The 144,179-nt window shown below is 40.2% G+C and overlaps 1 protein-coding gene across 4 annotated transcripts; it reads left to right on the top strand.

Moving 5' to 3' along the window:
* Window positions 1-24,568: 24,568 nt before the first annotated feature.
* pigg (phosphatidylinositol glycan anchor biosynthesis class G (EMM blood group)) lies at window positions 24,569-93,014 on the top strand. Of its 4 annotated transcripts, XM_008114574.3 has the most exons (13): window positions 24,573-24,794; window positions 32,572-32,777; window positions 41,625-41,834; window positions 45,156-45,344; window positions 46,762-46,906; window positions 48,278-48,490; window positions 50,638-50,855; window positions 53,898-54,176; window positions 59,447-59,898; window positions 63,483-63,674; window positions 71,121-71,430; window positions 75,426-75,589; window positions 86,920-93,014. In XM_008114574.3, exons 1-13 carry the CDS (start codon window positions 24,641-24,643, stop codon window positions 87,143-87,145), a joined length of 2,958 nt encoding a protein of 985 aa, XP_008112781.2. In that variant the 5' UTR covers window positions 24,573-24,640; the 3' UTR covers window positions 87,146-93,014. The 4 variants fall into 4 exon arrangements, with proteins under 4 accessions (XP_062827610.1, XP_008112783.2, XP_008112781.2 ...); XM_008114576.3 differs by lacking the exons at window positions 71,121-71,430; window positions 86,920-93,014 and having other exon boundaries at window positions 24,571-24,794; window positions 75,426-75,587; XM_062971539.1 differs by lacking the exons at window positions 24,573-24,794; window positions 32,572-32,777; window positions 41,625-41,834; window positions 45,156-45,344; window positions 46,762-46,906 and having other exon boundaries at window positions 48,297-48,494.
* Window positions 93,015-144,179: the final 51,165 nt, after the last annotated feature.

Genomic DNA, 144,179 nt, shown 5'->3' with positions numbered 1-144,179 from the left:
TTTATGAAGTTTGTCCAGTCTGTTTTATTTTTACCCTCTCTTATTTTTTGTGTTAGCTTATCCATTTGTATCATGTCCAAGATTCTGATTAACCATTCCTCGGGAGTAGGAAGTTTTTTCCCTTTCCAGACTTTCGCTATTGTTAGTCTGGCTTATGTAGAAAAATATTCTGTCCTCATTTTTTAAAAATTTTGAATTTGTAAAACTTAGTAAATACATTTCAGGTTCTAATTTAAATTTGATTCCTATGATTTCCTGTGTTATTTGATGTATTGTCTTCCAAAATTCTTTTAATTTCTCGCAGGTCCACCATTGATGATAAAATGTCCCAATTTTTTCCCCACATTTCCAACATATATTAGATTTATTAGATTTCTCTTCCCCTTCATGAGGCAACCATCTTGCCTTCATGGTAAACCCTTCCACCACCTCACTGTAGTTATGGCTGATTTTCTCCAAAGTCTCACCATCTTTACAGTCTTATTTGGAAAGGACATGGGAGAGAGTCTGGTCTTCTCTGTGGCTGCTCCCTGGCTGTAGAACACTCCCATGTAAAGTCAATGGTTCCCCCCTACCTCCTTCTATTGGCAGAGAAAGACCCTTTTATGCAAGTTAAGTGGTATACTATATTTCATTTTATTTTCCAGCTGTCAGTTGTAGCATTATTTTAAATGGGATCATGCTCTTATTGTGTTTTTATTTCATTATTTTTTAACTTTTGTGAAATGAGATTTTCATTTAGTCTTGTTTCAGTCTTGTTTCAAAGCCAGGACATAAATCAGACAGTCAGATAGGCAGACAAACAGACAGACAAAGATGGGGAGAAAGGGGTTCATTTTGTTTCTATTGTTACAAGCTATGCTCAATAGCTTTGATTTGCAAGCAGAGTGTTTGGTCAGAGAGATGCCTCCTACAGTAGTCTGAACAATAGGCAGGATAGGGAATGATCTATTAGTTCTCTGGCCATCTTGGGAGAAGACAGGCCTCATTTTGAAAGTACAAATTGGAATTTTCCTTTGAAACCCTCTCCCTCCTGCTGACAATGAAATGGTCTCATTGTTGCATTGAAGAGAGCAATCAGTGCTTAACTATTTTTTTCCCTTATAGTGAATGGAAACCTTGCCAAAGTAGCTCAAACTATCTAAGAGCCATAAAATGGTTACAATTTTCACCATAATTTGCTGTCTCTTCCATAGGAGATGCGTCCTATCAGCTCCCTTCACCCCAACACAGAAAGTGGTGAGGGGATCAAAGGGTTTTTGGTGTCAAGCCCCAAAACTGTAAATATCCTTCCCCATGAGCTCATACTGCCCTGTCCTTTCCATAAACAGCATTCATTCCTTGATGCCTGTAAGAATAATTTTGCTGACAGACTTGTCAAGATATGCAGACTGTTGCTTGAGAGAGCAGCTAGTTTCCATTGCTCAAAGGGCTTCCATTGTTTCAGAAATTGATAATTGCAGCATATCTCCGTGTTGCCATCTGTGAACAAACCAAAAAAACAGGGGAACAGCGGGGAGAGCTTGTTCTGCACCGCATCCCTAGATAATACTGTATTGAAATGTGTCAAATTGTTCTCAAAATAATTGATTCCAAATATGTCCAAATTTTCCATAGAAGTTAGAAATGACAAAATGATATAGAGAGTGCATGTGTCTGAAATATGAAACATCTTCACCGAGACAGCTGGGCCAATTTTTGTGTGTGTTCAAGAACTAAAATAACCACACATATTGGAAATGGAATACAATGTTTAAAGATGGAAAATCGCACAACAGAGAAATCCTATCTGCACCACAAGTCATCTGTAGTGCTTCCAAGGGTTACCTGGCAACTGTAGCTCTGTGAGGGTTGGTTAGGGTACTTCAACAGAGAACTCTAAGCAAAACAAAACTCCCTAGGCACCCTATTTGAAAAGTTTAAAAATATGTAGTTGAGTCAATATGCATAATATTGCTCTATTTTTCCCAGTATGATAAAATGATATCGCCTCAGTTTAGAGGTAGTTGGTTATTTTAAAATTCTCTGAAACTAATTTAAAAGCTGTAAATTCTGGTTGACTAGTTTATTATAATAGGGTCATCTGGCTGGATTCAGTTTAAACCAGTCACACATTAGTCATTATGATAAACCTGTCCTATTCATAGCAGCAGGATAAACTAATGATTATAATATTTTGTATTTAACCCATGATGTTCATGTCTTGATATGCTAGTTGGATTCGTTACCAAGTGAACCAAGCAGGGCTGGAAAACAGTGTTCGGACTGTTACTTCCATTACCCTTAAGTGTCATAGCCAAAAAATGATGGATAATAGAAGTTATAGTTCAGCATCTGGGCAACCATCCATACTCATCCCTTGTGATGAGGAATCCTAACTGTGCTAGCATTCATCAGTGAATAGCATTGTCAAGGTCCTCTGATCTTCAGGCAATTGTTGTGTCTCTATTCCAAGAAGTGAGTTATTGTTCTTCCACTGACTTCTCTAGGTGCATCACAAATGATGTGTATTTGAAATAGGTAAAGTAACAATATCCCGTGGCTTGAAATATTGTCTGGCTCAGCACTCTCATTTCCTCACTGCACTCAGACTGAAGAGCTCAGAACTACTCATAAACCCAGTATTTCAAATCAATGTTGAGGAAGTCAAATACTAAAGGTTCATTTTCCCATATGCAGTGGATTTGTAAGAAGGAGAAAAGTCATTGGTTTAGGATTCGCAAGTTAATCAAAAACAATTTAAAGGGATCAGAGAATCATAGAATAGTAGAGTTGAAAGAGACCTCATGGGCCTTCTAGTCCAACCCCCCACTAAGAAGCAGGAAATCTCATTCAAAGCACCCCTGACTGATGGCCATCCAGCTTCTGCTTAAAAGGCTTCTAAGAAGGAGCCTCCACCACACTCCGGGGCAGAGAGTTCCACTGCCATCCATCTGTTTAAAAAGCAGATTAAACTCTGTTTAAAAGCCTCCAAAGAAGGAGCTTCCACCACTGAGGCAGAAAGTTCCACTGCTGAACAGCTCTTATAGTCTGGAAGTTCTTCCTGATGTTCAGGTGGAATCTCCTTTCCTGTAGTTTGAAGCCATTGTTCCGTGTCCTAGTCTGCAGGGCAGCAGAAAACAAGCTTGCTCCCTCCTCCCTATGACTTCCCCTCACATATTTATACATGGCTATCATGTCTCCTCTCAGCCTTCTCTTCTGCAGGCTAAACATGCCCAGCTCTTTAAGCCGCTCCTCATAGGGCTTGTTCTCCAGACCATTAATCATTTTAGTTGCCCTCCTCTGGACACTTTCCAGCTTGTCAACATCTCCCTTCAGCTGCGGTGCCCAGAATTGGACACAATATTCCAGGTGTGAGATTTTCAGTGGCCTCTAGATATGTTTTTGCTGGCCATTATGGATAAAGAATTGGATATTAAATATGGAATACTACTTTGATATACAATAGCAACAGCAAGAATATTGGTTGCTCAAACCCGGAAGCAAACTAAAGTACTAGCATCAGAAGAATGGATTCTTAAAGTTGCTGAGTTAGCCCAAATTGCAAAACTAACGTGAACTTTAAAGGATACACTGGTTGATGATTTTTTTGAAAGTCTAGAAACCATTTATGGACATTTGAGCCAAAATAAATCTAACAATGTAATAATCTAGATCCATGGTTACGAGTAATTCTAGAAGAATGACTTCATTTGATCTGTAACAGTAGAATAACATATGTTTCTTTCTGTCCCCCCCTCCCTCCCATTACAGCTTGGATTGGGATGGGTTATAGCCCTTTTGTGTTTCAGTCAGTTTGTGTTTAGTGTTTTAGCACTGCATTTTAGTTCAAGTATATATCAATAACTACTAGGCTTTTACATTTCGGGAGAATTGCTATCTGTTTCTGCTTTTCCAGCACTTCCAAAAACAGGCGCGCTGCCAAATGGGCATTTTCATTCTGCATCCCTTCAGATCAGCTCCAAATTGTTGTTATTACATTTATTTATGTCACCATTTTCTTGATTTGGGACTCAAAGCAATAAAACAAATCAAGGAAAATATTCACCTCATATGAAAGGTATTCACTCCACACATGAGCCAGCATGGTGTAATGTTTGAATTGAGATTAAAACACAGGGAATTTGAATTCCTACTTTGCCATAGAAACTTACTGTGCAAGTCACACTCCCTCAGTATCATGGAAGAGAAAGCAATCCCTACTGAACAGATTCTGCCAAAAAAAAAAAACCATGATAGGTTTGCCTGGAACTCTCTGCCCCGGAATGTGGTGGAGGTTCCTTCTTTTGGAGGCTGGATTGCCATCTGTCAGGGGTGCTTTGAATGTCATTTTCCTGCTTCTTGGCAAGGGGTTGGACTGGATGGCCCGTGAGGTCTCTTTCAACTCTATGATTCTACGATTCTATGATCCAAAAAAACCCGGTTGTTTTTGGCCCATTGGCGGCAATGGGGAACTTTTGAGGCTTCCCTTTCCTCTGTGAGCCTTTCCTTTTTTTCCCTTCAAGGGAGTCTCAGCCTGGGTGTCAGTTAAAGAATTAAAAAGGCACCCTATCCAGCCCATTATTGTTTGGGGGGGGGGGGAGCATTTCCCATAGGCTCCCCTTACATATCCTTCATTAAGATCTGGATTTTAAAAAGCATCAGAGTTAAGATACCACTCTTTCTGGATCCTTTGCCTTTTGTTTGTAGAGAGGAGACAGAGTTTAATGCTTCTTATAATTATTTCTACTCTAGAGGAGAGGCAGACATGTGTGCTTTCTCTCAACAAAACCAGCAAGCCACACAGCTTTCCAAGAGGCACTTTAAAGAAGCCCAGGGAAGTAAGAGCAATGACCTGTAGCTCAGTAGAGCTATCCTCCCTAGACTACCTTAAAAATCCCGTTTTCAGTGCCTGCAATCTCCCTTCTGCTTGCCAGTTTTACCTTAAAACTGCTTCTATTTTCTACTCTAGAGAAGAGGTAGGCTTCTCTTTTTGTTTGCTGGGATTGCTATTATTAATAATAATATTTTAGAAGTATTTCCTGAAGGAGAGGAAGGGAAGGGGAAAAAGAAGCTAAAAGGGTGGAAGCCCCCCAATGCACACACATGCATCTCACCCACCTTCCCTCAGGACCCCAACTCCCAGTCAGTCCCATTAAAGAAAAAGAATCCAGAAAATAAAGGAAAATCAAAAAGAGAAATCTGTGATGCTGAATAGGGGAGGAGGAGTCGAGATTGGCTCCGCTTGCTTTTGTGTCAGGAGGGCTTTCGTACCGGGAGGTCCCTTACCGTTATGAGCTCCTGACGTACTAAAGGTACCAAAAGAAATGGAGGAAATGGAGGAAATAAAATCCGTGCGCAACCCTATAACTACCCTCTGTCTCTGTCTATCTGTCTCTCTGTTTGTTTCTTTTCTGCTTTCTTTTCTCCTGAGTGTTTATTACTTTGATTAGAAAATAGATTGCTTGCATGAAAATAAACATTTTAAAAAGAATTCATAAACCCAATGAATAATGAATAAGCAAATAAAGCCTCCCACATGAATCGCCAATTCATGCATGTTGTATACCTCCAGGCAACCAAAAGACCACCCTCGTCAGCAAAGGGAACTGGCATGAAAAAAAAATGAAATCCAACTCAACTGAGCAATGGCCAACGTATCATGCTTACCACAAGGTCTAGTTATTCTACTTTCCCATAGCCTCTTATGGATTCTGTTCAGTGTTGTTCAATTATGGGTCCTGTTCAGTTCTAACCACAGCTCTGTCAGCTAGCCCAGTATCATTATTTACATCCTGGAGGTGGCTAAATAAGTTGATTGTTGCTCCTAGGGCAGCCTCTCCCATGTCTTGCATGCCCGGTATGTTGGACTGATGCTCACTGCGGATGCTGGGACCTGTAGTCCAACAGAAAGCTTGACTATCTGTTTCAAGATCTGCATTGGATAATTTATGATTCACTGTCCAGCCTCTAAGTTTCCTTGTTTTATAGTATGTGTGCATGTGTGGCAACAGGACTTTTCCTGGAAATCTGAAAAAAATCAGTCATGGTAGGGGAGGGGGATAATAATATCTGCCAGCATCCCAAGAGAAATGCCATCAGAGAATGATGCGGCTGCTGTGTTTGCTGGAATATTATTCTCTCTTGAGAAGAGCAGTGGGATTTCATCTCTTAGCTTCTGCAGCTACTCTGACAGTTGAAGGTTGTGGACGGGTCATGGGCTAAGGAGTCGACAGAACTCTTTGGCAAGTGGAAGCAGGAAGGTTGCATTTTGGGTCAGAGCATTGCCAAACTAACCTCTTGTCAGTATCAGCAATGTAAGAATGACAGGAGACTCTTTCTGTGTTGTCTGTTAGCCTTGTAGTTACAAAGTAAGGGTTGACCAGCATGATCCCCTCTTGGCATAGCGAATCCCAAGTCATTCGGATCTTCGAAGTCACTTGTTAGGCCTAAAACAAGGCTTGGGTAGGATATGAATTTCTACATTGTGTTGTCAAAGATTTTCATGGCCGGAATCACTGGGTTGCTGTGAGTTTTCTGGGCTGTATGGCCTTGTTCAAGAAGCATTCTCTACTGATGTTTCACCCAAATCTATGGCAGGTATTATCAGAGGTTGTGAGGTATATTGGAAACTAGGCAAGGGAGGTTTATATACAGTAGAGTCTCACTTATCCAACACTTGCTTATCCAATGTTCTGGATTATCCAACGCATTTTTGTAGTCAATGTTTTCAATACATCGTGATATTTTGGTGCTAAATTCGTAAATACAGTAATTACTACATAGCATTACTGCGTATTGAACTACTTTTTCTATCAAATTTGTTGTATAACATGATGTTTTGGTGCTTGATTTGTAAAATCATAACCTAATTTGATGTTTAATAGGCTTTCCCTTAATCTCTCCTTATTATCCAACATATTCACTTATCCAACGTTCTGCCAGCCCGTTTACGTTGGATAAGTGAGACTCTACTGTATATATACACTCCACTTGCCTCACTGCCAATATAACCTCAGAGGATGCTTGCCACAGATACAGGTGAATCATCAGGAGATAATGCTACTGGAACATGGCTATATAGCCCGAAAAACTCACAGCAACTCATACTTTTAATGGGCTGTATGACCGTGTTCCAGAAATATTCTCTCCCGATGTTTTCTTCCACATCTATGGCAGGCATCCTCAGAGGTTGTGATTCTGGCCATGAATGCCTTCGACAACACATTCATACTTTTAATGTTTCACAGATGAAAATCAGGACACATGTGGCCAAGTTATGTCAGAATTGTGGTTAAAATGGGGGGAGGGGGGATTATTAGTAGAGTAGGGCCCAAATCCAGTTTCATCTGTTTCTTTCATGGTTTTGTACCATTCTGTCCATTTGGATTGCATGAAACGGCACAACCTCACTAGAACAAAAAAAAAAAACAGGATTTTTAAAAAAATAGTAGCTGTTTGGTCAGCTGATTTTTGGAGCTTGGCTGTAGGCCCTGGCTGGCAGGGACTACAGCCAAGTGCCGGGCACTCAATGGCTTGTAGGACTTACAGGAAGGGCCTACGAGCATCAAGTGCTCAATGGCTAATAGGCCTGGCTCGCAGGGATGCCGCTTTGTTGCCCAAGGCCCAATAAATCTTTGATTTGTTTGATTTTGGACCTTGGACAGAAAAGCTTACTTGTATAGGCGTCGGTTTCCATAAGCAGCAGACGGAAACAGGGCCATATGAACAGAACAAAGAGAAACTGCAAGTAATTTCATACAAATGCACAAGTCTAAAACAGACAAGCTAGGAGAGGTTGCAGAAATTTGTTTTTGCCTGAGCCTACTGGGAAGAGCAACTGAAGACAAAGAGGGGAAATGGGAAGAGTAGAAAAAAACTGGGGCATTTTAAAAGTGGTCCAAAATCGAGAGAACAGAGGTTTAATTATTTTAAACACTGTCAAATCAGAGCAATTGCAGGGCATGTGCTTAACCTATACTGCTGTGAACATTTGGACATTTAGTTATGGTGCTGAAGACAGTATTAAAAGCATGGGGCACTGACAGTCGCAACGCTTGGCATTTTCAAGGTTAAAGGAATTTGGAAACAGTTTCTTAACCAAGGACTGGTTTACTGAAAGAGATTACAAACACAATCAGATATGGTTTGTATTCAAGCGGAGCTGTAGCTTTATTTATAGTGTGTTATAATACCTAGCCACACAGCTTGGGAGAGATGAAAGAGGAAGCAATGGGAGGCCTCTTTAGCAACAGAAAAGGAGACAGAAGAAAAAAGCATAAGGATTCTGCAAGAATTTATGGGTCAGACAGACCCAGCCACTGGATTGACTGAATGCAATTTATTTTCTCCCCCACACATTTAATGTAATAAATGAGAATGATGGCAAAATCTCTGTCCCTGGTGGAATTACTAAAATGCTTCATGATCTTGTATCATTAATATAATGACTGATAATTTTTTATTTATTTATTTATTTTATTTACAGTATTTATATTCTGCCCTTCTCACCCCAAAGGGGACCCAGGGCGGATCACATATAGGGCAAACATTCAATGCCCATATACACATAGAACGGAGACAGAGACAGAGACAGAGGCAATTTAACCTTCTCCTGAGGGGATGTTCGATTCTGGCCACAGGGGGGAGCAGCTGCTTCATCATCCACTGTGACGGCACTTCTTCATTCCAACGTTGTAAATTAATTAAATTTGCCTCCCCACTTTATAAGTTGTACCTTATTTCCTACTTGATAGATGCAACTATCTTTCGGGTTGCTAGGTCAGCAATTTTTTATTGACGGGTGCTCACCCTGCCACAGGCTGGCCTCGAACTCATGACCTCATGGTCAGAGTGATTTATTGCAGCAGGCTGCTCACCAGCCTGCACCACAGCCTGGCCCGTGATAATTCTGTTCCCTTCACCCCCGCAAAAAAACAAACAAAACCTTAAACAGGGAGGTAAATGTCAAAGAGTGCTGGTTCCTCCACAAACTACAAACCTCAGGATTCCATAGCATTAAGCCATGCCAGTTAAAGTGGTGTCAAACTGAAATAATTCTATTGTGTAGAACTGCCCATGGCTACCTATGTCTTCTCTCCCCATCAAATCCTCTTAAGATGTAATTCTGCAAAACCTTCCAAGGAAAGGTTGTCTTTCATGGGATGAAACAGTATACTTGGCTGAACCTCTATGACAGGGGTCCCCAAACTAAGGCCCACGGCTGGATATGACCCTCCAAAGAAATTTACTTGGCCCTCATCCTCAACGTGAGACTTAGGGTCACCCTATGTCTGAAATGATTTGAAGGCGCACAACACAACAATCCTGCAGGAGCCTACCTTATATCATTCAGCTGTGGACAAGTCTACATAGGGACCACCAAACGCAGCATTGCCCAAACACAAACCAAGGAACATGAAACTCAAGGAACATGAAACTCAACCAGAGAAGTCAGCCATAGCAGAGCACTTGATGAACCAACCTGGACACAGCATATTATTTGGGAACACAGAAATGCTGGACCACTCTAACAACCACCATGTCAGACTACACAGAGAAGCCACTGAAATCCAGAAGCATGTGGACAATTTCAACAGAAAGGAGGAAACCATGACCATGAACAAAATCTGGCTACCAGTATTTAAAAAACTCTAAAATCAGGACAGTAAATAAAGAGCAACAGTAAAATAAACAGGGAAATTCCAGACAGGAAACAATCAGGTCAGCTAACATTGCAGCCAGGCTTTGATGCTGCAAGGCCATTCAATGCTAATCAAGATGGCCAATTGCAACATTCACATTTGCCTCAAACAGACAAGAGTTTTTTTTCCCCACCCTGGACATCATTCCATAGATATATACGGTAAACAAAGCTGTGCATTGGCATATCTTTGTCTTTAACAGTTCAAAGAGATATCTAGGTACTAGGCTTGAGCGATCCATGAAAAAATTGATTCTAAACTCGTTTCAAAAGCAGGGGGCGCCAGCGTTTCGTTTCTGATGTCATTTCCGAATTTTGCCCCCCAAAAAATTCGAAATTAATGAAAATTCGTTATTTTCTAAATTAATTCGTTAATGGCGGATGCGCATGCGCAATTCCCAAAAACAGCACAGAGGGAGAGGACTTTACAGGACTCTCCCACCCTCATTTTTTGAGTGATCTTCTTCAAACTTGGTACAGTGGTAGAACACATTTAACACTGATAGCTCACCAAAATTTGGAACGTTTCCCTTATCCTCTGATTTTTGGCGAATTTTCATAGCTTTTATAATAAACCATTTTTTAATAATTGCAGAAATCTGTTCCTGGTTTGAAAGTCTTATTTCCTGTTAAATTGGGTTGTCTTTACTGTGAAAGTCATTGTTCTACTTCAGAAACTTTGTTTTTGTGGCTGAAACTTTGTTAAATTGGTGTGTGTGTGATATATACTGTGTATATATATATAGTCCCTGCATATGTGTGTGTGTGTGTATAGGTAAAGGTAAAGGTATCCCTTGACGTTAAGTTCAGTCATGTCTGACTCTGGGGGTTGGTGCTCATCTCCATTTCTAAGCCCAAGAGCCAGTGTTGTCCATAGACACCTCCAAGGTCATGTGGCCGGCATGACTACATGGAGTGCAATTACCTTCCCGCCAGAGCGGTACCTATTGATCTACTCACATTGGCATGTTTTCAAGCTGCTAGGTTGGCAGAAGCTGGAGCTAACAGCGGGCACTCACTCTGCTCCCGGGATTTGAACCTGGGACCTTTCGGTCTGCAAGTTCAGCAGCTCAGTGCTTTAACACACTTCGCCATCGGGGCTCATGTATATATAATATACATACACATACACACAATGTGGAGAATATGTGGAAAGGTAGATAAGTTGGGAGCCACAGCGAAGGCACCTTCCTGGGAGCAAGGTCTAATAATAATAATAATAATAATAATAATAATAATAATAATAAAAAATCCCTTACAATATCCAAGATGGGTACCATTATTGGCAGAGAAAGCCAAGCTGTAGGAGTTGAAATCCAATCATTTATCCTCCCTATAGAATCAATTTTATATGCATTTTTAGCTACAGAAAAGCTAAAATCAGGACAGTAAAAGAACAACACCCAGAAAATGGGAATTCCAGACAGGAAACAATCAGGGCCAGCTAATACCTCCCAACAAAGGATTCCCCCAGGTAGGAAGCAGCCAGGCTTTGAAGCTGCAAGGCTATTCAATGCTAATCAAGGTGACCAATTGCAACATTCACACTTGCCTCCCACAGACAAGAGTTCTTTCTCCCACCCTGGACCTTCCACAGATATATAAACCCCACTTGCCTAGCTTCGCACAGACGTCAAAACCTCACCGCCGGGCCCCTCTCTGTCTCTCTCGGTCTCTCCATTCCCGGCTCCATCCGCCGCCTTCCCACCTCACAGAGAGACACCAGGCCTGAGCTGAGGCGAGGCGGCGGCGGCGGCCATTTCCCCCCTCCGTCTTCCTCCTCCTCCTCGGCCTCCTTCCCCCTCGCCCCCTCCCATTGGCTGAGCCCGTGACGCCCCTTTTGCTGAGGGGCAAAAGGAAAGGGCCTGAATGGTGGGAGTTTGGGTGATTTGCAAAAACTTTTTTTTCCTAACGAAAAAAACGACGACATAACAAAAAACGGCCTCTCGCGATTCGAAACCGCGATATCCAGACGTGTGGACAATCAAGGGCGTATATTGCTTCAAAACTAACGAAAGTAACGAATTAATAACGGGTAACGGGGAAATCGAATTATTTGAGCAAGCCTACTAGGTACATCAGTTTAACAGCTGAGAAACCTAATTGTCTTGCATGAATGCCATTTTCCCAAAAGGTTATGGCATTAATTTTCCAAACGGTTATGACTTCTAATAAGGTCATGCTTTTCCAAAGATCATAAAATCTGCAAAAGGTTATGGAAATTTCCATTTTCCAAAAATAGAAAAACTCATAACCATGTTTTTGCTGAGAGAAAAAAAAATAACCCACTCTCTAATTCTTGTGGAGACAGCAACAAAATCTGAAGAATGCTTGGAAACCTGAGGATGGGAACAGGAGATGCTATTGCCACTGCAAATAAAACAAAACATAAAACAAGACAGAAAAGGAGCAGCCCAAATTCTTGGACCTTGTTCTTCTTTCATCTAGTATGAGAGAAATTTTGTCACTCTGACCAACAGGTCATGAGTTCGAGGCCAGCCCGTGTTGGGGTGAGTACCCGACAATTAAAAATAAAATATAGCCCCTGCTCGTTGCTGACCTAAGCAACCCGAAAGATAGTTGCATCTATCAAGTAGGAAATTTAGGTGCCACTTATATGTGGGGAGGCTAATTTACAACACCATAAAAATCATCCAGCCGCTGTTGGAATGAGGAAGTGGCCGTCGTAGTGGATGATGAAGCAGCTGCTCCCCCTGTGGCCGGAATCAAGCAAACCCTCAGGAAGCTGGAAGCTGGAGAAGGTTTAAATTGCCTCTGCATCTGTCTCTGTTCTATGTTATATGGCATTGAATGTTTGCCTTATATGTGTACAATGTGATCCACCCTGAGTCCCCTTCGGGGTGAGAAGGGCGGAATATAAATAATGTAAATAAATAAATAAATGTCCTGTACAAAATGAAGACTTCATTATATTTCTACACCACCCTCAGCTCCTAACAAATATTGTAATACAATAAATAAATGAAAACAGCATCTCACTGGGGGTGGGAAGGGTTCTTTGTTGCATGAGGGTAATGCACATTCATGCCCTATGGATCTCGTACTCAGGTAACTGCAAGAGGACTTGTTACAATTTATGACATGTGGCTTGTGAGAAAATCTTTGGAGTGGAAGTTTAATTTCATTTTTGTGCTGAGAACGAGATTGTTTTGTCCCCAAGCTTTCCTCCTCACCTCTTGCAGCCGCCACCGACTCAACTCGCTTTTCAAAAGCTTCACAGTTTGGTGCATCTCCCAAGCTCCGACATCAAAGGGAACTGATTTCCCTCATATTCACCTCTCAAGCCAGCACCTGAATGCAAAAGAGAAGCTGTGCGAAAGCAAAGAGCTTTAAAGCACACAAGAGAGAGATTTCTTTTCCCCCACTGGGACATTTTTTTTATGTCAGAGGACTGAACCTTAATCTTAAGTAAGATTTTGCAAAAATTAAAACAAACTTTGAAGCTCCGAAGAAGTCAGAAAGGATTACCAGGCCTGTCACTTTGTAAATTGACTGCAGGAAAATGTTGTGTGGAGAATCAAAAAGCCTGATGAAACTTGGGTGGAGAAAAGGGAAAGGGACAGTTGTAATGATCCCTTTCAACTTGGGAACAGACGCAGAAGATCTTTGTTGGTCTAAAGCTGTAGTCAAAGTCATTGAAGGGGAAAGTCAGCCACTGATGTTTCTGTCTTTCCAGTAACATGTCACTGAAGGAAGTTGTATAAACCAAAGTGGTATATTATTGTATTATTACTACTATTAGTATTTGTATCCTGTGTTTTCTCTCTCAAATGAGACATATATATATATATATATATATATATATATATATATATATAATCCTGATGGCACAGCATGTTAAAGCATTGAGCTGCTGAACTTGCAGACCAAAAGGTCTCAGGTTCGAATCCGGGGAGTGGGGTGAGCTCCTACTGTTAGCCCCAACTTCTGCCAACCTAGCAATTTGAAAACACGCAAATGTGAATAGATCAATACTTGGAAGTTAACAGCTCTCCATGCAATCATGCCGGCCACATGACCTTGGAGATGTCTACGGACAACGCCAGCACTTTAGTTTAGAAATTGAGATAACCACCAACCCCCAGAGTCAGACACAACTAGACTTAATGTCGGGGAAAACCTTTACATATATATATATATATATATATATATATATATATATATATATATATGATTGACATATCATAGAAACTTAGAGATGGAAGGCAGCCCCAGGGGCCATCCAATCCAACCCCCTTTTGACATATATACATCTTCAAAACCTCCAGAGAAGGAGATTCACTCACACATCATCCAATGGGAGGATTGTGTGATGGCTATCTGTTGGGAGAGCTTTGACTATGTCTTCCTGCATAGTGGCCAAAGGGGGTAGGACTGGATGGCCTTTAGGGTCTTTAGTGTGCCCCGACACACAATTTGGAAAGCTTTTATATAATAATAATAATAATAATAATAATAAGCATGACCCGCCTCTCCCTGCAGCTCGAGGTGGGACACAACATCATTAAAATGAGAGATAAACACTATTGCTGGGCCTTGCATTTTGCCCGCTGCATTCTGGACTACAGCCCATTGGCCTCCAAGTTGCATTCCTACAAACTTCCTGCAGTTTTGTATATTTTGGGCTGCTTCCATAAGAAAGAACATTGCTTTCTCATTGGGAAAAGACACTTCATACTTGGAATAAATCCAATCTGGGCCATCCATAGCCACGGGTTCTGCATCTAAAAAGCCAACCATCCACAGCAGGAAAATATTTAGAAAAAAGCACATCCCAAAAGCAAGCCTTGAGTTTGCCAAATATTTGATTAAGCCATTGCATATAATGGGACCTGGGGTTTTGTGATCTATGTAACCAAACCCCAGCAGATGCCAAAGGTCCATGGTATAACCTGTGAATATTAACTTATTGTTTTGATTGTACTTTTCCTGCATGACAGGGGATTGGACTAGATGGCCCATGTGGTCTCTTCCAACTCTTATTATTCTATGATTCTATTATTTAAAGTGACTAACACTAAAAATCATACAATACAATGTGTAAATTAAAACCTACAGCATATAAAATAAAATAAGATATAGGACTTTTTAAAATACTTTGTTAAAACCAATAAAACCATTTTAAAAACCTGCAAAACTAATCCTATTTTTATCTTAACACCAGCCTTATGAAACAGCAGAAACAAGGTAACTCCAGGTCATCCTGGGTGCATTTCCACTGTAAATGTAATGCAGTTTGACACCTTTTAACTCTCATGGTTCAATGAAATGTAATCATAGGATTTGTAGTTTGAAATACAGGCACTGCTTATCCTTGACTTTGAGCAACTGAAATCTTGACTCCTGCTTTTGACTTCATCCATAAAAGTACTTGGTAACCAGAAGGCACTTCTGTGATTACTCAATTTCTCCCTGGTGCTTGGTACATCTCTTCAATCTGAAAAATAGTTGGCCGTTTTAAGAAATTTAGCACCCCGTATCAGATTTTTAGTTTTGGGTATCAATAACAATGAATATGTTTTGGAGGGAAAAAAAGAAGTGGAATAGAATTTACCACTGAAATTCATGGTGCCATCAAGTGTGAATGAAGATCTGGACTTGCAATCTTTAATATAAAAGTATGATAGAATATAATATGAAATCATTAACAACATGACTGCTCAGATTGCCTCTGATGTCTTTATTACTGATTTCAGTACATATTATTGGTTTTCCGTTTATAATGGGTATTTGAAATTCTAATAAATAAATAACACAAAGTGGACTATTTTAATACTTAGTGGTCCACCCGCTTGAGAAATGCTATCTACAATTCCAGTCATTTCTTTGGAATCGTTTGTAGCTTTTTGATCTAAACAATAATGTAATCTAGTGTGTTTTATATGATGGGGTAATTTAGTGCTGTCCTATTTTAATATTTTAATAGTTTTGCATTTGTGTTCTGTTTTTAAGCCTCTGAAAAAGGTCTTACCACTTATAGGCTGAAATGTTGGGGGTTTTAAAGGAATAAATAGTTGCATGTGGATCGTGTCCTCTTTTTGTTCCCTGATTATATTTGTGCTTTTCAGTACTCTCTCTGCATTAAAATGTTTAGCCACGTCCACACAGTATATACATACCAGTATTGACTTTTAACACAAACTATGCTACTCTAATTCAACATTAATGTAAGCATCTTATGCATGGGAGTGCATCAACACATGAAAACAAACATACAGGATGGTGAAGGGAAATCTCTCAGTAGAGATTATGCCTGATATGTATATGCAACTGTGTCAGACCCACTGAGCTCAATAGGATTTACTCTCTAGAAAATACAGAACTACTGGAAGTTAAAAGGACAATAATTGTCAGGGAGTGCTAGGATTTGACCTTTAAAATATTTTGTTGTAAACTAATGCTGTTGCTTCTCGCTTGCTTATGCTATGGGTATTGACACAATGGATGGATGTGTATGTTTATACAGCTCATGCCTGTCCAGAAAAGAACGCAGGAAGAAGATTGAGAGTTAGAGAGAGGTGAGACAATTTATTGACAAATAATGAGATGGATGGGAACCTTTTTGATTCTATCGAGTTGGCTCCATGGTCCCTATTCTTCACACTGGTGAGATAAAATTCAAAAGGATGGTGTACCTCTGCAGAACCATTGCATCATATTTTGTAAGGCTTTCATTTGAGGACGGATCACTGCCATGGTCAACTTCCACTTTTCCAAGAAGTCCTCATTACTTTTGTTCTTTTTTAGTTTTCAAGGAGGGAGTTGACATTTGTCACTGCAGCAAAACTATAGGCTGGTGAGGAGGCGTCATTATCACCTTTGTCGTCATCTTGTCTTTTCTGCATCTTCCTGGAGAATTCCACATATTTAAAACATTAAATATGGCTAGAAAATATGGAGCAGGAGAAGTAGATTTTACTTCCTTAGTCTCAGTAGTAAAATATAATTATTATTGTACTTTTCAACTTATGGAGACACCAAGGTGACACAGGATTTTCTGGGACTGAGGGTATATGACTCACACAGGGTCATTCAATGGATTGTTATGGCTGAATGGGAATTTGAACTGTGAGCTCCTAGAGTTACCTAGAGCTCCTAGGTAAAGGTTTTTCCCTGACATTAAGTCTACTCATGTCCGATTCAGGGGGTTCGTGCTCATCTCAATTTCTAAGCCAAAGAGTCGGCGTTGTCTGTAGACACCTCCAAGATCGTGACTGCATGGAGTGCCGTTACCTTCCTACTGGAGTGGTACCTATTGATCTACTCACATTTGCATGTTTTCAAACTGCTAAGTTGGCAGAAGCTGGGGCTAACAGTGGGTGCTCACTCCGCTCCCCGGATTCGAACCTGCGACCTTTTGGTCCACAAGTTCAGCAGCTCAGTGCTTTAACACGCTGCGCCATCGGGGGCTCAAGAGTCATAGAAACACATTTAAACCACAATGCCACAATTACATTACACTATATGTAACAGGTTCAGTCTTGCTGCTATGTATTAACATTGTCTCCACAGTCTGCCAGGAGTATCTGATGGTGCTTCAAGGCAAAGCAGCTCCAGATGTCAAATGCCAAAGAGAAAGACAAAAAAATGTGAAGGCCATAATATCAAGGTCTGCTTTCCTTCTCCAAAGATCTGCCCTGACAAAAGGAAGTACCTTGTGGGACTTTTGTTTAAATTATGCTAACTGGGAAAAAATAAGAAACCTTTTAAAGCAGGTGTTCCTTACTGAGATGGCAAGTTCTGGGATCCTTGAACAGATTGTAAGGGACAAAGGGACTGTCAGATTATAACACAACAGATTGCAAGGGACAAAGTGGTTGGCTCAGTTATTCTGCTCATTGTAGACAAAAAAGAAAGATCTTCATTCTTTTTGAATGCATGTCTCAAATCTTTTTTGTGGAGGGAGTGCTTAGCTTAGGAGCTTATTATGACAATCACCACAATGCCAACAGTGAGGAGGATCCAAAAAATAGAGGCAGCTGACAGTCAGCAATCAATACCATATTGATTTCTGGATTTAACTTTCCTACCTCTGCCAAATTCTCAAAGCAAGTTGCTCTCCCTCAGAGCTGCTACTAACCATGGATGGAAAGGAAAATGTAAGTTCCTATACGGGAACATATATTTCCACTTTTCATGGTTCATAGTGGCACACAGGATTTAAGAGAAAAGGTTGTTTAAAATTCTCCTGAATGTTGCAGTCCCGGTTGGAAACTTTTACTCAAAGGCAGCCAATTTTTCAATAACGACAATCCTTTGTTTTTTGTGTGATTATCAAAATTACAAAATAGCAATGCAAGATGGCTGAAATCCTGCACCAGAGGTTTACAATGACATAGCTACATCTCTGACACAAAATGCAACCCTTCGGTTGAATTGCAAATACAGTGGTGCATATAATGGTGTCTCGTGCAATGCTTTGTGCATAGCATTGTGATTTGTGCATTCCCTATTGCACAACATCCTGGTGTCTCGTGCAATGCATTGTGAATTGTGCATTCCCTATTTCACAACATCCTGGTGTCTCGTGCAATGCCTTGTGCATAGCATTGTGAATTGCTCATTTCCTATTGCACAACATCTTGGTGTCTCGTGCAATGCCTTGTGCATAGCATTGTGAATTGTGCATTCCCTATTGCACAACATCTTGGTGTCTCGTGCAATGCCTTGTGCATAGCATTGTGAATTGTGCATTCCCTATTGCACAATAGGGACCCCTGCTGCACAATCGACCCATGGTGCTAGAGTCACACTGTTGTCTCCAATTGCGCTACATCTCTGCTCCCTTCCTGAGAATGTGAATGTTAGTTCCACAATGGCACAATTCAACTTTATATAATTGTAAAACAGTTCACAATGACATACCCAACAAGATGTCAGATAACATTATTTTTGAGGTGAAATGTTTTGAAACCATAAGTCCCACAACAAACCAATGTTTGTGGTGCAGGTGAAAAAGTAGCACCAACATTTAAATTATTATGGATTACTTTTGAAATAAATAATGCTTAAAGTTTTGCTTAGGTTTCAATATTTCATTTAAGTCTGTTGTCCTTGTGTTCATCTGGACTAGAAAGAGAGGCCTAGTGACAGACAGTGGCAGACGGTAGCTTCGGGGTCAGTGGGAAGTGAATCTATTTTGGATTACAGGTTGAGTTTTAAAGGATCTTTACAAAAGGCTGATTTCTATCGCTCTAGATTCAGCACCCTGGAGAGTTCCTTCCTAATCTGGTTTGCTTTGAAATCAAAGCCACCAACTGCCATAAAACATATCTCAATAAATAATGCTGCATGATTCGTACAGAGCAATACGATTGTGATGGATGAAGGTGTTGTTTATGACACTACAATTGCCACTGACCAAATTTTGCTGCATTTTACTGACAAAGGCAAAAACCAGTGTGTGAGAAGGAACACTTCTTCCACCTTTCTGTTGGTTTCAGAGGAAGGAAATCACTGGACCAGCTGATTCAGCTCTGTTTGGAGGTTCACTGAAATAGGAGTTTGCCACCTCCAGTCTTTCTTGTTTCCTATGCCACTCTCCAGGAAGTTCTTCATCATCTTTTCAGTTGACTCTCTTTTCCTGCCATTTGAAATCATTGCTCCCTTGTGTCTTGGTCTCTAGAGCAGCAGAAAGTCAGTTTCCCTCCTCAATGGGGCAGCCTCTGAAATCTTGAAACATGGTTCTCGTGTTCCCTCTCTACCTTCTCTTCTCCCAGTTAAACATCTCTGAGGAGGAAAGGAAGGGAGGGAGGGAGGGAGGGAGGGAGGGAGGGAGGGAGGGAGGAAGGAAGGAAGGAAGGAAGGAAGGAAGGAAGGAAGGAAGGAAGGAAGGAAGGGAAAGATGGAACGAAGAAAGAGTGGAAGTGAATGGAGAAAGGGAGGGAGGGAAGAGAGAAGGAAGGACGGAAGGGTGGAATTGAAGGAGGAAGGGAGGGATGGAAGAAGGAGAGAAGGAAGGATAGGATTGCGAGAGAGAGGTGGACATGAGAAAAGAGCCCAAGGGGCTGCATCCAGCCTCCTGGCCTGGGTTTGCCCATACCTGATATAAAGTGTGGAAAATTTCCCTGGAGGGACACAAGAGAAGCCTTCCAGCAGCATGGTAACACATCTGGGTGTCCCCTGGGCAACATCTCTGTAGATGGACAATTCTCTCACACCTTGCAATTGATCACCTTGATTAGCGTTGGATAGCCTTGCAGCTTCAAAGCTTGGCTGCTTTAAAATGAGGACAATAACTAAAGAACAGCACTCAGAAGACAGGGGAATTCCAGACAAGAAACCATCAGGGCCAGCTAATCACTTCCCAACAAAGGATTCCTCAAGGTAGGAAACAGCCAAGCTTTGAAGCTGCAATGCAACACAATATAATTATAATTATTAATATTATACACTATTATAATTGTATATTATATATTACATATAATATTACTAATAATATTGCAGCATAGTGGTATAGTACAATATAGTAATATATAATGCTTATATTGTGCTATACTAACATTATAATATATTGTATGTATATAAAACTTGTAAACTGCCCTGAGTCCCCTTCAGGGTGAGAAGAGCAGGATAGAAATTTTACTAATAAATAAATAAGGCCGTTCAATGCTACTCAAGGAGGCCAATTGCAACATTCACACTTGCCTCAAGCAGACAAGAGTTCTTTCTCCCACCCTGCAGATATATAAACCCCACTTGCCTAGTTTCCAACAGACCTCACAACCTCTGAGGATGTCTGCCATAGATGTGGGTGAAACATCAGGAGAGAATGTTTCTGGAACATGGCCACATGCCCAGAAAACTCACAGCAATCCATGGGAAAAGTTTATCAAACTGCAAAAGCTTTGTTTGTGCGGGACATCCTGCAGCACACTTTGCTCTTAGTTTTTCAGTGAGTATTTTATTAGAGTTTCAACCAATTCAACTGCTGCACCTCCATATCAACATCAGCCAAAAGATGAACACCCAGGACTGGGTTAAAATAGACAACATCACCTACAGAAAAATGGAGAAAGACATGGTTCTCCACACCAAAAGACAAAAACAAAAATTCGACAAATGCCGTAAGCAACAGCCAAAACCAGAACTGGATAAGTCACGGACCATCATCAACCTGACTGACAGACAACTCACTGAAAACCAAGTATCCATTCTAGCAAAAGGAGGAAAGTTTGCGGTCACCACCACCAGGATCCCAGTAGAAAACATCATTGCCAATGTTGAATCAGCAATTTACTGGCTCCCTGAGGAAGAAGCGGAGGAGGTAAGAATGGAAGCAGCAGGGATCCTGAGAAAGGCAAAACTTCCCCCCAGCAACATAACGAGGAAGGAAAGACAGGCCATCAAAGATCTCAACTCAGATCCAGAAATCATCATTCTCCCAGCTGACAAGGGGAATGCCATGGTAATCATGGAAATAGAACAGTACAAAGAAAAAATAAGACAACTTCTGGATCCCACAATATACAAGAAACTAAAACAAGATCCAACTAACAAAATCACCAGAAAAACTAACACTCTGATCAAGAACTTCGACATACGCCAACAGTTAGCTTCGACATATGCCAACAGTTGTGCAAATCAGAAGTCCTCCCACCCAGGCTTTATGGACTCCCAAAAATCCACAAGGACTCCATCCCACTCAGACCCATTGTGAGTGCCATTGGATTGCCGACTTACAACCTGGCAAAATTTCTGGCTACACAGCTACAAACCCACATTGGGCTCACTGCGCACTATATCAAGGACTCAACACACTTCATAGAAAAGATCAGCAACCTCAAGCTAAGCACCAAGGACATCCTGATCAGCTTCGATGTGGTGTCCCTATTTACCAAGGTCCCGGTAGCTGACACCCTCACACTAATCAAATAAAACTTCCCAGAAGACATCACAGCCCTGTTTCACCATTGCCTCACCACTAGCTACTTTCAGTGGGACAATGGATTCTATGAACAGAAGGATGGAGTGGCCATGGGGAGCCCTCTCAGCCCAGTAGTAGCAAATTTCTATATGGAACACTTTGAAAAACAAGCCCTAGAAACAGCGCCAAAAAAGCCAACTGTATGGTTCAGATATGTTGATGACACTTTCACCATTTGGAGCCATGGAGAGGAAGAACTCAGCAAGTTCCTGGCCCACCTTAACAGCATCCACCCAAACATCCAATTCACTATGGAAAAAGAAAAGGAAGGAAAACTGCCATTTCTAGATGTTCTGGTCATCCGCAAACCCAATCAATAATTGGGCCACACAGTTTACAGAAAACCTACACACACGGATAGATACCTTCATAAAAACTCCAACCATCACCCAAGTCAAAAAAGAAGCACAATCAAAGCCCTGACAGACGGTGCACAAAGAATCTGCGAACCTCACCTCCTCCAAGGTGAACTCAACCACCTAAACTGGGCTCTACAGGCCAATGGATACTCCACCATGGACATCAGAAGAGCTGCAAGGCCAAGAACAAGCCATAAGAGTCAAGACAAAGATCCACCCAGAGGAAAGGTGTTCTTACCATATATCAAGGGAACCACTGACCGCATAGGCAAACTGATGAAGAAGCACAACCTACAAACCATCTACAGACTCACAAAGAAAATCCAACAAATGCTACAGTCAGCGAAAGACAAGAGGGATCCTCTCTCCTCTGCAGGAGTCTACCGGATACCATGCAGCTGTGGACAAGTCTACATAAAGGTAAAGGTAAAGGTTTCCCCTGACGTTAAGTCCAGTCGTGACCGACTCTGGGGGTTGGTGCTCATTTCCATTTCTAAGTCGAAGAGCCGGCATTGTCCATAGACACCTCCAAGGTCATGTGGCCGGCATGACTGCATGGAGCGCCGTTACCTTCCCGCCAGAGCAGTACCTATTGATCTACTCATATTTGCATGTTTTCGAACTGCTAGGTTGGCAGGAGCTGGGGCTAACAGCGGGCGCTCATTCCGCGCCCGGGATTTGAACCTGGGACCTTTTGGTCAGCAAGTTCAGCAGCTCAGCACTTTAACACACTGTGCCACCAGGGGTCCCGTCAAGTCTACATGGGGACCACCAAATGCAGCACTACCAAAACACGAATCAAAGAACATGAAAGGCACTGCAGACTAACTCAACCAGAGAAGTCAGCTATAGCAGAGCACCTGATGAACCAACCTGGACACAGTATATTATTTGAGAACACAGAAATGCTTGATCACTCCAACAACTATCATGTCAGACTACACAGAGAAGCCACTGAAATTCACAAGCATGTGGACAACTTCAACAGAAAGAAGGAAACCATGAAAATGAACAAAATCTGGCAACCAGTATTAAAAAACTCTAAAATCAGAACAGTAAATAAGAAGCAACACTCTGAAAACCAGACATAGGAATCAAGGGCAACTAACGACTCTGAACAAAGGATGCCCCCAGGCAGGAAGCCAGGAGATATTCAATGCTAATTGAGGTGATTAACTACAACATTCACACTGGCCTACAACTGACAAAGAGGTTTTTTTTCTCTCACCCTGAACTTTCCACAGATATATATATATAAACCCTCCTTGCTTAGTTTCTCCATACCTCTGAGGATGCCTGCAATAGATGTGGGTGAAACGTCAGGAGAGAATACTTCTGGAACATGGCCATACAGCCTGGAATACATACAACAACCCAATTCAACTTAGTTTGTGGCAGCCACAAAAACAAACGTTTCTGGAGTAGAACAACTACTTTCGAAGTAAGTACTGCACAATTATACAGGAAAGAACACTTTCAAACCAAGAACACAGAAATGCTTGACCACTCCAACAACTATCATGTCAGACTACACAGAGAAGCCATTGAAATCCACAAGCATGTGGACAACTTCAACAGAAAGGAGGAAACCATGAAAATGAACAAAATCTGGCTACCAGTATTAAAAAACTCAAAAATCAGAACAGTAAATAAGAAGCAACACTCTGAGACTTGGGAACTAGGGGCAGTTAACAAAGAATGCCCCCAGGCAGAAAGTAGCTAGTAGATGTAACCATTCAAAGCAAATTAGGGTGATTAACTGGAACATTTACGCTGGCCTCCAACTGACAAGAGTTCTTCCCTCACCCTGGACCTCCCACAGATACAGTAGAGTCTCACTTATCCAACACTCACTTATCCAACGTTCTGGATTATCCAACGCATTTTTGTAGTCAATGTTTTCAATACATCGTGATATTTTGGTGCTAAATTCGTAAATACAGTAATTACAACATAACATTACTGTGTATGGAACTACTTTTTCTGCCAAATTTGTTGCCTAACATGATGTTTTGGTGCTTAATTTGTAAAATCATAACCTAATTTGATGTTTAATAGGCTTTTCCTTAATCCCTCCTTATTATCCAACATATTCGCTTATCCAACATTTTGCCGGCCCGTTTATGTTGGATAAGTGAGACTCTACTGTATATATAAACCTTCCTTGCTTAGTTTCTCCATCCCTCTGAGGATGCCTGCCATAGATGTGGGCGAAACGTCAGGAGAGAATACTTATAGAACATGGCCATACAGCCCGGAAAACATACAACAACCCAAGAACAGGCAATTTTTCAAATGCTATTACATAGCGTGTTTGAACAGAGTGGCGCACAGCATGGAAGAGCTACGGCTAACCTGGTGCTTTAACAGTGAAAGCGCTGCGTGCGGGGCTTTCTGGGAAATGTAGTCTCCGCCTCGCCGTTCTCTCGCTCTGATTGGTTCTCGCCTTGGATAAGTTGCCTCTGGGAGTCTCGTAGAGGAAGTGGATTCTGGCTCGGGATAGGCAGCCGCTCATCCAATCCCTGCGCACGCTTGTGAAGCGGCGAGTCCGCTCATTGGCGGGCTCGGCGTCCTGCCCGCCCCCGTGGGCTGAGGAGGGAGCGGCGGGAGTGCAGGTGCCGGCGGTGTCGGGGCGAGAGAGAGAGAGGGAGGATGCGGCTGCGCTCGGCGGCTTTGGCGGCGTCGTGCCTCCTGGTGCAGGCGCTGGGGGCCGGCCTCTTCCTCAGAGGCTTCTTCCCGGCGCCGGTCAGGTTGCGCCCCCGCCGCGGGGCGGCTCCTATTCCTCCTCCGGAGCCGCCGGCCTCAGGTAAGACAGGCCGGGCCTGGCGGAAGAGGCCGCTCTCCTCCTTGGCCCCGGGCTCTTCCACACATTATCTGCTTTAATCCAGATAACCCAGTTCAAGGCAGATATTGTGGGATTTTCTGCCTTAATATTCTGGGATATAGAACTGTGTGGAAGGGCCCTGGGAAAAAAATTCTCTTTCCCCCCGCAATTTGAATCCATTGCTTACTGTGTAGAATTAATACAGTTTGACAACTGCCATCGCTCTGTAGTATAATAACAAATAATTCCAGGCAGGAAACAGCCAGGCTTTGAAGCTGCAGGGCTACTCAATGCTAATCAAGTCGGCCCATTGCAACATTCACACTTGCCTCCAACAGATAAGGGTTCTTTCTCCCACCCTGGACATGCCACAGACATATAAGCCCCACTTGCCTAGTTTCCCACAGATCTCACAATCTCTGAGAATGCCTCCCATAGATGTGGGTAAAACATCAGGAGAGAATGCTCCTGAGACATGGCCATACAACCTGGAAAACGCACAGCAACTCAGTAATAAAAGGTAAAGTTTTCCCATGACGTTAAGTCCAGTCATGTCTGACTCTGGGGGTTGGTGCTCATCTCCATTTCTAAGCCGAAGAGCCGGCGTTGTCCATAGACACCTCCAAGGTCATGTGGCCGGCATGACTGCATGGAGCGCCGTTACCTTCCCGCCGGAGCGGTACCTATTGATCTACTCACATTTGCATGTTTTCCAACTGCTAGGTTGGCTGGAGCTAACAGTGGGCGCTCACTCCGCTCCCGGGATTTGAACCTGGGACCTTTTGGTCTGCAAGTTCAGCAGCTCAGTGCTTTAATGCACTTCGCCACCGGGTTAACTTTATTTATATCCCGCCCTATCTCCCCAAGGAAAGTCAGGGCAGTTTACAACAGATATTGGCAAATATTAAATGCTGTGAGAAGCTGAACAAAGACAAAAATAACCAACCCTCCAAATCCCAAAAACAAATCCACATCTGTATCAAAAGTAATAACACATTATACTGCAATGTTACTAGTAATATTATATGTAATATATAATATACATTACAGTGTTCCCTCACTACTTCGTGGTTCACTTTTTGTGGATTCGCTGTTTTGTGGTTTTTCAATAAATTCTAAAAGACTCTTATAAATCATAAAAAATTACAATTTATAGCCTAAGGAAGGGAGGAAGTAGAAGCCAAAGGGAGAGAAAAGGAGCCCAAGTGGCAACGGGAGAAGGAGGAGGAGGAGATTTATCAACACACAATTGGTTGATAAAGACTTAAAATAGTGTATAACTACTAAAATAATGTATAAATATTAAAATACATATAGCCTCCCTACTTCGTGGATTTTCACTTATTGCGGGTGGTCCTGGAACCTAACCTCCGTGATAAGTGAGGGAACACTGTATATTATTATATATTATATTGTATTACATTATTATACCAATATATATATATATATATATATATATATATATATATATATATATCACACTACCAGTACATTATACTAATAATATTATATAATATATTGTTCATATCATAAGTTGTATTTATTTACAGTGCTCCATGCAGTCATGCCGGCCACATGACCTTGGAGGTGTCTACAGACAACACCAGCTTTTCAGCTTAGAAAGTGAGATGAGCACCAGCCCTCAGAGTCAGACACAACTAGACATAATGTCAGAGGAAAACCTTTACCTTACTATTTATTTGTTTATTTATTTATTGCACTTTTATACTATTTTTCTCACCCCTGGGGGGAATTAAAGCAGTGTACATCAAGTAAATAGCAAAATTTCAATGCCACACATATAATAAAACAGTACATCTCAAGTTTGAAACAATGGCATGTAACAAAATTAAACCATTAAAACTATTATACTAAAACCGTACATCTCAAGTTTAAAACAATGGCATGAAACAAAATTAAACCATTAAGACCTAAAACATATTAGACATTTAGACATTGCACTGATCCCAAGGTTGTCATTTATCTGTTTTGATGTTATTATTACTTGCAGAATACATGTTTACATAACTAAGTTTTAAGTTGTTTCCTAAATACCAGGAGGGAGGGGGCCGATCTAATCTCAATGGGGGGGAAGTTCCATAGCCAAGGGGCCATCACCAAGAAGGCCCTGTCTCTTATCCCCACCATTCGCATCTGCAATGGCAGTGAGACTGAGAGCAGGACCTCCCCAGATGATCTTAGTGCTCTTAACTGGCTCATAAAGGGAAATGCGTTTGGATAGGTAAGCTGGACCAGAACTGTTTAGGGATTTATAGGCTAAAGCCAGCACTATGAATTGTGCTTGGCAGCAGATTACTATATACAATATACAATATATTTTATTACAACATTATTGATATTACATAAAATATACTAGCACTATTACATTACAATATTATTATTCCTCTGTATTAGGTAAAGGTAAAAGTTTTCCCCTGACATTAAGTCTAGTTGTGTCTGACTTTGAGGGGTTGGTGCTCATCTCCATTTCTAAGCCTAAGACCAAGCATTGTCTGTTGACACCTCCAAGGTCATGTGGCTGGCATGACTGCATGGAGCATGCTCCTTCCCGCCAGTGAAGTACCTATTGATCTATTCACATTTGTATGTTTTTGAACTGCTGGGTTGACAGAAGCTGTGGCTAACAGCGGGAGGTCACCCCGCTCCCCGGATTTGAACCACTGCGCCACTGGGGGCTCCTCCTATATAACCCGCTGTGCCCCCGGGGGCTCCTCCTATATAACCCACTGTGCCCCTGGGGCCCCTCCTTTATAACCCGCTGTGCCACAGGGGGCTCCTCCTATATAACTCGCTGCGCCATTGGGGGCTCCTCCTATATAACTCACTGCGCCACTGGGGGCTCCTCTTATATATTATTATATTGTATATATTGAGGGCTGTAAGCCGCCTTGGTCCCTTGAATGGGGAAAGGCAGGGTATAAATTTCCTAAATAAATAAAACAAATAAAAAGTATGTGTAGCTTGCACAAGAGAAAGTTGAGAGGAGACATGATCGCCATGTATAAATATGTGAAAGGCTGTCATGAGGAGGAGGGAACAGGCTTGTTTTTTGCTGTTCTAGAGACTTGGTGCTTATCAAGTTTGCAGATGACACCAAATTTGGAGAGATAGCTAATACTCTGTAAAAAATGATCAAAATTCAATTTATCTAAACAGCTTAGAGAGCTGGGCCAAAACTAACAAAATTAATTTCAGCAAGGACAAGTGTAAGATACTACACTCAGGCAGAAAAAAATGAAATGCAATGATACAGGATGGGGGATGCCTGACTCAACAGCAGTCCATGTGAGAATGATCTTGGAGTATTTGTGGACAACACGTTGAACATTAGCCAACAGTATGATGCAGCAGCTAAAACAACCAATGGGACTTTGGGCTGTAGCAAAAGGAGTATAGTGTCTAGATGGAGGGAAGTCATTGTGACTTTGTATTCTGCTTTGGTTAGACTTCACCTGGAATACTGTGTCCAATTCTGGGCACCACAGTTCAAAAGAGATATTGACAAGCTGGAAGGTGTCCAGAGGAGGACAACTAAAATGATCAAAGGTCTTGAGACCATGAATTCCAATGAGGAGTACCTTAAAGAACTGAGCATGTTTAGTCTGCAGAAGAGAAGGTTGAGAGGAGACATTACAGCCATATATAAATATGTGAAAGGCTGTCATAAGGAAGAGGGAACAGGCTTGTTTTCTGCTGCCCTAGAAACTAGGATTCAGTGGAGCAAAGGGTTCAAATTGCAGGAAAGGAGATTCCACCTGAACATTAGGAAGAACTTCCAGACTATAAGAGCTGTTCAGCAGTGGAACTTTCTGCCTCAGTGGTGGAAGCTCCTTCTTTGGAGGCTTTTAAACAGAGTTTAATCTGCTTTTTAAACAGATGGATGGCCATCTGTTGGGGTTGCTTTGATTGTGATTTCCTGCATGGCAGTGAGTTGGACTGGATGGCTCCTGTGGTCTCTTCCAACTTCTATGCTTTTACAGCTCCCAGGTTTCCAAAGAATGGAGTCATGGCGGTTTAAGTGGCAATAAATGGCATTAATCCTAAAGTGTGTAGTAGAGGCACTCCTAGACGCATCTCTTCCATGATCCTTTAATTTAATCTTGCTTTGAACTCATAGCAAGAAAAATACAGTTCTTACCATTTATCCTGTCAAAAGCTAAGCTGTGGCCTTTATTAGTGTCAAATGGCATTAATTCAACAATGTAAGCATGACCCTTCCCTGGAAGAAGAGACCAGGAGCTTGCTCCATCTTCAGTGTGACATCCTTTCAGATATTTAAGCACGTATTTCATATCACCTCCTAGCCATCCCTTTTGCACGCATAACATAGGTAAAGGTAAAGATTTCCCCTGACGTTAAGTTCCGTCGTGTCTGACTCTGGGGGTTGGTGCTTATCTCAATTTCTAAGCCGAAGAGCCGCCGTTGTCTGTAGACACGTCCAAGGTCATGACTGCACAGAGCGCCATTACCTTCCTGCTGGAGCGGTACCTATTGATCTACTCACATTTGCATGTTTTTGAACTGCTAGGTTGGCAGAAGCTGGAGCTAACAGCAGGTGCTCACTCTGCTCCCCAGATTCGAACCTGCTGCATGCGGCCCCCGGGCCTTAGTTTGGGGACCCCTGCTCTATAAGATATTCATTGAAAAACTGTGCTGCAGGATATCCCGCAAAAACAAAGTTTTAATGATAGAACCAATTAGGAAATGGCATTTATAACCCAGAACAAAAATAGTGTTACGTAGCATAATTATATATGCCCCCCAAACTGGGCTCACATTAAAATTGTGTCTTTTATATAAAATAGCAAAACCAAGGTTTACATTTTAGAATGCTTTTTTTTGGTAATATTTTCAAGCCATGGATCTTTGAATCAGTGGATGCAGAATCTGTGGATATGGAAAACCAACTATATTCAGTAGCAAGGCAAAGAGGTTGACTTTTGTTAGGAATAGCTTCCTTTCCCCTTTCGCTTCTCTTCGTATCTCTTCCCTGGGTGCCACAGTAGTATCAAATGGGCCCGGTCATTCTTGCTGTGATATCTGAGAAGAGAGGATGCACTAGAGAAGGCTGCAGCATTCACTGTTCTCATAGCACCAGGATTATCTGGGGTTGGTCTTGATGCCAGAAGGACAGCAGGGAGGGGGGCATTCTGGCTTCTCTGGGAAGAAGGGAGCTCCAGAGGGACAGACACCAAGAGAAAAGGCCCACTCTCTTATATCTACCAACAGAGCTTGCAATGGAGATGGGACAGAGAGAAAGGCCTCTCCTGAGGATCTTGGGGCCTGGGCAGATTCGTGCAAGGTGTTGAGGTTAGCGAAATAGCCTGTACCTTATCCGTAAAAGGCTTTAAAAGTCATAACCAGCATTTTGAACAGAGCTGAATCTCAAAGAATCTAGTTGGATTGGCTGTTTAGCATTTTTCCCCATCCCCATTTGTATATCACCAACTAACAATTCTAACCCTTTGCCCTTTTTACTCATTAGTGATTCCTGCTGAAGTCTAGAAGATTTGCTTGTCATTACATTTGCCTAGGTTTCTTTTTCCCTCCCATGGGATCTGTAAATTGCTGTTGTGTTTGGTATCCAGTTTGCTTGTTGCATGTGGAAATCTCTTGCTTCTGTGTACGTTTCTTCTTTTTGCGCACACGTGGAGAAATAGTATTGCAAAACAAATTATATGGCTCTCAAAATAACTGCTGTCAGAAGTGAACTACCCCATGAGAGCACACTGAACGAAAAGATAGAATGCAAATTTCTCCCTGCTAACAACCCATTTTTTTCTAGGAGAAAGGTTTGAGATGTTCATGAAATCAAATAGAAACAGCAACAGCTTTGGTGGAGATTAACGAGTTTTTTCCTGAGTAGTGTAGAACCAATGAATCAGAGGGATTTTCTGATGTGTTGCCATTTAGTAATTGATGAAATAGGTCTACTCTAGTGGGGATTAATCAACAGGCACATTTCTCAACACCAGAGTTATGGTTTTTGATTATGGTTTTAATCATCCATATTACCATAGAGACTATTTCTTTATCCATATTATTAAAGGGGTTTGTAAGAAGTAAGAGCTGTTGTGACTCAGCCACAGTATAGCCAGAGTGAGGATGAAAAAGGGGATTCTGGGTTTCAGATACAAGAGCCAGTTGAGTCAGAAGATGGGCTGCAGGGAGATGGCATGGGAATACAGGCTGATTCAGAGGCTCGAGAATTGCAGTTTGAGCAGAATGAACTGTTGACCCCAGAAGTCATAGATGACATTCCCATGGGAATTAATGAGCAAGAAATGTCTCAAGTCCCGGTCCAGGTGCGAGATAACGGAGACCTTGAATTATCCAGGGCTGACCGGTTGTTATGGAAAGGATTTCAGCCCCGTAGGAGTGTGAGGCTGGTGGGGAAGAGAGAGACGAGAGAAGCCTCTTCTGGGAAAAGAAATGCCTTCCTGGGGTGCTTTTTAAAGTGTGTGTTTGCAGATAGCTCTTCATCAAAACAAAGCCTCGCTTCATCTGTGTGGATGTTCTTGCTTCGTGCCTAGGAGAAGTTTCCTGGATCTTTGTACCTTTGGGCCTTGTTCTTTTGGATCTACTATCTACTGCCTTGACTTATGGATTATTGGATTGCTATGTTTTATGGACTAATGGATTTCTATGGCTTATGAACTAATTGGATTCCTATTGATTCTTTTACTGCAACTTTGAAAAACCATTCAACTGCCTGCTTTGATTTATATATTTGCTTTTGCTCAATAAAACTACAAAAGACTTTTCCTGTGTCTGACTGAGTGTCTATAGCAAGATGAACTATTCTGAGGTGCGACAAGAGCATTGATACAATTTGAATATTTTTTTATCTGAAATGCTTGGGACCACAATTGTTTTAGATTTTATTTATTTATTTACAGTATTTATATTTTACAGTATTTATATTCTGCCCTTCTCACCCCAAAGGGGACTCAGGGCGGATTATAATATACACATAATTGGCAAACACTCAATGCCATATACACATAGAACAGAGACAGAGACAGACATAGAGGCAATTTAAACTTTTCCAGCTTCCTGAGGATATGCTTGATTCCGGCCACAGGGGGAGCAGCTGCTTCATCATCCACTGCGATGGCAACTTCCTCATTTCAAACGCTTGCTGGACAATTTTTTTAGGGTGTCGTAGATTAGTTAAATTAGCCTACCCACATATGATACCTAAATTTCCTACTTGATAGATGCAACTATCTTTCGGGTTGCGTAGGTCAGCAACGAGCAAGGGCTATTTATTTTATTTTAATGGTCAGGTGCTCATTCCGCCATGGGCTGGCCTCGAACTCATGACCTCTTGGTCACAGTAATTTATTGCAGCTGGCTACTAACCAGCCTGCGCCACAGCCCGGGTGAAATTTTCTGGATTTTCGGGTATCTGTACTTGCACATTTGTACACAATGAGACATTTTGGGGATAAGACCCAAGTCTAAACATGAAATTCATTTGTTTCATAAACACTTTACACACATAGCTTGAAGTTATCCTTATGCAGCATTTTGAATATTTTTGTGCATTACAGTTTGTGTACAGTAAACCATCAAAAAGCAAAGGTGTCACTATCTCAGCACACCATGTGGAGAGTTTCAGTTTTAGAACATATTGGAATTCCAAATAATGGATGCTTGATCTGTACTGGTATTTTGATTTGAATACTAACCAACTTGGATTGATGTATATTCCTTATGTGTATATATATTTTAGGATCATTTTCCAACTGGACCAAGCTTCCATCTCCTCTCTTCAAAAGGACAGTCATAGTGCTAATTGATGCCCTGCGGGATGACTTTGTTTTTGGTTCAAAAGGGGAACAATTCATGCCCTATACAACGCAGCTGATCGAAAAAGGAACATCTCATAGTTTTGTTGCAGAAGCTAAGCCACCTACAGTCACTATGCCTCGAATCAAAGTAGGTTCTGATATTCTGTATATTAAAATATACTCATTTGATTTTTTTACCTGCCTAAAGGTGTTTTAGAATGCATTTGCTTTCCTCTGCTCCATTTGGGAGGACTTTCTGGTTTCGAACAACTGTAATTTTAAAACAACAGTTTTCAAAGGAATAGTTGCTTTTGTCGCTTTCAGCGTAAATTGGAAGGGAGGGGACAGTGCAGGAATCCTGCAGCATCTTTGAGACCCAGCAGAAACATTGTGTATCAAAAGCGGTGATTGATGTCCATAAAATCTTATTCTGACACAGATCATTTAACCTCAAAGGAGCTGCTTGATTCCTTTATTTCCTACCCCGTTCTCATTTTAAGTCAGAAACTAGGGCATAGGTATGTATATGCTGAGATCATTTTGATAGCAGCCTCCTTCTAAACATTTTCCACTGCTGAAGAATTGAGCCTGCTTTTAAATAGAGTTGTCTGTTCATCAGCAGTATTATCTACTTAGTACAACATTCTGTACTTGGTTGTGTATTATACTTTGATTCTTTGGACCCTATCCTTAATCTAAATTGTTTGTACTTGTTTAGGAGTGAAAACTTCTTTTGTAGTTCGGTTGAAGTTGTAAGTTTAATGTTTTGCAACAGAAATGCACAATGGATTAGGACTACTGGTGACAAACTTCTATTAAGTATATATAGGTACTGAGTTCAGATGATGGTTATCGTCAGCAAGTGCTTTGTTTTCTGAGACCTATACTTTTCAGTAATCACACCAGAAGCGACTTGCAGTTTCTTAAGTCGCTTCTGACACAAATAAAAGTAATCCATATCCCCTCCCCAGCAGTTCATAGAGCATAAAAGTGGCCCATGGGCCTGCTGCAATTGCCATCCCTGGCCTAAAAATTAAGAAATATATTTTGTAGCCAGATGGCTGGAAATTTCCATTTAACATACAGAGAGAAAATGGGTATTTGCAGGGTACTGAATTTCAGACCCAGCGCAATATCCTGTGACTTCTCTGAGCTTTTTTAAATTTTTTAATTTTCTGGAAATATTAGGGAGTGTTTTGATCCAATTTGGGAAGTTTCAGGACAAAACTAATGCAAAAAATTGTTCTACTCTTGACCTATGTTGCAAGAAATGTAATGGTAAACTAACCTTCTTTTCTGTAATTAATTGCATTTAGAAAAAATAATGACTCCCTACGCTTGCCTAAGATAACAAATACCAACTGTTCTAAACATGAAAATATTATTTAGTACTTTTAATTACTGAACCATTACCATTAATTAAAGATGTAGTGATGAAGGATTAGTGGTGACCTTTTATTTAAAGCGATCAGTTTGCAGATCTCATTTGTGATGTTCTGGCTGTTGTAGGACAGCAGTGACTAAGATATTTATAAACATACTCTTCTAAGCTTAAATTAGTGTTATGAATTACAGGCAACGGATCCCAAAAGTTTAGAAAGTTGTGAAAGGATGGACTCCCACTTACTTTAAAGGTGTGAAGATTGGGCTATTCTAGCTGATTATAATGTGGCGCTAAATGCGACTGAGGCAGGCTGAATATATATTTAAACAAATAGCTCAAACAGTTTTAAAGTGTGGCTCCCATCTGGAGCACCTTTTGCACCATAGTTGTTGCTCTATGTGAGTGCGGAGAAGAATGATGGGCCAGCCAATTTCAGCACAGTAACTCAATTGTCACACACCATCTGTTCACAGATGGTGTGTTCGATACAGGGGCCATTGAGAAATCATCTGCATGTAAGCCTATGGTTTCATTCTATCTGCAAGTGCCTGCAGATATTCAGAGCCGTGAAGTTCTAGATGTAAGATCAGTACCTTCTTTCCATTATAAAAAAACCCCATTTTGGTTAAGTGTTATGCGGCTGCAGTGTTCCCCAGAGTAATGTCACCAAATATTTTAGAATTAGCTCAGTGCCTGTGAGTTATGGAAGAAATAGTCCAAAAGATGTGGAGGGCATCATCTTGGGGAAGACTGATGAGTGACAATATAAGATTGTGTTGAAGAAGAACTCTCATGTGGAAACTGTAATTCAAATGAAATTAAATCTTTTGTGTGTATGCTTTTGTAATTCAGGTTTTAATAACACTTTATTAAGATTGCTTGCTGTCTCCTTTTTTCTTGCTACTTTTTCTTTTCTACTTAGCCAGTAGCAAAACGTTTAAACCTTGTTATAAGCAGTAGGCCAATCTTTCCCCAGCTGTATGCTTTGCAGGTGTTTGGAACTGCTATTCCCAACATTCCTAGTCAGCAGGACAAAGGCAGTATCAGACGTTAATGCATGATAATCAGAATTAGTTTTGATATTGCATATGCTAGCTTGTCATTTGACTCATCATTTTTAATATGTATTATGTATTATTGTTCATTCTCTAATAAATCCAGATTAAGTTTTAGATGTAAGCATTTTTATTACACTGAATCAGCTGTACATATGTGCATAATAAAGGCACCTGGACCCTGAAACCAAAAGTAGGCAAAATCCTGAAATATGATAACAAGCGAATAAATGAACTTGAGTACTTTCAGCCCTACATATCCATGGACTGTGCATTTCAATAATCTGTGTCTCCTCCATTGGAAATATTAACCCCAATTTTGCTATTTTATATCAAGGGTACCATTTTACAATACTCCTTATATAAGCATCCATGTATTTTGGTATCTATAGGGATCCTGGTACCAATCATTAGGGGCTACCAGGAGCCCAGGGTACTGAAAAAAATCTGAAAATATGACTGCTTCTCTAAAAGTGGAGTGTAAATTTTTATTCTAAAACAGTTCAGCTAATCACACCAGCTAGGAAATTGAAACCTGGCAAACAGTCAGTATCAAAATTATTACTTGTAATATAGTTTGAAGCAGTACTCTGTACATCCTACCATTTAAATTACAGACATAAGGTACATCTACATGGTAGAATAAATCCAGTTCTACACCACTTTTAACTGCCAAGGCTCAATCCTGTGGAAACTTTGGATTTGTAGTTTTACAAGGTCTTTAGCCTTCACTACCAAAGATTGATAGTGCCTCACCAAACTTGTATACTTCCATATCCAAATGTGTCATCTGCTAAGACATCTTGATGACTTCAGCAGATGCCAGCATCCGATGCAATGGTGAATAGCCAGCTTTAGCATAATTCCTCTATCCTATGCTACCCTGAGCTATGTAGCCCCAATGTCTGTTATCAAAATCATGAGCTGCTAGACCATGTAGTCATTTAAAATTGGACAAATAAATAGTTCTAGACATTAATTAGTAGAAACCTCTGGAAATGGGTTTTTAATATTTAACATTAAGAATATAAATTTGTAAATCCTTCTTAGTGTTCATTCATCCCCACAAAGAGCCCTCAGGCAGTATATGAATTACAATCATAATGAACAACTTTAATGATAAAATGAGAAATTATATTTTAAAAAGGGAGCAAAGCTACATTTGAAATCATCCAAATATGTATAACACAGAAGTTATACTAGTCCATAGTAGAATATGTGACAGAGACCCTGACACAGACCCTGAGCTATGGGCAGGTACATATAAGAGGAGGGATTCCCCTCAAACTATTGTGGATAGGAGTGAACAGATGTGGTTCTACATATAGTTTTAAATTGATACTGTAATCACCCCAAGCTAGCATAGCGAGTGATGTGGATTATTGCAGTTAAAAAATGGCAGGTAACCATTGTTTGTCCATTGTTATAGCATCATAATTAAGTCTGAGTAAAAATAATGCCAGCTAATAAATTGCCTACCCATTGTACTGGTGTAATATGTATGCTCAGAAACAGGTATTTTGCATGGAGGTAAAATTTATGAGTACTTTTTGCTGGCAGCCCCAAGTGATAGTCTAAACAGAAGACATGCATCACTGGAGCAAGAGCCTTCTCCAGGAAGTGATGTGAATGACTAGCACTTCATCTGAAACTAGGCAAAGGCACCTTTGGCCATAGTAGCCACTTGCCAGGTACGGAAGCTGTCTGGGTTGCAAATGTTACTTTTCAGGTGTGTACCCCCATTAGAGATTAATTGTATTCCTCATCCCAGATTATCTTTTGTGAAAAGTATGTGCTTTTGTTTAGCTTGAGCTTCAATGTGTTTGCAATCTTTTACTGTCTCCCATTGATGGATGAGGACTTACAGCAAAGAGATGTTGCTAGGCATCATAAACATAACACTCCTCTAAAACTCCTGATGACTTCTCTCAAATGGCTTTATGGGAACCATGAATGAGCAACTACCAGAGTTTGGAAGATTGTACATAACCTTCCCCCAGACCCTCAAAGAGAGTGCAAAGGGTTAATTTCTTTTATTTAAAGTAATTTCCACAGGCCAATGGCGAAGTGGTTGAGTATTAGTCCACAAGTCCTTTTGGTAGAGCACAGCCAGATCATATTGGACATACTTTGAAACTGTTCCTCTGGATCAGAAATTGGCCAAACATTTTATAAGATTGATTTAACTGATAATATATTTTTAAAAAAACACAGTAGAACTAACAATGGATTCTCCCTGTCTTGTTCCCAGCATAGGTCCTCCAACAAGGTTATTTCTGTCCTAAACCAGGCATGAATTGTTTTACTCATCTAATAGAAAATTATAAGAAATGTCATAAAAGATTATTGTGGAGAACGTGTGCAACCTGATGTCAAACACAGCAGGTGACTTTTAATCCTACATTCAAAACAAAATCAAATTCCTTTGGCTGTGAGAATTTAGGGGAAAAAAACTCTACATACCTACAACCTAATCATTCTAAAAATAAATTCAATCATTCAGATGCCTGTAGCAAAGGAAATGGAACACTGTTTTGTGCACCAGGATATTAATTCTTCAGTGCTAACGTTAAATGACTTTCTAATTAAATATCCCAGTGCTGAGAAGTGCCTTATTTAGGAGTTAATGAGCAGATGCAATTAATTTATATGCATGCCCTTAAAAGGTTCCCAAAATAGGATGTTGCAACCTGTATCCCAAAATAGTTGTTTGTGAAGGCTGATTCCTTTTACTTTCTGAAAGGACAGGTTGTAATGATGACCCAGGTATTCACTGCTTTTATGGTATTTTGGTGAGCCTTTGGGACCTGGAATTTCAACAGTGTTGTGGATACCTTTGGGAAACAGCTGCCATGATAGGACATACCACAAAGTGGCTGTTGTACTGTACATCTTAGACAAAGACAGCTGGTGAGAGAGAATAATTTGGTTTAAAAAACCAAGACCTTGTAAGAGATGGGGCCCTGAGCCTCCCAAAGCAGATGAACTCCCAGTGTGTTTCTCTTAATCACCATGTGATTCAACATGCACTATATGAGTTCATGTGTATCTACTCCACTCCCCCCCCCCCCCCATCCTACCAACTCTTTTCCAAGCTGGTTTTGTTTTCACCCCTTTCCTTAAATATGGCTAGTAGGATAGCTGTAGCTGGATTTACCAGGTCACAGTACCTGGTCCCTATTCACAAGGTGAGGGGGGAATCTCTAAGCAAAAGTGCTGTCCTGAAAGGTTTATTTTTGGAGGGAGGATTGTATCTTCAGGCTGTTTTGGAGCAACTGCTGTAGACTTCCCAACGTGCCATGGCTTATTTCTACCCTCTTCATTTAAAAGTTTCTCAAACTGTCTCTCTAACACAACGGCTTAATTTGGGGAAGAACATTTGCTGCCCCAGAGGTTTTCAAATATAGGATTGCTGTTTTGTGACCTTTCCTATTGCGACATTTTTTCCTCCTCTATTTACATGTTCTACAGGTATACATTCTTCTCTTTCCTCTTTGTTTTTCTCATGTGCCCACCTCAGTTCTTGGATAAACATCTTCTCTCCCATTCTCTTTTTTTTGTTCTATATTCATCCACACAACACTTTTATTTCCCTTTCCTTATCTTTCGCTCCCCTTTCTAGTTGCACTTGTCTTCTCCCCCATTCTTCTTGCTCTTCTTTATGCATTTTTTCTCCCTTACTAAATCCTTCAGATCAGGGTTTCAACCTGAATTTATTTTTGGTGCCTCTAGGTATATATGAAACAGATATAAAAATTGAACATTTGCTGATAATACATCAGCATTTGCAAGGCTTGCTAAAAGGCCGATTTTCCTTTTTATAAAATACAGCTGAGGTATTTTCTGCAGACTCCACTGTAAACACTGCGCCTTGTTGCTAACAGATTTGTGTAAATGTCTAGGTGCATTCAAAAACTTTTTAGTGTTGCCAATGTTTGGTGACACCATCATTCAACTAAGGGACCATACTTGGCATCAGGACCCACAGTTTAAGAAGCAGCACTCCTGGTTACTGTTGTCTTCTCTCTTCTCCTTCCCCACCCTTCCTTCCTTTCTCTCATTGTCTTTCTCCTTTGTTTAGCTCCATCCACCATTTTCCTTCGTTTTTCCTTCTGTCTCTCCAATTATATCTTCTCTTCTCCAAAACATTAACATCATGGCTGTAATATGTGGGATTCTCAACCTTTTAAAGTTGTAAATCCTATTGAACTCTGTAGAGATTTCTTTTGAATAGTGTTTTATACATAGGGCTGCCCTGTTGATCTCTGTCCTGTCACGCTGTCTCCATCATTAATATAATAATCTCTTCCACTTTCCTAAAGTACTTTTTGTTTATTAGTAACATCATCATCATGATCATGGTTTTGTGAGGAGTGTGGGGGCAATTTCACATTACATTGTCAAGAAAGAAAGAAAGAAAAAGAAAGTGGCTATAGAAGTACACTGGCATATGGAGAAATATTAAAAGTAGAATTTGCAAGATTTTCATATTGCTTGAAAAGGTATCTGTAGGCTTCCGTGTGTTTTTAAAAGCAAAACTTGTAAAAGTGTTAATAGAACTGGGAAAAGCTTTTTAAACTTAATGCAGAGCTTAAGGAACTTCCTTTGGCTAGATAATAACACTCATGTGGTATTAGAAGTAGTCTTAAAAGCTACTTTTTTGTGTGTTTCTGCTTAATGGAGAGTTTGGAAATTGTACTTTCCAACCAGATAAATGTTTTCTGTTTGTCAGAATGTATGTTTTGTTTTTGAAATGAATATCATGTTATTAGCAGTTGTCGTTAATAGTCTGTGTACATCGTGCTTAATGATATCACCAAGGCCTGTCCCCTATAATATGATTGAAGGTTGCATCCAATGAGATCATAAAGGGCTATTCTTAAGTATCAGATTTTGGTGCTGCCTCCCTGAAGAGGGGCTTTTGAGATTTTGTACTTCAGTGAAGGACAGTCAGGCTTTCTCCCATCTCCCGTCTTCTCACCCCATGAATGCTTAGACCAGGGTTGTGTAGATCTCAAAGGTATTGCAGGGAAACTGATGATGATGATGATGACAGGCTGCAAGCCAGCTATCTCACTTTGCAGCTGCCCATGGTAATCTAAACCAATTAGATAAGGGCAGAATACCTTAGCAGGCATCAAGTGAGATGTCCATGTGTGTATTAGCACCTTTAAAGGATTTGTTGTAGACCGCAACTATACCATGCTATGCAACAGCTATATAGTTATTAGTTAGCTTTCATATATAATTGCGTGTATATAATTGCTTATTTACATTACTTTCACTGTATAGCTGGAATCCTTCTAAGTTCTTGGAATGCTCGATCTCAACAAAACACACAATCAAGCAGTACCTTTATTAGGAACAAGCATGAGACAATGTGTTTTTAGTCTGTTGTAAGTCACTTTGACTCCTGAACTTAGGAAAAAGCAGAATATAAAAATAAATAACAAGCCCACATCTAGTGTGTGAACTTTGAATTCTTCAGAACTCAATATCAGAGTTAGGGGACGAACAGGTAAGGTTTTTTTAAAAGCCAGATTTGGTGAACATGACCCATTGAATCAATAGGACTTGTGTACTTGTTGACTTGCCAAGTGCTTCTTAAATTCAACGCCTCTATTCAAGCTGGGGCTAACAAATGGATTTGTCTCAAAGTTTGAAGTTAGACCCAGGATGGCCAGAAGTATGACTTTGCTGCTTCCAGATTTTGTAACTCTCTCTTTGGGATGTTTTCCTCCTTGCTGTCTTTCCACTGGAATGTACTCCTCTATTTTCCTGGGCTTTTAGGTATTGAATGTGATAACCTTTTATATGCTGTTTTTAATTGAATTTTTTATGAAAGATAGTTTAAAATAAATTTTATGTATTTTACTGTGCTTTTGTATGTTTTTAATCTGTGCTCATTTTAATAATTTACAGTCTGCCTTGTGTTCCATTATTGAGACTATCCGACGGTTTATAAATGGATAAAGGGGGTGGGGAAGAGAGAGACTGTGGTGGAGGCTCCTCCTTTGGAGGCTTTTAAGCAGAGGCTGGATGGCCATCTGTCGGGTGTGCTTTGAATGTGATTTCCTGCTTCTTGGCAGGGGGTTGGACTGGATGGCCCATGAGGTCTCTTCCAACTCTACTATTCTATGATTCTATGATTCTATGAGATAATGAAAGATACAGGTGGGAGATAAATGTGGAATCGGCTACGTTATGAAAATTAGACAACATTTTGTATGAATTTTGAAATAGTGACTGATTTTGATATTATACCTATGTTTACAATAAAAACAATAAAAATGGATACAATAATAATAAAACATTATGATTGGAATTATGATTTGGCATCAGTTGGGAAACTACTGGCTCCTTGCCCATTGTAAAGCTATGAGGCAGAATTGTTTGGCACTGAATATTCTCATTTATTGGTCAACTATTTTCACTCAAGTGTCATAGGGTTGGCTTATCAACCATGCACACATATGTCTTATTTGTACAATGTCCTCCTTGTTGAAGTGTTAAACATTTTTCTCCTCTCTGCTTTTGCCCCCCACTCTTTTTACAGGCATTAACCACTGGCAACATCCCAGGCTTCATTGATGTCATCATGAACCTCAATTCTCCTGCCTTGCTGGAGGACAACTTGATCTGGCAAGCCAAAGCAGCTGGGAAACGGATCATCTTTTATGGCGATGACACTTGGGTTAGACTGTTTCCAAAGCAGTTTGCAGAGTATGATGGAACTACATCCTTTTTTGTCTCTGACTACACTGAGGTAAGAAGTTCACTGGGTGTGCTGATGTAAGGAGGGACATAGTTATATCAGCATATATATATAATTAACTAGCTGTACCCGGCCACGCGTTGCTGTGGCGTAGTCCTTAGTGGGGTTTTCTTCGTGGCATGGAAGGTGGCATAAAGAGGATTCCCCGTAGGTATGAAGCAGCCAGGCTTTGATGCTGCAAGGGTATTCAAGTTGGCCAACAATGGAGTCCCCTAGGTATGAAGCAGCCAGGCTTTGATGCTGCAAGGCTATTCAATGGGATTCAAGTTGGCCGACAATGGAGTCCCCTAGGTATGAAACAGCCAGACTTTGATGCTGCAAGGCTATTTAATGGTATTCAATTTGGTTGACAATGAAGTCCCCTAGGTATGAAGCAGCCAGCCTTTGATGCTGCAAGGATATTCAATGGTATTCAAGTTGGCCGACAGTGGAGTCCCTTAGGTATGAAGCAGGCAGGGTTTGATGCTGCAAGGCTAATGGTATTGAAGTTGATCGACAATGGAGTCCCCTAAGTATGAAGCAGCCACGTTTTGATGCTGCAAGGATATTCAATGGTATTGAAGTTGGCCGACAATGGAGTCCCCTAAGTATGAAGCAGCCATGTTTTGATGCTGCAAGGCTATTCAATGGTATTCAAGTTGGCCGACAATGGAGTCCCCTAGGTATGAAGCAGCCAGCCTTTGATGCTGGAAGGCTATTCAATGGTATTCAAGTTGGCCGACATGGAGTCCCCTAGGTATGAAGCAGCCAGGGTTTGATGCTGCAAGGCTATGCAATGGTATTGAAGTTGGGCAACAATTGAGTCCCCTAGGTATGAAGCAGCCAGGGTTTGATGCTGCAAGGCTATGCAATGGTATTGAAGTTGGCCGACAATGGAGTCCCCTAGGTATGAAGCAGCCAGCCTTTGATGCTGCAAGGCTATTCAATGGGATTCAAGTTGGCCGACAATGGAGTCCCCTAGGTATGAAGCAGCCAGCCTTTGATGCTGCAAGGCTATGCAATGGTATTGAAGTTGGCCGACAATGGAGTCCCCTATGTATGAAGCAGCCAGCCTTTGATGCTGCAAGGCTATTCAATGGTATTCAAGTTGGCCTGGAGGAGGTACCTGTGACTTCCTGGCGTTTTCCCTGACTTGATGAAGAAGCTCAGGAGGGTGCTCTGGTGAGGGATCCTGATGATGGCGGCGAGTGAGGGGAAGGAGGCAGCCAGAAGGAGAAGCTGGGGCTCCGGCTCCCGGGGGGCGGGGCTTGCGAGCAGGGCGCGCGCGGGGAACAGCCGTTGTCGGCCGGCCGGGGAGTGACATCATGGGAGGAGGGGTCACAGAGAGAGGGGAAAGGCCAAGCTGGGCATTCCCTCTCCCGCCCTTGTTTTGGAGGAGTGTGGGGTGAGTGGATCCCGTGGAGGTTCTGACCCGATGTTTTGTTGTTTCAACCTGGAGGCGTGGATAATGGATTCTGTGGTCAAATTTGGAGTTTGGAGGGTGTTTAGTTTTGTTGGTTTGCTCGGTGCCTGAATTCTATCACTCTTTTATATATATAGATTGCTCACATGAAAATGTGATTTTCTATGTATGTTTTAAAAATTAGTGTAATGCCTGTTGTTTGAAAATTGGATTAACCTACCTTATACTTATGCAGTGTCCTAGTAGCTGCTCATTTTCAAAATTTGATAATTGCTTTTTCTTATGTTTTAGCTTGATAGCTTTTGGTGGTGGTGGGAGGGAGAGAGGCTAGGGGTTTCTCCCATCAAAGGGAGTAGCTGAAACATGTTGGATACCTACTGTATCCCCACCTTGCAGGAGTTCTATATCAGAACTATGCAGCCTTGGAGGGTTCAGGGTGTGTTTCCTGTCACACCTGAATCTCCAACAATTATGTGTGTGTGTGTGTGTGGGGGGGGGGGGGGTAAAGTGCAGGAGGAGAACTGTGGTCTTCCTTCAGCTTGAGCAAATTTGCAGAATCTTTGGAATGACCAAAGCACCATTGGTCCATCTACTCTTACTAACAGTAGTTTATAAGGAATTAAGGTCAGTTCTCTCTTTATTATTTATTCACCAGATTTAGAGACTATTCTTTCTCTGTCAGTGTTTTTTGGGGGATGTTTTACTTCATGCTGCAGTTGAGAGACATGGTTTCCCGGGTGAAAACAACTCTCTTGGAAAGGAGATTCCACCTGAACTTTAGGAAGAACGTCCTCACTGTGAAAGCTGTTCAGCAGTGGAACTCTCTGCCCTGGAGTGTGGTGGAGGCTCCTTCTTTGGAGGCTTTTAAACAGAGGCTGGATGGCCATCTGTCGGAGGTGTTTGAATGCGATTTTCCTGCTTCTTGGCAGGGCGTTGTACTGGATGGCCCACGAGGTCTCTTCCAAGTCTATGATTCTATATAAGTCTATATTTATTTTCCTAACTCCTGTGAAAACAAATAATTTTGGTAAATTTTCTCTTAAATAGACAAGATAATGTGCATTCTCCTTTTTTTCTCTTTTTACATTTTATGGAAAAATAATACATATGAGTATAAGCAGTCCCTGTGTAACAAACATCTGACTTATATATGAGTCTAGTTTAAGACAGTGAGGTTGGTGGCGGGAATGGGAGTGCCAGCTAGCCACATGCGCCTGACCTTTTGCAGTATATGAAAATGTTTAAGCTTTTATATGTGCAGGTCAAAATAATATGTTAAGACAAACATATGTCCAAGTTTCATTCAAAATAGAAATCCAAGCAATTTTAAATTTTCCCTTTAGTTAATATGGTGTGGAGTTAGGACCACTGTGAGATTTTTTACTACTGATTGTGTCTTCATTAGAAAGATTTAATCTCACTTCCTGTCCCTGAAATCTACCCCTAGGATGGGAAATACACTCCTGTAAGAGTTATCATAGGAAAAAGGTGCCTTCACTGGAAACTTTATCACTTTATCAATTGTTTCCAGACATCCCAAAATTTTCAAAATCCAATTATCACAAGGACAGAAAGTGAGGTGAAATCTTCTAAACCGGAGCCCAGACAGCAAAACAAAAGTTACAGGGCGTTAACCCTTCCCTATTATATCCCAAGCTAAAAACAATATTTTGGGCTGGCCTTACATTTAAACAATGTACCTGTTCTGACTTTCATACAAATTCAGCTTTAAAACAAATCTACAGAAGCTATCTTGTTCGTAACCCATGGACTGCCTTTATATATTTCCATGTGCACTTTATAAAAGATTTATTACTTGGTTCTTTAAATTTTATAAACTGAACATATGAACAGTATAGTGAGGCTGGATACAGGTTCCAACTTATTTCGGCATTTCATTTTCCCTAAAGGTTGACAACAATGTAACCAGACATTTGGATAAAGTGCTGAAAAGAGAAGACTGGGACTTACTCATCCTTCACTACTTAGGACTGGACCATATTGGCCACCTCAGTGGACCAAACAGCATTTTAATAGGACCCAAACTTTCTGAAATGGATAGCATCATCAAGAAGATTCATACTTCTCTCCTCTCCAAGGTGAAATTTTATATATGGATGTGAATCTTGTCTAATTGAGAGAGTAGGAACATCATATCAAGTTTTGTACTCTGATCTACATACATTTTTAACTGATGAAAGCCCCACCACATTCAGTGATGGCTGTGTTCTCAAACAAATGCACACAGGGATCCCATTGCTTAGTATATTAATTTTGCCTTTAGCGTTTTTGCATGTTACTCTGGCACGTTAGAACTACAGATCCCAAACTTTTCTGCAGAACTAGGGTTCCACAAAAGTATAACAGGGGCTCTGTGAAAAATATTAAAAAATCAAATTTAAAACAGATTTTAAAATAAAACCCCAGAAAGGGCATTTTCCAGACACTAGCGAAAACATCAAGTGAATGCAAAATCCATTTGTCAAAAGAAATACACTTCACATGTATCTTATTGAAATTCATTGTACCTCTGCTTTAAAAGCAAAATTTGTATTTAAATGACTTTTAGGTAAAAGTGATAGACATATGCCTGTGAGTAGCCGGAAAGGCTATCTGAGCAATGTTGCCCTTCATGTCCACCTTTTCAGCTTATGCTTACACCAATAACAAATTTAAGAATAAGTTGGATACCCTCCTGGATTTACATATACAGCTATCAGACATAAAGCCCAAACTCAAAAGTTATTCAAGTAAGCAAAGAATGAAACAATTTGATTAATCATATTAAGTGTCAATCCAATACTTTCTTCTATGAAAATAAAGTTTTGTGGTTATAATGAAAAGGCTCCCCCCCCCAAAAAATCTTCTGCACTATACAAAACACTCAGATAATAAGAGTAAATGAAAGAAGGCAGAACTTTGTGACTTCACAACACTTTACAAAAATCAGGGATAGAATTAGGGTTTGACAGGAAAGCAAATACCTTTTGTAGGGTTCCATGACCAAATGCTTTTTAAACCACTGCTCTAGAATACACTACAAAATGAGTAATACGGTATTCATTACCATTAATATACGTAACACATTAGGGCAGAGGAAAACCTAGGTTTTGCCTTTCATGTTTTCCTTTAATAGGGTTCAGCGTCATGTCCCAGCACTCCAACAAGCTGCAATCATATGCAGTACACATATTTGTTATGCACAGACTCTACATTTTTAATAGATCCTGCCCCCTTACGGACAAAGGAAAGGGAATTGAACATGACTGATGTTTATTTGGTTTCCTAGCTTAATCTTATCTAGAAAGTTAGCATGTCTTAGCCTTCTTCCATAACAATATGACATGTTTAAAAGGAGTTGACTTGATTCTACTTTTGTCATATTGTGGACTTGCTGGCGTGGCAATCACTCCTGAAAACATTTGTGATCTTAAATCTGTTTGATAAGGCAGCAAAATGACTAACCAAATATGCCAACATAACCTGCCAATTCCATCGAAGTTTCTTTCCTTTCAGGAGGAAGGAGAAAAGGCTCTGCCCCCATTACTGGTTGTGTGTGGTGACCACGGGATGTCTGAAACAGGGAGCCATGGAGGTTCCTCAGAGGGAGAAGTGCGGACACCCCTGCTCTTGATCAGCTCTGCTTTCAACAAAAGAAGTGGTAAGAACTGTATTTTTCTGGCTGTGAGTTCAATAGTGGGGTTAACTTGCTCTGTTCGAAATGGTCATTGGAGGGGCTAAGTCTAGGGATGTGTCTACACTGTCAAATTAATGTAGTTTGACCCCATTTGAACTACCATGGCTCAGTGCTATGGAATCATGGGAGTGGTCATTTTATAAGGTCTTTTGTTTTTCTCTCCCTCACCAAACTACTAGTCCCAGGATTCCATGAGTTATGGAAGTTAAAGTGGTGTCAAACTGCATTAATTCGATAGTTTAAATGCACCTTAGGTTGTACAGCTTCAGATTGTTGGTGAATACCCACTTTCTTGAGTGCTTTTCCATCTGCCTGTCTAAAGTTTGATTTATTGCACGAAATACACCAGATATCAAGAAGAAAACTATACTGGCACCCTATTTCTTGACACATAGATTTCTAGAGGAATTCTATTACATAGAGCAATGTGTAGTTGTGTGTATCTCCCCCTGGCCCCAAAATCTGAAGCGATACATCTCAGTGAGGACTAGACTTGGGGAGATGATGATGATCTTGAGGATCTCTCATTCATGGAGTCACCATAAATTGGAATTGACTTGACATCAGTTACCAGCAACAACAATGTAATTGTTTTTTTTTTAAAAAAAATTGCTTTTGTTTTGTTTTAACTTGTTAGTTTGTGTGGTTTTTCGCCACCTTGAGTCCTGACAGGGAGAAAGGTGGGATATAAATAAAGTTAATAAATAATAAGTTAATAAAATACATTCTTGCCTAGCAAGCTTCTCAAATTACCCTGGTCTTATTGCTCCATTAACATAAAAAGGTGCTACAGTTCTTCAGTAGGTGACATTATGAAGACCATCATTGGTACCATAAACATGTTAGTATTTTAAGATGCCCCAAGAACAGATGGAAGCAGAAAGTTTACAAAGAATAGCATGAGATATCACTTTAACTTACCTTCTTTTGAACTATTTTTTATCATTGTTACTTTATGAAGAAGGGAACTTTGAAAGCCAGCTTTGTTTTTCAAGTTCTATCCTGCCCTTTGTTGTGGAATCTTAATGGATTTTGTGCCTTGTGATTTACTAAAGAAAGGAAGAAACGTATCGCTGTAGTCAGTAATGAAATGTATGGGGTCACAATATAACTTACGAAAACCTTTCATATTTTTTAAAAGATATGATTTGTAAGACAATAACATACATTTCCAAGATTTTTGTCATTTCTCATTTTCTCTGCATGACACACCGACGCACTGCAGCCGAAGACACACTAATGTGTTGTGACACACAGTTTGGAAAGCTCTGCTCTATGGGATAATATATTTTGGAGAAGATGGTCATCACCCATTTTCTTTTTTTACCCTCTCAGGTCCCCAGAAACCCCCAGAACTTGTTCAGCAGACTGACTTAGCTGTTACACTGGCACTAGGTCTTGGCTTGCCAATTTCAAGGAACAGCATTGGGAAGCTGTTGCTGCCTGTTGTACAACAGAAGACAATGAGAGAACAGCTACGGTACTTGCATTTAAATGGATTCCAGCTCAGCAGACTTCTCCAAGAGAATGTGCCAGCGTATGAAAAAGGCAAGTAAGTGAATGTTTGTTCTGGCAACTAGCAAACATTCTTCATGGAGAGAAAATTCACTTTTTATGTTTGAAAGGAACAATGTAGCAATCAGCTCAATGGGCAATTGAAATACACAGATTGTAATGCCAGTGGAGGGATACAGCAACTAAAAGTAACAATTGATACTGAGCTTGAAAAACTTGGGATCATTCGTCAAGAACGGGTAGGCAGCTGCCTGAGGCTGGAGAGATCATATCGCACATGCAGTGGGGACCATGGAAATTTGCACCCCTGTTTTCTGTTCTAGCCTTCAATGATTTGAAGTGCTAGATTTTTTGACTTGTCCTTGAAAGATCAGTAGCATCTCTAAAGCCACTCGGGGATATTGCTGGAAATTTGTGCCGAACCTAGATGAAGATCTTTCATCAGTTCACAGCCTGGACAAAGCCTTATTTCCAAATGATGTCAGTAGAGAGCCACCTGATGGGTATTGGGGTCTCCCTCATAGAAAAGAGCTATGGTGGTTAAAGTGGTGTTAAACTGCATTAATTCTACAGTGTAGGCACACCTTAGGTTGTACAGCTTCACATTGTCGGTGCTCTTCCATCTTGTTTCCCTGATGTTTGATTTCTTGCGTGTAATACACCAGCTATCAGGAAGAAAACTATGCCAGCACCCTATTTCTTGACACATAGATTTCTAGAGGAATTCTATTATGTAGAGCCCAATCTGGAGTTTAAAAGGGTGATGGAAGACCCTTCCCCAATCAGTGTGACACAGCAGTTGGCCACCAGTATCCCACATAGAGTCTCTTGTTTAGGGGAATCACAAAAAAGATGCTGCTGCCCAATGATAGAAGACCAAAGGGACTGTATGCAAGCAGCACTCCTCTAGCCTTGTTGATGGCATCAAAATCTTAAAATGTGGAGGAGGTTCTATTATTGTCATATAAAATTATAATCTGTGAATGGTACATTCCACTAGATTGCAAAAATATTGCTGACTTCCCGCATAATGTGCTTTGCAAAATGGGATCTAGCTCTGGAATAAGCCCCCTTCCCTTCCCTTGTTAGTACCTCTAAACCGGGGTCCCCAAACTATGGCCTGGGGGCTACACGCGGCCCATTGAAGCCATTTATCCGGCCTCTGCAGCGGTGGCTTCCTCCTCCGTTGAGGAAAGCGCACGCGGTGCAAAGGAGGAGGGAAATGCACACACCTTTCCCACCTCCTCCCTCGCCCGGTGCACTCATTCCAAAGCTTTGCTTGTTTAAAATGGTATTTTAATTATCATTTAATAATTCATTATTAAGGGGTGCTTTGCTTGTGCACAAAGGCAGAAGGGGGTTGGACTAAATGGGGTCTCTTCCAACTCTTTTTATTGTTATTATTATTATTGGCACAAAGACACAGTATGGCACAGCAAATGAGATATATATGCTGGATTTCGTATCACAAAATCACAAGTCAAACACTTCCCAAGCATTTAGGACTGTTTATTATTATTATTATTATTATTATTATTATTATTATTATTATTATTATTATTTTATGACACAGCAAACAATATAGACATGCTGGATTTCGTATCACAAAATCACAAGTCTAACACTTCCCAAGTGTCTAGGACTGTGTGATGTATTTTCGGATGATGCACGCAGATCCCAATAGGGTGGCCTTTTGCAGTTATAATAATAATAATAATAATAATAATAATAATAATAATAATTTATTATTATTATTATTAACATTGAGGCTGGAAGGCCATCTGTCAGGGTACTTTACTTGTGCTTTTGGTGAATAAAGGCAAAAGGGGATTGGGCTAAGTGGCCCAAGGGGTTTCTTCCAAATCTCTTTATTGTTGTTGTTGTTGCTCGGTGGCCAACTATAGTCCAGCTCTCCCAACAGTCTGAGGGACCGTGAATTGGCCCCCTGTTTAAAAAGGTTGGGGATCCCTGCTCTAAACCATGGTTCCTGTGCTTTGCCCATACATTTTTTTTTCTTGCTGATCTTGTAAACATTGGGTCAGATTCTGGTTAGCAAAGTAGTCCCATGGTTACAATGGAGTGTTTACAATTCATTTCTTAATATAATTAAGAAAACCTGTCCTTTCTACAAGAGTCTTAAGAATGACTTTCTGACATGCATTAATGTCTCTTGTTCCTAGATCCTGGATTTGAACAGTTTAAGATGGCAGAGAAATCTCATGGAAATTGGATCAAACTTTATTTGGAGGGAAATACTTCAGAAACTCTCATAAACCTTGGCAAAAAGGTCATTAAGCAGTATTTGGAGGCCCTCAAGACCCTGAGCTCTTCTCTAAGCAAGCAAATGGCGCAATATGACATGTATTCAATGATAGTGGGAACAGTGATTGTTCTGGAGGTAGGAACCATTATATTAAAGTCATTGAAGTGTGTTAGTTCAGTTTGACTACATCGGATAGGAATTGTGCAGGATGGTGAGGAATGTAGAGCCAAAACTCCCTATGTTGCTTAACATTGGATGTGGTTCTTAAAGTTGCTTGAAGTACTGTCCAACAACAGCTAGGCCAGCATCAGTTTCCACCCATGTACTACATTATCCATGATTATCTATTTAAAAGCACAATGTTTATGTTTTGAAGCTGCCCTGCACAGCATCAGATTGGGTCATTTTACTGTACATACATTTAGCACTATGATTTGACTTTCTATGCAGTCCTGGGATTTGTAGCTTGTGGGGGCATTTATAGCTTTCAGCCAGAGCTCACCAAATTGCAAATTCAGAATTCAATAGGATGCAATCATGTCAGTTAAAGTCGAACAATACCACTGTAAGTGTCTGATATGGAAGGGCCCCTAGAGGGCAGCTAGGAGTAGAGGATGTATCTTCAAAAATAAGTGACTTGTGCTTTATCATGAGAAAAGTTTTTTGTACCTGGCAGAGTACATACAAGTTATGCTGGAGTCTTTCTAGGGAAAAATTTGCTAGAAATGTCTGATGTACAACGGGCAGAATCAACTGAAATCAAATAGCAAGCAGCTTGAATAGAAAAAAGACATCTTTTACAGAAAATAAAAAGACAGTCACACCCTAAAGGCAACTGAGTGACCAGAAAGGATTTGTGAAAAAGAGATAAAGGTGGCTTTATGGAATCTCTGTCTATAGAACCCTGCTTTATTTTTGAACATTTAGAATGCACATACCCTTTGGGAAAGAGGTGTGTTCAAGCACATTTGATTTCACTGTTTGATCAGGAATACCATTTCAGTATCTTGAACTTACCTATTGTATGTGCTACTAGAAAGAGTGCAGGAGCCTCCTTTTAGTGCCAAGTATAATGTATTGATTCTTCTTTTGTGGTAATTGTATTCAGCCCACGGTGACTTTTTAGAGCAGATTTATTAGAAAAAAAGTGAGGTTAGAAATAGTGGGTGGTGTATGTGTTAAAAGATGTCATATCTTCATGATCTAGACATTGAATGTAGAAATATTGAGCTGGAATCCTCCGTTTTTCTTTTTCTGGAGGGCAGCAAAACTACCAGCTTTTGGTCAGTAAAAGTAGAATACTATATCCTGCTTTAGACATACTATGTAAGTCATTTGTAAGTCTAGACATTTTAATCAAAAACTGACCTCAAAACCTGGGTTAACTTTTCCATGGGTCAGGGGTGTGTGCAGTAGGAATGACCACACAGTGTGGCACCGTATTTGGATAAACCAGAGATCAGCCTCAAGCCTTGAGTTTGTCATCTAACATCTAACGTCTAACATCTTATTAGCTTGTTCTGTACTTTTTAGTACAGTCAACTTTCCTCATTTATTTCTGTTGGGGGTACAGGACTCCTGTGATAGTGAAAAAGCATGCATTTTTACCCTGAATAATAATAATAATAATAATAATAATAATAATAATAATAATAATAATTATTATTATTATTATTATTATTATTATTATTATTATTCAGGGTAAAAATGCATGCTTTTTCACTATTATTAATTATTATTATATTATATAATTATTATATTATTATATTATATTATGTAATAATAATAATTATATTATTATTAATTAATAATAATAATTATTATTATTATTTGTACTCCACTTTTTCTCTCTACAAGAAGACTGTTGAAAACTGGCCATAGATTCACTCTGGAGAACCTAGAGATTTGTTCTCTCTTTAGAACAGGCATGGGCAAACTTTTTTGCCTAGGTGTTGCATTGTGGGCCTGGCTGGGAGGGCGGGGCCAGGATGGAGTGGGGCCAGGTACTCACTGGGTGTGCGTGGGCCCGGGAGAGGCCAGGACCCAGGAGTGGGCTGAGTCATCCTCAGGTTGTCCTCCCAGCATAAGGATGGGACTGCTTGCTCCATCCTTATGCCAGAAGGAAGGTGGGACACGCAGTGACTGCCCTGATCCTCCCCCCCTCCCCAGTCCTTCTCCCCATCCTCCTCTTCCGATCCTTGGCATTATGCCAAGACAGGCGGAGGCTGAGAGTGCTCCAGGGGCTCTCAGCCACAGCATACCTTCCTCGAGCTATCTTCCTGGCATAAAGATGAGGCTGCTTTCTCCGTCCTTATGCTGGGGAGGAGGAGGGTGAGAGGACTCTCAGATGCTGTCTGGTTTCCTCCCTCATCTTTTTTGACATAAGAACGCAGTGGACCACCATGTCCTAATGCCAAGAGGACAGGAAAATGAGGAGGGCCTGAGATAAGTGCCCAGGGGGCCGCATTCGGTCCCTGGGCCTTAGTTTGCCCATACCTGCTCTTAGTTTGCCCATACCTGCTCTAGAAGTTTCTAGGTCCTCTAGCGTGAGTAGAGGAAGTTAACCATAGAGTCAACTAAATATGTTTGATGATCTAAATATTCCCGGAGACTACATTTTAAATCAAATCCTCAAAAGCCAAACCTGGAAATGTGGAGGGCCAACTGTAGGTGTACTCTCTGTTGGTGGCAAAAACTGATTTTTTCATTTGTCCCCAACTGATTGAGGGACACAAAAAGGCTTTGACGTTCCCAGTCAACTTTCTGGATCTTCCCCCTTGGCCTTCTTATCCTTGCTGATGGCAGGCTCCTGTCCTTTACTGCAAACTTTCTCTGCAGTTTCAAAGACAGCTCATATGAGCTGTGGGAAGGAGTTGTTGCCTTTTGAGAAATAAAAAACGTAGAATTCATAGACTGTGCTGAGTCTTTAGTTGCATATAATGCAGCATAATGTAGACACACATGTGGTCTCTGCTTCCCAGAAGTTCATAGTAGGTAATAATAAATGGGCAGGTAGCTAAAGAAAGTCACTGTTACATCTCAACAGTATGTTTAAACATACTGAATTGTGCATTGTGCTTCAATTGAGGTAACACAAGCCCAAACTTGTCCCCTCGTTGCTGTTTGCCTTTGATTCATTGACTCTCAGTTTTGAGCTTTTCCTTCCTCTTCCCGCAGGTGTTGCTCTTGCTCTTGTTGAGCACCCCAAAAGCTCTGAGTAGCAAGGCACAACTTGAGGTCCCCCTCTCTCCATTGTGTTCTCTTCTCTTCTACCTGTTGTGCCTGATGCTCTGTGCCATTCATGTAGTGGTTTGTACTTCGATGGAAAGCTCGTGCTATTTCTGTAGCCTCTCGTGGCTAACAGCCATTGGAGTCATAATGCTGGTTTCAGGGCTGCTGTGTGTCATCCTGTCTGCTGTGGAAAATGGATTTGTGAATCCAAAACAACCAACAAAGGTAAGATATACCAGAAACTGTCTTGAACTTTTCATACTTGCTGCCTGGAGTTCAACCCTTTGAAAAGGGGAAGCCTGTGGGTTAACTCTTCCTCCCTGTGTGCCTTTGAAAGTCATCATGCCTTCCTCATGCTGCTTTAATCTTTGCAGGGGGGAAAAAGTGTCTGGATCATTCTCCAGGGGCATAAAAGCAGTTGGGAAATGATGCTTCAACCAGAAAACTAGAGAAAGGGCTGTGCTTCTCTTCTGTCTCGACACTGACTTTCTGCTTTAAATTATTGCTTATTAAAATAGCTGCAGAAAAGAAACCAAGCATGGTAAATTGATTCCCCATTACAAGCATACAGGTTAATAAAGCAAATTTTAGAAAATGTGGCCACTGCGTTTTGTTGCTGGTTTCCTCGTAGATAGTTTTGTTGCCCTTATTGGGAGCTATCACCCTATTGAGACATGTTAAATATTTTGTTGTGTGAAGCAGTAATTTCTTTTGTCAATTGCTGCCCTCATTCAGCAGTTTAGCCAATGTAAATATGCCCTGGGACAGCCCTGGCTCTGTCGTTCAGATGGCCCGGAAGTGCACTTGCTCAACTGGGAAGACACGCATTTCATCTACTTCATGTTGCTTCTGCTCCTAGATGGCCATGGAGCTTTGCGCTAGCTTCATGGTCATTGGGGGCATCTCTCCTGATGTCAGATTGGAGCACCTGCTCAACCAGTAAGGAGGAGGGCAAAATGAGCACGGATAGAATGATGGTGCCAGTGGATAGTAGTTCTAATTATCCCTCTTTATTGGCTTTTCTGGTTAGGGCTGCTGGGAGTTCAACATCTAGTGGGCGATAAATTTCCTAAACTTGCTCTAAAATGTATTTAAGCATGGACTCCTGCATTGTGAATGTCCTTACTCTCATTCTCAATTATTGGCTGTGAATGCTGTTAACATCATGTGCATCCTAAATTACTATATTTGGAATTTTGTTTTCTTGAATAAAATATACTTTAAAAACGCATCATATGTATCCTAAATTTTAGATTTATGTTTGATATCAGTGCAAAAATATCCTGTCCCATTTTGGACCCAGGTACTGTCAATCTCACTATAGTATACAACTTGTTTGTGGTTGTACATCTACTGACTTTTCTTCTTTGCCCTAAAACACCTTTAAAAGTTCTCCTACCCCCATCTTTTAAGATGCCTCACTGTTAAAAAGATCTCTACATGTTTGATCGATTATTTGCCTGTATTATTTGCCTGATTTTTAAAAAATCAGTAGCTCCAAACATTTTTGGTTTGGGCGGTCTTGAAATAAGATGTTGCCAGAAATGATCTCAGCTTCTCAGATAGTGAAGACTGATTTTTTGTGGCAACAATATCGCAGCCGTAAAGGTGAGAGGTACTCCATTATGGTGATTAAATAACAGAGCCTCAGAAAATAATTCAGAGAGATCAGTGGTAAAGGACTGCTGGAATTATGGGCATCTTATAATTGTTGAACTTATCACATGAAAACTGCTTCTTCCACTTATCAATTATGTCTGGGTTCATAATGGAGCAGCAATAATAATAATAATAATAATAATAATAATAATAATAATAATAATAATAATAATGGTTTTAATTCTCTGTAATATGAGGAAAATGTGGTTTAACAGGCAGATTATTGCAAATGGTTCTAGACTTTAGTTGATCATCCCTTATCTGGAATTTGAAAATCCATAATACTCCAAAACTATCAACATGGGTGGCTGTGATAGTGACACTTTTGCTTTATAATTGTTCAGTGTACACAAACTTTGTTTCATGTGCAGAGTTATTAAAATATTGTATAAAATTGCCTTCAGGTTATGGAGATAGGTATATATGGAACATAATTGAATTTCATGTTGAGATTTGGATCCCATCTACCAGATATCTCATTATGTACATATGTGCAAATACAGATATTCCAGAATCTGAACTCCAAAACTCTTCTGGGTCCCAAGCATTTGGGGTGAAGGATACTCAATCTGTAATTTTTTATAAAACAACATAAAAAGGTTATGTACAACAAAGTAGAATTCAAAAAATTGAGAAGTGAGGAAAGGAATTAAACTTTAACTTGGCTTTGACTAGCAGTCTTGAGAATTTTGCTGTGTGGGCAGAGATCTAAAATTAGATAGCTACATTGATTGCTTGGTAGATGAGTCAGTGAGAGCCAATATCAGTTAGTTAAATTACAAACTTTTAAAATGTGAATGTTGATTCTGATGTGCTAGTATTAGGGAGTAAAAAGAGAATATTAACGATGACTTTCCCCTCCCAACTATGAGTGATACCTTTTATTGACTTGTGAGTTACCATATACCTCTTTCATTGTGTCATATATTGACATTTAGGTAATGTGGAAATGAAATGGCAGATAAGCAGCTGCAAATATATAATTGCTTGCTTCCATCTGAATGAAAATCTGAACTTCACGGAACTTCTCCTGAGATGTTTTTAGGCATCTGGAGAAATGTCAGCTAAGAAAACCTGAGCAACCCAGGTTCCCTTACCTACTTCTTGTGCGTCTAGGGACCAGAGAAGTGGCATGTTGCCTTTAGGAACTGGAAATACCAGGAGAGGAAACATGAATCATTCATGCTTTCCACTTGCCACTTTTTAAACAACAGTAAAAAAATCCCTGCCTGGTATCATTGGGTGTCATCAACCCAATGTTCTGCTAGGTGGCAACGAAGGAACAGACTGACTGACACTGAAGGTATGAACAGGAAATGAATTTATATTCTGGAGATCTGTACAGAATGTGTGTGACATTTTGTTTTTGTTTTTTATCAGATCTGTACTCTACCTTTTTTCTGAAAAATGGGACTCGATACAGTGAGATAAAGTAATAAAAGCAAGTACAATTAAGGAAAACATAAAACAGATTATAAAACCATTAAAAACAAATTATTAGGAAACAAGGGGGAAATCAGCTCTCCAGATTAAGAGCCCAATTTATAGTCATACAGCTCGACACCCAGAGGCATGTAGATTAAAAAGACGTTCACATAGCCTGTGAGTAGCAATGAGAAAGCTCCTCCCTCCTCTGTAGATTTGTGTATAGTCCTTATTTGTGTGATGGATTTGGTAGTGCAGGGATTGCATTTTCTATGCCATTTAATAGGGACTGCAAGCCTGAGGGAGACCATGAAGCCTGTAAATCCTTATGAAAAATGGCATAGGGCAGCAGCAGAGTGGGAGTTCAGGGGCAGGGGCAGGAAAGGACTAGAGAAACTGGGTGCCCAGGCAATGAGAAAGGAGGAGCGAATGGGCAGGTGAAAGAAGGACCTGGGAACCCCCTTTCTTCCCCAGCTACCCCATGCATTTCTAATGTCAGGGGAAGAAAGTATGAAAGCAGTAAGGGAAAGAAAGGGGCACCTGGTTCTTCACCTCCATAGTTAAGCGAAACAGCTAACGTGGTATGCAGGGTTGGTGGAGCGGCTGAAGTGGGCAGTGGCACATGGAATTTATTCTTTGCCTGGGCAAAGAAAGTGAGGAAACAGGCATCCATTTCTATTTACTCACTACCTTACTCATGTCCAGGGGAAGCAATCAGGCAGTTGGGCAAAGAAAGAGGACATGTTCCTCCTTTCTTTTACCTGGGTGAAACAGACAGGCTCAGTAACAGGAAGAAGGGAAAGGTAGGGAGAGTGGTTGGAGAGCAAGGAAGGAGGGAAAAGGAACCCCTTGGGACCATGGCGGGTAGCCCCTCCTCCTGCCACCTCATTGCCCCTGGAGATATTTGCCTGAGCCTCTAACCCCCCCCCCCCCCCAAAAAAAAGTTGAGGGTCAACTGTGATTTTTTTTATCTGTGTTCTGTTTGACATGCTGTAGTCAGGAGTCCTGCACCTGGATGGTGTTCTTTGACAGGAAATGGGTACCTCAAATCCTTGCCCTGAATTTAGATGACTAGTATGGCTTGTGGGACATAAGAAAGGACAGTAGGGCAACTCTTCTAAAAATGTTCCTTCAGGCTCAGTCAACTTTTCTACTTCCAGTCCTTCTTCCTAATTGTGGAAGCAAGAGAAAAGCTAGGTGAGATCCCCAACCTTCCAAGTCCACTTTCCTTCTTCCTGTTTTCTCCTGATTGGGAAAGTGACGGGAGTAGCAAATTTCTGCAGTGGGCAATGATGGAAATTGCAGCCTTGGGATGGACTGGGTATTTGGATTGTGTGTTTCCAATATGATCACTACTTATTGTAAGTCAAGGATGGGAATCATGTCCTCCAGATGTTGTTCAACTGAAAGTCCCAACAGTCCTAGCTCACTTAGTCAAAGGTAATGAATGTTGGAGTTGCAGTCACATGGTCACAGCATATTCCACAGAGCAGTAGCCTCATTGGAGACATCTTCCCTCCCCTGACATATACATGAAGAAACTCTCAAGAATAGTTTGTGCTCATTGGTGAGCCTTCAGGAAATGAGCTGGCTGTCCTTTCCTTCTTGAATCCATGACACTAGGATGCCTGAGTTGCTGTTTGTGGCTTTTTGTAGTTATTTATTTGTCCCTGTGATACAGTTATTTTGCAGATGCTCTCTCTGTCTTGCCTGATTATGTTTTTTACTGTTGTCATGTTTTCTTTACATCTAAGTGAACTTCAATTTACTGGAAACGGTGTATCAAGGATTTTTGAAGGGTTTAGATTTCCTTAAATCAGTCCACTCTTGAACTTATTAACATATAAAACGTCTTTTTCTGAGCTAACCTTGCATGACAGCTTTTAATGAAATAAACCCATAGTTTCAGTGTGTGCAACGTAATAACCGGGAAATCAATATTCTGCTTACAGTGGCTGTTAAACTTCGTGAATGAATATAATTTTTCCCTGCACAGCAACATAGTAGAAAGACTATGAAGCAGCTCCCCATTTACCTCCTTTTGAATTTTCTGATTGCTAAAAAGATTTCTATTTTTAGTTCCACATGAGCTGCTTCCTACTCTGTCGCAAGACTAGCAACAAGATGAACTTTAAATGTTACACTGGTTATTCAGAGAGAAGCTGCGTGCAGTCCTTGAAGGAGAATGTGCCATCGTTTCAATAGGACAATTAACTGAGTGTTGACAGTAACTCTGAATTACACTGAAATTAACCTTGTTTCAGACTAGGAATATCGGAGAATTACACAAAATATAACAAAAATACAGTTGTCATTGAAGAAGCAACTGTAAGCAATTTTGCATTCTGACAATTCTAATAATATGTTGGATCCTTCAAAATTATATCACCACCACATTTTTCTCTTTACAGAATCCAGCTGCCTCTACTTCCAGCTGGTCTGAATTTGATGTACTCATTCTGGCAGGCACTGTTGGCCATGTGTCAAGTCTGGGTGCTAGCAGCTTTGTTGAAGAAGAGCACCAAACATGGTACTTCCTTGTCAATACCCTCTGCCTTGCCCTGTGTCAGGAGATCTGCAGGCACTACTTCTTGGCCAAAGAATGTGATCTTCAGCTGCTTTCTGCAGCAAAACCTGGTACAGAGGAAACAAAGGGAGTGTCTTGCCACCACAGGAAGGATGTTAGCCTCTTCCAAGATGATTTGAAAATGGTCTCTACCACCAAAGACATAAGTGATTCTGGGAAGTGGATGGCATTAGCCACTCCATGGGTCATTCTTATTTGCTGCCGACTGCTTCGATCATTGAATCAGACTGGAGTTCAGTGGGCACACAGGCCAGATTTGGGACACTGGTTGACAAGGTACACATCTGATTCATTGTTCAATTGTGTTTTATTGTTTACCTATGCAGCACTGATTTTTTGCCGAATCTGTAAGCTGCCTTGAGTCCCCTCCAGGGTCGAGAAAGGCAGGGTACAAATGAAGTAAATAATAAATAAAAAATAACATTTGTAAATGGCTACTAGCCTACAGTGAAATAGAAAATTATGGAATCTCTTCTGATAACTTCGCAGGGAAGTGTAGGACAGGAGTGGGCCTTCAGATAATGTTGGACTGAATCACCTTTCAGTCCAACTGAAAGGTGCAATACTTGCAAGAAAAAAACCTTGTTAAATATGGGCACAACAACTAGAATACCCTATGCACAATTTTGGAAGACCATGGAGATCCCCCCCCCCCCCCAGTAACTAGTTGAAATGACAGAAATGGATAGACTAACCACATTGATAAAAGAAAAGACAATATATAATATCATTGAAGATTGGAAGCAATTTCTTACATTTTTTGAGAGTAAGTGGAAATAAAATATTTTAGGTGGGTTTTGAAAACTAACTCTCCCTTGGAGTTGAAGAACCGAAGAAGGAATAGAGTGAATAAAAATGGTGGTAAATTGTTTTCTATAAGCAAACTACTTATTAAAATTTATACAATCTACTACTATCACTTTTTATTTTTCTTTATTTTTCTCTGTTTTCTTCTTTCCCTTTCTTTTCACTCCAATTTCTTTTTTCATACCTTTTATCTATAGATTTTAAATGAGTGGTTTTGTCTCTCATTAATGTCCTAGTTTGTTGCTGGTACATAGGTGTCTTACTTTTATTTGTCAGTTGATATTTTATTAGTTTTTTATGGATACGATGCTCAATAAACAAATTTAATAAATGAAAAAAGTACCATTTCATGTAATTTGAATTCGTTTGTCTGTGTTCTGCATTTTGCAGTAGTAGAAAACCAATTCATTTTCCACATGAGAGTCCTTTATAGATTTTGACAATGACTGTTGTGCCATGTCTTGTGTAGGCCAAATAGATCCAGTTCCTCAACTATTTTTCAGACTATTTTTTCAATACTTGTGGCTTGTATAATTATGCTAAGTTAAATTATGCTCTACTTGGGCCATTGGAAAATCACTGCTAATTCCTCCTCTTGCTTTTATAATCTCCAATTTATGCCAAAACTGGAAGGCCTGAGGCTGAGTGCTTGAGATCAGATTTGAACAGAGGACTTTTTGGTTCCTTGTCATATCCTGTTGCTAGACTACTTGAAGCACCTATGAATGCAGTGACTTGGAAGTTGTGACTGATGCTTCTTTGAGACAGGGATAATCACATTTCCCTTTGCCACTTTACAAGGTGCCTTCAGTGAAGAAGCTATTTTTTAATGTCATAAAAGTGCCAGTTCCCTAGCCACGGTGTTTCCATAGCAAATTCACTCAGCTTACGAAAGATGCTTTTTACAATTCGTGATCCACCAGGCTGAACACAGCATGCCCCTTATGTGGCAGCCCATAGGAGGCTGGATTAACCAGCGTTTTTAGCCAGCACCATGTTCCTTTCCTGTTCTGATACTACACAAACATGCACATATGTGTGTATGTATGACAGTACACAACACATTACAATAGTCACAGCATTGTGTGTTCTGTTCTAAAAATAAAACTACGCACCAAGGCAACCCAGACCCTGTGATGCAAAAGCTAAATTATGCTGCTTCTACAAACTGAATGAGTTTGTGCGATTTCAGTTGTTTGGGGTAATTCTGCAATTGATTCTATTTTTGTACTGCTTCAGCTAGTGGGAAAGAACAAGGAACTCAGGTTTGGCCAAAAACAGTTCATGTTTTTGCAACCATAATACCTAAAAAGGCATTATAAAGAAATAAGTTGAAGGCAATATAGCTTGTGATTTTTCTGAGTTCCTTTTAAATCTTGGCATACAGAGATGTGACAAATCCAGAACTACCTGCTCGTTTAATGGATCAGGCATAGTTTAGAAAGTGATCAACTTGTTCTCCTCATGAGATTCAGGTGGCTGCATAATCTTCATATCATCTCACTGAGAAGCAGCATCTTTTGCTGTTCATACTGTGTTGTATCCTTACTGTTATAGGAGATGCAGGTGCATGTGCAAAGGTAACTACTGATTTTTATCATAAAATGCCAAGCTGTCTACTAATGTCTATATTGAGGGGGGCAGGTGGAGAACCAGGTTGAATCTAACTTCTTCAGATAGGAAAAGAATCCCATTTGCCAAAAAAATTGTTGGTAAAAAAAATGACATGATGCCCCCAAGAAAGACCATTGTGCCTGTCCTTTAGTGTTTCTTCCATTCTTCTAATCAATAGGATTAATACTTTTTCAAAGAAGCTTCCAGAATTGCATTTTTTCAGATGTGCTTTCTAGTAGTTCTCTCAGTAGCATTTTAACATTCTAGCTTTTTCTGTTCTTTTATTTTTATCTAATTTTGATTGTTGTGAGCCTCATTGAGTTTTAATATATTAATCAAGATAACAAACAAATTAGAGATCACATCTAAATGAAAAGATTCCCTGAAAGACAGATTGCTCATTGCTACCATCCACTACCAAGGCCATTTTGGCATGTCTTGTTTACAGACCTTGGGCCTCTAGGGATACATCTATACTGAATATTGAGGCTGGTCTCTCTGTAGAGTCCTGTTGGGCCCAATCTAGTGTCCAGCATGCTAGACCTAAAAATGGGGGTCTTCATGTTTTAGGCTGCCAAGCTCAGGCCATAGTAATTATGATTGGAGTATTTGAGATTTGGAAACCAAAACAGTTGAGAACCATTTCTTTGGGAGTATTCTTGGATTTTAATGGATGAAGATAACAGGTCTGGGCATTGTTCACCCTTCCCTCCCCATTATGCTCAGAATGCTTTGCAGTATGCTATAAATGGTTCCATAATATTTCTTCATTATTTTTAGACTTTCATTATTGATTTATTGCTAGGTGCTTGGAAACGAAAGTCAATATAAACTAAAAGAGACACAGTTAAAAGTACAACATGAAACTGTTCTCATTTAAAGTCGATGTGTGTGTGTGTCAGGTGCCAGGCAACTTGGGGACTACACGTTTGGAAAGCACTGCTTGCTTACTACCAGATTCAATGGGGACACCAAGAGGAGGGATTCTTATGTAAGCCACATTATGAACAGTAGCACATAGAATTGTTTGATTCTCCCCATATACCATCTGTCCCCAACCTGGTGTCCTCCATGTGGGTTTGACTGCAGTTGCCACCATCCCCAGCCAGTTCCGCAGGCCATGATGGTTGGGGAAGTTCAGAGTTACAATCCAACATGTCTGAAAGACATTGGGTCGGGAAAGGCTGCTGTATGTAATATGAAATGTCTGGTACATTTAAAAACGTAAACTAGTGTGCTGTCTAGAAATTTTAAGGAAGCCTATAAGTGACATAGCAGGATTCTTTGTTTCAGTGTGTTGGATGACAACTTGCTATTTTCTCTGCCCTATCTCAACTGCAGTTATATTTTTATACATTGTTTGTGCCCGTGTGAGAACTTGCAGAAGCTAGATCTTGTAAAATGGGCTTAATTTGAATTATTCTCATTGTGTTTTACAGTTCTGAACATAAAGCTGAACTTTCTCTTCTGGCAGCTGTATCCCTCGTTATGATCTTTATTCTTGTTCAGCGGAGATGTTCTCTGGTTTCGAAAATAGCAATGGCACTCGGACTCTTGGGAGTGTACAGTTACCGGGCAGCCATTGGAAATGTGGAATTTCCATGGCAACGAGACAGCAAAGATATTTCAAAGTAAGTTCATTAGCAGCTATGTAAATGTATTTAACACTGCAAGGGCTAAAAGTACCATTGCAAGAGAATACTGTGTTGATTTAGGCCTGTGTATGTATTGGAAAAATTAAGCTTTTGTGTTCTTTGCCTTTTGCTAGCTATCAAACCTATGCAGTAGAGCTGGATGTGAAAGACATATGCTCAGAATTCAAGAATTATGAGCCCCAAAGTGACCTATTGAGTGCCAGAACTGAACACAACTCAAAAACATTCCATTCTAAAATGTATTTCTGGTTGCCCCATGTTTTCATAACTTCTGCACATAATACAGCAAGGAGGAAATCGGTTTGCTGCTACAGTTGCTAAATAAAGTCAAAATCCTTGCTGATCTGCTGCAGATCAAATAGGTGGGTTACTTATAGACTCAGTAGAGCACCAATACTTAAAAGACCGCAATATGGATCCCAGGTAAACCTATCTAGAGAGGGCATGCCATAGCTTTGGTGCTCCTAACACCCCCCCCCCCTTTTTTTTTTTAGCATGCAGGTGCAGCTGCAAATGGGCCTCTTGTTTCTCCCACTCTCAGAAATTTCATAGAGGAAAGATTAGAGGAAGAAGGGTGGGATGTTACCTGTAATTCTGCTCACACAAGACCCCAATAATAAGCAGATCTCACAGGTGTTTCTGCACATGATGCCATGTAGTTGGGTAGTCAATCTAGAAATGGCCCATAAGGGTTAGTACAGAGCAATCCCATTGGCCGCTGCTTGTATCCAACCAAGAGGGAATGGAAAAAAAACTGGAAGATGAAGATTTCCACTTCTTAACAACTTTGCTATAAGGGCAAATAGTGTGCTGACAGTTTGGGAAGCATCTGCAATGTCTGCTTTTTATAGGGGTCTTGTGTGGAGCCATGGGAAATGAAGTCCTGCCTCTTTCCCACTCTTCTCTTTCCCCCATCAAACTTCTGATAGTGATGGGACAAGGACTCCTTGTTTCAATGGGCTTTGGACGTGTGACTCGTCCCCTTTGTTCCCATCTCTCATTCACTAGGTATATGCAAATACAGGCATTCCAAAAACAGAAGCAATGCAATTTTTTTTTAAAAAAATGCTTGCAAGCTTGAAGACAGAATTCTGGATCAGGCCAAAGGTTCATCTCTTCATGATGTCCAGTTTTATCTTCCTGAAAACCTAGGGAGGTACAAAAACAAAAGTGTTTTTCTTTCACTACAGCACCTGATATTCAAAGCTCTCCTGCTTCTCAGCATGGAGATTCTGTTAAGCTATTGTGGTGACACATTTCTCTTCTCTTGTAATCACTACCATTCAGAGGGGAAGCCATGTCTCTGTAATGTGGAGCTCTATACCCCACAGCAAAGGAAAGCATCTAGTTACCTGGAGGCAATTGTTATTAGTCATAGGTGACTAGCCAAGTGTTAAATTACAATGTTGTGTGTAGTTAGGATTCAATTTGGGAACAGGGTTCCATAAATCTTTCAGTTTTCTTGTTAACCACTAACTGCTCTATGACAAATTATTTGGGGATTTCTAAATTTGAAGCATAATCTGCTGAAGTTCCAAAGCTGTGATTCAGAGCTTGTCTTTCTCCCTTCCAGCTGCTCATTTAATACCACTACTATAATGCAAAGAACAGTTAAAGGATATATGCAATTTGTGGTTTTTGAAGTGCAGCATGATAATACTATTTCCTAAAGTCCATTGCAGCACTCATTTTGATAGCATTTGACACTTAAACCCTTTGTGGCTAAAAGAAAAGAAAAGAAAAGAAAAATGATATCAGGTGAATTCTTACAGTATGTTGGGAGAAGAGCTAGGCTGGATATTTTTGTAGTTTGATTTATGATGCAAGTAGGGTGAATTTTTGTGCTCAGACCATGTTTTTTAGAGTGCCATATTCCCAATGATGTGATCAAATTCCAAGAGCAAACTTACATGTGGAATAAATCATTTCATATTGAATGAACAATTCTTACATATTTATCTACTTCTCTTCCCTTCCTTCACACGGCTTTACTTTCTTGTGGTTCATCCAGCAGATGTAGGCAGGATTGATAGGAGTGGGACAAATCTAAGAATGCTGTTGAATTTGCAGTGTATTTTGTATTCGACTGAAATAGCAGAAGGTGGAACGCATTTTCCTGTTCATACCCTGCATTGATAAATCAATAACCTGCAACATGTTGACTGTTAAGTTGATAGAGCAGCAAATAAATATTAAGGGAAATAATTATTCTTGTTTCACTACTAAAAGAGATTCTTTGAACATAGAATTGGTTCACTTGCTTCTGGGAAGACTCTTGGAGACCAGCCATTGTGTCAACAGCACACCAATTATTAATACCTCCTCCAACAGCTTAAATCAATCAGAAGTAATAATGTCAGTCAGTCTAAAACTGGATGGGCAACAGGTGATCCTTCAAATGTCGATGGATCATGATTCATAGCAGCTGGTGAGAAGCGATGGGATTGCAGTCCCAAAGCACCTGGATAACCACAATGTCCCCTCCCCAGTGTAAATCCTAAGTACCATCCTCATCTTAACCTTCACTTAATATTCACTTAAATGGCTAGTCTGTGATCACGCAGTGGTTTTCAAATCTATGTTGAAGTTTCTCCTCCAGCTTGAATGTGTGTCCTTCCTAAGTGAAGTTGAATTCCATCTTCCATCTTTGCTGATCATGAATTGTGTTGGCTACAGCTGATGAGAGTTGCAGTTCAACAACATTTGGGGAGGCTGTAGATTTCCCACCCATGTTTGAGAAATGAAATTGTTTTTGAAACTGCCCAAGGCTTGGATTGTCTCATAATGAGAGGCCATTTAAAAGGCTTAAGTCTCCAGAAGCTTCTTGGAGTCATTCTTCTAGGGCCCCCAGATCCCTCCTTGTACCATTTAGCATTTCATTATAATATCTTTAGGAGGTGAGACCTGGATTTCTATCAGAAGGTTGTCAAATCTTGGGCAAACAAGCCTAGGTTGTGGATATTGAAAGTCTTAGTTCAATATTAGCATCTAAAGATAAAATATTTCAAATTCCATGTCTTATAGCATATTTATGTATTCATGTGACAACATCCCAGACTGGTGAGGCATATCATTAGCTCTTAAAGAGAATGTTCATGGCCTGAAATAAATCTGTTGTCTTAAGATTTCATCTGCTAGTGCTATTTGTTCAAGTATATTACATTTTAAATCGAATGTCATACAGAAAGCCAAATGCTGTATTCACATGTCACAATAAGCATTGGTCTGGTTTGCTAAAATCTGGTTTGTTGTGATGTGCCGAGTTACCATTGCTAATATGGTATGGTTTGTGAACCAGCCACAAATAAAAATTTGAACATTACGGATTATTATTTGGTAATGTATCCCACTTGTTTAAACCATGGTTTATCCTAATGTCCAAACCCAGTCTCTGCTTGTCTCTGTCTTGTCTCCCCTACCTGCCCACCCCAAAAAGTGGGAAGAGGATAGAAGAGAAACAAACCAAGAATAAGAAAAAGAGTACAAGCCATGGTTTGTAGGGCCATTTGTCATATGCCATGGACTATTATGATTTAAAATTCCTCTCTTTATATTTTTATATCCATGCAAAAGTTAATAAGTGTGGACTCAACAGGCATAAAGATGTAGGCTCTACAAAGGATCTGCGAGTTAATAATTACGTAACTATGCAGAGTTATTAACATATCATAATGTAGATTGCAGTGGTGCTTGTTCTTGTGTCTTCTGTACTTGCAGAAGTAAAAGTTTTCTTTACTATTTTCAGCTTTTTGTGTTTTTAATTACTGTGATCATAATAAACTGATTGGTTACAGAAGTATTTATCCCCCATTTATTTTTCCACATTTTATTGTGTTTCAATTTGGAATTGAAATAAATTTTGATCGGCATTGTTACCACTTGAAGTACCCTTGATGTACTCAATGGTGTGAAGGAGCAAAATATATATTTATTGTAGCATGAAAGTTGGAGTTATATTTACCTGTTGACAAATCTTGAAAAATTGTAGGGTACTGATGAAGGGAAACTCAAGGCTTTGGCTTAGGAAAGGAAATCTCTTCCTACTGCACTGAAAACAAAGTCTTGTAGCACAACCCTGTTAACTCACAAAGTTATTGCGGCACACACTTTGATAGAGTAGTAGAGTTCAAATCTTGTATGTGGTGAGGTGGGATGTTGGCCAATGAAAACTTAGTTAACTTTAATGGTGCAATAAATCTGTTTTGCTGTTACAGTTTAACAAATATCTTTATACTTTTTACAAAGGAAGAGTCCAGATAAAGTAGGAATTCAATCACGACTACCTTTCTAGTTGTCTCTTCAGATTCTACTGTGCTTATACAGAAGATTGGAGATAACTAAACTGTGGCTCCTTTTCAGATTTTGTTGACCCAACAACTCATGCCATACTTCACCATTAGCTGTGTCGGCTAGGTCTGCTGGGACGATATTTGGAGGGCCACAGTTCCTCCACCTCTGCAGTCAATGAATTGGAGTCTTTCAAAAAATTAACAGCAAAATAAAACCATAGACCTGAGAGGAAGGACCTCAAATCAAAAGAAGTACTTGAATAGAAACTGCATGGAGACAATGTTGAAGTTGTAGTCCACCTAAAGCAGGTTTGCTCTCCTGCTTTACAGTTACATAATTATTTCCTCTCTGTGAATCACGATTCTTTATAAGCAAATCAATAGATATGGACAAACTTTGCTGAAACTTTGCTCAGTTTCCTCAAGTGAGATAGCTCATGCAGAAGGAGAGTTTTCAATGAACTGTAGATCCTACTTTCAGTTTTTTGGGGACAGTGGGACTGCCAAGCAAGAAGAGTTTTTGTTGTGACTATAATGTGCTGTGGCTTCCAAAGCAGAGCTGCAGATTTCTTCAAACAGATGAAATGATGCAGGACCCCCCCCCCTGCATATCAGAAGGCAATGGCAAACTTCTCCTTAACAATCTTGTCAGAAAGAATGCTATGCTAAGTTTTCCATAAGTTGGAAACAACTTGAAGGCACACAAAAACAAGAAAGTTTGAAAGCAGCTGTACAAAGTAGAGTGAATTTTGGGGGGTGATGACTGGACACAAAGTGGTTTAAAGCTCCAGATTCTGTCATAGTTCCCTGCCCTAATTCTCATAGAAGATGCAATTCCTCAAGTAGCAGTAAGTTATTGAATACCAGGTCTTTGATGTTGGTTTGTTGTGGTCAAGGTCCAGTTCATGCTGATGTTCGAAAGGCATGTGAATGGTGGAATTTGCAGATTCTTGTTCATGTTCTATTTTCTCCCTTGAGGCATTTGAAGGAGTTTAACAGGGGTCTGAATGCTTTCAATGTCACATCCTTCTTGAAAGCTATGTCTGGAGAGACTGGGAGAGAAGGATCTTTTCTGCCTGTGAAAGTAGCACTGGACAAAGGAAACAATGAGGACATGGCGCCATGTGCCTTGTATTCTGTGTATTTTGTCCAACTTATTTTTTCATATATACTTAAAATTCTTTAGTAGTTTTCACCTTGAATATTTTAATTTACAATTGTAGTTGAACATACTTGTTTCTAGTTCATCTTTCTTCACACATTGTGTTCTAAAGCTGTACAGCTAAAAGAATGGGTAAAATGACATCACCAGATATTTCAGGATTTTTTGTAGCATCTTGCTAAAATTCTTGAAACAATAATGGTGAATGCCTATTTTAAAAGAAAAGTTTAGATTAGAAATTGTGGCAATAGGTCAATCCAGACTAGTATAGCTAAGTCTGATTGGCAGCAGCTCTCCAAGGTTTCTAAGACGGATTTGTTTCTTGTGGAAAATTGCTAGCTCAATCTTGCTTCACTTCTCAATTCACGTAATATCAAGTACAGTATGGTTCCCATATCCAATGGGGATATGTTTCTACACTTCATGTGGATATTAATGACCATGACTAATAGTAAATCCTATAGAAATTAAGGCCTTCTGGCCAAAGAATACCATAGAGTTGTACTGGAGGACCTAGAAAATGCCCAGAGATTTATCTTGTTGGATGTTAATAAATCGCAATTACCAGTCATATGGTGCTTTCAGAATGGTATGGTGGTAGAGGGTTCCGTTCCTCATGAGTAGAAAATGATGACAGACCGCAAAATCACATAAGGGAAAAAGTAAATTCCTACCTTTTAGTTTAAGTACTTGTGTTTCTGAATGCAAACAAGGGTCCTATGTATTTATGAATAAATAATGCCTGACAAATAGTCGATTATGATATTGTAAATTCGAATTACAACTCAATATTTGTTTCCTATTTACAATCATCCCCCACTTTTTATGACCATTTAGTCATACCCAGTACACAGATACAAGCAGTCCCTGGGTTAAAGACAAGATAGTTCTGAAGGTTTGTTCTTAAGTTGAACTGTATGTTGGAGCAGGTACATTTTTAAGTGTAACTTCAACCAATTCCCTCCCCTCCCCATTTTGAATGTCATAGGGAAGGGCTACCATCCCTGTGGTGTTTGTTTTGATGTCTGTGCCTCTGTTAAGAAGATTTCCCTTTACTTTTTGTCCTTGAAAATTGAATTTTTGAATTGAATTTCAAAAAAATGGTTTGCTGTGGAAACAAGGACTGGTTATAAAGCTTTAGTGGAGATCCCTTTTCCCCATGATAATAACTCTTCCAGGAGTTGATTTCCCTTTCCTGGGATAGATTTCCTCTCACTCCTTGTTGCGTCAACGCCGTTCTTAAGAATGAGTTGGATGTAGGTCAGATGTTTGTTACTCGGGGATTGCCTGTGTTTGACACATGGTCTGCTCTTTCATCATGTATTAAAATAAAATATTAAATATGAAATACAACTGAATTAAAATAAAAACATAGGATTTCATCTTTCAGTAGTTTTCAGTTTTTCACAGTGCACAATCCCTAGCCCATTAAATAAACAGGAAATGACTATGCATATATAATTGTGGTACTATTCGTATGGTCTTAAATACCCCTGGAACCAACTTAAAAAACCTTAGCAACTCTACCAAAAGCAAGAGTTCTCCATTGATGGTGAGTTGTGGCTGAACCCTGCACTTACTGGCCTCCAAGAATTTTTCTGTGCATGTTACAATTTATTTCAATCATTTCAATTAAGAAATTTTTAGACAAAATAGAAATAAAATATATTCCACCATTAATTATGACATTACAAGCCTAGTGCCTCACCTTCCTTTGTAGGAATACCTTAGGTCAGTGGTTCTCAACCTGTGGGTCCCCAGATTTTTTGGTCTTCAACTCCCAGAAATTTTAACAGCTGGTAAACTGGCTGGGAGTTGTAGGCCAAAACACCTGGGGATTCACAGGTTGAGAACCACTGCCTTAAGTAGACTTTCTCCCAGCCCATCATAGATATGTATTCCAACAAAGATAGGGGCTTGGATTAGCCATGATCCTGAATTTATTCCATCCTTTTTCTTCTTTCTTTTTAGAGGCATAATTGAAGCACGGTTCGTTTACATCTTCGTTCTTGGCATCATCTTCACAGGCACCAAAGACTTGCTCAAATCTCAGGTTCTTTCTGCGGACACAAAAACCAAGTTTACTGGTTTGTGGGAAATATACAGTGGGCTGGTGTTGCTTGCAGCACTCCTGTTGAGGCCTCACAACTTGCCAGTTTTAGTCTTTTGTCTGCTCTTCCAAGCCATGATGATGAAGTATGTTTGGAAGCCACTGGAGTTTGATGCTGCTCAAGTTACTATAATGCACTATTGGTTTGGTCAAGCTTTCTTCTTTTTTCAGGTAAACAGAAGACATTGTGTCTTTCCAAGGAAAATTATTTCTTTAAGTGTTGTTGTCCTTTGGCAGAAGACAATTAAAGAAAGCCTTTAGAATGGAGTTTGGAGATAGATAGATAGATAGATAGATAGATAGATAGGCAGGTCCTACAATTTAATTGGCATTCTTTCTACACCTCTGTTACCTTAATACCATTCACCCCTCCTTACTGATATATAAACCAATTTTTAGGCAGAATGTCTCATAGAGTTAGTTCCCTGATCAGGAGAATATGATTCAATATGACTTGAATTGGGGAAAAAGTCTTAAGTTCTTATACATCAAAAAAAATCTCCTTGAGAATTATTGAAAGTGGTGTCTTTTCTAGTTTTCCCCATGACATTGCAAAGGAAGAGCAGGGAAATGTTTGTTAAATCTGGGAATAATCAAATCCTCAAAAGCTAAACCTGCAAATATGGAGGGCTGACATAATTTACTTGAGATTTTAGAATTTCAAATAAATTGTGAGATTCTAAAATATAAGGGGAACATTGTTGGTTTCCGTTATATTTTAGAATCTAACAATTTATTTTCGAAATCATAAATTTCAGACAGTTCTGTGATTACTCTTTAGAGCCCACATACCTTTTGCGAGAGAGAATATATTTCAGGCATGGAATACAGGAAGAGGCAAACCTATAGACATCATGGCCCTAATTTTGATTTTGAAAGATACGATGCTGCACCTTAAACTGGGCATGTAAACAAATTGGAGGACTAGTTGGTTGTTAGTCTGTGTCTTATATTTTAGGTTTAAAAGTGTTTGTTGGACAACGGGTTGCCGCATTTTGCACCATCTGTAGTTGACCAGCCGTCTTCAAGGAGAGGTCCATTTTGAATGTATAGCAGTAATCACTGTGATATAATGTAGGACTAGAACTTTAGAAAACCAGGATTCAAATCCCTGCTCAACTATGGGAGCCCACTGGGTGATCTTTGGCAAGGTATATCCTCCCAGCATAAGAGGAAGAAAATGGCTAACGTACCCTGAGTGATATTTGCTAGGAAAATCCCATGATAGTATCAATACATTTGATAGTTTAATTGAAACTCATAAGAAGTCCCATTAGTTGAAAGTTATTAAAGAGTATGCACTAGATCCAACAGTTTTGCTATGCTCCATATTTGACTTTCAAAAGTGTTACCCATCCAGAGAAGAACATTATCTTAATTCTTTGTCTGGAAGGAAACAGATGTAGCTTCTTCTTAGGTGGTTTTCAGCACCTCAAATCAATTACCAGGAATCTTCAGGACTGACATTAGTGGATTACATTTACTAGGCTAAATGAATTTTTTTGGGGGGGGCACAGGTTGAGTTATTTTCAAAGATTAATTGTAGTGCTGGCAAAATGCATCCAATATGCAAAGAGATAAATGGTTAAATAAAAATATATACACTGGGAGACCATTCTTTTGTAGAAATGAAAATCCCTCTCACCCATTAACCCCTCAAGACACTCAGAACAGCTTCCAACGAACACACATCTTGAGAAGTATTTCAGATATCTGCTCTGGGATTAGCAGTTCTTATGGTTTTTATATTCACTTTGAGTGCTTTGAAATATGCCCTGGTTTCTATGAACAGACTGGTGCAAATAAATCCTTTCGGTATTCCTTCATTATTGACATAAGTGCATGCACTAGCCCACCCCACAGAAGTAATTAAGCTTTCTTCTCTTGTGTTTGCATTAAAAGGAACTCAAGGGATTAACAGGCAATCTGTTTTAGAAGATCATTCATGTGATCAGCCCTGTAACAGAAACCTGAAACTTTTAAAAGCCTTGGGAATGCTATTTTTGGAATACTATTAAATAAAACTAGTTGAATTTTCTCTTAGAACTTAAGAATTGAGCAGTGTCGACATGAATGTGTGCTGTGTCTTCCTTACAAAGTATGGAAGCCTCTCTTTCTGTATAGAGAGATGTTTTGATTCCCATTTTGGGTTTAACGTATGGTTAATGTTAAAGCAGCCTGTAGAAGACTCAGAATTATTTGTCAGTGCTTTGCATTAGTGCCATGGTCACTAATTCATACTGGGGAAATCACATTTGATAGTGAGGTGAGCTCATATTAGGTTGCAGATTTGCCAAAGTAAGATTAGATGAAGAATTGCAGATTATCCACTTGTTTAGCTTATTTTTAGTGTTTTTTGCTTTCATGGGGAGCACTATCTGGATTTTCTGACTTGTAGTAAAGTATCCCATGTCTACCATGTGGCCTGTGAATGTAGTAACATCAGAAGCGGTGTCTTGCCAAGCTAGGCGTAATGTCCTTCCAGCCCAATATTGTATGTCTTATCAGGAACAAATGCTCTGTGGCAAGGGCAGACAAATCCAAGTCTACATGCCGCATATATCCCTAAAGATCTCTATGTACAGCCCTCCAAAGCCCTCAGGCTTCCCCTCCCTAATGTATGATTTTTCAGGCCAAAAAACCCCCCACAAAAACCCCTGCTTTAACCCCTGCTTAAAATGTCAGCTTTAGCACCATTTGTCAATTATTCAAAACATCCCAGGAGTTGTCCCTCCTTCCTGTTTGTACTAATTCTGTCATGTGAAGGACCTTGCAGTTTCTGGTTGTAGTCTTCATTCCCTTATGAAGCTGGTAATAAATCTACCAGCTAAATAATTGTAAGTTATTAGAGAATGTGGCATGTCCCATCAGTCCAGATATACAATCATGGCTGAAAGCACAATCATCCAGTATCCATCACCCATCATTGAATATCCGCTTAGACATAGCAAATACAATAATCTTTTAAAAATAAAGTAAAATAAAGCATGGCAGGACTCAAGATCCTGGCAAGACCTTTTGTTATGCATCTATATACACATACAAGACATTTGCTGTCATGCTCCACTATGCATAAACCGTACTCACTGGAGTAGTTTATGAACCAACTCTTAAAGGAACATGACAAGCACTTTTATTGCTTTTCTTTTAGCCTGTTTCAGTCTACCTCTTGTTGTAGAACCGAGATCTCATTAAACTTTACTGTTCTGTTCATTTTATTTCTGATGCGTATTCAAAAATTTATCATGAACAAAAGAAATCATTTGTCTGGCCAGGAAGACCTGCCTGCTGTTCAAGCAGACAGATCTTGTAAGACAGCTGCTTCTGTACAATTTTTTCCTCTTGGTGTTTTGTCTTCTCTTGAGGCAAACTTTGTATGTAGCTTTTTTTGCAGGATAGGAACTTGTATGAAAGTGACATGCTTCTGGAAATGGAATTCATGGGGTATAGCTTCAATATTTAAAATGTTCATTTACCTCAAGGTATTCTGTGTTCTAAATCAGAAAAACAAACGGAGAGCACAAAGCTTCAAGTAACTTAAATATTTATATAGTAAAAACTAAAAAATAAAATAAACACATTTTTTATGTTTGATACCATCACTGACTGCTTTTTTAACCCCATAGTTCCCAACATAGTTCCCAATAGCAATAGGGACTTTGGTTGAGTCACCTCCTTTTATATTATTTTTCATTTATGAACCAGGGCAAAGGAAGTGTACTTGTATAACAAAAGAATTCTTGAAGGTGCACTTTTAGGAGAAATTGGATCCAGCTTTGCCTTCATACTGCTATTTAACCTGCAGGGGAAAGCATACATGGGTTTTTTTTCTGATGTATAAGAGATAGTGATTGGAATTAGATTGAGATGCCTGTGAGAAAGAGTTATATCTTATCTCTTGCAATGCTGTGTGGCTAGTCAGTTGTCCTCTCCTCTGTCCTTTGCAGGTATATTTTCCCTTCTAAAAATTACTGCCAGATCTCTTGATGTTATATGCCATCATGCTAAAGATCAGAGAGTTAGACAGTTTTTTTGCATGTTAATAGGGTTACATTACACTAACTGCCTATTACAACTTGTAATTAATGATGGAGACCTTTGCCATGCATGCTAGTGTCACTTAAGCATATAGATGGCATATCACTTACTCAGTATTTCTTTTCCAGGGTAATTCAAACAGCATTGCCTCTGTAGACGTTTCAGCTGGTTTTGTTGGGCTCGAGAACTATGTAGAAATTCCAGCAATCTTCCTAACAGGATTTGCAACGTACTCAGGACCTTTGCTGTGGGCCATTCATTTGCTGTGCTATTTGAGTTCTGAAGTTCACAGGTAATACTTTTTAAACTGATTTTGACTTATGAATACTCATGAATGTTTAACTTTGTATTCCCTATGTGCTAAACATTATAGTCCATGTTCTGTTGAACTACCAAGATCGGGAACAAAATAGACCTGATAGAGAATTCAAAATACCCCATCAAAATACAAATTCCAAAATTTCAGAAGACTGGCAGTGGTATTAAAGGACATCATAGCATTTCCCCCAAAATGCCAATTTTAAGGTTAGATGGAATATATATATATATATGTGTGTGTGTGTGTGTGTGTGTGTGTGTGTGTGTGTTTGTGTGTGTGTGTGGAAGAAATGTAAATCCCGTTTGTTGCATCTTTGCATTGTGAGGGGTTAATTCCAATATCTTGCATTGAAAAGTCATCCCAAGCCAATACCATCTCTCTAAAGTGGAATTTCCTTTGACACATCATTCTCTACATGAATTGTATGGAATATCTCAGGAGGGACATTTCTCACTTGAGAACTTCTGCTAGGAAAGGGATTTTCATCTGTACTCAGACAAAGTAACTTTTCCAAGTTTTGTGCAGAGCTGTTACTAAAGTCTGTAGAACAAAGTCCAACTTTGCTCTTTCTGGAAGATTTTTTTCCTTTTGCAAAAGATGTGAAATCTATTTACGTAGTCAGTTTATGTATACCTTGTCTTTTTAAACTTAAATCTATTTTATACTTGTTTCAAGCAGCTTACAGGGGAAAGGGGAATTGTTGACTATAACTGTTGTATTTATGTTAAGAAATGTTTGGTTTTTCAATGCTTTTTTTTGCATATTATTCAAAATGACTTGATGGACAGTGATGCATTAACCAGAACCTGGGAAAAATACCTTTTTTGGACTACAGTTCCCAGAGTCTCCAAGCCTTCTTGGTGAGCAGCCATGTTGATCCAGGAGTTGTAATTCAAATGGAAGTTTCCCAAACTCTGGTATTAACTATGCTCCAGGCTCCTCTTGGAGGTATTTGAAAGCTTGTCCTGGGTTTCTCATTTTGGAAGAGAAACAATAAAAGGTAGCTTGCTGCCTGCAGAGCTCTCGGGGGAGTTTGGGCTGTGTACCAAGGTACCGTTGCAATTCATTAAATGTGACAGAGTATCCTAGACTTCTTCATGCCATTTTCTCTAAAGGTGTCAGCCACTGTCTTAACCTCTGGCTCCTACCCCTACATCAGTGTCTGTCTGCCAATTTCCGACTTGTCTGTTATTTTTGGGCTTCAATTCAAGGTGATAGTTCCAGCCTTGATTGCTATAAGGAGTTTGGTTCCATTATGTGTACCTTTCTCTTTATATATGCCTTTCTCCTGTATAGTAAGGTTATAAGAGAGACCCTCTTGAGTATAGCATCCTCGGTGGTCGTCTGCTGGATAGGCATGTAGGAAAGACTTCCTTTTGTATTCTTCTAAGTTTCAAGGCCATTTCTGCATCATTGCTTTTAGGAAAGGTCTGAAGACAAATTCAGTTTTAATGGTTGTATTGTTTAATTTGATGTAGACATGTTGTTAACTGCCTTGAGCACAGTTTTTAGCAGAAAGTCAGGATAAAATGTAATAACATAAAATTAACAAGATGGATGGATGGGAGAAGGAGTTGCCTGAAGGTTTCAGAGAAACTTTTAAGTAGCTGTGCTTCACCAGCCATTCTGTCCATCCTTTTGGAAAGTTTGTGGGGATAGTGGCTGGCAAGTTCAAATTTTGGCTTGTAGATCTTTATATAGAGGCTTTGATACAGTGTGATTTTTATTAGTGATCACAGCAATTGCAGCAAATCTTTCAACGTTCTCCCTCCCCTATATCAAAACTTCGTTATTTCCAGAAATCCAAAGCTGGTGGCTTTGGATTTATTCTAAGAGCTCCAGCAGTAGGTATGTGATAACTGGGGCTCCCAATGTGACTTTAGCACCTATTCCCCATCAATTAAGGATGGTCACTGCATCCATATCATAATCTCCCACTAGCAAATCTGCTGGTAAGAAATGATTTGGTCAAATAAAAATTGGAAAGTTTTGAAGCAAAAATAAGAGAAATTCTCAGTATTTGGCCGAATTTTGAATATTAGTCTCATCAGCATCATTTATTTACTAGCGTACATTCCCAGCGTTGCCCGGGCATCAGAAGAATCACTGTCTCCTGCTTTCATGCCCTCTTTCTCTTCCTCCCTCCCTCCTCCTTGCTTCTGATTTCCTTTATTTCCCTTCTTCTCTTTATTTCTTTCCTTCCTCCCTCCCTTCCCCTCATACACATATCACTTTTATTTCTCCGTGACATTACAGAGGGCAACAGCCAGTCCTTTGCCTAGCAACAGCCAATTCAGTGACATCACAGAGGACCACTTTACTCATCAACTGCCTTTGTGGTACAAACAGACAACCATACATAGATGCTTCGACTTTCATATAGATAAAGTACCAATATGGTACATGGCACTTTACAAAGAAAAGACCAAATAAAAACAAAAGTTCTCCATCCCTAAGGATGGGAACTAAGTCTAACCATCTAATTAAGATGTGACACAAAAGAGAAAGAGGGTGGCAGTGTGGAACAGGATCATGTCCAACAGATAGTACTTCTTCTTCTGTCCTACCAAGGACAGGGCAGTGGCAGTTGGGAAGGAAACAATTGCCAGTACTAACTAGAGTTTGTTGTTGTTGTGCACCTTCAAGTCATTTCTGAATTAGGCTGACCCTAAGGCGACCCTTTACAGCAGTGGTTCTCAACCTCTGGGTCCTCAAGTGTTTTGGCCTACAACTCCCAGAAATCCCAGCCAGTTTACTAACTGTTAAGATTTCTGGGAGTTGAAGACCAAAACATCTGGGGACCCACAGGTTGAGAACCACTGCTTTACAGGGTTATCTTGGCAGGATTTGTTTGAAAGAGGTTTGCCCTTGCTTTCCTCTGAGGCTGAGAGAGTATGACTTGTCCAAGACTGTCTAGTGGGCTTCCATGGCTGAGAGATTTGAACTCCAGTCCCCCACTCCCCTAATTCAGCATTGAATCCACTACACCACACTGACTTTACTAGCATGGGCCCAATTAGAGTAGGCTTCTGAATCATTTAGTGAATGGTAAGTCACTGCTTACGACATATGAATTCCCTGGAACTGTTCCAGTTGTGACTAGAAATTGCCTTTAACACTCTTTGTTTAAAAATATACTTTCTATTTCAAGTTTACAACTCAGAATGATCACCCGAGGATACAGCAAAATATTAATTACATTACACCAGAAAGGCAAATATGCTGCCTGGGCTGCCTGACTAAACTCACCAACTGTTCAGTTGCAAATATTGTTCAGATTTCTAAAAAAGATTCTCCATTTAATCATGCAAGTGTTCCATTTGCCTTTGAAATATCACAGGAAAAATTATTCTCTATTTAAAAAATCCCCTGTTGTGTTGAAGGCCCTTCTCTGTATTGGCATAACCAGCTTGTTCAAGTCTTTCAGGGACTGCAGAATTAACACCGATGCTGGAATGTTTGTCATTCTCAAATTCTGAAACACCTAATTGCTAATTAACGTGTGTGTGTTTGTGTATTTGCATGTGTGAATACACACATGCACATAAGAAAGAGAAATACAAAAATTAAAGGCAATCAAACAGTGGAAAAGAAGCAGGGTTCTGCATTAAGTTACATGAAAATAGATTCGTTACTAGAGAAAGATTTAACATGATCCTGTTAGGCATTTTGATTCCTTCCCTTCTCTGTAACGCAGCTGGAATTTCGATTAAATGCTGAAAGGAAAGTGACAGTTTTATTTCTACCACCCTGAGTGCTCTTAAAACTGTCACTTTGACTCCCCAGAGTGCATTTGAAACCTGACTGTGTTAATGAGGAAGGCAGAAGCCAAGCATTTAATTAAACAGTGTTAAGTCAGTGTCTGGTCACTTGCTCATTTCCATACCCGTATTAGTAGGGATTAATGGCTGCCGTTTTTGTACTCCTAGGGATAGAGGGTCTGTTTTCTGTCAAAAAAAACTGGCACACTGTATCTTTTTTTTAGAACGTGGACTCCAGAGTCATTTACCTGTTTGGCATTCTGTTTTTGCATCTTCACTTTCAGTCTTAAGAATGAGTGATAAAGCATGTACAAGAAGCCTTCAAGACGACCAACAACATGCTGTTCATCTTACTGTGTATTGGATTTTGTTCATCTTACTGTGTATTGTTATTTAACCTAGTGCTAGGAATAGCGGCAAATGGCTTTACTAAACATTTGGCTTATGTTTATAAACTACCTCTTTATTTGAAATATACAGATCTGTATGTTTTTAAATGTTTTGTAGAATTTGCATAAATGTCACCAGTGGAAACCAGAAGCCATATCTTACCAAGAACAGAGAGAGTCTTAAGGTGGCAACCAGGCCCACAAGGAAAAGCAAGCCACTTACTCTGTGCAACGCTGATATATAATCTCTTTTCCCCACTTCTTTTCTGCTTCCATTGGTTTTGGCACTGGGTAATGATCCCTCCTTTCACCCACAATGAACTTCTATAGACAAACAGAGCACCCAGAGCGACCACACTGTCAGATTCCCTTCTTTCATCCTGTTCAGGGCCCAAAACAAGATCCAGGCACTTCTATATCAAATGGGTAGATTTCCAGAGGTTAACAGTCAAACAGGATACATGCAGTTTGTAAAAAAATAATTCCTCTGTCCTTTGGAATCTTGAAAGAGAGGCTACAATAGTGACCAGAAAATAGGTTATTTTATCGCTTCATGAATTTGGTGTGGAAAGGAATTGGGCATAGGAAGGAATTAGGCATAGGAATCCTTAATACAGTATTACATTTTTAAAATGTACCTCCTCTTTAAAAAGAGGCTTGTTGACAAGTAAGGTGGGGCCCAAGAGCCCTGGAGTATCTTGCGCCTTGCTCTTCGCCCTCCCTTTCTTCTCTCTTCCCCTTCTTTCCTTCCTTTCTTCTTTCTTTCCTTGCTTTCTTTTTTTTGCTTTTCTGTTTTTTTGAAAGGCCATCCTGGGGGTGTCACAAATAGCAATTTTTCCTCCCACATCTTTTATTCCTTTTGTTATTTAGTCTTTTTACATTCACTTGTGGTTTTTATACTCACACTCATGGATAGCCAGTCAAAAAGGAAAAATGTTGGTTCAAAAGGGTGCTTTATTGTGTTACTGTGTAGTTCTAAAAGGCCCCCCTCTCAAATATCTGTGGCTCAGTTTGCTCCATATGTGTAATAACGTTCCCTAAAGAGCCCCATACCTCTAATAGCATGAATTTATAGATTGCTTAAACACTCACTATCTTTCTCCAATTTAGAATGCAAGACAACAAAATAGAGTGGCTGGGTATTTTTTCACATTGCTTTTTTTTGCAGCAGAAGTGTGGAACCCCATTTCCAATACTTGCAGACAACCCTCTGCTTAATTTTTTCTAGCTGCCAAGGGCATTTGCTACACCTCTTCTCACTATTAGGCATGGACCATGCAGGGTTGACCGAGATAGGCCAATCTTCTCTGCATGCATTTTGCAGCTGCAGGAGAAGGGAAAGGCTAGGAAAGCTCACTTCATATTAGAAACAACCAGAGGTTTCTGTTTCTTTCCGGAATGACTCCCTCTGTTTTCAGTTTCTCAAGACTGTAATTTTTTTTTGGCAAAGGGGACAAATCAATCCTGTCCCACTGAATTCTATAAAAATACTTTATGGGAAATGCTCACAAATTTAGGTTTTTGTTGTTGTGTGACTTCAAATCATTTCTGTGTTATGATGACCCTGAGGTAAAACCTACCACAGAGGTTTCTTGGCAAAGTGTATTCAGAGGGGTTTTTGTCAGTGTCTTCCTCTTGACTCAAAATGATTGAGAGAGAGTGACTTGTCCAAGGCTAACCAGTGCTTTTCCACAACTGAGCGAGAATTTGAATCTAGAGTCATAGACCAATGCCAGTGGTTCTCAACCTGTGGGTCCCCAGATGTTTTGGCTTTCAACTCTAGACATCCTAACAGCTGGTAAACTGGCTGGGATTTCTGGGAGTTGTAGGCCAGAACCCCTGGGGACCCATAGGTTGAGAACCACTGCACTACACTGACTGCTAAGCAGTACTCCTAACACAATCTGCATGAAAGTAACTCTGATAAGAAGTAAGGTTGCAGAGATGGGACAAACGTCTTTGAGCCCAATTACTTTGAGCCCGCTTGCTCCATTACAAAATGCTGAGGAAAAATATGCATTTTTAAAATTTTCATTTTATTCTTTAATCAAAGATTTGAAATATTTTAATATTGTGCTTAGTTTAATTCTATTTTAATGTTTAGTTTTCACTTTGTTTTTACTACATTGCTCCTTTGAATTGTATACCACCTTGAGTCCTGGTGATGATGATTGTAATGCATTCCCTGATCTCTAGTGCATGTCTTCATCTGCTTTCTAGAAGCAGTTATATGCATGTGTGTTAGTAGATCATAGAGCAGCCAATAGCTTCATAAAGTCTCAACACTGAAACACTGTCTTTACAGTTTGTATAAATATTATGCAACATAGGTTTTTAGCAGAGGCTTCTGGAGACTGCACTTGCTACTGAAATGGTTGGCTGCAACTACAAAAGCATATGCCAAATAGAGCTTGTTAACCTTTTAAGATGCTTCATAACTTCCTTGTTGTTTTTGATGCTGCAGGCATATATAGCTACTCCCACTGAAATATAATATTTCTGAAGAGGTTAAGATTATCTTTAGAATGTTTGTGATATTTATAATATTTATATAATTTATAAGAGTGATTAATACTGTTCATTTAGTAAATGGATGCAGATTATCTCAATGATACTTAAAGCAATCTTTTATGTTCTTAGTGGTTGTCTCCATTTTACAAACCATGGGTTCGTATAGCCCCAGTGACTTTTGAAAAGTTGAAATGAAGACCCTCTAGTAGTTCGTAGTTGAGTTGCTTAGCATTTTTGTCAACACTTGAGTAGGAAAGAGCCTACATGCAACACTTGATACTGAGGATAAAGGAGTACGCTCCTGCTTTGAACTGCTGCTGATTACAGAGACTATCTTCCCCCTTTGACACCTGATTGAAAATAGAACTGGACACTTCACTTCATTGCAGGCTATTAAAAGAATCTATTTTTAACCCAACAGCAAACTTTCCTTTTTCATATGCTTCTCATTAAATCCAGTGACCAGTATATTCAGGGCTGCATCATTTGGTTTACCAAACACTGCGATTTCATTTCTTCAGACCTATCGGGCATCTACTGGGCACCGGGGAGATTGCCTGTGTGTGTCCAATGCCATTTCGCATTACAAAACCAGCTCCACATTGCACACCCTCCCCCATGCCCACTCCAGTCCTTTATTAAACTTAATAAGCTGTTTTTGGTGCAGTACACAGTCCCACCTCTCCTAGCAAAGCCTGCATAAATATCTTCTCCCAGGATGCAGAGGCTGTGTGTTGTCACAGTCCCATAACACTCGCCAGAGAATCATAAGATCTCATTCATTATGCCATTAATGCTTCTCACGTATGTTAGCCCATGGAAGCTGACTCGGGTTCATCAGCTGGTTATCAATGGAGAGGAGAAAAGCCTTATAAAATACAACATGCAGGAAACATTGCTTTAGTTTAGTGGATCTTTTTTTTCTTTCTTCTGGGCTCTACTCCCTGAAAGAAATATAGGGGACTTCCAGGGTTTGAAGCCCCGTTTATCTATAGAAACCTAATGTGTGACCTTGGGCAAGTCACCCTTTCTCAGAGGAAGGCAAGGGTAAACCCCCTCTGAAAAACTGCTGCCAAGAAAACCCTGTGGTTGATCCACAATAAGTTGGAAACAGCTTGAAGGTACATAACAGCAACAATGTACAGGCAGTCCCCAAGTTGCAAACATCCAACTTACAAATTACTTCATAGTTAAGAACAGGGGTGAGGCAACAGGAAATTAGAGAAATCTACCCCTTGGAAGGGAAATTCACTCCTGAAAGAGTTATCATAGTGGAAAGGTGTCTCCACTGAAGCTTCCATCATTTATTTTATTTATTTGCCATGTTTATATCCCACCCTTCTCACCCCATTGGGGACTTAGAGAAAATCAACAATTCGATGCCGTACAAACATACCTTCAGCAAATAAACATATACATTAAAACTAACCTTTAAAAACATATCAAATATTAAAAACCAATCTATTAAAACTGTGCAGTCCAATATCACAGGATCATCCAATCTCAACAAGGATCATCAATCCTTATAGGTGGCACAATGGGTTAAATCCTTGTTCTGGCTGGACTGCTGAACTGAAGGTTAGGTTGCTGACCTGAAGGTTGCTGGTTCAAATCCGCAAGATGGGGTGAGCTTCCGTCTGTCAGCTCTAGCTTGTGAGGACATGAGAGAAGCCTCTCAGCAGGATGGTAACACATTCAGGCATCCCCTGGGCAATGTCTCTGTAGATGGCCAATTCTCTCAAACCAGAAGTGATTTGAAGTATGTTCTCAAGTCGCTTCTGACATGATTAAAAAAAATCAATCCTTGTTTCCACAACAAGCCAAATTTTTCAAAATCCAATTATCACAGGGACAGAAAGTGAGGTGAAATCTTCTGAACAGGTGTACAGACAGCTAAACATGCCATAGGGCTGTTAACTCTTCCTATACTCCCATATATATGTATGGAGTTACACTTAAAAGTGTACCTTTTCTAACTTACAAACAAATTCAGTATAAGAACTAACTTATAGAAGCTATCGTGTTAGTAACTTGCCTGTAGTGGCTAACAAATATTTTAGAGAAATAAAACATCAAACAGTGACGTGCTTCCAGTTTTAATGCAGTCAAATCTATTCTACATGTATCAGAGCTGACAAAACATTGGTCTAATACGATGAAAGGGAACACTTAATGAAATTATGTGTCCCTTTTATATTGCTCTTTGCTTAATTGGCTTCGAACACATATATGCATATGCAGCTAGCCTTTGAGCTAGTTGGCATATGTGTAAATTATAATGTGTAAATTAGATTAATCTAAGAAGTCAGTCTCCTCCTTACATTTTCAAGCTAAAATCAGTAATGAGCTGTAGAGGTATACATTGAATCTGTTGTGAGCTAGTTTGCTCCTTTAAAACTATAATCTTGAACCTGTGATTTGGGGAAGGAGTATGGAGAGGTTTCCTTGCCAAGTCAAAGAAATCAAGAGAGCGACCTGTACTCTGTCAGTGTTTGGAGAACAAATTAGCAGAAGACCTGATGGCAAGCAGGGAGCCAAATGGCCAAAGCCTGGATAGGTTAGGCTTTCTGCCAGCTTAGGTCAGTACAAGCTTGACTGTTTAGTCTTTATTAATGAAGCAAGATGGGCTTGCTGCCTTTTGGCAGTTAAAAACAGCTTTCTGCTTCCATGAAATGCAATGAGGTGTAGACTCCTCTGCCAATAAAAAAAAATCCCAGTAGTTTCTTTTTAGACTCTTCCTATTTGGCCTTGAGTATCATGTGGAACATTGCATCATTTATTCTTTTATTAAATCTTGGAGCGGGCTCTGTCCTTTTCTGGTTTCATCCAGTTCTGCTTCTGTCTTGAACAACGGAAACCAGTAGGATGCCCTCCTCTACTTGAGTAGAACTTGGTTTTGGAGATATCAGTTATGATTTCTTTACTATTTTTAAATGTTGTGGAAGGATAAAGAATACAGAGCATCTGATCTTCCCAGATTTAAATCCATTTTAGAACCAGTAAGTAAGTGTAGAAGAAGACTGAGATAGGGCTTGATTAAGTGATAAGCTCCCATTATAATGTCAGAAGGAGAATATGAACAGAAAAGGAGTTTGATGCAGAACCACCAAGGTGATTTGATAAGCTCATGTCTCTGATTTCTCCATCAGAATTGTTTTGTTTGATATTCTAAGCTTCAAGTGTAGGTTGAAATTGCATTTCATTGTTGGTTGCAAGCTTGCAGTCCAGAATTAGCATCATAAACACATAGAAGAAGATGCTAAGGGAGGGAAACGGGAACTATAAGACCTTCCCTGTCCACCATTTCAAAATCAAATTGATCAAGGGCTTATGAAACATTGGTAAAGTTCAAATGAGAGCCACTCTGTATTTCATTTTCTCGTTTGATCCACAAATGGATGCCCATCTAGAGCTACCATCCTGTTACTAGAGAGTGGGAGCCATCAAAAGATAGCTGTCCTCACTTAAAAAATTGTTTACTTAGTTTTTCATTCCTTAAAATATAATAGTAATTTCCTCTACACCCTTCTTCTCTCTCATCCTCAACCCTTTTGTAATCTTTATTATATATCTCATTGTCAGTCACCACAGATACAGTCTCCCTCCAAAGGTTCTTTAATGTATTTGAAAGTTTCCAAAATTGTTTTTGATTAAATTGTTTACGGTAAATCCCAAATTTGCATGTTTAATAATAACAAAGAAAGACCTCAATTTTTTCCAAATGATTCTTAATTGAACTTTTCTTTTCCTCATCAAAATGTATACATTAACTTTTTAGACCCACACTCTAACTAGTCAACTTGTTATAAGAAAATCCTTCCAAAGTTTCCTATGAACTTGCTATTTCTGATCGTGTAGTGCCTAATAACACTGCTGTGAGATCTTTGTTTGACAATCTTTCATTTCCCTTTTCAGATACAGATAATAAAAATACAGTTATTGTACAAGTGTACTCTCTATATAGCTATTCTCACTGATATGTGAGAGTGATTAAGGTTTTCTATACATTTTATTTTGCCCACACACTGCTAAATATGAGTTGTTCTTTGAGAACCTCAGGAATCATAGCTAGTCATTAAAATATACATTTGGGTCAGAGGGAAAGCCTTTCCCTGCCCCAGTAATGTGGTTTCCTAGAAAGTGCAGGGATTGTCGTCATTTTCTGCTGTCTGACCATAGTTTTTTGATCGATAGGAAGACGTCCAAGAAGACTTTACAGACTGAGCCTTGTGTGCTCTACATAGCTCCATTGCCATTTTGTAGTTATTTGAGAGCAAGATGGAACACTGGAAAGTGGTCTTTGCATGATTTTTTTTAAAAAGTGGTGTTTTTCATTTCTTTAAGTCTATTTTCAAACCCTAGTATTTTTGATCTTAAAACCTAAACAGGCATGGATGGGAGACTGCCAACAAATACCCCTGTCCTGTGGGCTGTATTTCAGAGGAAAGGAAAAAAACCACCTTGACTAAGCATTGAGTATTCCTTGTCTGAGAAAACCCTATGAAATCCACAGGGTTGCTATAAGTTGCAGTCTATTTAAAGCCACTTAGATTTCTACACAGAAGTTTAGCAGATGACAGAAGGGGGCATAAATGCATACTCTGATTCTCTTTTGCCTGTTTTTTTTTTGTATTGCAACCAGGAATCCTGCTGCAGTGGGCCACGGCTGTTTCTGCTATGCGCTGCTGCGCTCCATCCCGGTTGCGGTGTACATAATCTTGGTGACAGCTTTGAGGTACCATCTCTTCATCTGGAGCGTCTTTTCACCAAAGCTCCTCTATGAAGGGGTCCATGTTCTCATCACAGCCGGTGTGTGCGTCTTCTTCACAGCAATGGATCAGAACCACTTGCGCAGAGTCCAAGACTAAAAATGCAGCCGTTGGGTGGAATCTGACATCATGCACAGAAAGCAACTGACTCTTTACTGTGGCTTGTGGATTCTTGCCTTTCAGATTACCCAGCAGACTTTAAAGATCAATCTATTTTTAGCGAACATGTTTTATAAATCAGCTGTGCTGCAACAAGTCTATCCCGAAGTGCTGTTGCAGAGATAATGGGAGTGATCTTTCAAACTCTAATTAAAAGACTGAATGGCTTGGAAGATTGTATGCTCCCCATCCCTTCCTGGACCAGATCTCGTGACCCCACAGTTCAACATTACATCTGCATTGATCTTAAATACAGTGAAGATTCTTTCATTAAATAGGATTCTTAAATCAGAGCCCGAAGCTGGTTAAACTGATTATGTTGGAAAATGGCTCATGTTAATTATGATTAATATGCACACTGAATGCTTAAAAGTGGTTAAGGTAGGCGGGAAAAAATTGGCAATGGAAGGGAGAGAAATTGTAACCCACGCCCAATCTTTTAATTGCAATTGAGAGATCACCTCTGTTGTATCTTCAATCCCAAATTGATCTAGCTTTGGGAAGGAGCAACCCAAAGAAGTTCTTACCCTTTGTATTGCTCTTTATTGCTGTTATTTTTCAAAATCCAAAGAGAATTTCTTAGATGCTCAGTGATTTCTGATTGCAGGATAGGGGGACTTCTCTCTGTCACCAGGGTTATATTTTATTTCATGATGGTTCCCCAGTTCTCACTTCCTAGATGGGAGTTGTTACTTTAGCAAGTACGAGTTTTCTGTCCTCAATGACTTCAGCGGAAAGCTTGTGGTCAGTGCTCAAGAATTTAAAACTGTGAATTGCTATCCCTCTTGGCTTTTTGTTGTGTGATGATTAAAGACGTCAGAGATGAAATACTACTGGTTAATATAACACATAGAAGTGCCAGTTTCTTGGGCAAAGTCAGGAATATTTTTCTTGGGCAAAGTCAGGAATATCTAGTCAACCCCTCTGCTTCCCAAATCATCCACCGCAAGGTCAGACCTTGTGAGAATACTTTCCCATACTCTAGGATACAATCTTCCCCTTTCTATAGATGCCTGCCCTCTTTTGATATTCTCCGAACATGTTGCCACACAATATGACCAGATGTTGTAAACTGGAGATTACATATATTAAAAATGTAATATAATGTACACATAGCAGTTATCTGAACGTAGCTTACAGAGTTTCCTGTCATTTGCTTTGATTATTTTGTTTCTGCAAACAGCAGTCAAAGAATATGAAAGAGCTTAAACAGCTGTCATATCTGAAAAACTTAAAAATTCCGTATGAGCAATAATGGCACATTTTGGAACTTCAACCAACCAATACCATTATTTTTGATAGATGGATCCTGGCATGGAAATGTTGCATATGTAATGATGTGAGTTACTTTCTATCAGAGATTGTCAGCACATAGAGAGCTGACAGCAAGATTCGTGTAAAATAAGAAATGCAAAGTGTATGTTTTTAAATATATATATTTATATACTTTGTCTGGTAACTGTAATTCTCTTGAATGAAAAATTATTTTCCTATATGCTGTTAAGATACAGATTAAGTATCCCATATCCAAACCTCCCGAGATCAGAAGTGTTTGGGTTTTTTTTTTAATTCTTTGAGTTTGGAATACCTGAGTTTGCATATATGTCCATAATAAGATATCTTGGAGATAGTACGTCTAAACACGAAATTTATTTATGTTTCATAGACCACTCTATGTCCCCTGGGGGAGAAGAGCAGTATATAAATAAAATAAATACATAAATACATAGCCTGGAGACAATTTTACATAGTACTGTAAATATTTTTGTGTATGGAACAAAGCTTGTGTACACTAAACTATCAGCAAAAAATTGTCTCGCTCAGCTACTTGTGTAGACAATTATGGAGTACTTTGGATTTTGGAATTTCAGATAAGGGATGCTCAACTTGTACGACTTTCCTCTAAGAATTTAATTTATGTGATATAAATGGAAACAGGTCTTGCGTTTTCCTCATTTTTGTAATGTTTAGACTAGCATTTACTGCTTTTATTGATCTGCTCCAGTCCGGTAGTCCATTTTCCAATGGAGACATAAAAAGCTCTCTTAACAGCTAAACACACAGTGCTCTGTCTTATACTTTATATGCTGTCTGGTGCTGGTGGCCTTTGGTTTGTGAATCTAAGTTAGAAAACTAGTTTTTACATTGATTGCATTTTTCAAACAGTGTCTAACCATGTCCTCTATAATTTCAAGTTTGCTCATGCTCCAACAACTATCAGATCAAAATGTAGTCATGTGGAATATCTGGCCCTCCAGATGTTTTGAGTCACTACTTCCCAAATCCCTTCTGATTGGCTGTGCTACTCGGGGCTTCAGAGAGTTGAAGTCCAAGACAACTGGAGGAACAAAGATTCCCTACCCTTGCCTTCCAGGAATAGTCTTTGCTCCTCCAGTGTGGAAGTAGAAGGAAAATGCTGTAAGCATTTGCGATTTACAGGCTTCTTTTATTCATCTCTACAGTGTTACAAACAAGGGATACGAAAGGCCTAATAATGGCTTTGATGTAGCATTTGCAGCTGTAAATCTCATTGTCTTGAGCTACACAGTTTGAAAAACACTTTTTATTGAACGCTATTGGAAGGGTGAACAGCGGCTGAGCAAATAACGGGGCTTTGGCAAACTTCAGTTGATATTTTTCTTGCTTGGAAAGCCTCTTGTTTCTTGTATTTCTAGGGTAATGTAAACCAAACTGTTTGCATGCAGAGTTCATTAAGGTGATTAGTTATTTGGGTGAGTAGCCCTCTGGAAGAAGGTAAGCCTAGAGCAGGAGTGTCAAACCCATTTTCACTGAGGGCCACATCAACGTGTGGTTGCCTTCAAAGGGCTGTCGGTAAGACTGTATAAATAACTACATTGTCCTGGCATTAAAAACTTCGTAGGCCACATAAAATGATGTGATGAGCTGGATTTGGCCATGCCTTTGACTCTTGTGACCTAGAGCAATGGCTTGTACACAGTTGCAGAAAGGATGGGAATGCTGCTGACCATGGTTCCAACCTTTCCTGAAGCTAAAGGGAAATAAAATTGCTCAAGGCAAGAGCAATAGGTCAGGCATTGTGTCCTCAGGCATCACCTGAATGCCTCACCATTGTCAACAGCTTCTGTCTATCCTCCTATGTCTCATTCTCCACAAGCACAGACCCCGTGCTGAGAATCCCTCCAACTTTAAATTCCTCCCTATGCCAAGGAGCAGCATTTCTATTTGCATTCACTCTCAATGGATTATAGTGCCCCTCATGCTGTTGCTGAACTTTAGAGTTCGGTGAAAGGGCCCAAAAAGCAGAACCGTGAAAGTTACTTTTTATTTCATTCTTTTCCTTGTTGCAGTTCCAACGAGGCGTACATTATTTTTACTCATTGCATTACTTACAGAATTACTCGTCAAGCTGTCGGTTATTCACCTTTTTGGGGAGATAGTGAGATGGAAAAAATCCTTAAGATCGATAAATGCCTCTGTAAATGTTCTCTGAAGCATAATGAAAAGCAATTGCTCGTCATATTCTCTCATCCCATAACACCATCCCCTCCTGGTATTTTTTACTTTTGAAATATAGCTGTATTGTGCTCTTGTTATTTCCCTGTAACTACTCCAAAGCTTAGAGAGAGCACTTGCTGAGCGAAGAAACAGCAGGAAGGTTATCTAAGGCCCTCAGGAGGTTAAGTGTTGTTTTTTCAAATCTATTTATTACAGCACGCTAGTGTGCCCCTGCATAAGGTTTAGGAATTAGCTGTCCTGGGGCAGATGATTGCTTGGGTCTTTTTAAAAGAAGAACATAGATGGTAAAGAAAGCACTTAGTCATACCACTTGTAAATAAATTTTGTGCTTCTCGTAATCCTTCTGGAATGCATGTGTGTGCATTCACATGGCCTTCTGTATATCATACATCTGGTTTGTGCTTTGAAATGATTTCTGACTTAAGGCAAGCTTGTTATGGAGTTTTCTTGCCAGGATTTGTTCAGAGGAGGTTTGCCATCACTTGTCTCTGAGGCCGAGAGAGTGAGACTTGCTATGTCTGAATGGGAATTCATACCCTGGTCTCCTGACCAACATTCAAACCACTACAACTCAATCTACAAGGAAAATCACATTCAAAGCACCCCTGAACTTGCGGACCAAAAGGTGCCAGGTTCAAATCCCGGGAGCGGAATGAGCGCCCGCTGTTAGCCCCAGCTCCTGCCAACCTAGCAGTTTGAAAACATGCCAACGTGAGTAGATCAATAGGTACCGCTCCGGTGGGAAGGTAACGGCGCTCCATGCAGTCGTGCCGGCCACATGACCTTGGAGGTGTCTACGGACAATACCGGCTCTTCGGCTTAGAAATGGAGATGAGCACCAACCCCCAGAGTTGGTCACGACTGGACTTAACGTCAGGGGAAAACCTTTACCTATGATCCTAAAGCAAACATGGGCCGTAGATGATAATAATAAGAATAAGAATAAAAACTTTATTTATACCCCGCCACCATCTCCCCAACGGGGACTCGGGGCGGCTTACATGGGGCCATGCCCAGAGCAATACAATATAATAGAATATAAAAGAACAACAAATCATAACACATTGAACAATACAATAAATGAAAATATACATTACAACGCAAAATCAGAAGAACAATAAAAACAAGGGTGGGCCACATGAACACTTAAGTTAAAACTCGGGGTGAGAAAGAAATAAGAATAAAAACCACAAAGAACAGGGTCATAAAATAGTGGTGCAATCTAGAGGATAGATATTGGAGGAGAGCAACAGAGAAGATGTATGTAGTAATTACTCTCCAAAAGCACAACGGAAGAGCCATGTTTTCAGGTCTTTCTTAAAGGCTACTAATGTGGGGGCTTGCCTAATCTCTTTAGATACCCTAAAGACACCAGATCCAATAGGATCTTTCAAGATACGCAGGGCCAGCTCTAGTTAACACAGTCTCACTCGGATATGAGACAGCAAAATGGTAAGGGGTACTATGTCATCCCTGAAAATTTCTATTTCTTTTGCTGTTCAAAAAAGACACCATGCAGAAATCATACTCCCATTAGCATTAACCTATGCCAGATTAAGCAGGCTGGGATTAGTTAGTGCTAAACACAGGTCTGATATGAACCATAAATCTACAACGGGATCCTATTTCACAAGCCATTCCCATTCCAAGAGGACAGGTGGAATCTCCTTTCCTATAGTTTGAAGCCATTGTTCCGCGTCCTTGTCTCCAGGGCAGCAGAAAACAAGCTTGCTCCCTCCTCCCTATGACTTCCTCTCACATATTTATACTTGGCCCTCGTCATCTATCCTCTCAGCCTTCTCTTCTGCAGGCTAAACATGCCCAGCAATTTAAGCCACTCTTCATAGGGCTTGTTCTCCAGACCTCTGATCATATTAGTTGCCGTCCTCTGGACACATTCCAGCTTGTCAACATCTCCCTTAAATTGCAGCACACAGAATTGGACACAGTATTCCAGGTGTGGTCTGACCAAGGCAGACTACAGGGATAGCATGACTCCCCTGGATCTAGACACTAGACTCCTATTTGTGCAAGCCAAAATCCTATTGGCTTTTTTAGCTGCCGCATTGCATTGTTGGCTCATGTTTAACTTGTTGCCCACGAGGACTCCCAAGATCTTTCTCACACGTACTGCTGTCGAGCCAGGCACACTGCTTTCTGTTCTTTGCACAATTTTAACTTGTGAATTTTAACCTACATTATACCTGTGTGTATGTTATTTGTATTTTAATAGTGTTTGGTTCTACTTCACTGTATTGGCTATGTTGTACCTTGTAGAGGTGAGTAATAAATATTATTATTATTATTATTATTATTATTATTATTATTATTATTATTATTATTATTATTATTTGAAACACAAGAAGATGAGTCCACAGCAGACACTCTGCTGGCTGTTGAATTGGATCACACGTCGGACAATTCCCAAGTGTCTAGGACTGTGTGATGTATCGGCGAATAATGTGAGCAGATCCCAGTAAGGTGGCCTTCTGCAGCTGGCAGATGGTAATTTTGTCAGTGCCGATTGTGTTTAAGTGCAGGCCAAGGCCTTTAGGCACTGCACCCAGTGTGCCGATCACCACTGGGACCACCTTGACTAGCTTGTGCCAGAGTCTTTGTAGTTTGATCTTTAAATCCTCATATCATGTCAACTTTTCCAGTTGTTTCTCCTCAATCCTGCCATCACCTGGGATTGCGACATTATTATTATTATTATTATTATTATTATTATTATTATTATTATTATTATTATTAATGTTGCAAAGCTGAGAGGCTGTAGGTTCATGAAAGGCAGCCTTAATCATGATGAGTTTGATGTAGAGATAATACTTTAATCCATGCCAAACCATAGCTTCATAAAGTGAATAAAGGGCCAGCCTTTAACCACGGTAAGACATGGTGAAACCTTGGACATAAATGCTGGAAGAGAATTTGGAAGCTTTGGCTGGCTTCCTGGATTGCAGTTGTGGATTTTTAATTTACAGCTATAAATCTGTAGCTGTTCCGTATCCACTATGTTATGTATTGCTTCTGCTATAAATGCCCCCCTGAAACCTACCTTAAACTACAGGAAGCCATTCCATCACCCAGGATGGCTCTCTAGAGTTTAAGGTGGATTTGGAAAATTGATTCCTTAGGTAAATATAGTTACTAGTGCAATACACAATCTCAACATTTCCCTATTTTTGTGCTACAACTCCTGGACTCCTTCTCTCAGCACTTGATTTGTTCATTTCATTTTTTAAATTAGAATTTCTGAATTGACTCATCTTCAGCTAAACTTAGCTGAGCATTCTTTGTCCCTTCTCTTGCTTTTGTCCTACAAGCAGGTATCTGAACAAAAAAGCAGTCTGTTCTCCAACTCTTGTTTTATTGACTTTGCTGTAGAATGTATGTAAGAACAGGTGCCATTCCTGTTACTGAAGAGTTGTTTAACTAGCTATATGGTTATGAGGCTTACTGCTCCCAGGAGGTTTGTAATACAACTGTCAGGGCTTTGAGTCTAACAAGAAATTCCTTTGGGGAGCCGAAAACCATCAAGCTGCCCCTTTAAATTTGCTTAGAGAAGTTAGATAGGCGTAATGATTACATACAATTGTGTGAATTTCAGCAACCCTCAACTGCTTGCAAGACACTCTTCTTTCCCCATCTCTCCTTTTGACATTCAGGTGAACACCTGTGTTGTGTGTTCTTTAGTTCAAAGCACAATATTCCATGGGATTCAAAGCTCATTTCTTGTTTAGGAGTTGACATTTCCTCAGGATCCATCTTGATTAGTTAACTAAGCCAACTGTAATTCATGTTAGCTTCCAGGGTTTGGAAACTATTTGGTACATTGGAAAAGTTCACTTGTGTAAAGTATGAGATAAGGGCCATTTTGTGAATGACTATTTATACTAGGGCTTCTTAAATTTTTTGAAGTTGTGACCCCTTTCCACCTAGTAAATTTTGTATATGACATCAAGGATATAAGTGTATAAAATAGGTAGAAAAATAAAACATGTATTCTTAGTCAGCAGGGCTTACAAGGCTTGCTAAACAAGCTGATTTTTTAATGAAGTACAGCTGAAGCATTTTCTGCAAAGTCTACTGTAAACACTAAATGTTGTTTCTAACAAATTAATGTAAATATCTAGGTGGTGTTCTGAAGCTTTTTGATGTTGCCAATTTTTTCATAACCCCAACATTGAGCTAAGACAGTGGTCCATGGACCACCAATGGTTCCCAAGAACTGAAATATGGTCCGCGACCTCACCGTTACTACACTTTTGCAACTAGAGTGACTGGTCTTGCAAAACCCTCTTATAGTGCTGAGGCAATGAGGATGTTGAAAGAGGAGAGGCTGACTACCCATGAAAGGCACGACAACAAGCCTCCTGACTGCTGCTTCTCCTCCTTCCTCCCTCCTTCTCAGCGGAGTCATTTCATGTGGCGCCTGGAAGTGGGGGCTCCTTGATGTCTTCATTTTTAGGCCTGTTCCTGGGGTTATTTGGGGTGCTGATCAGAAAGTTTCATTGGATAGACCACATCAGCTCTAGATTATTAAATACGATTTTTTGTGGGCAAGCAGATGGTAACTATTGGATGGCATATGTTCTGTATCAGAAACTAGAGCTAATGTGGTCTATCCAATGCAATTTTCTGAATCAGCATCCCCAGATAATCAAACTGAATCTAAAGTTGACCAAAAATTGATTTGTAACCCTTTTGGTACTAATGTTGCACAGTGGTCCCTGGTCAAAATGGTCCCTGTTCAAGTGGTCCCTGGTCAAAAAAAAGTTTGGGAACCACTAAGCTAAGACGACACTCCATTTGGGATTGGGACCAAACGTTTAAGAAGCAGTGATTTGACAACTGGCTTGAATTATGTAGGCAAGGTTTTCCCCCAGCTATGGTACTTGTGTCAGTATCTTCAAAAGTAGGTTGAAGTAGATTATATATTTATCTATACCAGTGATTCTCAACATGTGGGTCCTCAGATGTTTTGGGCTTCAACTCCCAGAAATCCTAACAGTTGGTAAACTGGCTAGGATTTCTGAGAGTTGTAGGTCAAAACACCTGAGGACCCACAGGTTGAGAACCACTTATCTGTATACTTCTCCCCGCACTGAAAAAACATATATGTACAACAAAATTACCATGGCTATGCTGAAACATTGTCTGTTATTTGACTTTTCTGTATTAGATTTTATTTCCGTTTGCAAGACCATTTTGGAGAGCCTGGAAATGAAAATAACACAGTAATTAAAACCATGCAAATGGCCATACAAGTGGAGCTGATGTTATGCATCCCTGGATTTGGGATATTTCTCACTATGAAAGATTTATTTCTTGACACTAAGCCACCATAAAACCCACATATTCAGAGGAGGTGGTGGCACAGAATAATAATGGGAGAAGGTGGATCCTTCAATGCTGATGCTAAAGGTGTGCTTAGGAATAGCTTACAACATGAAATAGCATTGAATTGTATAATATCTAAAGTTTGGTTTATGAGTGCTTCAGTAGAACATACACTGTAGTCTTCACTGAACTAATTTGAAGGATTTTGCTTGAGACATTTTCCCTAGAAAATCTTTGTATTTTAACAACTTTAGGGTTTCCCCAGTTCAGTGATACTACTTTTGTGTATGGATATCTTGGTGTTTTAGTGACACCTAGGACAGTGCTTGGAAAATTTAGATTGCTGCTTGTGTTGGGCATTTGTTTACACAAACCTTTACAGAAAATGAAAGCTGGATTGATGTTTTTGGATGGACTAAAATTGTAATCCTATGGGTGCTTAACCAGAAGCCAATGAGTATCACGGGTTTGACTTCCAAGAAAGTTTGCATTGGATCACAGCCTTAGAATTAGAGACAGAACAAGAATCCTCCATCAATAAAACAAATTACAACAAAAAGCACTGCAAGAGTTGAAAGAATCTGGCAAGATTATAGCTGGAAAGAACAAAGCATGAATGGCACAGCAAGACACACTGGAGACCTGAAAAGAAGATAATGCGGGAGTCAACACAATGGTTTTCACAGCTGGCAATTTCCAGCTCTTTGCTTTTGTCTTATGTCAAACCTTACTTCTGTTTTACGCCTGTTGGTTTCATTTTCTTATAGGTTTATGCCAACTGTTTAAACAAAGTGTTTCTTATGGATTAATTGGGCACTGAGTGACTCCTCTGTAAGAATCTTGCCATCTAGACAGTGATTGGGAAAAGCTCAATCCATGGGATGAATGTGGCCTCCAAAACGTACTGTTGTTCCCCATCAGGCCATTAAAGCACAATTTTAATTACGTTTTTTAAGTGAAAATCTTGTCCAAAGCTCCCTCCAAAAACACAAGTGTCAAAAACTTCTTCCATGGCCACCCCAGACCTCCCAGCTCCAAATACTTCCCTTTCTGTCCATTTTCTCTTCAAATTGTTGACAAAAATTAGAAGGTTAAAAGCAGGCATTTATTCATGAGAGTGCAGCTTGAAGAAGAATTTTGAGGAGGTGGGAAATTGGTCCCTGAACCCCACACAGTTGCTTACTTCAAATTAGAACAGAGTGACAACTGTGGTCTTCTAGGTATTTACCTTCAGTGCTCAGCACTCGCCACTAACTATCTGACTGCATCATCGTTCCACTTTCTTGACCTTTCCCCCTTCAAAAAAATGGGTGCGACTATTAAGAGGTTAAAATTTGAAGGCCTACATGCCTCCCCCAGCCAGTAGCTGAGAGTGTTCCCAAAGATCCCTCCTGCGAGTGTGCACGAGCAACCGGTGCCTACTGAGCCTCCTTCTACTGATGGCAGTGGAGGTCCCATAGGCCCGCTCACTGGGTTTGCTTTGGCCATATAGCCAAAGGAGGCCCTGTAGGTGTCAGCGGACCATTATGTGAGGAAAACCCCCAAAATGGGGGGTGCAACTATTATGTGATGATGGCTATTATACGATGACATATGATGTTCTGGTTAGGGTTGAAGAGAAGAACAAACCAGCAACAGTTGGGGAGTCATCACTGTCCCATTCCAACCAAGAATATTTTGGAGGCCTCCTTGATGCACTTTCCTCTCTGATGTTTCAAGCAGAATAGTCAACATCCTCTTGGTGAAAGATGCAGGCATAATATCAAATTACATTTGCATGCATATTTTTCTGGCCATTGCAGGAGGGGATATTTGGCCATGTTTCTTCAACCAGACTCATGATGACTGTAGCATCCTCAAGGATTTCCCGGGAGAAGGGAGATAATAATGGCATCCGTTATGATGATATTCTATTCTAGCAGTAAAATTGCAGTTCCTCTCATCTGGGCATAGACAAAGTGGTTGTAAAGCTTTCTTAAGGATCCTTAATAAGCTGTGATGATGTGAAACCTCTTCCTCCAACCCTTGAGTTTGATTTTTTTTCATGTCAGGAGCAACTTGAGAAACTGCAAGTTGCTTCTGGTGTGAGAGAATTGCAAGGATGTTGCCCAGGGGACGCCCGGATGTTTTGATGTTTTTATCATCCTTGTGGGAGGCTTCTCTCATGTCCCCGCATGGAGCTGGAGCTGATAGAGGGAGCTCATCCACGCTCTCCCCGCATGGGATTCGTACCTGGCAGCTTTCAGATCAGCAACCCAACCTTCAAGTCACAAGGCTTTAATCCACTACGCCATCGGGGGCTCCTTGAGTTTGATAGGCATAGTCTTTCTGCAGGCACATGGCTTTCACCACCGCAAACACAAGTAGTAAAGCTTATCAATTATTTTTTCACTCTTAATCTGTAATGTTGAAACTCATATTTTTACATTTATGAAAAAATGGGCTGCTTTTCTGGCATTTCCATTAAGTGTTTTCAAAATCCTGATCTGCATGTTTGCTGATCAGCCAAGGCATTGAGCTAGGCTGAAATAATTCAAATTCCAGTTTCCAGCTAACTCTATTCAAGATTCAAGCATCTGCTTTTGGGTTGAATGTATTGCACCATATCAATTTTGTGCTGAAAAAATGTTTGTAGGCACACATGTTCTGTTAAATCATATTACTGAGACATGGATTTTAACTAAGAACACTATGTAACACAATTTTTGTTTCTGGGTTATAAATGGCATTTCCTAACTGGTTTTATCATAAAAACATGGAAAAAGTTTAATACGCTGCAAAAAAAAAACACCTTTGTTTTTGTGGTACATCCTGCAGCACATTTTGCTATAGATTTCAAGAAATATCTCATCCAGTCTCAACAAATTCAAGATAGTTTGTGGCAGCCACAAAGATGAAGTTTATGAAGTATAACAACTATTTTCAAAGTAAGTACTGCATAGTTAAACAGGAAATAACACTTTCAAACCAGGAACAGAAAAAAATTAAAATTTTGTTACATAATGTAATAAATGTGACAGGTTGGATCCCAGCATACTCTTTATTTTGCCAAAAGACTCCCCATTCACAATGGTCTAGCTAGCTACTCTTGAGTGTGGATTTTATCAATAGTAATTGTGTTTTTGGAAATTCATTAATGTTAATGAGTATGCCTAGCTCACAGCTCATACTAATGTATATTAGACTAGTGCACTGATCCGTTTTAGCCATTTTCCTTTGGCTTTTTCGGGTTCTCTGGACGGCCTTAATGGCAAGGGCTCAGATGCCATGTATTTTTCGCCTGAAACGGCCTACATGGCTGCCGGGCGCGGCTCCTTCTCTTTTATTTGGGAGCATGCGGTGCATGCTTCCTTAAACCTGTTCCTCAAACCTAGGCTCCCTTGAAAAGAAGAAAGGAAAGGAGCCCAGGAAGGATGCTTCCTTATCCCCATTGCTCCAACTCAGACTTCCTTGAAAGGAAGAAAGGAAAGGGTTCCAGGAAGAGTGCTTCCTTAATTCCCTTCCTCAACCCAGGCTGCCTTAAAAGAAAGGAAAACGTCCCAGGAACAGTAAGGGGAGCCTCGTAAGTTCCCCATTGCCACCAACAGTTCAGATCTTCCCAGATATTTTGGCTGCCTAGCTGAAAACAGATTTTCCCATTAGCCGATTTTCAGGAGGCTCCCGAAAATAGATCTGGGTATCCAATGAAATTCAGATACCAAAAACAGATCGTCCTCCAACTGAATTGCACAAGCCTAATGTATATGTCTAGCCCACATTGATAGCTTATGTACATGTCCCTTTCCCGACTTTTTGTAATCATACTTTCAAGAATCTATTAAAATATGTTTTGAAGAATCAAGCAGTCAGAAGTTTGAAAATGACCAGTTCATTGTAAAATAAAGTGAAACATCAAATTAGCTAAGAGTTTGGTAACATACAGTCCTTAGCTAAACTCGAAGTAGTTTATGGATATTTATTTGGAACTCTCTACCTAGAGAGATTAGGCAGGCCCCTACCCTCCTCTCCTTCCAGAAGAGCTTAAAAACCTGGCTCTTCCAAAAGGCCTTCGATGTTTAATTGTTGCTGGATTGATCTATCTGTCCATTCCATAATAGTCCCATTGTTGTTGTCTTGCTATTTTATACCGCACTTTATTGTCCATTCAACTGTGAAATTTCCTTTCCCCATTTCGTAACACTCTGTACTTTGCCTGGGATCTACGACTTAGTCTCCTGTTTTTAATACTGTATCCTGCTTGTTGATCTTAATGATTGTTTTTATTGATGTTGATGTTTATTACTGGGATAATTGTTCTATTGCTTTGTTACTGTTATTTGTTTGTTTTATCGGGCCAGGCCCCATGTAAGCCGCCCTGAGTCCCTTCGGGGAGATGGGGAGGGGTATAAAAATAAAGTTATTTATTTATTTATTTATTTATTTATTTATTTCCATCATTTCTATCCCGCCCTTCTCACCCGAAGGGACTCAGGGCGGCTTACAAAACTGGCAGAATTCGATGCCAATATACAATACAAAAGAATAAAACATAAGCAAGTATAAACAGATTTAAAATAATACAAAATACTTGAGCCATTCATCCACAAAACCTTGTACATAAACCTTAGTCCAGACCAAGTCGAAGCCAACGAAACTTATTCTTTGAACGCTTGCTCGCATAGCCAGGTCTTCACTTTCTTTCTAAAACTCAAAAGGGATGGAACCTGCCGAATAGGTAGCTGGGGCTTTGTTTTGCCTCGATTGTTTTGGAACTGTTCAAAGCCAAAGGCACATTTAACAAGATATTTCTGTCATGGGGCTAAAAAGCTCACTGGAAAGAGAATCCAGACTGACCCATCCATTTTTGGATCAATCAGATCACAAACCCTTATCCATCCATGCAACTCCAGTTTAATACAAGGAGATGTGTGGAAGGGGAAGAACCAGCTTGGGTTGAGTAATAATGAAGTAATGCCGATTTAGATATGCAAAGTCACATTTGAGCATCTTCTTTGTTCAAACTGAGTTCTGATAAGTGGAGGAAAGGCTGGATTTGTTACACAAGTATATGAATTTTAAGATGTTTGCTAATCGCTGGAAGGGATTGAACTTACCAGATCTCAACACACAGAGAGCATTTCAAACAAAAGAGGCAGCCAAAGTCAGTGTATGTAAACAAGGCTGGAAACAGAAATCTACAGCTGAGGAAGCAGAAAAGGACGAGAAATTTTTTTAAAAAATGCAGAGAATGAGTTGAAACAGAAGAAATATGATAATGAGGGAATCATGGAATGGTTAATAGCATTAATAGATCTATTCTCCACGGGTTTGTCTAATCTCTTTTAAAACCAGAGGCGCAAGACAGCTATCCCAATATAAATGTTTTTGAGAACAAAAGAATATGAACAGATAAAACAAAACAACATTACTGGGAGGAAAAACTGTCTATAATAATCTGTGATATTCTTGTGGGCAATGGTTAGTGAATGCTGACAACACAATACACAATTATACACACACATTAACAAACAAAACTAGGTTTTTCTGTCCAACCAAAATCTATCTAAAAGGGATAAATATAATGAGATGTTTTAGGATATAGTGAGCAAAAGAGAAATTGATTAAATGATGATTAAATAATGCAATGGCTGGAAAAGCCATCAATGCAGTCAATACCTTTCAATGTTCTCTTGAGGAAATGCTCATGACAGGCTGGTGTATTGGTTCATTTTAGATGAACCTGATTTTCACGAAAGATAGTGGCAAAGGGGAGAAAATGTACTGTGTCCTTTGGATGTTAACTGTTAATGTCAAAATTTTGCACAGAACATATTACCTTTTGCAGTCCCTAACAATTAGAGATGCATGCTATTTACCTAAAGACCCACAATTATACACTTAGGTTAGAGATAGTCTTTGGCAATTATGACATTTTTAAAGTATAAAATGCTATGCTGTGAGCTAGACTTGTATTATGGCAACCTGCTTCTAATGACTTGCTCATCATGATTGCAGATTCCTGCTGCAGTCATCAGCAGACTTTCCTAGGTCCGTCGCATAAATGATTAATGCCCAGTACTTTGCTAATTATGTATAAAGATATGACTATTTTTCTACTCTAGTTCATAAATAAAAATCACATGAAAGTGACGGTGTAGTGGAAGAACTTTCTACAGTTCCTTTGCCACTACTTGGTCAGATTTAGACTTAAGGTAGGTAAAGGTAAAGGTTTCCCATGACGTTAAGTCCAGTCGTGCCCGACTCTGGGGGTTGGTGCTCATCTCCATTTCTAAGCCGAAGAGCCAGCATCATCCATAGACACCTCCAAGGTCATGTGGCCGGCATGACTGCATGGAGCGCCATTACCTTCCTGCCGGAGCGGTACTTATTGATCTACTCACATTTGTTAGGGCTGTGGACACAACCGCTCCTGAACATCTCCTTTCGTAAAGCAGAGCCAATTCAGCTCCCTGCTACTCCTGGTGACAATGAAGCGAGCAAAACAGCAAATCAGATCGAGTACGGTCTAGAGCTCATTTAAAAGCCTAGTCCACAGCAATGAAGGTGGCACAATGGCAATTTGTGACCGCCAACATTGCATCTGCAAAGAACTGTCCGAGAGAGCTGTTCTGATTGGTCAGGGGACTTCTGAACCCAGTTCAGCCTGTGATCCCTGTCCAATCAGCAGATCGTTACGACGAGTTTGCTAGGTTCTTTGCAGATAAAGCTGCTCGGATCTATACCGAATTGATGCCAGTGTTAATACAGTCTCCGTAGATGTAACTGAAACAGCTGTCTATCCCAGTTTAATGGATTCCTTTCAGCTTGTTCGGCCTGAGGACGTGGACAAGATCTTGGAAGGAATGAAGCCAACCATTTCTTCTCTGGACCCTTGCCCATCCTGGCTTATAAAATCAGCCGGGGGGGGGGGGGGGGACTGGCAGAGTGGGTTAAAGTGCTGGTGAATGCCTCCTTGACCCAAGGGATAATGCCAACTAGTTTCAAAGATGCAATAGTAAGACTTTTATTAAAGAAACCAGCACTGGATCCCATTCAACTGAACAACTACCAGCCAGTATCAAATCTTCCCTTTCTGGGCACGGTTCTAGAAAAGATGGTGACCTCACAACTCCAAAGTTTCTAGGATGACATCGATTATCTGGATCCATCACAATCTGGTTTCAAGCCCGTTTACAGAACTGAAACAGCACTGTTCACCTTGGTGGATGATCTATGAAGAGAGCTCGACAGGGGGAGTGTGCCCCTGCTGATTCTTCTGGACCTCTCAGTGGCTTTCAATACCATTGACCATGGCATCCTTCTGGGCCATCTCTCAAGGATGGGGCTTGGGGACACTGTTCTGCAGTGGCTCTGGTCCTTCCTGGAGGGGCGAACCCAGATGGTGGAGCTGGGGGACTCCTGTTTGACTCCCTGGCCTGGCCTGTGGGGTCCCTCAGGGTTCAATTTTGTCCCCCATGCTGTTTAACATTTATTTTATTTATTTATTTACAGTATTTATATTCCGCCCTTCTCACCCCGAAGGGGACTCAGGGCAGATCACATTACACATATAAGGAAAACATTCAATGCCTTGACATAGAACAAAGACAAAGACAAACACAGGCTCCGAGCTGGCCTCGAACTCATGACCTCTTGGTCAGAGTGATTGGTCTCAGCTGGCTGCAGCTGGCTGCTCACCAGCTTGCGCCACAGCCCGGGCCTTTTACATTAAACTGCTGGGAGAGATCATCCGGAGTTTTGAAGTTATGCAGAAGACACCCAATTCTGTTACTCCTTTCCACCCAAAGCCAAGGATGCTGTTCTGGTCCTGAACTGGAGCCTGTCATCAGTGATGGGCTGGATGAGGGTCAACAAACTGAAACTAAATCCAGTCAAAACAGAGGTATTCCTGATCAGTTGGAAGACAGCTCAGGGTTTGGAGTTTCAACCTGTGCTGGACGGGGTTGCACTCCCCTGAAGACACAGGTTCACAGTCTGTGGGTATTCTTGGACTCATCGCTGACCCTGGAGCCCCTGGTGTTGGCGGTGGCCAGGAGTGCTTTTGTGCAATTAAAACTTGTGCAACAGCTGCACCCATAGCTTGAGAGGCCATAGTAGTCTATGCTATCGTTACATCTCAGTTGGACTACTGCAATGCTCTCTACATGGGGCTGCCTTTGAAGGTAGTTTGGAAGCTCCAAAGATTGGCAGACAGGTTGCTAACTGGGGTGCTATTAGGGAGCAAACAATTCCTCTCTTACAGCAGCTCAACTGGCTGCCAATCTACTTCCGGATTAAATACAGAGTGGTGGCCATTACCTATACAGCCGTAAACAATTCAGGCCCAGACTATTTGAGAATTGACATCCTGGTTTACAATCCCATTTGGCCACTGCAATCATCTGAGGGGGCCCTCCTCTCGATCCCACCCCCAACCCATGCACGGCTGGTGGGCACGAGATAGATAGATAGATAGATAGATAGATAGATAGATAGATAGATAGATAGATAGATAGAGAGAAAGAGAGAGAGAGAGAGAGAGAGAGAGAGAGAGAGAGAGAGAGAGCCTTCTCTGTGGTCGCTCCGGCTCTCTGGAACGTTCTCCCTATTGAAGTGAGAACAACTCCTTCTTTCCCCTCTTTTAAAAATACCTTAAAACTCATATTTGCTCCACAGACTATGTGGGAGCAGATGAATATTGAAAGGAAAAAGAACCTGCCCCTCCTGACTGCTTTCTTACAAATGCATAACATACTGTCGGGCCACTTCATACCTATATGTTATATCTCTAGATTTCATTTGAACAGTACTTGGTTATTGTACTTTAGGAGGCCCAACACCACCTTTCCCATAGAGCTTATTTTATATGTGCTTCTAATTATGCTCTGTATTTTATCGTTTTATCGTGTTATGTTTTTATGCATATTTCCTTCTGTTTTTTTATTGTGTATGACAACGACTATTTGCCTTTCATATGTGTAAATTGCCCCGAGTCCCTTCGGGGAGAGAGGGTGGGTTAGAAATAAAATTTTATATTATTATTATTATGAAACACCTGGATCATCACAGTTTGAGAAACACTGGCTTAGGGCCCTTCCACACAGTCATATAACCAAAAATATCAAGGCAAAAATTCCTGCAATATCTGCTTTGAACTGGGTTAACTGAGTCCACACTGCCATATATTCCAGTTCAAAGCAGAAAATGTGGGATTTTATTCAGCTGTGTGGAAGGGGTCTTAGAGGTTTTGTAGCTGTTGTTCTGCAGCAGTGGATTGGCTTGGGATAAATTAATTTGACATTGTTGTGTGTTCAAGTCATTTCTGACTTATGGTGACCCTAAGGCAAATGCCAACAGTTAATCAACCCAGCTCTCCTCATTAGCTCAGTTTCCTGTATTTAAAGTGGAGCAGGACATTGCCTGACCCTTTGCTCTCTGCACTTTTATGTCACTCAAAAATGTGATGTGCAATTGGGTGCTTCTGCTATAATGCCATGGAAGCACTGCGAACCTCTTCTGGCTTCAGCTGGGAGCTCTTCATCTGAGATCTCCTTCAGGTAGAAATGACAATATTTTTCTATGAATTTATTGCATGTTATAGGAAGAAATTCTACTGATGCCTACTCTCAACTGGTTATAAACAACCCTGTAGTAGCCTAAGCACAGGATTGTGTTCATGTCACTGTCTTCTTTATGTACTTGTCACACACTCATGTTGAATTGCTGAAAAACACCTGTACACTGTGTTCGTGATTATGGGTCCTAGAATTAGGAATATGCATGAAGAAGAAAACTATTCCAAACATTGGGGAGGGGGGCAGATTTTGTGTTGGCCACACTTCTCATTCTATTTGTACTTTGTGATATATGTTGTGCTCTGGAATCTGATATTGATCAACAGCTTTATATGCATTCAGAAACGATGTACATCATAAAATACAAAAGCACATTCTAGGGCAGAGATGGACAAAGTGTGACCAATAGGGCAAAAGTGGTCCCAGGGCTGTTTTATAGCCCCTAGCCAACTCAAGGGGTCAATAATATTGATACTGTTTTTGATCTGGAGCCTCTGGTTGCTCAGTGTGTTAAAGCGCTGAGCTGCTGAACTTGCAGACCAAAAGGTCCCCCAGGTTCAAATCCCGGGAGCGGAGTGAGCGCCCGCTGTTAGCTCCAGCTTCTGCCAACCTAGCAGTTCAAAAACATGCAAATGTGAGTAGATCAATAGGAACAACTCTGGCAGGAAGGTAACAGTGTTCCATGCAGTCATACCTGCCACATGACCTTGGAGGTGTCTATGGACAACGCCGGCTCTTCGGCTTAGAAATGGAGATGAGCACCAACCCCCAGAGTCGGTCACGACTGGACTTAACATCAGGGGAAACCTTTGCCTTTACCTTTTTTTGATCTAGAATGATTTTTAACACACTGTAGAAGATTGAGGTGGGACCAATCTTCCACCAAGCTTTGAGGCTGTCTGCATTATCCTCCTCTGGATCAAGAACAATTTTTACAAAAGGTTTTTGCCCTAGATCAGTGGTTCCCAACCTGTGGGTCCCCAGATGTTTTGGCCTTCATCTCTGAGAAACCCTAACAGCTGGTAAACTGGCTGGGATTTCTGGGAGTTGTAGGCCAAAACACCTGGGGACCCACAGGTTGAGAACCACTGCCCTAGAGGCTTCTCAATGTTCATCTAATTTTTCAAGAGCCCCGGACCAATTTATTCCCAGGGAAGCCTTTTGTGAAACAGTGAAAATGTCCTCATACCAAAGGTATTTGTAGAGTGGTTGTAGTCCTCTATAGTCTTCTAGGTGGTTGATGCTTTTCAGTAGAGTTGTGTGTGGAATTCGTTTCTTTTGTTTCATCCATTCTTTCGTACTTTTGTTACCTTCAGGAGCATATAACGGAAAGCCCCCCCCCCCAAGAAAATTAGCTTGACTCGAAAGCGAAGAGGAGCCAATCATCGGCTCCTCCTCTGGTTTTGTGACCACATGGCACTCAGTGCCTCCTTGTCTCTGCAAGAGAGAGCGCATGTGTGGCATGCAGGCCCAGCATGTGTGCCTGCCTCCAGCCAAGCACCTCCTCTAGAGTAAGAAGGTCAGAACTTGCCTCCTTCCCTTGAGAGTGTGTGTGTGTGGCATGCACGCCCAGCACCCTCACCTGCCTGCAGCAGAGCGCCTTCTCTTGAGTAGAAACAGGTAAGAAACCTCCTTAAAATACATGCTTGCCTGCAGCAGAGCACCTTCTCTTGAGTAGAAACAGGTAAGAAGCCTCCTTAAAGTACATGCTTGCCTGCAGCAGAGCGCCTTCTCTTGCGTAGAAACAGGTAAGAAGCCTCCTTAAAGTACATGCTTGCCTGCAGCTGAGCACCTTCTCTTGAGTAGAAACAGGTAAGAAGCCTCCTTGAAGTACATGCTTGCCTGCAGCTGAGCACCTTCTCTTGAGTAGAAACAGGTAAGAAGCCTCCTTAAAGTACATGCTTGCCTGCAGCTGAGCACCTTCTCTTGAGTAGAAACAGGTAAGAAGCCTCCTTAAAGTACATGCTTGCCTGCAGCAGAACTCCTTCTCTTGAGTAGAAACAGGTAAGAAGCCTCCTTGAAGTACATGCTTTCCTGCAGCTGAGCGCCTCTCCTCTAGAGTAAAACAGCGTAAATGCCTAAAATGACGGGAAGGGGAGCCTGGGAAGACCCCCCCCCCCCATGATGGGCTGATAGAAAACTGCTCTTTCGGCACCACAGAGCGAAAACAGATATCTCCCCCCCCCCCCCAATTTTGTGAGGCTCCCAAAAACAGACTGGGGCCCCCACCGAAATCTGGGATACGAAATGGGTTAAGGTTTACCCCGAAAGCACAAACCTACTTTCTACAATTTCTCACATCCACTGTAAGGTAACATTCAAGTAATGCTTAGGGTTTTTTTTATTAAAAATAAGTGGTCTAATTATGCACATTTAAAACTATACAGTGGAGGAAATTGTCTTATGAAAAGCCACAAATCACAGGAATAGTCATGAACCAGACACAGAGGGAGAAATATTGTAGATGTGGCTTTTCTAGATATAGGTGCACATTCTTTCCCAGAATTGTGGCTCACAGGTGCTTCTTCTTTACCTTCTGAATGCCAACATAGACCCGAGGACCTCTTTATTCATTTTAGTTTGTTAATAATGGCTCCGTCACACCTTACTGATGGTGATGGTTAGAAAGAGGCTGGATCATTAGGGTCTCTTGAGCTTTTCTGAAAAGGCATGTTTTACAGTCCTAATGAATGCCATGAACTGATATGGAAATTGCCAAATTGCTCTTAATGAAACCTCCTCTAACTTCACACAGTAAAGTAATTGCATTTAATTGCTAATTTTCTTCTGTGCCTTGTGCAATCAGGAAGCCTGTATCTCTCTATGTGTAATTTCTGGCCTCCTTAGTCTCTTGTAAAGGTAGAGGAGAATTAAGCATGCTTGCTAATGTGTTCACAGTGCTAGACATTTGGGATTTAACTCTCATACCAGTTCTACTGCCTCTGCTCAAGATGCAGGTCTTTCTGCAGCAGAGGCTCAAATCGTTCTAACTGCTTGAGAGTGAATGTGCTCTACAGAGCTCTCATATGGCATTATTCGATGACTGGCACAACCTGGGATCACAACCAGACACAGTGAGGACATCTGTCCTTGCACTTTGCTACTCTGCTGTTGAATACGCATCCCCAGTGTGGAATACATCTAACCACATTAAACAATGGATGTGGCTCTTAATGAGAGATGCCACATTATCACAGGATGTCTACACCCTACACCGCTGGAGAAATTATACTGTTTAGCCGGTATTGCACCACCTGATATCTGTCGGGAAGTAGCAACTTGTAATGAAAGGACCAAGGCATTGACAACTCTGGCCCATCCTCTGTTCGGATATCAGCCAGCATGCCAATTCCTTAAATCAAGAAATAGTTTTCTAAGATCCACAGAGATACTCACAGGAACACCTTAGCAAGCAAGAGTCCAAAAATGGGAGGTTAAAACCCGGAACCTCAATCCATGGCTAATACCAGATGAAAAACTCCGCCCTGGGCACACAGAAGACTGGGTGACTTGGAAGCTGCTGAACAGACTGCGCTCTGGCATCACAAGATGCAGAGCCAATCTTAAGAAATGGGGCCACAAAGTGGAACACACGACATGTGAGTGTGGAGAAGAGCAAACTACAGACCACTTACTACAATGCAGCCCTAGCCTTACCACATGAACAATGGAGGACCATCTTACAGCGACACTAGAGGCACTCCAAGTGGCCAGCTTCTGAGCAAAGGAAATTGAGTATAATGCCAAGTTTTTAACTTTGTTTGTGTTTTTAAAGACATTATAACTATATCCTCAATTCACTTCTGACACGATAAATACATAAAAATAAATTGTATTTTGGGACCACAGTTAATTTAGTGTCATTTTAAAGCTTTAAGTTAATCTTTTATATTAGCAGCTCATTGTCTGTGCCACAATCTACTTCTGGTTTTGTTTTGCAGAGAGAATGCAACTTCTCTGTCTTCTACATAGTCGATTTAATTTCTGTATTGTAATCTGATGAAATCTATGTATACATTTGACTGTTGTGTTGCATGTGTTTTCAGTGCACAAACTGTTGACCTCACAATATTTAAGTCTCTCTCGTGATTCATTTTGTGATCATAAGCCAAATTCTCCAGCAATTTTGGGTTCTGCTCTCTTTCCTGCTTTTGCATTCCAATCATCTAAGAATATCAACATGTTCTGTTTTGGTGTGTAATCAATTTCTTCCTGAACTGCAGCACTGAGTCTTTCAATTTGTTTCTTCTCCTGCCTCTCTAGTTGGAGCATAAACCTGGATTATGGTTATATTAGTTTTCTGTGAAGTCTCATTATATTTTCTGACTCCTTTTGATATTACTCTCCACACTATTAATGCTCCCTCATTTCCTCTTAAGTAGACATTTCCAGACTTAAGGTACCATGTAATTATCTAATTGAAAATACCCCAGTTCTATCCACTTGAGTGGGGACACATATCAAATATTGCAATACTTACGTGTTCCGTTTTTGGTCTTATAATATCATGTTGTAATTGTATGCCTTCAAGTCATTTCCAACTTATTGTAACCTGGGTATGTGACTTGTCCAAGTTCATCCAGTCAATTCCTATAGCTAATCAAATCCTGACCTACAAAATATAGTCCAGTTCTCAAATCACTACACCACATTGGTTCTCTGGTTTATCCTAATTCAATCTTTCTGATTCAATTCCTATAATATGTATCAGGAGGGTGGCCAGATACCGTTCCCTGTAAGCCTGGAAGCAATCACTACAAAAAGCAAAAAACGTGAGATTTCCAGGTGCAGGAATGTCATGTTTTTAGCTGAATATCCGGATCTTTGCCTGTCTGCATGTCCCTGCAATCAGAAATCATGGAAATTTTTATCTGGGTTTATTCCTGGGTTTCAGATGTTTGTTCCTGATTGGTCAATTCCTAAAAAGAAGGTGACACTTGAGAAGAAGGCAAAAACTTTATCCTGGGAAAAGGAACTGGGAAGAGGAACTTCGTCCTTCACCTGTTTAATGAAGTTTGTGGCAGAACAATGAAGTTCCTGGGATGCAACAAGTACTTTCACATTAAGTAGTACACAGGAATGGACACTTTCAAACCAGAAGCAGAATGTTATCATTACTGTAATTAGTTATTTCCTGTTGTATGGCCATCTGTGCAGATAGGTTCCATGGTGTACTTGTGTCAGGAACAACAGAATGATACTGCTGGATTATACATGTTGGTTCCTCATTGGGTGTATGCTGACAACATGGGTACAGTTTGGTAAATGGCAAAAACTTACTACTGGCTGTTGGGACATGGATGTGCCTGAGAGGAATGTAAATACTAAGAGCCAAGATCCTGCAGATGGCTAATAGAAACAGCCATGTATAAACCAGAAACAGCACTCTATTCTTCCATGCCAAAAGTTCACAACCGAATCTGTCTGGACAGATGGCTAGACAGCCAGGTGATAGGTGTCAATAATCACAAAGTTCGGTTCCTGACTTGAAAGTGTGTGTTCTTGTTTCATTGTGCAGCACTGAATTGGGCAAAAGTGGTCCTACCCCATTAGGTTTGTTTGTGTGGCAGATACTTCATGAAACATCTGGAGGGCACAGTTTTTCTGACCAGGACAAAGAATTGAACTTTTGTAGAGATCTATATATTTGTATATCCGTATAGTGACATCACGGGGCTTAAAAAAAAAAAAGCTGCTGAGGTTTTCAGAGGAAGTCCCTTGGAGGCCTCTAAATCTCGGAACAAAGCAGCAAGTCTGGACAACAGAGGCAGATATTTCTTCCGAAGTTTTTTGGGGATTTTTTTGCCCTTGTTTAAAACCCATGACTGTCTGGAAGGGCCCTCAGCAAGAAGGTTTTGCAATACCAAGACCTGGACAAAGAATCTGTGAAAACCAGAAGAAATGACAATACTTTCGTCTTCTGGTTTCACCATGTTAGCACTAGAAAACAACAAAGACTCAGAATGACTACTGATTAAAGTAAAAGAAGAAACTGTAAAAGGAGAGTTGCAGCTGAGTCTTAAGGGTGGGGAATTTCTACAGATGAGTTGTATAACTTAAATGTGGATGGTTTTTTGTTTTTTTTTCGTGTCAGGAGCAACCGGAGTTGCTTCTGGAGTGAGAGAATTGGCCATCTGCAAGGACGTTGCCCAGGGGACGCCTGGATGTTTTGATGCTTTTACCATCCTTGTGGGAGGCTTCTCTCATGTCCCCGCATGGAGCTGGTGCTGATAGAGGGAGCTCATCCACACTCTCCCCAGGTGGGATTCGAACCTGGCAACTTTCAGGTCAGCAACCCAACCTTCAAGTCACTTAGTCCACTACGCCATCTGGGGGCTCCTAATGTGGATGGTGAAGACATCATAATAACTTTACTGCCTAAATATCCTAAAAGCATCAGCTCCCTTCTGATCTTGGAAGCTAAACCTTGTTAGTACTTGGATGGGAGACCACCAAGGAATACCAAGTTATAGGCTGTATTTCAGAGGTAGGATATGGCCAAGCATTTCTGAATATTCCTTGCCTAAGGTTTTCACGGAGTTGCCATAAGTTCTTGCCTAAGGGTTTCATGAAATGAATGGGATTGCCATAAACTGACAGGCTACATGAAGGCATATACACACACATACCCCTTGACTCACATATATAAACAATTTAGTCAAGAAATCAGACTTGGAAGGGCAGCTACAAGAGAACTAAATAAGATCCCCAAATGTAAAACTATATTTCATTAAACTCAAAAGTAATCTATGTGATAGTATTTCAGATTTTTATAAATGGTTGTGAAACCTAGATAGTGAAGAAATCTGGCAGGAAGGAAAGCAAGTCATTTGAAATGTGGTGTTGGAGGAAAATGATACAGATGGATTTTTCAGACTGCCAGAAAGGTAAATACGAGGGTTATCCACAAAGTAGATTACGTTTTGGAATTAAAATGAACCAAGTATAGGAGAAAACATTTACCATATGCAGTTGAAAGCCACTCCCAAATACCACATCTCACGTAGGTGCCATTCAAATCTAGGCACTTAGCATAGCGATGAATGAGCTTTGCAACTCCTTCCCCACTAAATTCTTCCGCTTGCGTCCTCAACCAGCCAGTCACCCCTTCCTGCAGCTGTGCAACGTCACCAAAATGCTGCGTTGCCAGCCACGCTCCCATAGTTGAAAACAAGTGGTTGAGGACGCAAGCAACAGAATTTAGTGGGGAAGGAGTTGCAAAGCTCATTCATCGCTATGGTAAGTGCCTAGATTTGAATGGCGATTACTTGAGATGTGGTATTTGGGTGTGGCTTTAAACTGCATATGGTAAATGTTTTCTCCTATACTTTGTTCATTTTTAATTCCAAAATGTAATCTACTTTGTGGATAGCCCTCGTAGTTGCAAGAGCAAATCAAACTTGAACTCTCGGTAAAAGCCAAAATTACTAAACTGAAGCTATCATATTTTGGACACATTGTGAAACAACAAAACTCATTGGAAGAAGCAATAATGCTGGGAGGAATGGGAAAAATGGGGAAAATGTTGCATTATAGGTGGTTTGCTGCAGTCAAAGAAGCCGCAGTTTTGAGCTTTCAGCACCTGGACAGAGCTCTTGGAGAAAGCTCACTCAAGAGGTCACCAGAAGTGGAAGCTGCCTTGACAGCAAAAGTCAACAACATGCCTGAGGATATTTATAGAAAACTTATTTCCTTGTATCTATTATCCAGCTCTTTTGCAATTTGCTGAAACTAATCAGAAGCAGATTGCTGTGACAAGAAAAATCTCAAGGAACATTCTGAACTGCTGGGTTCCCTGACCATATTACGACCTTTCTCTACAAAAGAGAGGGACCAGCATAGTGTTTGGCTCCGCATAACATAGCCGGTCTGCAAGCAGAATTATGCTACAGCCGGCCATTCGCAGACCCCAGGACTTACCTGTACAGCTGACCATTCATTCACAAACTTATAGTCCATCCCAGCCATTTGGTCCCCGGAGTGTGTGTGAAAGTGATGGGAGCAATCAGAGAAGCATTTATCTCTATCTCTATTGAGTTCCATTAGAGTCCTCCAATGTAATCATATTCTAACTGGCTTACAAGGACAGAGTCAAATGCTTTTCCAATGCCTTTCTTTACAAGAAGTTTAAAAAGGAGCTCTGGTCAATGTAGAGAAAGAATGGAAATACCAATCTTCACACTAAGAAAAAAAAGGCACATGCAGATGTACGGTTGACTTAATAAGATGCCAGCCAGAGTATCTTTGTGCACTTAAACTAGGATTGGCTGAAAACCTGCATTGGGAGGTGCATTGCACAGTTCTGCCATGGCAAAACAATGATAGATCTCCCTAATCTCTTTCCACAGGACTCGCCTTCTGCCCCAAGGGCCTCCTCCATAGCCATTCAGTGCCTGGTTGAAAATAGGCAAAAGTTGTGTGACTGTAGTCTGGTGGAGAATAAGGACATCCTAATGAAGGAATGAATTTCAATAAGGAGAAATATAGGCTACTTCACTTAGGTAGAACAATTCTTTGTGTGTGTCAGGAGCAACTTGAGAAATTGCAAGTTGCTTCTGATGTGAGAGAATTGGCTGTCTGCAAGGACGTTGCCCAGGGGGCACCCGGATGTTTGATGTTTTGCCATCTGTGGGAGGCTTCTTTCATGTCCCGGCATTGGGAGCTAGAGCTGACAGACGGGAGCTCACCCCACTTCCCAGATTCAAACCACTGACCTTTCAGTCAGCAGTCCTGCCGGCACAAGGGTTTAACCCATTGCATCCCCAGGGGCTCCGGCAGAACAAGTGAAATGCACCTGCTCTCCCCGGATTCAAACCACTGACCTGTCAGTCAGCAGTCCTGCTGGCACAAGGGCTTAACCCATGCCACCATGACAGCTAAAGTGGCAACTATTACAATGTGCAATGAAAGGGTTCTTGCTCTCCATCCTCTCTACAGGTTGGAGGATGCAACATGAAAAAGGAAGGTTTCAGAGGGAGCTTGTTGTTGCATAAAGAATTCTGACCTCCCAGGAATCACTCCCAAAAGATATATGCTGGCATAGGGCCCCTGGTGGTGGCGCAGTGTGTTAAAGCACTGAGCTGATGAACTTGCAGACCGAAAGGTCCCAGGTTCAAATCCCGGGAGCAGAATGAGCGCCCGCTGTTAGCCCCAGCTCCTGCCAACCTAGCAGTTCGAAAACATGCAAATGTGAGTAGATCAATAGGTACCACTTCGGCGGGAAGGTAACGGCGCTCCATGCAGTCATGCCGGCCACATGACCTTGGAGGTGTCTACGGACAACGCCGGCTCTTCGGCTTAGAAATGGAGATGAGCACCAATCCCCAGAGTCGGTCACGACTGGACTTAACGTCAGGGGAAAACCTTTACCTTTTACTACGTCACTAATAGGATGCCATCTGTGTATGAGATTAGAGAAACATGAAGTTTTTTTCTCTAACTGGCATGATCTGTCTTATCAAGAATGATAGATCCATAGACAAGAGGTAAAGCTAACTCATAGGAAAAGTAAAACATTGGAAGACAGTACAAGTGCTGTTCTTTTCTGGTAGGATTTGGACTCACAAACATAGTTTTGATGCCACTTTGAACACTGTTGTCTGCACAGTAGAGCACAGATTCAAAGCCACTGAGAACATTTGAGTTACCTTCCTTTCATTTCTAAAAGATGTGACATAGGGTCTGGGGAACTGGAAGACATCTCTTTTAAAAATTCTACTTCACACGCACCCCACAGATCTTTTTGTGTGCTTTTTAAAAAGTTGCACCTGAAGCTAACTGCAAGTATACTTTTGGAAAAGCACATGAACTTTGATGTTGTGTTTCTTCAAGTCATTTCTGACTTTTAGCGATCCTGAGGCAACTGTATCATAACTTTTTGGCAAAATATGTTCAGAGCACATTTGCCTTTGTTTTCCTCTGAGACTGAGAGAGTGACTTGCCAAAGGTCACCCAGTAGGCTTCCATGACTGAGTGGGGACTTGCTGTTCTTCCAGACTCCTAGTCTAACACCCAAACTACCCTGGCTCTCGAAATATGAACAACCCTCACTGATATTGTTAAAGGAGGCTTACAAGAAAGGTTTCTGCAAGAAACAACTGCAACTAATTTTTATTGAAGGATGCATAGTAGGGCTGTTCAAAAAACCATTTGTGCCTTGTTTGTTGGATCAATTTTGTAAGATCTCTACATACGAGGCGAGTTTTGAAACACGACGGGCCCACACACAAAAAACGTAAGAAACAACGCACTCACCTATGACTTTTTGTTAAAGTTCAGTAAGCCTTATAAGTCTCCCAAAGTCAGTTTCATTTTCAGCGCAAGCAAATTGTATTAGTGGGGCAAAGCCAAGGAAGCCATTCCTCTTTAAATTAAGGAGAGCCAGGTTGCCATTGTGGGAAGGCAAGAGAGATGGGAGGGAGACTGAGAATTCTGGGAAATGTAGTTTGGGAAGGCAAAGACCCCTGTGGCAGAGAATTTTAAAGGCCCTGCCCTAAAACACATTTTCCAAATTCTGTTCATATCAGAAAAGCCCAACATGGGAGTGGAGAGCTATTGTCTGTCTGTAGGAATAATAATAATAATAATAATAATAATAATAATAATAATAATAATAATAATAATAATTTATTTATACTCCATCACCATCTCCCAAAGGGACTTGTGGCTGCTTACAAAGCACTCAAGGGTGTAAAGACAATAACACAAAAACAATAACAACCAACATAAACATCACAAACCCCCCAATTAAAATCAGTAAAAGCAACAATAGCTGCAGGTATAAAACAGCTGCAATCAATACCAGTCTCATAAAGTGCACAACAAAATAATATTTGGGTCCTAAGATATTCATTAAGGGATTCTAAACATGGTCAAAAGTTTGTCGAAATAGCCATGTCTTCAGTTGTATACAAAAGGCTTGGAGAGTGGAGGCTAGTCTAATCTCCCTCAGGAGGGCATTCCAAAGTAGGGGGTCACCACCAAGAAGGTTCTCTCTCTCATCCCTGCCAATCACACTTAAGATGGAGGTGGGACCGAGGCCTCCCTAGTAGATCTTAGTGCCCGTGCTGGTTCATAGAAGGAGATGCAATCTCGAAGATTGGTTGGACTCGAAGCATATAAGGCTTTATAGGTAATAACCTGCACTTTGAATTGGGTCTGGAAAGTCATCACAGCCAGTGGAGCTGCTTTAATAGGAGCATGGTGAGCTCCCTATAACCAGCTCCAGTTAGTAATCTAGTCACCGACCTTTGCACCAACTGCAGTTTCCGAGCCGTCTTCAAAGGCAGCTCCATGTAGACTGCATCGCAGTAGTCCATCTAGATGTAACTAGGGTGTGGATCACAGTGACCATATCAGGCTTTTCGAGGTACAGTTGCAGCTGGCACACAAGTTTTAACTGTGCGAAGGCCCTCCCAGCCACCGCCGACACCTGAGCTCCAAGCATCAATGTTGAGTCCAGGAGGACCCCCAGACTCTGGATCTGCACCCTCAGGGGGAGTGTAATCCCGCTGAGCACAGGTTGCCACCAGAGCCAGCCCTAGTTATTTTTCAAGTGTAGGTGAACAGAATTTTGGCGCCCCCCCCAAAACCAATCACTGAAAAATAAAAGCGTTGGATAAGCGAAAATGTTGGATAATAAGGAGGGATTAAGGGAAAGCCTATTAAACATCAAATTACATTGAGATTTAACAAACTAATCACCAAAACATCATGTTTTACAACAAATCAACAGAAAAAGCAGTCTCGACTGCACCCCTGTATGTTTTGTGCCACAAGCGACTGCCTAATTCGCCTCATTGTTGGACCGCCTCTGGTTGCCACCCTATACCCTGATCGGCCTTATGATTGACCAGGAGGACCTCTGTCTTGTCTAGATTTAGCTTCAGTTTGTTGACAACAGCCAGTCACGCACTTTAGAGTTCCAATAAATTATTGAATCTGCAAAGAGGACTGATAATAAATTTGTGCTGGTCTGGGAGGAAAATCTCTAAGTTGCAGTTCTATGGTGTGTTGCATGCCATATAGAGATATTCAAGGAGATAGATGTTGTGGCATTTTAAGAAAAATGTTGTTTGTAAAAACTTAAGAAATTTCCCAAAATGGATTAGTGAAGTGTTCTGAAACATGGGGGATCTTAGAGTGGTAAATATGTGTTACAATTGTAGCAAGTTTCATTGCAATAGCCTTAAAACTGAGGGAAGGATGAGCCCCATTAGTGTCGCCACTGCCACAAATGGGCGAATAACTTAACAAAAAACTAATGATGATTTTGGAGTTCCATAATACTTTCGACACTGACCTTGTCTGCCAGTTTAGAAACACCTGAGAATCAAAATGGGGGTCACACAATTTTCATTAAGAGAAACAAAGCAGGTTTTTCGAGTTGTGCACATCCCTAATATATAGTCAAGGTAGACAAGGCAGACAGATTAATGATTTGCATACATATCGTGGAAGAAACTGAAAGACATTTGAGCAAGTTAGTACTCATAGAAATCTATGAGTCTTCTGCAATGATGAAAGAAGGGTTAAGACCCCTAACCATCTTGAGCAGGGGTCCCCAAACTAAGGCCTTGCATGCGGGCCATTGAAGCAATTTATCCGCCCCCCACAGCGGCAGCTCTCTCCTCCTCCACTGAGGAAGGCGTGTGCAGCATGAGGGAGGAGGGAAAGGCGCACACCTTTCCCAACTCCTCCCTCGCCTAGTGCGCGCCATCCAAAGCTTTGCTTGTTTATAATAGTATTTTAATTATTATTTAACTATTAATTATTAAGGGGTACTTTGCTAGTGCTTTTGGTGCATAAAGGCAGAAGGGGGTTGGACTAAATGGCCCAAGGGGTCTCTTCCAACCTTCTTTATTATTATTATTATTGACAGAAGAACATGCAAACGAGATATATATGGTGGATTTCATATCACAAAACCACAAGTTCAACACTTCCCAAGCATTTAGGACTGTGTGATATATTATCATTATTTGACACAGCAAACAAGATAGACATGCTGGATTTCGTATCACAAAATCACAAGTTGAACACTTCCCAAGTGTCTAGGGCTGTGTGATGTATTTTCAGATGATGCGCACAGATCCCAGTAGGGTGGGATCTTTTGCAGCTGGCAGATCGTAATTTTGTCAATGCCTATTGTTTCCAAATGCCGGCGGAGATCTTTTGGCACGGCACCCAATGTGCCCATCACCATCGGGGCCACCTGCACTGGTTTCTGCCAGAGTCTTTGAAGTTCAATCTTGAGGTCCTGATAGCGGCTGAGTTTTTCCTGTTGTTTTTTGTCAATGCGACTGTCACCTGGGATGGCAACATCAATGATCCAAACCTTTTTCTTTTCCACAACTGTGATATCTGGTGTGTTGTGTTCCAGAACTGTGTCAACCTGGATTCAGAAGTCCCACAGTATCTTTGTGTGCTCATTTTCCAATACTTTTGCAGGTTTGTGATCCCACTAGTTCTTTACTGCTGGGAGGTGGTACTTGAGGCATAAGTTCCAATGAATCATTTGGGCCACATAGTTGTGCCTCTGTTTGTAGTCTTTCTGTGCGATTTTCTTAAAGCAGCTGAGGATATGATCAATGGTTTCGTCGGTTTCCTTGCAGAGTCTGCATTTTGGGTCATCAGCTGATTTTTCGATCTTGGCCTTAATTGCATTTGTTCTGATGGCTTGCTCCTGGGCTGCAAGGATCAGAACTTCTGCCTCCTTCTTCAGTGTCCCATTCGTGAGCCATAGCCAGGTTATTATTATTATTATGAACAACATTAAGGCTGGGTGGCCATCTGTCAGGGATACTTTGCTTGTGCTTTTGGTGTACAAAGGTAGAAGGGGGTTGGACTAAATGGCCTAAGGGGTCTCTTCCAACCCTCTATTATTTTTATTATGATTATGATTATTATTAACATTGAGGATGTATTTGTTCTCGTTTTGTTTTTTTACTTCAAAATAAGATATGTGCAGGGGAATTTGTTCATAGTTTTTTACAAAACTATAGTCCGGCCCTCCAACTGTCTGAGGGGCCGTGAACTGGTCCCCTTTTCAAAAGGTTTGGGGACCCCTGGTCTTGAGCATGAAATTGTCTTTGGGGTACTAATCTATGATTTTGCAATAAAAAGCTTTAAAATTAATTGGACTAATATTTATGGCACTTTGCTTCATCAGAAAGCAAAACATTGATGGGGATATCCGCTTTATTAAAGATCAAAATGGTGCAAAATAGTCAGAAAATACATAGGACTCTCAGACTGGGTTCATTCAGATTCTTATGAACATTAAATGTGTAAAATGATATTTCTCAAATCTACGAGGAAGGAAAAAAAATGGAAAGTTGCACTTAGTTGGCCAATGAAAAGGAGGTTTAGCATGCCGCAAATCAACAAAAAAACTGCTTGAATACGATGTAGGAAGGTATGTAACCTTGCAACAGGATAAAGCTGGAAGTACATGAATCAGGAATTGAGTGAGATTGGCGCTGGAGTGAGATTGGCGCAAGAGGAACTGATTGAAAGGGAGCTCCGTTCTCACTGCAGTTCTAGTGTTTCTGTTCAGACTGCCAATTGCTTCCTCTGAGTCAGCGCTTAGTCACTCCTCATTAGGGAGCCCTTGCTGGGTTGTAGCTTTCTCTAGCTGCTTTCTCAGAAGCAATGGCTCACTTGCCCAGCCCTGGCTGCTAGCCTTGTAACGCCTGGGTGGAAGTGCCTGTGGGGGAGAGGCAGGGAGAAAGGTTGAAAGAGCTATAAGACTTTCATTCTGTTTTGTAGATAGGCTGGTTGGCGTGGACAGCAGACCAAAGGATGGGTCTTAAGTGTTTGGCACACAGAATGCCTTTCATCTTCTTCAAAGGATCCTGTGAGTAGACAACCTGAGGAAACTAAAACAGGTCTCATCTGGCCAAGGCCAGATCAAGACATTTTGCTCCTTCAAGCAAAGAACAAAATGACACCTTCGACTTTTCATTCTGTGCACAATGTTGATTGGATTGGCTTCATTATACTTAAGGGCGATAGATTATTTTTTTATTTACTTACTTCATTTATATCCCGCCCTTCTCACTCCAAAGGGGACTCCGAGTGGCCTTAAAGATAGGCAATAATTTGATGCCATAAACATAGTAAAGGTAAAGGTAAAGGTTTCCCCTGATGTTAAGTCCAATCGTGTCCGACTCTGGTGGTTGGTGCTCATCTCCATTTCTAAGCCGAAGAGCCAGCGTTGTCCGTAGACACCTCCAAGGTCATGTGGCCGGCATGACTGCATGGAACGCCATAAGCATACATACAGTAAAATAAACACATGTATTAAAACCAAATAATTAAAACATATCAATATTAAAACCAATTATTAAAATATGCCATCTAAAATCATGATCCAAAGCCATTCCATTTGTCATTTCACTACTCCATATTCTCTTATTGCACTAGAACGTACTATTCAAAAGCTTGGTCCCATAACCACATTTTTACTTTCTTCCTGAAGGTCAGGAGGTAGGTGGCTGCTCTAATTTCACTGGGGAGGGAGTTCCATAGGTGAGGGGCCACCACTGGGAAGGCCCTGTCTCTCATCCCCACTAACCGCACCTGCGAAGGAGATGGAACCGAGAGTAGGGCCTCCCCAGAAGATCTTAACCTTCAAGGTGGATCCTAGAGGGAGATCCATTCAGACAGGTAAGCTGGGCCAGAACTGTTTAGAGCTTTATAGGGCAGAAGGATCAAAGGCAGACTGTACGGCATGTATAGCTCTTGCTTCCAATGATCCTGCTTCCCAAGATGCAGCTAACTCATCATACATAATTATGGGACTGGTTAGATTTTTCCTCCCCTTCCACCACCACTTTTTCTGCCTCTTCTTCCTCTTCCTGCTCTTTCTCCTCCTCCTCTGTCTGGTGCAGTCATTTGATTTTCTGAGTGACATATTGGGAACTTCAGTATGTGGGAATTCAGTCTGACAAAACTGTTATAGGAACAAATTACAATGCCACAGAATGGTGTCAATGTTTTGGATTCTCCAGAACTCTAACTTTTTTTGACTTTACAGTTTTTATGACATAAAGGAAAGGGAGAAAAGGAAGGGAAAAAAGGGATGGGAGATAGTGAAAAAATATATTTTGGTTATTTTGGTTATTTATTTACTTTATTTCTACCCCACTTTACCTTACCCCTAGGGGGACTCAGCAACTTCCAACTTTAGCAATTATACCACAATCATACAAACATCAAACAATACATATACAATAACCATTAAAATAGATTAACATATACCGTATATACTTGAATATAAGTGGAACCGAATATAAGCCAAGGCATCTAATTTTACCACAAAAAAACTAGGAAATCATTGACTCAAGTATAAGCCGCGGGTGGGAAATTTCAGAAATAAAAATAGATACCAAAAAAATTACATTAAGTGAGACATCAGTAGGTTAAATGTTTTTGAATATTTACGTCAAGCTCCAATTTAAGATAAGATTGTCTAACTCTGATTAAATCATTATTCTCCTCTTCAATGTAAATGTGCTTATGTATTCTTTTAATAATAATAGAGTAAAATAATACATGTAATAATAATAATAAATACAGGAAAATAATACATGTAATAATAAATAGAGTAGAATAATAAATGTAATAATAATAACAAGATCAGAGTGAAATAATAAATGTATTAATAATAATAATAATAATAATAGAGTAAATTAAATGTAATAGTAGCAACAATAATAGAGTACAATAATAAATGTAATAATAATAGAGTAAAATAATAAATGTAATAATACCAATAATAATAGAGAAAAATAATAAATGTACCATATATTCTCGAATATAAGCTGACCGAAATATAAGACAACCAGGATCCTCACCCGAGTATAAGCCGAGGGGAGCTTTTTTAGTCCTAAAAAAAGGGCTGAAAAACTAGGCTTATACTCGAGTATATACAGTACATTATGATTTAAAATCAATTAAAACATGGTAAAACATAGCACCAATCCCAAAATTGTCATTCATGTTGCTTCTAATGTCGCGTTCATGAGGATCTATCTAGCTATTCCACAGCCAGGATTTCACTTTTTTATGGAAGACCAGAAATGCTTTTTTATGGCCAGAAATTCTGGGAGCTATATTCCCAAAACTTCTTTAGGGTCATTAGATTCCCATCCCTGGCTTAGATCAAGACATGTACTTGCATTTGGAAGACATCTGAACTATGAGCTAGATTTGAAAGAAAGTGTAGTAGGTAGTTATGTAGGTGGGTAGCAATTTGCATTCATGGTTTAAAATAAAGATGCATTTTATATTCATGAACTAGATTGTGGGGTCTGTCATTTATGCTATACATACTCTTAAGAGGGAGGAGGCCGATCTGATGTCACTGGGGAGGGAGTTCTACAGTTGAGGGGCCACCGCCAAGAAGGCCCTGTCTCTCGTCCCAACCAATTGTGCATATGAAGGGGGTGGGACCGAGAGCAGGGCCTCCCAGCAGATTTTAATGCTTGAACTGGCTCATAGAGGGAGATATGTTCAGACAGGTAAGCTGACCGGAGCTATTTAGGGCTTTATAGGCTAAAGCCAGCACTTTGAATTGTGCTCAGTACCAGACTGGCAGCCAATGGAGCTGATGTAACAGGAGGGTTGTATGCTCCCTGTATACCACTCCGGTGAGCAACCTGGCTGCCACCCATTGGACTATTTGAAGCTTCCAGAGTTTTGTTAGTACCATATATACTCGAGTATAAGCCGACCCGAATATAAGCCGAGGCACCTAATTTTACCACAAAAAAACTGGGCAAACATTGATTCCAGTATAAGCAGAGGGTGGTAAATTTCAGAAATAAAAACAGATACCAATAAAATTACATTGATTGAGGTATCAGTAGGTTAAATGTTTTTGAATATTTACATAAAGCTCAAATTTAGGATAAGACTGTCCAACTCTGATTAAATCATTATTCTCATCTTCTTCAATGTAAATGTGCTTATGTATCCTTTTAATAATAATAGAGTAAAATAATACATGTCATAATAATAATAATAATAAATACAGGAAAATAATACATGTAATAATAAATAGAGTAAAATAATAAATGTAATAATAATAAGATCAGAGTGAAATAATAAATGTATTAATAATAATAAAAATAGAGTAAAATAAATGGAATAGTAGCAACAATAATACAGAAAAATAATAAATGTAATAATACCAATAATAATAGAGAAAAATAATAAATGTACCATATATTCTCGAATATAAGCTGACCCAAATATAAGCCAACCAGGACCCTCAACCGAGTATAAGCCGAGGGGGGCTTTTTCAGTCTTAAAAAAAGGGCTGAAAAACTAGGCTTATACTCGAGTATATACAGTAAATTAAATCTATACAGGAGTCTATTTATCACCAGGGGTGTGAAGAGGGAAGGAATTGTTATAATATTCTCAGTACTGTTTCATAATCTGGGCGGAGGCCACTAGGAGGTGCAAGAGAGAGAGAAGGATAGTCAATTTTATGTAGTGGAGGGTGGGTTGAAGGAGGAAAACCATTTCCCCATTTTCCTGTTATTCCCCCCACCCATGTCCCTCTCATGGAAACAATCCTCATTTATCATCTGGGAAGTGAAAGGGAAAATCAGCAGTGAAAATGGAGAAATGGTTTTCCTCCTTCAATCCCCCCCCCCTGTAAAATGGACTAATCTTCTCTCTCTAGCATCCCTTAGTGGCCTCTGCCCATTAGGATGGAACAGTACCATATTCTGTAAGTCTAATATATATATGTCAGAACTCTAACTTGATTGATGTATTTATTTAACATTGCAGTCCATCTATAAGGACAATTTTTTTCCAAGCAAGCATAGAAGTTGAAAGCAATAAAAATATACAATAAAAATTCAATATTTGCTCAATAAAATGTCAAAAAATTATAAATAATGACAACAGCAGCCTGAAGGCTGAATAAACGAGGTAGATCTTCCAAACTTCAGAAGTCCGGCATAGAGGCCTAATATCAGAAGTACAGGGATAACACTCCTTTATATTCCCCTTCTTAACTGTCCTTTTTAACAGTTACGATGACTGGGTTGGTGCTAATATCGCCTAACTGTAGATTAAAAATTAAAATCTTATTGCGCAGCCAAGCAATTCCTACAGCATGAAAATGAAGACCTGGTAATTTGTTCTAAAATATGCAGTTCTTTTATTATGCAAAATTTATTTTGCTTCTACTCATTAGCAGAAAGGGCAGGAAACTACAACAAGTGTCTCCAACCACTTTCTGTTCACTGATTTGTTTCTCAGCAAGTCTTACGTCATTGTTTAAAATGCATTTTTATGATATTGATTTTCCATAAACATATGTTACATAAACTGCCAAGTAAGATAAGCAGTCCAATACATTTCCATCCACATAAGCCCTCACTGATTTGGACCTAGAACTTACTTCCATACAAAGGATTTTCATCACTTTCCAGAACATAATTAGCTACTTGAGAAAGAAAAGGAGGAAAGTTGTAACAGAAATGCTATTTGTGGCACCGAATAAAAGGGAGATGCTATCATTCGGCTTTTGTTTAACCAATGAAAAAAACATTAACAGCGAAAAGAGCTGCTGACCAGCTCCGATTGCAGTTATAGATTGATGAGGCATCCATTTTTTTTCTGAGAGAAAGTGATTGACAAGCCAATTAAGCATGCTATTTTAAATCAATTTTCCAAAAGGCAATGTTGCTTCCATCGTAAGAGTTATTACTCTTTTGAAGATAAGAAGACCTGGTGAGTTATTAAAAGGACAATGACATATTTAGAAACCCTGGTTAAGCTGGCATTTATAATGGGCTTTTATTTTTAAAGCTGTCATTTTCTTGAAAATAAATGAAGTGTGTGAATTTATCATGGTTGGTCACAATAATGATCCCAAAATTTAGGGTGTTAATTGTATATGAATTTTTCCTTATTTGAAAGATTTGGTTAATATCACGGCAAGGAAAATACTGGGTTATATCAGTGGTTCCCAAACTTTTTTTGACCAGGGTCCACTTTGACCAGGGACCACTTTGACCAGGCACCACTTTGACCAGGGACGATTCTCCAACATTAGTACCAAAAGGGTTACAAATTGATTTTTGGTCAACTTTAAATGTGGTTTGGTTATTTGGGATGCTGATTCAGAAAACTGCATTGGATAGACCTCATCAGCTCTAGTTTCTGATACAGAACATATGCCATCCAGTAGTCACCATCTGTTCGCCCACAGAAAACCGTATTTAATATTCTAGAGCTGATGTGGTCTATCCAATGCAATTTCCTGAATCAGCACCCCAAACAGCCCCAGGAATAGGCCTAAAAATGAAGACACCAAGGTATCCCCGCTTCCAGGCGCCACAAGGAACAGCTCTGCTTAGGATGAGAGAGGAGGAGGAGAAGCAGCAGTCAGAAGGCTTGTTGTCACGTCTTTTGTGAGTAGACATCCTCTCCCCTCCCGACATCCCTGTTGCCTCAGCACTAAAAGAGGGTTTTGAAAGACCAGTTGCTCTCATTGCAACAGTGTAGTAATGGTGAGGCTGTGGACTATATTTTAGTTCTTGGGCACCACTGTTGGTCCATGGACCACAGGTTGGGAACCACTGGGTTATATGATGGTTGCTTACTTTTGTCTAGAGAAAGCACTTTAAATCAATGGATCCCACATACACTTTGGCTTATCAAATTCCCATTCACTCAATGGATCTACATTAGTAAATAGTAATAACTGAAATTAGCTCGATATATTTTACCTGAAACATTTCCCTGCAGACATTGCACTGGATAATAGTCTAATTTAATTGAATTTAAGTGCCACTGAAATCAATGAGATAACTCCAACTGATTTTATGGGATTATGGTATAGCTTCCACTGAGTTATGTGTTAACTCCCACTGATTTTAACACCAATCTATTCAGACTGGATCTAAAGCAGTGGAAACAAGTGTCTTTTCTCTGTCTTAAATAAAGTATTTTATTTTAAAGGCGCAAATGGGTGATTTCAATATGCAGTTTTATTCTAAGACATTTTCCTTGTAAAATAGTTTTATACAGTATAAGAATATTCACATGTATTTATTCTCACTATATTCGTATTCTGATTTTTAACTATTTTGACCCAAAAGGAGACTAATAAATAGTTGTAAAATAACATGTGTGTTTGAACTTTGCTCTCTTAAAATACCAGTCATATTTATAATAATAATAATAATAATAATAATAATAATAATAATAATAATAATATATTATCTGCACGCATCATCCGAAAATACATCACACAGTCCTAGACACTGTGATACAAAATCCAGCATATCTATCTTGTTTGCTGTGTCATACAACAACAACAACAATAGTACAAATACTACAAACTACTGCTGACAGCTGGCACAGCAAAACATTGCATGAGAAGTTCCTTGACAAAATTGAAGGAAAAGTTGATAAGGAAAAGACCTGGCTATGGCTCACAAATGGGACACTGAAGAAGGAGACAGAAGGCCTGATCCTTGCAGCCCAGGAGCAAGCCATCAGGACAAATGCAATTAAGGCCAAGATCGAAAAATCAGCTGATGACCCAAAATGCAGACTGTGCAAGGAAGCTGACGAAACCATTGATCATATCCTCAGCTGCTGTAAGAAAATCGCATAGACAGACTACAAACAGAGACACAACTATGTGGCCCAAATGATTCATTGGAACGTATGCCTCAAGTACCACCTCCCAGCAGTAAAGAACTGGTGGGATCACAAACCTGCAAAAATATTGGAAAATGACCATGCAAAGATACTGTGGGACTTCCAAATCCAGACTGACAAAGTTCTGGAACACAACACACCAGACCTCACAGTTGTGGAAAAGAAAAAGGTTTGGATCATTGATGTTGCCATCCCAGGTGACAGTCGCATTGACGAAAAACAACAGGAAAAACTCAGCCGCTATCAGGACCTCAAGATTGAACTTCAAAGACTCTGGCAGAAACCAGTGCAGGTGGTCCCAGTGGTGATTGGCACATTGGGTGCCATGCCAAAAGATCTCAGCTGGCATTTGGAAACAATAGACATTGACAAAATTACAATCTGCCAACTGCAAAAGTCCACCTTGCTGGGATCTGCGCGCCTCATCTGAAAACACATCACACAGTCCTAGACACTTGGGAAGTGTTCGACTTGTGATTTTGTGATACAAAATCCAGCATATCTATCTTGTTTGCTGTGTCATAATAAAATAATAATAATAAGCACTTTATATTTATTCCGCCCTTCTCTCCAGGGAACTCAGAGCAGATTACAGCATTTACATACATAGGCAAACATTCAATGCCTTTACAATCACATGAGACACACAAACACAAACAAAGGCAAGACTTCTCCTTTCATTTCCGACTTCTGGAAGCAGTGCTCATCTCTGGCTCTGGGGGGTGCTTCCCTCCATTTTCAATCCGAGGATCCTGCGTTGTCACCTCCTGGTCATGTGGCCGGCAAGATTGCTTGGAGCATCTCTTTGCCTTTTCCCACTGAAACATTACCTATTTATCTATTAACATTTGCATGTTTTCGAACTGCTAGGTTGGCAGGAACTAGGTCTGACAGCAGGGAGCTCACCCTGTCTTGTGGAGTCGAACTGCCAACTTTCAGGTCAGCAGTTCAGCAGCACAAGCGTTTAACCCATTGCACCATCACGGCCCAAAAGAAGAGCACTGTCAGCACTGTGTACATGTTGAAGTTTAAACGGATTTTAAAAGTTCAGTATATCTGGGCTGCTTCAGTTCAGGGATGCATCCTCTCTCTTGTATATCTACGTACATGCCATTAATGCTTAAGCAGTGGATCAGAGACTGTCCAGCTTCACAAAATAAAAGAAAAAGATGGAGAGGATTCAGTCTTTCATTTGGTACGATGTAAGAAGATTTGATTTGAGATTTGATGTTTCCAAAACTGCAATAAGGGGTAGTCCAAATCCATGACAATCAGAGTTGACAATTTGGAGGAAGCTATTAGAAGGTTTGTGTTCTATCTAAATAGCAAATGAAAGGATTGATTCCAGCTACCTTAGAGTACATCTACATTGTAGAATTAATGCAGCTTGACACTGCTTTAACTGCCATGGCTCAGTGCTATGGAATCCTAGGCATTGTAGTTTTATAAGGCCTTTAACCTTCTCTGCCAAAGATTACTGGTGCCTCACCAAACTATGTTATGGAAGCATGGGAGTTAAAATTTGGAGAAGCACCAGCACTCTTCAGCATAAAAGGCTAGAATGGGGCCGCAGTTAGAACAGCAGGTTAAATCACCAGCTACAGAAAATCTTGCTGACTGGAAGGTTAGCAGTTCAAGCCATGGGTCAGGATGAGCTCCTGCCATCATCCCCAGCTTCTGCTTAACTAGCAGTTTGAAAACAGCAATGTGAGTAGATAAATAGGTACCACTTTAGCAGGGAGGAAGGCACTTCTGAAGACATGCCAGCAATTCAATCAGGAAGGCATCCATGGACAACAGGCTCCTTGGCATGGCGAAACTGGAACAGCATCTCTCATGTCCGAGTCGAGCACAGCCTCCAGATGCCAGAGATGAAAAAAGAGGGAAGACTTGCCTCTGTTTATGCTTTGCTGTCTTTGTTGTTAATTGTATAACGGCATTGAATGTTTGCTGTATATGTATTCTGTAATCTGTTCTGAGTCCCCTCGGGGAGATAGTGTGGAATATAAATAAAGTACAGTAGAGTCTCACTTATCCAACACTTGCTTATCCAATGTTCTGGATTATCCAACGCATTTTTGTAGTCAATGTTTTCAATATATCGTGATATTTTGGTGCTAAATTTGTAAATACAGTCATTATTACATAACATTACTGCGTATTGAACTACCATTTCTGTCAAATTTGTTGTATAACATGATGTTTTGGTGCTGAATTTGTAAAATCATAACCTAATTTGATGTTTAATAGGCTTTTCCTTAATGCCTCATTATCCAACATATTTGCTTATCCAACATTCTGCCGGCCCGTTTATGTTGGATAAGCAAGACTCTACTGTATACTATTATTATTAATAATAATAATAATAATAATAATAATAATAATAGACTTTTCAAAACTGCAGCTCTCATAAACACAATAATAATAATACAGTAGAGTCTCACTTATCCAAGGCTCGCTTATCCAAGCTTCTGGATTATCCAAGCCATTTTGTAGTCAATGTTTTCAATATATCATGATATTTTGGTGCTAAATTCATAAATACAGTAATTACAACATAACATTACTGCGTATTGAACTGCTTTTTCTGTCAAATTTGTTGTATAACATGATGTTTTGGTGCTTAATTTGTAAAATCATAACCTAATTTGATGTTTAATAGGCTTTTCCTTATTATCCAAGATATTCACTTCTGCTGGCCTGTTTAGCTTGGATAAGTGAGACTCTACTGTAATAATAATAATAATAATAATAATAATAATAATAATAATAATAATAATAATAATAGTAATAATAATTTCATAGCATTGAAGCATGGCAGTTAAATTTTAATTCTCTGGGGTGCCCTCAAAAATTTCAGTCAGCACTATCTTAGTAGATGTATTACCTCCTACTCTGCATGAAAAAGTCAAAGGAGTCTGCTAAAATTGTAGCTACTTCTGATAGTTTCTAGAAGTTTAAAGATGATCCAACTGAACATGGCCATACAGCCCGGAAAACATACAACAACCCTGTGATCCTGGCTATGAAAGCCTTCGACAACAGATCCAACTGTTTAGTAAAATAAATAAACATAGTGATAAATCTAGAAGTTTTTTTTTTTGATCTACCAAAAAGTTTTTAGGAATATAGGGAGCTGCCTTAACATCTGCATCTAGGATAGGCCAGGATATTGAATCAAAGCCCTCCAGAAATATCAAGTCTGAACTTTTGTTTGAAAGCAAAAGATCTAAATTGAAGCTATTGAGTTTTGGACACACCATGAGCCGACATGGGTCAATAGACAAGATGAGAATGCTTAGTAAAGTTGAATGAAAGGTTGTAGGAAAAGAGGAAGACCTTATTACAGGTAGATAGCATCAATCAAGGAAACTGTGGCCCTGAGTTTCCAAAACCTGAGCGGATGATTGGGGCTCAGAGAGGTCTTTCAGAGATATGTTAAAGCCTATTTTCCGGCACATAACAGCAAGAAGAATACCTATCTTTAGGAAGTACAGTATGTGAGATTTTTATTTTATTATAAAACGCAACTAAAACTTAGTTACAACTTTCCCATAACAACTGTATCCGCTCTGACAAACTGATGACCTGCGCTATAAGTCTCAATTTTTCCTACACCAGAGTCAGAATGGATTCAGCACAGTTTTTGGAAAGAGGTCATTTCCAGCCCTAGCTCAAGATGGCAGGGATTTCACCACTTTTTAAAATATTATGTGCCACTGAGCTACTGTTCATAATATTTTAGAGAACATGATTAATCAATCATATGTTGAAGAGGTTTTTAGTTCCTTCCACTAGTAGTGGCAAGGGAAAAATAATGGTAAACCTCACCTGCTTAAGAAGATCAAAGAAAAATATATTGTCTAAAGGTAGCCAGCAAAGGAAAAATATACAGTAGAGTCTCACTTATCCAAGCTACATGGGCCGGCAGAAGCTTGGATAAGCAAATATCTTGGATAATAAGGAGGGATTAAGGAAAAGCCTATTAAACATCAAATTAGGTTATGATTTTACAAATTAAGCACCAAAACATCATGTTTCACAACAAATTTGACAGAAAAAGCAGTTCAATACACAGCAATGTTATGTTGTAATTACTGTATTTACGAATTTAGCACCAAAATATTACGATATATTGAAAACATTGACTACAAAAATGGCTTGGATAATCCAGAAACTTGGATAAGCGAGGCTTGGATAAGTGAGACTCTACTGTACCAGAAAATAAAAAGGAGGGGTTTCATAGAATCATAGAATAATAGAATTGGAAGAGATCACATGGGCCATTAATCCAACCCCTTGCCATGCAGGAGAAGCACAATCAAAGCAGCCCCGACAGATGGTCATCCAGCCTCTGTTTAAAAGCTTTCAAGGAAAGGCTTCCACCACACTCCGGGGCAGATAGTTCCACTTCTGAACAGCTCTTACTGTCAGAAAGTTCTTCCTAAAGTTCAAGTGGAATCTCATTTCCTATAATTTGAACCAATTACTCTGAGTTTTAGTTTCCAGGGCAGCAGAAAACAAGCCTACTCCCTCTTCCTTATGGCATCCTTTCACATATTTAAACATGGCTATCATGTCTCCTCTCAGACTTCTCTTCTGTAGGTTAAACATACCCAGCTCTTCATTGGAATTCATGGTTTCCAGACCTTTGAACATTTTAATTGCCCTCCTCTAGACACCTTCCAGCTTGTCAATATCTCTTTTGAACTGTGGTGCCCAGAATTGGCCACAGAATTCCAGGTGACGTCTAGCCGAAGCAGAATAGAGAGGCACCATGACTTCCCTCGATCTAGACACTATACCCCTTTTGATGCTGCCTTAAATCCCATTGGGGTTTTCAGCTGCTGCATCACACTGTTGGCTCATGTTCAACTTGTTGTGTGACAAAATATGAATATACGATATTTAGGTATGAATGGAAGATGAATGAATGTGAGCTAGTAATTTTGAAGACACCAGTCTGTAGACCAAGGCCTACAATGATTAATGATCTGCTTGCTGAATTGTAACTAAAAGTTGCTAATAAGACCTGAAATAGTTGACCTGCCTGGTAAACTGTGATAAGAAATGTTACTGATAAGAGAAATGTTTACATCAAGTTTTTTTTGTGTCAGGAGCAACCTGAGTTGCTTCTGGTGTGAGAGAATTGGCCATCTGCAAGGACGTTGCCCAGGGGACGCCCGGCTGTTTTGATGTTTTTACCATCCTTGTGGGAGGCTTCTCTCATGTCACCGCATGGAGCTGGAGCTGATAGAGGGAGCTCATCCGCGCTCTCCCCGGGTGGGATTTGAACCTGGCAGCCTTCAGGTCAGCAACCCAACCTTCAAGTTACAAGGCTTTAACCCACTACTCCACCCGTAGCTCCTTTACATCAAGTTAAGGAAATGTTTACAGCTGTTAAGAAGGAAGTCAACACAGCGCTAACACCAATCAAGAAGAATCAACATCTGGTCTAAGAAACAGATACAGCCAGGATGGAAGACGCCTATCATTCATTTACAACTTTGAGACAACATCAGCAAAATATCTATATATATAAAAGAGTGATGGCATCAGGGCAGCGGACAAAACAACAAAACTACAGGCCCCCCAACCTCGAAATTTGACAACACATCCCATCATCCACGGCTCTAGGTTGATACAACAAAAAGAAAAGAAAAATAAAGTCCTAATTAGAGGGAGAGGAATAATTGTTTTTATCCAATTGCTGCCAGTTACAAGGCTAAGTTCCGCCCACTTGGTCTCCTAGCAACTTACTCAGCCCAGGGGACAGGCACAAGAGTTTGGAGAGACCCCTAAGGGCCATCCAGCCCAACCCTTTCTACTATGCAGCAGGACACAATCCAAGCATTCACCACACATGGACAACGTATAAATACTATACAATACTACACAGGGACATAGACCTCCTCTACCCTCACCACTTTCATAGTACACAAACAACCAAATGCATACTAAACATAAAGACAACCATACAACAGACATTCAATAACACCACTACCTCAACAAGTTCTCACCAACACCACCAGACAACGCCATAGCAACGCGTGGCTGGACACAGCTAGTTGCTATATAAGTGACCTTATGACAATCTAGAAATTGTGACAGACAGCGGTGCTGTTCACCCACCATGCTCAGTTGAGATGGTGTATGGGAGTTGCAGACTTGCAAGGAAGCAGTCTGGTCACTTTTGTGGCCTCTTTTTCTCAAGGGAAGAGAAAGGAGTGCAATTTGGAGATGCTCTTTTTGGAGTTTTGAAGTCTGGGCATTTTGGCATTTTGGAACTATGTGTTGGCAGGCTGCAGTGGAAGCTGGGGCTGGTCTAAGCAGGTGCTTCTTCAGGAGGGAGAAAGGATATGGTAAATCTTTGTATGCATGATGGATGCATGTTGTTTGTTAGCCAATGTAACAGTAGGTTGTTTGTAAATCCAATGAAGTTGCATAGAATCTGTATGTCTAATGTCATTCTTTGTTGTTCTATAAAAGTTCTGTTATACTTCTCAGACTGAAATTGCAATAAAAAGAACCTATGCCTTAAAGTTATTGAAAAGTTATTCATAACAGTTGTCCACAAAGACTCCAAAATCTTTTTCACATGGACTGTTGTCGAGCCAGGCATCACCTATTCTATATCTTTATTTCTTTTTTTTTTTACCTAAGTGTAGTATCTTAAATTTGTCCTTGTTGAAATTCATTTTCTTAGTTTTGGCCCAGCTCTCTAATCCATTACGGTCATTTTGAATTCTGATCCTATCCTCTGGAGTATTAGCTATCCCTCCTAATTTGGTGTCATCTGAGAACTAAATGAGGATTCAAAAGTGAGAAATCTTTAATTAGCAGATGGAGCTCTTTGAGACAGAATGATGCATGTTAACAAACGATGCTCAGGTGTAAACCAGCATAAAACCCCCTAGAATGGATTATAATATTCAGAGTGAAATACTGTAGTGAAATACTCTAGTGAAAGAGGCCATTACCTCTCCAGAAGGACGAGAACAATATTAAAACAATACTACAATGGGAAATGTTCACCAACACTCTTATTTGACTTCTGCTACTATGTAAGTACAGAAGGGAACAGTCTGTGATTATACTTCAAGCTATAAAAGTAGGAAATTGCTTAGGAAATCAAGGTTTTGTGCTCTCCACCTTCTGCAAACAGTCTTAGAGAAACTTTTACAAGGAAATTGATTGTAGGTTGCTGTGAGTTTTTTGGGCTGTATGGCTATGTTCCAGAAGCATTTTCTCCTGGAAAAAATATGCATGTAAAAGAAATCAAGGATGGTTCAAGAAGGCGGTGCCCCTTCAACTCACAGAGGTAGTAAGTACATTTCAATGGCGAAAGCAGCATGCTTGATGTTTTGAAGATTCATTCTCCTTTTTCCATCCCTATGCATGGCCTCACTTTCCCTCTCTGCAAATCACAGAGAGTAAAGTCAAGAAAAGTAAAACAAGGGGCTCCACCTCTAGACTTTTGTACAAAAACATGGAGCCTGCCATGCTTTGAGATTTAAATCCACTATATAGCTCCAAAAGCATTTCTTCTTCCAAACTTATGGGCTACAGAAGGTCACGTCTCTGGTTACAAAGCTTTTTGAAACATCCTTGGCTTTAAAAATGAATGATTTTTAGGAATATGCTTTAACTATAGGAGTGTTTGTATAGAGGTCAGAATAGCAGTGCAGGAAGCAGTCGACCAGAGCAGCCAGCAGTTTCCAAATTTGCTATTTGTCAGATCCTAAAGGAGCTATCTGTAGTATTGAATCTAATAAAAACACTTTTTAAAAATTGAGAGAATATCTCTTTCTAGATCTCCCTAGTGATTCTAATAGAAGTTGACCATAGGGTTGCTGAAGGACCTACAAATGCTCAGAGAAGTATTCCTTTTAGGAATCTCCATGGTCAATTTCCAGCAAATAATAATAATAATAATAATAATAATAATAATAATAATAATAATAATAATAATATATTTATATTCCATCCTTCTCTCCGAGGGGACTCAAAGTGGATTACAGCATATAAACAGACACAGGCAGACATTCAATACCTTGTTACAATGAAATACAATGAGACACATATACACGGACAAAGGCAAAGGTTTCTCCTTTCATTTCCGGCTATGGAGGCAGTGCTCATCTCTGGCTCTGGGGGAGGTCATCTTCTCTGTTTCCAAGCCAAGGAGCCTGCATTGTCCCTAGACACCTCCTGATTGTGTGGCTGGCATGACTACTTGGAGCATCTTTTTGCCTTTTCCCGCCAAAGTGGTACCTATGTATCTACCTATGGCTGGATGGCCATCTGTCGGGGGTGCTTTGAATGCGATTTCCTGCTTCTTGGCAGGGGGTTGGACTGGATGGCCCATGAGGTCTCTTCCAACTCTACTATTCTATGATTCTACCCACATTTGCATGTTTTCAAGCTGCTAGGTTGGCAGGAGCTAGGGCTACCAGCAAGAGCTCACCTCATCCCGCAGATTCGAATGGCCAACCTTCAGGTCAGCAGTTCAGCAGCACAAGGGTTTAACCCATTGCACCACCATGGCCCCTCTAAGCAAAGTTGTGCCAGAGGATCTAGAGATTACTATACTGAACGTATTGATCAAATTTGCAAATACAGTAGAGTCTCACTTATCCAACACTCGCTTATCCAATGTTCTGGATTATCCAATGCATTTTTGTAGTCAATGTTTTCAATACATCGTGATATTTTGGTGCTAAATTCGTAAATATGGTAATTACTACATAGCATTACTGCGTATTAAACTACTTTTTCTGTCAAATTTGTTGTATAACATGATGTTTAAGTGCTTAATTTTTAAAATCATAACCTAATTTGATGTTTAATAGGCTTTTCCTTAATCCCTCCTTATTATCCAAGATATTCGCTTATCCAAGCTTCTGTCGGCCCGTTTATGTTGGATAAGTGAAACTGTACTGTAATTAAATCTGCAAAAGTGAAACCTGCAAATGACCGTATTTCTGAAAACCCACTTCTTTCTCTATTCAAGTTGAAATCCATAAAGATTGAGGCCCCATCTACACTGCTACATAATGCAGTTTCAGATTGCAATTTAACTGCATTGAACTGGATCATATGAGTCTGCACTGTCATATAATGCAGTTAAACTGCATGCTGAAACTGCGTTATATTTATTTATTTATTTACAGTATTTATATTCTGCCCTTCTCACCCCGAAGGGGACTCAGGGCGGATCACATTATAACACACATAGGGCAAACATTCAATGCCCATAAACACATCAAACAGAGACTGAGAGACACACGCAGAGGCAAGTTAACCTTCTTCTGAGGGGATGTTCGATTCTGGCCACAGGGGGGAGCAGCTGCTTCATCATCCACACTGACGGCACTTCCTCATTCCAGGTCGTAAATTAGTTAATCTTGCCTCCCCACTTTAGTGGCACCTTATCTCCTACTTGATAGATGCAACTATCTTTCGGGTTGCTAGGTCAGCAACGAGCAGGGGCTATTTTTTATTTTTTAATTGATGGGTGCTCACCCTGCCACGGGCTGGCCCCGAACTCATGACCTCATGGTCAGAGTGATTTATTGCAGCCGGCTGCTCACCAGCCTGCGCCATGGCCCGGCCCCTATGGCAGTATAGATGGGGCTTTGTAGAGAACAGTTGCAAAGGGTAGGTTGCATGTTCATGAAAAGTAATAATGGGTAATTAGAAAGTCTGCTTCAATATTACTGTCTTACTTTGTGTCTCACTTCAATTTTACTCAGATGTGATGGTACTTGCACTCTCTCCCTGCAAAGACAGTGTGTCTTTTTTTTTTGCTCCTTCCAAGTGCCTGTTCCTTCCCATTAGTTGCCTAGTAATAGAGTGTGTCATGTTTTCTCCTTGATTTTATAACTGTGCCAAGCACTGCTCAGACAAAACGGCACTTATTAATTGGTCCTTTATGAAGCTATATATCTATAACTTCATAACTTAGTGAATACAAACACCACTCATTCCCAAGGCCAAGGAGTCACATATTCCTTCTGAGCAATTTCATTGACCTGCAATTAGATCCCTTGATTATAAAATGTAGTATTAAGGCTAAAGGGTTTCAGGACTGAATAAAGGAAAGGCAGGTCTTGGAATATATGCTTATGATCTGCATAGCCTTAGTAATACAAAATACTACACATTTGGTCATTTTGCCTTGCAGATCAACACCAAAATCCACTTACAGAAAATGGAAATACATACAGAAGATGATGTTTAATGGTTAAAGAGACCAACGTGGTATAACTTGAAGAGGTCCATTCAGGGTAAGAAAAAGAATATTGAAATGTGTATATATAAACTGTGTGTACATATAAATATTTATACTCGTACATTACAAATCAGCTGTATATGTTTACTGAATACAGAAATCTGAAAAAATTTCCAGTCAAGAGGACTCTGATATCATTTACAGGCAACTGAACATTTATGGACGGAGGCTAACAGTTTTTATATGCTGTGAACAGATGTTAGAACAAATTGATGACTGTGGTTGTCGTTGGGCTGATGGGAAAAGGAAGTGACTGGAAACTCCAGAAGTTTGTATATGAATGGAAGGAATTTATTTTCTTCATTATAGACCAGAGGGACCAAGGTTTTTAATTTCAACGGGATCTTGTCATTAGTAGCGTTTACTTTCTCTAATGCTCAAAAGCTGTTGCATAATGATGTTGTTTACTCCATAAATGACTCAGTAAGGATGTGCAAAGATGTTTCCTTCTGCTCTTTTTTATGAAGGGCCTAGTTATTTCACCCACATATATTTCCTGACATTTGCAGAGAAACCTCCTGATATTGGCACATTTGCATATATGACAAAACTATTGTTGCAGTTAGTAAAATGGCACAAGGCATATCTTATGTGTGTCACAGATTCTACAGATTCTGTCATATTGAAAGTATGTCAGCAACAGACACACCATTCACAGGGATAATGTCTCATGGGCACCTGTCTAAGTGTTGTAATGTCTGTTTCTTTTTCTTGACTTACACCTTCCTAATACAAGTTGAGTATCTCTTATCCAAATGGTTGGGACCAGAAGTGTTTTAGATTTTGGATTTTTCAGATTATGGAGCATCCATATCTGCTGATACATCCATAATGAGATATATTTAAGACTGGACTCGAGTTCAAATCCTAGGTTCAAATCCTGGGAGCGGCTTGAGCGCCCGCTGTTAACTCCAGCTCCTGCCAACCTAGCAGTTCAAAAACATGCAAATTTGAGTAGATCAATAGGTACGGCTCCGGCGGGAAGGTAATGGCGTTCCATGAAGTCATGCCGGCCACATGACCTTGGAGGTGTCTAAGGACAACACCAGCTCTTCGGTTTAGAAATGGAGATGAGCACCAACCCCCAGAGTCAGACATGACTGGACTTAACATCAGGGGAAAACCTTTACCTTTACCTTATATGTTTCATATACACTTTATAAACATTGCCTTAAAGTTATTTTTATACGAAGTTTTTAATAATATTGTACAAAAAGCAAAGTTGGTGTGCTGTTATTAGAATGATTATTTTTAAAACTCACTGGAATTGTGCTATGCTGGTGTTTTCCCACTATTAATCTTCCATATGTCTTTGCTTCCTACCTATGTTTGTCCTACTCAATTCATGCATACTAAGTTTTTCTATTTTGCTGCAGTTGTGCAGTCATGCCTGTGCTAAACTCCCCATGAAGACACAGGTTGGGAATCCTCCTGAATTCATCGCTGAGCCTGGAACCCCAGGTTTCGGTGGATGGCTAGGGGAATTTTTGCAGAATTAAAACTTGTGCACCAGCCGTGCCCGTACCTTGAGAAACCAGACTTGGCCATGTTAATCCACACTCTCATTACATCCTGAATAGACTACTGCAATGTACTCTATGTGAGACTGCCTTTGAAGAGTGTTCGGAAGCTCCAAATAGTCCAATGGACGGTAGCCAGGATGCTCACTGGAGTGTCACAAAGGGAGCAGACATCTCCCCTGTTATGTCAGCTCCCTTGGCTGCCAATTTGCTAGCGAGCACAATTCAAAGCTTTGGCCTATAAAGCCCTAAATGGTTCTGGCCCAATTTACCTGTCCAAACATATCTATGAAACAGTTAGAGCATTAAGATCTGCTGGGGAGGCTCTGCTCTCTATCCCACCCCTCGCGCAGGCATGATTAGTGGGGACGAGAGACAGGGCCTTCTCAGTGGAGGCCCCTCAGCTATGGAATTCCCTTCCCAGTGACATTAGATTGGCCCCCTCCCTCCTCATATTCAGGAAAAAGCTAAAGACCTGGCTATGACACCAGGTATTTGGGTAACAGTGCAATATGGAATGCGACACAAATGCAGCACTAATGACAACGATGGGTCTTATTGTTTATTCATTCAGTCGCTTCCGACTCTTCGTGACCTCCTGGACCAGCCCACGCCAGAGCTCCCTGTCAGCCATGGCCACCCCCAGTTCTTTTAAGGTCAAGCCAGTCACTTCAAGGATACAATCCATCTGTCTTGCCCTTGGTCGGCCCCTCTTCCTCTTTCCTTCCATTTTCCCCAGCCTCATTCTCTTCTCCAAGCTTTCCTGTCTTCTCATTACATGGTCAAAGTACTTCATCTTTGTCCCTAATATCCTTCCCTCCAGTGAGCAGCTAGGCATTACTTCCTGGAGTATGGACTGGTTGAATCTTCTGGCAGTCTCTGGGTCTATGGGTCTAGGCACTATATTTTAAAAATGTTTTAATTGTATTTATATGCTTTATCTGTTTTTATTGCTCTATGTGTTTATTTGTTTATTTTATATTTGTAATGCGGCATTGAATTTTGCCATATCTGTAAGCCACTCTGAGTCCCCTTTGGGGTGAGAAGAGTGGGGTAGAAATATAGTAGATAAATAAATAAATACACGGAACCATCAGAAAGCAAAAGTATAATTACCTCAGTCACCCCTGTGGACAATTTCAGATTCTGAATTATTCTGGATTTCAGAATTCCAGATAAGGGATGTTCAACCTGTAGGTCATTATGTTCCTGTTTTCTTATATGAAATCTGGGATTTGTCCTGAAGACCTGGTAAATGTCGCAATATATGTCACATTACACAATTATAGTGCTATGATACCACTCAAATTGCCATGGCGACATCTTACTGAATCCTGGGATTTGTAATACCTAGAATTCTCTGCCAGGGAGTCTTGTTGATTTATCAGATGACAAACCTCATAATTTGACAGCATGCTTCCACATCAGTCAAAGTGGTATTATTCTGCTATAACTGTGTAGTGTGAAAGGATCCAGAGTTTCTTTATTTTTTGTCAGCTGTTGGTAACGAGAGTGAAAATGAAGCTGTGATTCTGACAGATTATTTCCTTTTTTCTCAAAAGTTCAGACTATGTTGTTTGAGATCATTCATAGCAGAGTTTGAAAAATTACTTTTGAAAAATAGCAAAAGTGATAAACTCATTAAAGTGTTTTTAAAATAACCTGTTGATGTTACAATGATGAAAAACTAGTAACTTGCTACCATTGTTTCACATTCTACCTATTTTTTATTAGGCGTGTGCATTTTGGGTGAATTGCTATCCGTTTCTGCTTGCCTGAGACCATACGCCACCTGTAATGAAGTACGAATTTTTGGTTTACAGATGTTATGTTTAATTGTGTGTTTGTGTTTTAAAAGGGAAAGTATTACAGTTATTGCATCTCAGCACTCAGAGTCTGGTTGCCATGGAAAAGTAGGCAGAGCCAACTGCCATTTTGTTGAAGAAGTGCAGAATTTAAAAAAAGAGAGTCAGTCTGTGCTCTGAGGAGGCACAGGGAAGATTGATCCTAGGTTGAGGGGATCAAGGAGACTCAATTGTTCTTTTTGAGTCGGTTTAAAATAAGTTTGGTGACTTATTTAATGTAGTCTGTGTCCTGGTAGGGAACAGAGAATCTGTGATCGTATATCACAGGGGTGACTGCGGTTTAAAAGTAGCAGAGAAAGAAGTTCTAACTATTTTGGGTAAAAGAAGTGACACTTTAGGGAGTTTGACTCATCTCATTCTAGTATTGTAACTGTTAATAAAAATACCTCCAAGTGAGAAACAACATTGTAACCACTAAGCTCTGTGCCTGAATAAACTTGTTATTGTTCTTCCAACATCTAAGCCTCTGTCGCATATATTATAAACCAAATTACGCTACCATCTAAAGTGAATAAGGAGAAAGAAAAAAAGTAAAAGGTCTCCTTCCTGAGTCCTTGGTGGTTGTATCTTTACAAATTGGTGGCAGTCGTTATTAGCTCCTTACACCACCCCATATCCATTTTCCAGCACATCCTAAAAACGTCCGAATGGACGTTTTCATTACCCATCCAAAAACCCGGTTCTTTTTGGCCCATTGGCGGCAATGAGGAACTTCTGGGGCTCCCCTTTCCCCTGGGAGCCTTTCCTTTCTTCCTTTCAAGGGAGCCTGGGTGTCAGCAATGGGGTTAAGAAAGCACCCTATCCAGTCCATTATGGTGGGACTTCCCACAGGCTCCCCTTCTATATCCTTCATTAAGACCTGGATTAAAAAAGCATCAGAGTTCTCACTCTTTCTGGATCCTTTCCCTTCTGTTTTTAGAGGAGGAGACCGGGTTTAATGCTTCTTAAAGCTGTCTCTACTCTAGAGGAGAGGCAGATGTGCACGCTTTCTCTCCCAGACCATCACCAGCAGCATGCCACACAGCTTTCCAAGGTATTTTAAGGAGGCCCAGGGATGGAAGAGCAATGATCTGGAACTTAGTAGAGCTATCCTTCCTGGACTACCTTAAAAATCCCCTCTCTTGCCTGCAATCTCCTTTCTGCTTGGGGTTTTGCTTCCAGTATTTTTACCTTCTACTCTAAAGGAGAAGTAGGCCTTTTGTTTGCTGGGATTACTATTAAAAATAATAATTATTTTTTAGAAGTATTTTCTGAAGGAGAGGAAGGGAAGGAGAAAAAGCAGCTAAAAGGGTGAAAGCCCCCAAACGCATGCACGTGCACCTCACCCACCATTCCTCAAGTCCCCAACTCCCAGTCAGTCCCACTAAATAAAAAGAATGAGGAAAATAAAGCAAAATAAAAAATATTCAACTGTGATGCCAAATAGGGGAGGAGGAGCCGAGATTGGCTCCTGCTTGCATTATTTGCGGGCATACCAGGAGGGCCCTTACTGTTATGGGTTCCCGGAGGTACTGAAGGTACCGGAAGAAAACAGATCCGCACACAACTCCATTTTCTATTATTTTTCTATTACTTTTTTTAAAAGGAGAAGGATCTTGGGATTGTTAAGAGAAAGACATAATAATGGAAACATTCCGTAGAAGTAATCATAAAAATGCCCTTCAGACGTAAATTCTGGAACTAACCAGAAATTGTTAAATGTTCCAGCAATAAAGTATTTTTACTATTTTGAATTTTTAAAAAAATATGGTTGTGCGACACCCTCATTATTTGAAAAACAATGAGTGATGACAATTCTGGCACTTTGTAACTCACTCCTTCTAAGGGGCAAACATATTTCCTTACATGTTCTCAACATTTTTTGAAACTTATTTGGACCATTTTGCCTGTTTTTCAGAGGCTTGAGTGGGTTGCAATTGTGATGGGATAAACAAGCAAACTTCTGTGTTTTCGGGCAATTTTTAAGAGAACTAAAAACATTTGGAGGTTACAGGGATTTCAGGAGAGGGCAGAATCACTGAACTGGACTGAAATGAAGGTATGCTTAAGAAGTGAGTTGACGTGCTACGAAGAAGGTCAAGACTTCTTTTGATCTTGCTTACAGCTTCTCTGAGTTTAATACAATTTTTCCTGGCAAATTAATCCTATGTATGATTGTTTTTTCTTTAAGCTTTCCACTCTAAATGTTCTTCCTGTTTCTCAGTATCATATAATAACAATAGTCTCCCTCTTTTTTTTTACATCAACTTCCGATGCATCCTTTTGTGTCTGGCAAGTTCTGTTCTGCATAACTTATTTATAGCCAGCACGTATCAAACATTCATGGCTTTTCCCACACTTCCTTTCATGAAAGTGTCATTCTGAATTCAAGGAAGGCTCTTGAGGAAGTCACGCTTCCGACGACAAAGAGATTCTTGTGATGTTACGCTTGGTTGTTTGCACTACAACGGGTCTCTTCACTTTGGTATTTTGGAGGAAACAGTGGAAAGAGATAGGAGGGATCACATCCAAACCCAAATATTTTTAATGAGGCAGAATACATGGAGAAGAGGAAATTTGGCTGCAAATCTTGTAAGCCCCCTAGAATCATTGAATTCGTCATTTTGTGCTTTTGGGGAATTGGTTCAAATGCAAACAACAAGAACAAAAACAGCTCATCCTCTGAGAGGACTCCATAGGTCCCTTCACAAATATTCCTCTCTCAAATATAAGTACCACATCAATTTTTAGCCTTAGTCTTATTGGTTGATTCCAACTAGAATGGTGTTAAGTGGACCTCCTTTTATTTTCTTTCTTTTTATCTATCCTTTCCTTTAATAATAATAATCACCACCACCATCATCATCATTATTTATATTCTGCTCTATCTCCCCAAGGGGACTCAGAACGAATTACAGGTACATATATGGCAAATATTCAATGCCATTATACAATTGACAAAGACAGAACAGTACATAAACAGAAGCAGGCTTCTCTCTTTTATCTATCTCCGGCATCTGGAGGCTGTGCTCGACTCGGCCATGGGGAGGTGCTGTTGCTCCATTCTTCCACACCGAGGAGCCTTGTCGTTCATAGACACCTTCCTGATTGGACCGCCACCATGTTTTTCAGGGGTGCTTTTTTTCCTCCCCGCTAAAAGCAGTGCCTATTTATCTACTCACAATTGCTGTTTTCGAATTGCAAGGTAGGCAGAAGCTAGGC

This window comes from Anolis carolinensis, chromosome 2 (genome assembly GCF_035594765.1).
Source record: "Anolis carolinensis isolate JA03-04 chromosome 2, rAnoCar3.1.pri, whole genome shotgun sequence".
Lineage (NCBI taxonomy): Eukaryota > Metazoa > Chordata > Lepidosauria > Squamata > Dactyloidae > Anolis > Anolis carolinensis.
The sequence above is the reverse complement of the archived record's forward strand: the minus strand, read 5'-3'. Positions and strand labels throughout refer to the sequence as shown.

Excerpts from the sequence above, each read along its gene's own strand:
- pigg (XM_008114574.3), top strand. The coding sequence starts at position 24,641 with ATGCGGCTGCGCTCGGCGGCTTTGGCGGCGTCGTGCCTCCTGGTGCAG. Across the intron at positions 32,778-41,624 it reads TCACTATGCCTCGAATCAAA|GCATTAACCACTGGCAACAT; the intron begins GTAGGTTCTGAT and ends CTCTTTTTACAG. Across the intron at positions 54,177-59,446 it reads ATCCAAAACAACCAACAAAG|AATCCAGCTGCCTCTACTTC; the intron begins GTAAGATATACC and ends TTCTCTTTACAG.